The 104,659-nt window shown below is 37.9% G+C and overlaps 4 protein-coding genes across 4 annotated transcripts in view; 2 read left to right on the forward strand and 2 right to left on the reverse strand.

The window, feature by feature from the left end:
- Window positions 1–1,068, forward strand: part of LOC140233852 (lethal(3)malignant brain tumor-like protein 4) — a 38,321-nt gene extending 37,253 nt beyond the window's left edge. Inside the window, exon 21 of the mRNA XM_072313944.1 lies at window positions 656–1,068. Within this exon, the coding sequence (XP_072170045.1) occupies window positions 656–784 (129 nt within the window). The 3' untranslated portion in view covers window positions 785–1,068. The remainder of the gene's footprint in view (window positions 1–655) is intronic.
- Window positions 1,069–12,951: 11,883 nt separating this feature from the next.
- Window positions 12,952–41,975, forward strand: LOC140234264 (uncharacterized). The gene is made up of 11 exons (XM_072314325.1): window positions 12,952–13,098; window positions 13,709–13,916; window positions 16,719–16,825; window positions 19,729–19,928; window positions 22,064–22,238; window positions 22,780–22,951; window positions 23,980–24,080; window positions 37,406–37,550; window positions 37,935–38,017; window positions 38,781–38,943; window positions 41,857–41,975. Exons 1-11 carry the CDS (start codon window positions 12,991–12,993, stop codon window positions 41,973–41,975), a joined length of 1,581 nt encoding a protein of 526 aa, XP_072170426.1. The 5' UTR covers window positions 12,952–12,990.
- Window positions 41,976–49,186: 7,211 nt separating this feature from the next.
- Window positions 49,187–62,650, reverse strand: LOC140234341 (GDP-fucose protein O-fucosyltransferase 1-like). The gene is made up of 7 exons (XM_072314400.1): window positions 62,365–62,650; window positions 60,964–61,073; window positions 57,706–57,886; window positions 56,088–56,220; window positions 54,055–54,250; window positions 49,946–50,170; window positions 49,187–49,351 (listed from the first exon to the last, which is right to left on the reverse strand). Exons 1-7 carry the CDS (start codon window positions 62,648–62,650, stop codon window positions 49,187–49,189), a joined length of 1,296 nt encoding a protein of 431 aa, XP_072170501.1.
- A 9,499-nt stretch (window positions 62,651–72,149) lies between these two features.
- Window positions 72,150–82,320, reverse strand: LOC140234340 (GDP-fucose protein O-fucosyltransferase 1-like). Its single transcript, XM_072314399.1, has 8 exons — window positions 82,302–82,320; window positions 80,112–80,489; window positions 79,026–79,120; window positions 75,997–76,174; window positions 75,084–75,216; window positions 74,292–74,487; window positions 73,355–73,579; window positions 72,150–72,727 (listed from the first exon to the last, which is right to left on the reverse strand). Exons 2-8 carry the CDS (start codon window positions 80,401–80,403, stop codon window positions 72,563–72,565), a joined length of 1,284 nt encoding a protein of 427 aa, XP_072170500.1. The 5' UTR covers window positions 80,404–80,489; window positions 82,302–82,320; the 3' UTR covers window positions 72,150–72,562.
- Between the last annotated feature and the right edge of the window lie 22,339 nt (window positions 82,321–104,659).

Here is a 104,659-nt window from a genome sequence, read left to right on the forward strand (position 1 = left end):
TTCCTGTCCTGAGGACTTTGTTAAAATGGGAGTAACCTCTACGAATAAACGGATGAAGCCTGCAACTGATTTCACAAAGGAGTTGAGTCATTAAGAAGTTCTGATTCAAGTTTACAATAGTCAGCAATGTCATGAATGTTTGTGTGATATAAACCTGGAAATTAAAGATAATCATCATGCTTGAAATAAATAAAAAATCATGCACATTCTTATTCCTTGGTCAAAATCATTAAATGAATTGCAAAATGATAAAAAGGCACAACTGAGCCCACGTTCAAGATTTATGGAATCATGATGGAGGATACCAGAGTAAACACTATGAGTTGCTCATAAAGAAATTCACTGCACAAGTTTTAACTGTGTCGGTTGAGAATGATAAGGGCGTTAAGTTGCCACTAAACCCATAGTGTTCACGACCACTTAACGCCCTTCTCATTCTCAACAGACGACTGTTAACATCTTCCTCCTTCTCCTCTTTGTATTATAATCATTATTTTCATCTTTTTTTTTTTATTCAGACATACTTGCTCATCTCTTCTTGTTACTGTACTGTGATTTTCACTATTATCATGATGTGGGAGATTTTCATTATTATCATGATGTGGGAATACAAAAAGCAAATGTTTGACACATGGTGATTTCTTCATCCTTACAGCAAATCGACGGGGAAGCATTCCTCTTGCTGACGCAGAACGACATCGTCAAGATCATGAGCATCAAACTCGGGCCAGCGCTAAAAATTTACAACGCCATCCTCATCCTGAAAAACTCGGAAGAAAGCTGAGAGGCCTTTGCCAGGCCCTGTAGGAAGACAGACAAGGAAAGTCATCTTTTATTTTTCTTTTTTTTTCACAAGACAAGTAATACAGACAGAAAAATAATTGACTGCTGCACCCATAGGATTCTCACTAATAGTGATGTTCTCTTCTGCTGGAAAATGTTTGTCAACGAGCTGATCGTTACCACTGAAATAAGGAGGATCATTCCCATTTCTGGCAAACGAGTTGAGCGTAAGGTTCATGGGAGGCGATATAATCCTCATTCTGGAAGAAGACCTAAGTAGAGATGTGTGTTTTCATACAATGTACATGTAATGAGAACTATGTACACAACCACACAGATGTGCAGGTATGTTTGTGTGTGTTTGTGTAGATGGTCAATAGGGACTTTTCGATTGCATATGTCGCCAAAAGCATTCAGCACATCGGGTGTGAGAGGTAATGATGTTCAACTGACACATGCCGCCGACTGTACATGAACTTGAAGCCATTTTGATATCACTCGTACATAAGTCATGTCATCGTGTGCATCAGAACAAAATTGGGCGAACTGACGGTGAGCAGCGTTTCATTATGCCAGGGTCACCTTGGAAAAGCAGGGTTAGCGTTAATCGGACGCTCAGCACTTGATGCATGCGCAGTGCTTGTACGAGACAGTCACCACAGCCAATGACTGTGTGACTGCAGAAATTGAAAAATCTGTAATGTCTTCTCTGGCACACACTGCCTGTGTGCACCTTCTTAACAGGGAGGACACCACTCACTTGTGCACGTATGGAATGAAGTATGTAAGATGACTATAAGAGTGTCAGTACCGTGTGGGGACGCTTGTCTCTGGCTTCAATTATCAGCCGTCTTCATAGTGACTGTCAAATAAACAGCCACGTGAGGAAGGCCTCTAAAAGTGCATCGCGGAAAGGCAAGGTCAAAGGGGAAAGGATCTGGCCATTTGGATGTATTAAAAGCAAGTTCATCATCATTACAACCATGTATATGCGCCAGGGATGGATCCAGGAATTCCGTAAAGGGGGGGGGGGGGGGATGGATGCATTCACTAAATCAAAGGAGGCGTACGCCCCCCCCCCCAATTTTATTTTTTGATTTTATTTTGATTTCTTTTGATGTAAAGGCGGGGGGGGGGGGGGGGGGGGGGGAGGTCGCACTCCCAGTGTGCCCCCACCTGGATCTGCCACTGTGTACTGTTTTACTTGGACAGGACCAATATTACAATGTACATGCCAAGTCTAAATGTGATGTAAGAATATCAACTCAAACTGTTGAAAGCATTCAAGGCAGTTATGGAATGCATCAAAGAAAGTAAAGAAGAACAAGTTCAGCGTGGAATGCCGCTGATTTTTTGACAAAGCTATGTGCATGCACTTCCATTCAGAAAGAACCAACGTCACACATAGGATTCTATTGTGATATGCAAGTGTGGAAAACATTGAAAGCAGCTCAAGAATGTAGCAAAGGAAGTTGAGACGATTGAGCTAGACATGGGGTGTTGCGAATTTCCTAGGCAATAATGTGTGTTCTCTGTTCAATAAGGAAAGGCCCAACATCACCTGCAGGGCCATGATGTGATTTAAAATGTCAAACTGCTAGAGGCATTCAAAGGGGAAGATAGAACGTGAAGCTGAAGACAACCTGAACAACTCAAGTATTTTAGCTCCTCTTGGTAGGGCCTACACATTTCCTTCCTGTTGTATTGGGTTGGATGGATTTGCCGATGTCAGTTTTAGTGTAGGGCTGGAAAGTGTTGCAAGTTTTGCAACTGGTACCAAACATTGTGCTTGTATGACTTAATGTTATCACTTTGTCATTAGAAATTACATTTTAGGGAATGTAGGCAATTAGACCTGCAGTTGTTCCAAAATGAATGAAAACATACTTACACTGCCAAATATAAAAAAAAAGTTTAAAAAAAGTTGTATAATTGGTTATTAGATTAATCAGAAGTAGTGATGCAAAGCACCCAACTGGAATCTCATAGTACTACCTGGTATACATGTATCTTGAACTGTAAAACTTGAGTAGGTATAGTGGACTTTTTTTACAATGAAATCTTTGACCAGTCTCTCGACTCACATCAAAATTTTGTTATATCAGGGTTTTGAAAAATCATAAAATACATTGAAAATTTAAATGTAGAGGCAAGAAAAATTACTCTGTTATAAGAAGAGTTTATTGTAATAGTTTTCTTTGTAACGAGTCCACCATATCGCTGTAAAATGATCTGTTCTTACAGTATTTCTTGTCTGCAAGACATCTGTAGTCTCCAAGTCAGAGGAAGAGTCAAACAGACTACTAGTGTACAAGAATATGTCATTGCAGAAAATTGTCGGGCAATGATTGTGATATTTGCAAAGAAGGAAAAAAAAAACCAAACCAAAACCCTGTCAATAGCTGAATAGCTTTAATTGGTGTCATAAATAGACCTGAGTCTCATTGGTTGCTTTAACAGTTGGAATGTCAACACTTTTCTCAATTCTGAGATATGTATCTAGTATAACTGGTCTAGTAACCAAGTTATTGCTTATATTTGGCTGCAGAAAGGGGTCAAAGTGCCTTGGGTATATGGTTGCAATGTAAATGGGGTAGTAGACCACCTCCATAAAAAAAGAAAAAAACAAAAACAAACACACACCACATAATGCCACTAATGTTTCAAGGGCAGATTGAATCTCTAATGAACCATGTCCCCATTCAAGAATTCATTCCAGTCATAAAGCGGACCTGGGAATTCCGGTGCGTGCACAATGCTATCTCTTCTTACCAAACTGAGCATGCTGCGCATGGAAGCGGAATACCTTCAAAAGAGGTATACGCCTAATGTGAAACTCGGCTCCGAGTTGATTCTAATAGAGTACTGGTAACACCAAATTGAACAGTAAGAGGTTAATGATCATCAGACAGTTTGATTTAGGTTTAACATATAGTCACTAATTGGTATTGTCGGTCACAGTTGTATAATAATATGCAAATAAGTTGAGGTGGTAAAATTCCCTCATGAAACAATTTGTTGTTTAAATTTTTGCTGTAACTACTTTGGAGATGGTTCATTTACAGTGTATGTGGTCTGTTGTCTTTGAAAGAGAGTGATGCAAAAGAAATGTTAATGGGCACTTTTAGAAGGTTCTGTAATTGCTTTCTGAGTAATGCTTATTCGTGCTATTTTCTTTAAATATATACATGGATATTATGAATTCAGAGCATTTCAGAAATTTTTGAGAATACTTGAGAGTTTGCAGATTGCAGTTTCTGTAAGGGGGAAAAATCAGTTGCATGGGAGTTCGTTCTTCACATATGTTATCAGTGATGTTACTAGTTTATGCTTGTTTTCGTACTTTGACATTTATGAATATTGAGTCCATGTTAGCGCTGCGCCATTATTCAATATTTCTAAGGTGATTTCACCTTGGGGTACAAAACCGATAAAGGAAAAAAAAAAGATGTATCGGAATATTGATCGATTCAGTGTTTTGAGCCCATTTGTTGAAGGATTCATTGCATTTGTTGTACATACATAATACCTGATACTGATGTGTGTATATATGCATTGTACTACGGGTAAACAGGGAGTTTGAGAGGTTCCCTCTCACCTCCCTGGGGTAAACAATGACTTGTTACAGGTTGTGTGAACAATGACTTGTTACAGGTTGTGTGAAATGCAAATTCATCGTACATGTTTGTTTATCTCTGTTTGTTCCATACCTTTACAAACACTATAGTAACATTCAGGTTTTAATACTTGGAACTTCAAGGTATATCCTGTATTTGTTTATTTTCATTTTGATACTTGCAAAGTGTACCAAACAGAGAAATGTGCTGATTGAAATTAGATTCCACGCAACAATCAAATTGTAATACCCTCTATTTGAAAACAATAAGAATCACATGCACACACACTCCTCTGTTCAATAGCAATTACTGCACAGATGATTTTTTTTTTCTTGTATTGAATTGACAGATTTTTGCAAAATGATGTTTCACATGGTAAATTTTTTGATTGCTCTAAATCAGCCTGTTATCAGATTATCTTTAGCATGGATATTTTTTGGATTTTTAAAGACAGATCTAAATGTCTAAGTATTTGCATTTACTTGCACAAGTAGTGTACTTTCTTCTGGTAAATGAAATACAGAAGTAGTGTTGTTGTTTTTTTCCTCTCTCTTCTTTTCTTTATGAAATAGGACAAGGACCCATTTCATTTTCTAAGCAGTTCTGAAAGTAATGCAAGTAGCAAAAATCAACAATTGCATTTACCAGAGTAATGACTGAAATACTTGCAGCTGATTGGCTGCTGCCCTGCTACAACCATGGAATCTGCAACACTACTTTGTGTTGCTATTGAGCAATTAATGTACAGCTGCTTATTGAAATGGATCCTGAGTGAACTACGGACTCAAAGGTTACAGTCACAAAAGTTCGAACTCTATAATACCCCCATTTTCCCCCATTGTTGTTGCAAACAACGGAATACAAAGAATGATTTTATGTTGTGAAGTGAGTAAGTGTGTAAGTAATATGGGCAGCGTAACAAACTCGCAAGTTGCATAGATTCGTGATCCATTTGAACATCTCAGTAAACTAGGCATCTGTACTATAGCCAGAGTTTGACAGTTGGCTATAGGAAATAGAGTAAGTCTGTTCAAAGCCAAACAGGTGCTTGTGTAGGCCTATACACTATATAAGATATGGCTCATGTAGGTCAACCACATGCTGAATAACGTGCAGGTGTTTCCCATTTGTATTCTGTAAGATACTTGTTATTTAATGAATGCAGCTGCCAATAGCAGCTTGTCTTGTTTTATACTGATTAAAGACACTGCTTTGTCATGACTTAAGTCAAAATCCTGGTCTTCTGTATTTGCATTATCTCATGAAACTGTGCCAAGTGTGTGTGTGTGTGTGTGTTGTGTATCTTTCATGAAAGTATTTTGCTGAGTTGTTGCTCTATTAAAGGACAAGTTCACCTTCATAGACATGTGGGTTGAGTGAATGCAGCAATATTAGTAGAACACATCAGTGAGAGTTTGAGGAAAATCAGACAATCCGTTCAAAAGTTAATAATTTTTGAAGTTTCTGCTCAGTCACGACTGGATGAGAAGACTACTATGGCTTGTGATGTCACATGAGTACAACGATATAAAGAAAGAATAAAGAAAATTCAACATATTTCCATTTTTCTCGCTTAACGAAAGAACACTCAACTTCTCTCTTTCAGAAGGCAGGGGGAATAATATTACCCTTTACTATATGTCAGTGACAAGTTGAAGAAATGTGCACTTTATTCAAAAAGTTAAGTTTTGTGAACTTCTCTCTTTATTTTCTTTATATCGTTGTACGCATGTGACATCATACATTGTAGTAGTCTTCTCATCCAGCAGTGACTGCGCAGATACTTAAAAATTCATAACTTTTGAACGGATTGTCTGATTTTCCTCAAACTTTCACTGATGTGTTCTACTAATATTGCTGCATTCTCTCAAATCCTTATGTATATGAAGGTGGACTTGTCCTTTAAATCTGCAGATATGATTTTACCAGTTTTGTGTATGACATAATTTTCAAATCATTTCCAAAGGAGATGAAAAGCAGATGTGAAGGAAGGTTGCAACAAAAAAGTCAGGAATCCCTGGAATGATATTCCTTACACAAAACAGAATAGCATACATAATTCAGTTTCTCATATCCAGTATGTCTCATGTACTTGTGACTTGAACATTTCCGTGTGAATATAAGATAAATGATATGATTGTTTTTCAACTGTGGACAGGTTGTATAACTCGTATTAAGTTAACGTGGAAGTCTTTCTTCACTATGCAACAAACTCAAACAAGTTGAAAAATATATCACATCACTACAATCTTTAAACAAGCTCAGTTGGGTCTTAGGAAGTAGGAACACCTAAAATGTAGCCAAAAAGTGTTTGTGTATTTTTCTCTTTATTAATTCACTTTTGTTTTCCTAAATATTTTGTACTGCAAGACTGGTCTGTTGACAATGCTCTACAACTTTCTGTAGTCATGCACTTCAACAAATCTGTCTTGTATGAAAGTGTCAAGGACAGGAAATACTGAAGCATGACAGCTCACTAGATAATAGACACTGCAGGTGTCACCTTTCTACGTATAGTTATTAAATATACACATGTCTGTTTAATTCATTGGTATGAAGTTATTTCTTTTCAAGAGAATTATTTCATGATAAGTAACTTGTCATAAAGCTACCGTAGAATCTCATGAATATTAAACATCTAGAGACTAGTGTAATCACTCTTTAAAATGAAAATTTCGAGGCATCATGGTTTTGTATACTTATTGTATATATTCTGTCTTGGTTATATGAGATGTACTTGCATACATTTGTATGCATTCCTATTTTGTGAACACGCATGAAATCTGGAATAAATGAATGAATGAATAAATAAATAAATAAATACATAAACCCATACTAGACACTCAGAACTTTGGGGCAAGAATTTTTTTTATAGTGAGTTTGTTATGATTTTATGTTCTTTATGATATTAAGAGTTCACTAACAATAAAGAAATAGCAAATTGATAAGATAATAATAATAGCAAAAACATAAGTCATTTTCATTATCACTATGTGCTAGATAATATGAGTTTCATCAGCTGACCCATCATGCAGTTTGATCATTGCTCACATCCACATGACCACATTCTCTTGAGTGCCCCCCCCCCCAAGCAAAATTGGAAATTCCCTGTCTCTGAGTTTGTGTTGATGCTTTTTTACATATTTGTATATTTCATGTGGTTTCTCATTATCTCAGACAAAAAAAAAAAAGTCAATGAAAAATAAAATAAAAAATAAATCTGAAGTGCTCTCTCAACCAAAACAATACATCCCTTTAAACATATATATACATATATATATATATATATATATATATATATATATATATATATATATATATATATATATATATATATATATATATATATATATATATATATATATATATATATATATATATATATATATATGTTTATGATTTCCCTATATTACAGATGACCTAAACACATACCTCTTCCCCATTTGATAGGCAAAGAAAAATCCTAGCAATTTGGGCTCGAATCAAGTAATCTACAAAGCCAATCTTTAATTCTGATCTGAAAGAAAATGGTTCGTCAGTGTATGATTCATTCATTCATCTATTTACAGTTGTTAACACCAGTAGCCCCTCACAGTCACTAAACGATACATGACTGGAGCCTGCATGCATGCATTGAGCTAACATCCGTAAAGGACAAACCAATAATGTACAGGCCATTTATTCTGTAGCGGATCTTAGCAATTACATTAGCTTCCGGTAGCGCGCATAATGTTGTGTGGGTTTTTTTCCCACCTGACTCTTCGATCCGTGATTTATACGGCAAGCCTGTCTACGACATCCATCCCCCTTGCCCTACCCTTTGGCCTACCCTTGGCCTTTGTAAACCCCTTTTCCCAAGTCCCAACTACTGTCAATTCACAGCAGCATCACTGCCACCAGCTAGTGTTTCTCTATTCTGCATGCTCCCTCATCCATACGCGATTGATCTAGCCTTGGTTGCTCAACGTAAGCGAGTGTACAGTAAGAACAGGCATGGGAAGAGAACGAATATTACTCATCAAACCCGCCAGAGATCATAGTGGGCGTGGACAAGGCGGGTCCCGACAGGTTCGCTCCCTCCAGTCTCACGTACAGATAGGGGGCTCGGAAGAGCGGTGGGATGCAGGTGCGTGGTATCAAAGGCGCACTCGCCGGAGTATTACAAGCGCATTGTGCAAGGCAGAGCTCACTAGCGGAGTGGGATTCATAGAGCAGACTTCGCGAGCACACAAGGGACTACACATCCAGCCAAGGTAAGCAGACGTATCGGGGATCACGCGTGCAAGGTGATCCAGGGAGAGAATTAAAGGTAGGCCAATTAATGCATTAGTTGGGTCAAGCGACGAAACTGTTGCCTCAGAGTAATCGGTAGATGATAACCGCTTTGCTAGCTTCCGTTGCAGTTTACCTGAGAAAGGTTTTTACATCGTGCGTGCCTTGCGCTTGGACTCTCTTGACCCGCCTCTTCCATCAATTCCACGAACGTATTACAGTCCCTTAAAAGGTAAATACTCATGCATGTTTACTTCCGGGTTTTATATCTTTAACAAGTTCTAATTTACAGCAAGGGAGTTTTTAATTCACTTTTATCTTTACACTTGAAATAACACTAATTGCATGGCATCTGATCATATCAGGGAGGTGAAAAGAGAATCCATTTCCATTAAAACATATCTTTTGTAGAATATATATTTATATATAAAGACATTCATAATCTTCCAAACTACTGAATAATGAAAAACTTAAAGGACAAGTTCACCTTCATTAACATCTACAAGGTCAAGGATTGAGAGAATGTAGCAATATTTGTAGAACACATCATTGAAAGTTTAAGGAAAATCGGACAATCCATTCAAAAGTTATGAATTTTTGAAGTTTTTGTGCAGTCACCGCTGGATGAGAAGACTACTGCAGTGTATGATGTCACATGCGTACAACAATATAAGGAAAATATAAAGAGAATTTCACAAAATTTCATCTTTTGAAAAAAGTACACTTTCCCTTGACTCGTTACTGAGGTATGTTATGGGTAATATTATTGCCATTGCCTTTAGAAAGAGGCAAGTCAAGTGCTCTTTTATTATGCGAAAAAAGTGAAAATATGTTGAATTTTCTTTACATTTTCTTTGTACTGTTGTACTCATGTGACATCACGAGCCTTAGTAGTCTCCTCATCCAGGGGTTCCAACACAAAAATTTTTAAAATTCATAACTTTTGCATCGATTGTCCAATTTTCCTCAAACTTTCACTAATGTGTTCTACTAATATTGCTGCATTCTCTCAATCCTTATGTTTATGAAGGTGAACTTGTCCTTTAAAACATCTCTTTGACATCGGAGAAGTGCGTGCATGGGAGATAGTGGGGGAAAAATGAGAAGTTAATTTTAACCGTCATTTTTGCATGAAGATGGTGAAATGATGAATTCAGACTCTCTGTTGGAAGGAAATCTAAGATATTACCATCATCACTATCATTTCATTTTTGCTGTTATTGTTTCATATTGTTATTCCATCATCTGCATTGATATCAGTATTACGGTAGAAAAATATGCAGAAATGATGTGGCATTTTTGTTAAAATCATGATTCCCATTATAGTTTTTTTTTAATATTTTTCTTTACTAACTTGCCCTAGGAGCTCCCCTCCCCCTTCAAAAAAAAAAAAAAAATGCACTCAAAATGAACTATAACCATCTGGTTTTGTGGAAAATCTAAAGAGTGCTTCACCAGGTCTACTGTAGTGATCTGTTGGGTCAAGGGTAAAGTAATGTAGACTCACTCTGACCTCGGGTCCCTAGACAACGTTCACTTTATCACTGATACCTACGGGAAGAATGATCAAAATGTCGATTTCTTGAACAGTATATCATTTAATATTAAGCTACCACACGATTATTCCTTCAGTGCCAGCTTTTAGTTTCCCACAGACATATACGTCGATTTGAGGGGGAGTGTGGAGGGTTGTACCGTTCTATTCACTTTGCTCTTGATATGATCAAGGTGCTACATAAGCACTTGCCCAGCTGCCCGAGGCAAGTAAGAATCAAAGTCGGTCGAGTGTTTTGGAACAATTAGAAAAAATGGTGAAAAAAAAAGTTATGTCGCACCCTGCATGATGATAAGCATTACTTATGAGCATTCCTCTCCATTTACATTACTTTTTAGCACTTGTCCTCCCCATTTCTAGCATTTCCATAGAAAGTATTATAAATATACTTTTTATGTTTTGCAAATGTATACATTTCTTTTATTATACATCATGATTTAATTATGCATTCAACTGTAAAATATTTATATGTGTCGGGCTGCTGGAAATGGAAATATAAATGAATGAATGAATGAATGAATGAATAAACTATTTAGGAAACAACAAGACAATGCATGCCTTATTGTAATTAAGTTCTGCCCCACCATTCATCACATTGAAAGGGGATAGGAGTATTGCCCCTTGACCTATAAAATCCCCCCCCCCCCAACACACATACATTTGTAAAACACTGGTCACACAGCCGATGTCATCTGGGGATTATGTGAACATGTTTAATCTGTTTTGGTGTCCACAGTGGTATATGTGGTACTCTGCCATTATGGTGATTGTGCTATCTTGCACTCCTGGATTTGGGGACAATGTTTTATTTAGGCTACCTAGTGGAACCAGTATTGCATAATTAAAACAACATTTTCAAGGGTATTACTTATCTAGGCTGATTATTTTGGCTGGGGAGACAAATGTTTTGTATTCATTAATGCATTCAGTAATTACAACCAACATTTTCGAGGGTAGTACTTATCTAGGCTGACTATTTTGGCTGGGGAGACAAATGTTTTGTGTGTTGGATTTCATGGACTTTGATGTACACAAGTCTTTTGTTTATAAAGCAAAGTCAAATTTAAATGCAATGGCCAATCTGTAGGCATGCATGTGCACTGTTTCAGGGGGAAACTGCATCTAGCTAGGTTTTTATGGCGGGTGGAATTTTTTCTTCCCTGGTTCTTCACTCACTTCGTTTGTGAGCACTGAATGAGTTCATCCCACTGTCCCATTCATGAAGTAAATAGAGTTAAGCGAAATATGATCCATAAATCAAATCGCTGGCAGTTCTTTACAAGATAGTTTTTCATTGCCAGCAATGCAAACATTGACATATTCTCAAAGACTCTGTGCCCAAGATGCTATTCTGAAAAGAGCTATAAGTACACATATATGGGGTAATTTTTCAGATATGCATAAATCTGTAAAAAGTCTGTAAATAAACGGATATTGAGTTTGAAAGGTTAAAGTGCAAGTGATGATTTTGTAGAGTTAATCACAAAAAAATGAATATGCAAGCGCTAACACTGGAGCATAACTGAATAAACTGTAACCAGGGGCCCGTTGCATAAAAGTTACTATTATGGTAACTTTGCCATCCAATGGTAACTACCATGGCAATACTCAACAGCCAATCAAAATCACGAATTCCATGGAAGTTACCATTGGTTGGCAAAGTTACCATAATAGTAACTTTTATGCAACGGGCCTCTGAGAATGAACTTTAGATGTGACTATCCATCAGCAACCTGAACAGTTTCCCTTTTTACCCACCTACCACACTATTTCTCATAATGGCCCTGTGAACAGAACTCATTCACATGAAATAGTGTATTTTCACGAGTGACACTAGCACCTGGTTCAGTGATTTATAACCACCAAATGCCCATAAAGATAATCCTTTTTTCTTCTTCTTTTTTTTTTTTTTTTTTTTGCAGCTTATTAGCCTTATAAATGTGATGATGTTATATGGCGTGTAGATGTCGTGTAGAGAGGTTTATTTTTGTGGCAGTAAGGCAACACTGCACATGTACAATTAAGTCTGGAATGTTGCTTCATTGAAAGAGTTACTGCAGTACTCTGGTCTGGTGTATTATCAGTTGATTTGATCTTTTGCTCTTGTTTCCATTCTTCCATAGGATATATCATGTATGCCTTCAAAGAACTGTGTTGTTTTGATTTTGATAAAAACCTGTAATGTTTCAAAACAATTGCAAAGTGTGCATGTATGTTAATCTGCCTTCCATCATATTTTTAATGAAATTTGTCTGATTGTTTTTAATTGACTTTAGGATTTCACTGAACTGCAGTCAGTTTTAACATGCATCAAAAAAAAAAACCCAACATGATGAAGAATTAAGGATTTTCAAATCTAGATAATTGTTAGATTTTGAAAATTTGGTAGGAGTGAGTTAGAAATGACAGTTTTCTTAATTTTGTCTTCACAAATCACCTCATACAAAATGTACATGTTTGTTTATCTGCCTTCGACCAGATACTTCAGGAAATTTGTCTCATTTTTCTTTAATTGATTTTAAGATAGGGTACAAGGAAATGGATTGATCTAGTGGAAAATGGAGATCCACACAGTGTTTGATAACAAATATTTGTCTACTATTATCAGATGAAGTTGCTTTGAAAAAAAAAATCCATTCATCTGAATTCTCTTATTGTTGTAAAAGGTATCATGTATCCAATGCATAATATGTCTTATTTTGATATTCCTCTTTAACAGCATAATATCAACAGTTTAAAGGAAGCCGCATTTCACCAGTTACCATGGCGATTGTGAAAAGCAGTTATGAGGATGTCAGCATCCCAACTGGGATGTCTGTCATTGACTTTGTCTTTGAAAAATTTGAGGAGTATGGAGATACCACAGCAGTGGTGAGTTTCTACAAAATGTATGCCTTTATCACTGACTGCTATCATGTGTAGAAAAACAGCTGAAGGTCAAATCTATTCTTTATTTGACTGTGACAACAGGTGTTTTACTTGATTGCTTTTTTTATTTTCCAAAATATAGAATTTTGTTATTTGTTCATATGTCTACAAATTGTATGTTTGCACATTGTGTGAGGTGAAATATACCTTTCAACTAAACTTGTTGTTTGTTCATGTGTACTTGCTATGAAATAGTTTGTACATCGTTGGAGTGAAATATACAACTCTGCTAAATTAAATTCCCCCCCCCCAAAAAAAAAAATAGAATAACCTGGAAATAGTCCATTATTCTGTTTGTGATAACAGGCATTATGCTCGCTTGTTTGTTTTCCAGTATAAAATCTTGTTGTTTGTTCATGTCTGCTTGTTTTAAAATTTGTTTTTTGAGGTGAAATATACAAGCTGACTAAGCCAAAATAGAGTAAAAGAGAATAATGAAAAAAATATATATATATTTTGAAAAAGTCTATAATTGTGTGTTGATCATATTTTCGTTATGGCGTATCAATGATAGATTTACTCTGACTTCCATGTGTCTACTCTGTCGATAAAGGTTGATGGCTTGTCGGGACGCTCCTACACGTACGCGCAGGTGAAGCTTTTATCTCGTCGCATTGCTAGCGCCCTCTGTAAGCAGGGCTACAGGAAGGGTGACGTGTTCGGCATAATGAGCCCGAATATCCCGGAGTTTGTGTTGATGCTGTGCGGCATTGGAAGGATGGGCGGTGTAGTGAGTGGAGTGAATCCACTGTACACAGCTGGTAGGTACAAGTTGAACAGACGTTACTTGTGTCACAGAATGAGATTTAGAGTGGGTTCGAATCATCCCCTTTTGAGACAAGTGGGAGTTGTTTAACCCGTTGAGGATGAGTCCCGAGTATACTCGGGCAGTTGTCTATGGGAAATGCGTGTTGTAGCAAAATCAGCCTGTCCTCAATGGGTTAAATAGCAGCCATATGTCACCTACATGCATTTATGATGACAAACAAATATGAATAGAAAAAAAAAACAAACAAATGTTTTGTCTATCCAAAATGATGTGGCTCATTGACACTTCATGCTCTTTTGAAAACTGCCATTTTGATGCAAATTTTGTGAAATGTTTGGTGCTCCAGTATTTTCATAGTTTGTTCTGCAGTGTGAAAAATTCTGTGGATAAAAAATGGTGGTATCTTGCACTGCTTCAGCCATGACCCTGTTTTCTGTATTCTGTATTCTTTATCTTATCTTTCTTTCTTTTTCTATTAGCAAACTCTTGAAACATTGAAATTAAGCATACATGTACTTTTAACAGTTTCTCCAGACCCTCTGTTTCTTTTAAAGATTGTTGGTTCTCAACTTTCCAAAGTGTGCATAAATCCCTGTAGAAACTCCGCAAACAGTCAGCAGTAGTTTTGATTTTGTTGACATTTTGAAAGTTGCTCATGAAGAGCATGTTGCTGCTGAGTGTGCAAATATTAAGGTTAATAAATAAAAAAAAATGTTGCAGTGGTTGACACTGAAGTCTGAATGAACCTTTTGTTTCATGTAAAATGTGTAACTCATTGTGTTTGAATGGTCTTCTCACATCAAAAGTCCTGAAAGTAACATTCCTACATATCATTCCATCATTTGTTTTGATGGGTTAGGAACATCCAGTTTTATATGATTTTGTTTTGAACTGATTTGATTTTTGGATTTTACACAAATCAGATAAAACATTACAAAGAAATCTTCCCAGCAAAATTAAATCTTCAAAACGATTAAATAGAAATTAAATACCCCTAGGGTAATTATTAAATCAAATTATTTCAAGGAAATGGACGAGACCACCATCAGAAGCGAAAGCCTGACTTTGATGTGAGCCTCTAAATCATTTAAGCCAAGAAGCTCTTCTTTCAAAATCTGATGAGCTTAACTAAAAGCTGGCATGGGCTTTTGTGATGCAAGGTCACATTTGGAAGTTTGTATCCATGTTTAAGTTCATTCATTTAGGTAAAAGATAAGCCAGATATTGTGATTAAAGACAACACACCCAAAGTGATTTTTTTTTTTAACATGATATATTGCATGAATCCTCGATGTGTAGTAAGTCTGTAATTCATAAGTTTCGTAAATACACATGGCATGTAATCCATGATACTATGTAGGCCCAGTGTAAAATGAGGTATGTTTGCCTGCATTTTAATTTTGTGAATTTTACAAGAGTTGAGATTTGTGAAATTAAAATGCACATGAGAGTTCTTGTCTGCACTATATGCATTGAATGTCAGAGGCATTTTGTGAAAATTTCATGCTTTGAAAAATATCTTCAGCTCCAATTCGCAAAAATTTCGTGCTGCAAAAATATCTTACTTCACAGTACTTTGAGAGCTTTTCCTACAAAGCTACAATTTCATGGGTATGTCATCTTCCACCCATAGATCAATTTCTTCTTCAGGTACATAATGGCTAGTATTGGAGTACTATTAAAGCTAAAGTGGTACCCGTGTTGGTGTAATTGGATATGTGATTTAGTTTTTGATGAATTACATTGTGATATTAGATTTTATCTTGAGTTTGAATATTAGCACAAAGATAATGTATCCTCTCTATAAGTATCTAAGTGGTTCATATTAATTGCCACAACCTTGTCAGAAGAGCTGGGTCACCTTGCTCTGTTTCTTTGTTTTCAGCCAGTCTGAACTGAAAAGTTGCTAACTATTGAGATTGTTTTTCAATTCTTTTGAGCTGGAAAGTGCAGTGAACTATTGTGTTGTCTTTTCAGCTCCTCTGAGCTTAAGTGCAGTATCACATCATGATTAATTTGATTTCTTGACGGAGTGAAATCAGGAAAAAAAAAAGAGAGGTATAAGTTTCAAGATCAAAATTAGAGGTAAAATAAAGAAAAATATTTAATATTAGAGCATGTAGAACATAGACATTGCAATGAATATATCCTCGACAAAGTGTTGTTCCTGTGCTAAATTTCATTTATCGCTTCCTTTCTTTTTGGGGTGTAGTGCTTATGTTAGGGCATTTTTGTTCTGATTTTATTGAGAGCAACTTTGCCTAATTACTGAGCAATTTGTGCTATGGGCATATAATCTCACATTTTAAGTACATTGTAATTGAGTGCTTCATTAGTTTTGTGGACCAAAGGCATGGAATACCTTGCCAAAGGAACTTCACTTATCACCCTCAGTTTCAACATTCAAAAAGAATTTTCCCTTTAACTTTGAATTTGGATGTAAAGTGCATTGATACAGCTTACTGGAAATGCACTATGAATGAAGACTATATTATTATTTTTATTATTATTCATGTGCCAAACAAAGCCTCATATGTTTCACATAATTTAATATTTGATATGTAATGTATTTTTGTGTTGCCAAGTTGGTCTGCTTGGCAATGGCAGACTTGAGTAATGTGCTCCCATGTTTGCTTTGATGAGCTTGGCCATAAGGGGGGGGGGGTGGGGTGGGGGGTAAGAAGTTTTATGTCTCTTTTTATGTTTGTTTGCAGTAAATCTACACTGCTTAGAAGCAAAGGATTAAGACTGTTATCACAGTATAAATATCTGGTATAATCTTTGTCATCTTAAGATGAACTGGTTCGTCAGATGGAGGCTGCAGGGGCCCAGATGATCATCACCGTACCTCCCTTTGCCGAGAAGGTTTTGGAGGCAAAGAGCCGGCTCCCAAAAGTGAAGGTAAAAGGGTGTGCTTTTTACTCCAAATTAACCCCAAGAACACTGTGTAAAGTCAACCAGCCCATGTCTTTTAGTGAACTTTTTTTTTTTTTTTACTTCAAGGAGAATAAAGCCCATATATATATTTGTGTCTTTGTGTATGGACAATAATAAAAAGAATAAACATAAACAAAATTCAGCATATTTTCATTTTTCTAGCATAATGAAAAAGCACTTGACTAACCTCTTTCAAAAAACAGAGAGAGTTATTTTACCTTTAACATATTTATGTTGATATCAAGAGGAGGGAATATGCACTTTTCATTTTAAAAATGGGATTTTGTGGAATTGTCCTTATATTTTTGTCCATGCATGATCTCATTATTTGTTGTAGTCTTATCATCACTTCTAAAACTTTACAAATTCAAAATTTTTGAAAGGATTGTCCCATTTTCCTCAAACTTCTCTGATGTATCTTTCTAATATTGCCGCTTTTGTTCAGTCTGAATGTATTTGGGATTTAATGCCCCTTTGATATTTAAAAAGTTTAGTGACTTTTTATGCCTCTGCCATGAAGTGGTGCCGGAGGCATTATGTTTTTGGGTTGTCCGTCCGTCTGTCCTTCCGTCCGTCCGTCCGTCCTTCCGTCCGTAATGAATTTTGTGGACAGCGTAACTAAAAAACCTTTTGAGGTATCCTAATGAAACTTGGCATGTATGTGTATAAGGGGGTGAAGTTATGCCTATCAACTTTTGGGTGCACACGGTCAAGGTCAAAGGTCAAAAGGTCAAGGTCAAATCCATAAAATTTCACTATTTCCGCCATATCTATGTAATGCCTGAAGATATTTTCTTGAAACTTAGTGTATACATGTATTACCCAATTATAATTCTCTAGTGGAAGTTTGGGGTCATGAGGTCAAAGGTCAATGGTCAAAAGGTCATGTAAAAATATTAAAACTTCACATTCTTCTCCGTACCTTGGAAATTGTTCAAGGTATCTTCATGGAACATAGTATATAAACATGTACTGACTGGCAGTGATTATCTAGATAATTTAGGGTTCATGGGGTCAGGGGTCAAAGGTCAAGGGCAACACTTCAAAATTTTACTATTTCCCTCATATTTATGCAATGCCAGCAAGATTATCTTTTTAACAGTTGGTGCATGCATGTATAACCTGATAGAGATTCTCTGGAAAGTTGTTGTTGTCTTTTTTTTTTTTTTTTGCCTAAAAGGTCAAAAGGTCAAAGATCAAGTGAAAGTGCTGAACTAACTTTTTCCTCCGTATCTCGGAAGTGGCTCAAGTTATCTTGAAACTTACTACATATTTATGCATGTTCTGCGTGACAGTGATATCTTCTGAATTTTTGGGTCAAAGGCCAGATGAAAATGATAACAATTTACTATTCAATACAGAAATTGCACTTTTTCTCCATACCTTGAAAATTACTCAATGCATAAACATATGAATTGGTCAAAGTCAAGTTAAAGTCCTTAAATCCCCCAATACATGCTCTCCTATTCATCCAATTAAACCTAGATCAGGGAAGGTGAGCATTCAACTCATTTGTGACAAACTTGTCATTTTAATATTTTGCCAATTTTGTGAAAATGTAATCACACATTGTCCACATGTTCTATCTAGACCTATTAGGAGAACCATGCATTATGGCGGAGGCATACCAGTCGCCATAGCGACATTTCTAGTTGTATCTAAATCACAGGGTGTTCCTTACATGTTTTTCTCTGGTTGCCTATTCGGGCCTTTGAAATCTTAAAATCTGACATTTTGGTGGCCCAAAAGAAATATGTACTGGACCAATGGCAGTAAAGAGATGTGTACTTTATAGTAGTAGTAGTCCAAAATGAAAGCAAAGGTAACGATCCATTTTGAATATAAGTCACCTGATTGGGCCAACCCCAAAAGATAACTCTTTTGGAAATTGGGTGGCTCGACATCAATTTCAATCAATTCACTGGGCCATTTCCAATGTCATGTCTTGTCTGTTATCACATAATGGACCTTTGCTTACCGATACTTGCTTGCTGTGTGAGACACTACACTATAGTCAAGTTGCATGCCACAAAGAAAGGTATTTGAAAGCTACTGAAATTGAAGGAAACTTTTTTTTTTGTTGAAATGGGGTCAAATGTTCAGTAGTTTCACAGTTGGAAGCACAAAGTATGTGAGTGCTTTCTTTTTCAGTTTCCCATGAAACAAGCATGTATCAAAGTCCAAGTCAAAATGCTGATAATTTGAGCTTTGAGGAAGCAGTATGTATTTGCACTTACTAGTCTTTCTTCTTGAATGTATGCTGTGCCATTTATGTGTATGTGTGGTTTTTCTACAAATAATCTGCCGTGATAACGACTTTTAATGTCTTGGATATGAAGATATAATATTCAGGCTGATACATTTAAAGTGTCAAAATGAGTTTCCAAAATCACCAGAGGATTTTAATTCAGCACTCTCATGCTCTATATCACTGAAAGAAAACACTAATTTGTGATCATCTTGCATTTAATTAGTTTTCTTGTAACACATTTTGTTATCTGTGCTACAAGGGTTTCACTGCAAATTCTACTATCAAATGAAATACTACTACCAGCAGAAAATAACCTGAGTGTATCGTTTGGCATAGGTACTTGAGGTCATAAAATGAACTTGACCTTGTGATGGAAGCTTCTGCTTTCAACCCTTCAGAAAAAAGGGGTGTAACTCCAATTAGTCTAGTGTCTTTTTTGCCTAGAGATGATAACATCTGCATTCACCTGTACGGGCAGTTAGTGTATCTGTTTTGAGGATGGAAGCTTCTGAAATTATTTCTGAAGGAAAATGGGCATAACTCCATCAAACTTGTACCTAGTCTAGAGTCATTTATACCTAACGTCTTTACCTTTAACATCTAACAATCACCACAGGCAGTGTACGTGTTTGGCGAGGCGGATGGCTGCCAACCCTTCGAGGATTTACTGGCTGATGACGGCTCGGCTTTCCCCACCCTGGCGCCCTCTCTTGATGACATCTTTGCCCTCCCTTTCTCAAGTGGAACCACAGGAGTGCCGAAAGGGGTCGTCGTGACAAACAAGATGATCATCTGGAACATCAGTCAATTGGAAAGGTGACTGATCCTTCAGTGAGCACTAGTCATGAAGATTATGCCAAATTCAGTCAGTAAATCAAATTGAAGTTGGGATGTGTTAAAGACCAGTAGCATGGGGGAAACATAAGTGGTCCCATCTTTATTCCCTATACCACGTGGGGTTCATTAAAAAACCATGAATAGATCCCATTTCTGAATATTTGCATCAAAGCATACATAATGCAAGGCTGCTCACTTACCCATTTTTTTCTACTGGTCTGACCTGCCTGTCTGTCAGACCAGTTGGTACCCAGTTTTTCAATTCTTTACTGGTCTATTCCTGAAAAAGTCTCTGGTCCAACAGTGACTTTTACTGGTCCTGGACCATTGGACCAGTGCCAGTGTACAGCATAACATAATGGTCAAATCCAGTTGAAATTCTTCAGCTGTGTGTGTACCTATATCGAGATGAGTGATGGAAAATGCAATGTCCACAATTTGTAACAGGGGTTCTCGAATATATCCAAGCGAGGCCAGCCATCCAACTCCATGGTATCCCTATGCTACCAGGTCTTTAAAATGGAATGACTGTCCTAGGACTCATGAAGTTGCTTCTTGCATGATTTGTTTGCAAGCAGTGTCTGTTTTGACCCCTAGTGAGATCAATTTAGGCAGTATGGTGTTTCATTTTGGCATTATCTCATCTTTCCCCAAAATAGATGGTCACGTGGTGAAGACTTTTGCGTGGGAAAGGCACAGCTCTCTATTTGTCTAAGAATATGTTTCACATTGTAAAAGGAAAAACTAATGTCCAACAGCTTTTATTCAAACATGTCCCAAAAATATATATGAAATACACCAACCTGAAAATAGTGACTGACAGTCACATTGTACCATAAGAGAAGACAAAGAACATTGTATGGCTTCCTTATAAAGTGTCAATCAACTTGGAGTGTCTCCTTGAATGTAGAATTGGAGTATACTTACATATCATGTAAAGCATGATTTGATATTCATCATCTGATAACTAAGACCATTAAGCATTTGATTACATCAGTGGGCTGGTGTGCCCTATTAGATGAAACATTTCAATGTCTGCATATCATGAATTTTAATAATGAAACTCAACCATGATTTGAATTGGCAGTCAGAAGAAAGAGCCCACATTGAGGGTTGCCATATATTACTTATTGGGTTGGTTTTTTTTTTTAATGCCTCTCTCATGAAGTGTCACTGGAGGCATTTTGTTTTGGGGTTGGCTGTCCATCAGTCCTTCCATCTGACTGTAATTGATTTTGTGGACAGCATAACTTAACCCATTCCATATGGGAACCTGATGGCCTGTGTATTAAATCAATGGGAATTTCAGAATTCAGTACGGAACGGGTTAAGAACTGTTACAGGTATTCCAATGAAACTTGGTATAGGGATGATTTCTTTTTTCCAACCTAGCAACTTAGGGAAGCACTTTAGGGAAAGCCTGCCATCTTGTACCCTTGTATTTTGCTTTTTTTTTTTGTTTATCTGTTACCACTTGTATCATTGTCTTGCAAATGCCAAATTAATGATAATGATAATAATAATAACAATGAAGTTAAGCTTACAAACACTGATATGGGTGCACATTCTTGAGGTCAAAGGTCAAGGTCAAATTCTTAAAATTTCACTTTACTGTAAAAGTGGAAATTTTCACGGTGTTGAAATTTTCATGTATTTCGCACGACCAAAAACTAGCACGAAAATAAAAGCATGTAAATATTTTAGCTTGCTTTCAGTTCCAGTATTCATGTCTTGATTCCACAGCATTAGAAACACACAAAACTCATCTTACCCAGCCGAGCTCAAATTGATACTTGTGCCAAAATGTCCACTTTTACAGTATCCCCCATATCTCTGCAATGCCTGATGGTATTTTCATGAAACTTAGTGTATGTACATGTAATTGCCAGATAAAGATTCTCCAGGGGAAATTTTGTCAGTTCCTTGGGAGATATATTTACTCCTCAAAACAGATTTTCCCCTTAATGTTGCATGCTTTTGGAAAAAATATATTTTCTTCTGAAAAAAATATAACTCCCGGGGAGTTATTCCCCTGGGGATGTCCAGTGTTATATGATAATACCTCCATGTTAAGAGGCAATATCTATGTATTGCCTTTGGTATATTCACTGCAGCAATCCAGAAATTTTGGATGATGCACCTAGAGAGAACACACTGGCACTGCTGCCTTACTTTCACACCTATGGCCTTGTAGTCATTATGCTTCACAGCCTTCGATGCGGCACCCGGCAAGTCTGTATGGCGCGCTTTGAGCCTGAGGCCTTTCTCAAGATCATGCAAGATTACAAGGTGAATGTCAACTTATCTGATTTCTCACAGAATGTTCTGATTTGTTTTCCTTTGAAAAGAGCACCTTTTGTGTAGTGCTATATTATTATGTATTATGGTAGCACAGAATTCTTTTTATAAAGAAATATCTAGGGTGTTGAGGTGGCTCAGTCAGTATCCTGTCCAGGGGCGGATCCAGGAATTCTGTAAAGGGGAGGCGCCTTTACAAAATCAAAGGGGGAGGGGGCGCACGCCTCCCCCTCCCCCCCCCCCCCGGTTTTTTCTTTTTATTTCTTTTGTTTTAACAAAAAATAAAGAGGGGGCGCGTCCCTGGTGCGCCCCCCTCTGGATTACTGCTGTTTGCCTTCCAATCAAACGGCTTGGGTTAAAATCAGAATGAACAATATTGTTGTACCTCCTAGCATAATTCCTGTCATCTCCACACATGTAATTAAGGTTCTTGTTTGCTGTTAATAATGTAATGTATCACAGCAAAATATGTCCCACCAAAAATTTCAGCTAGTAAGTTGGATTTTTGTGCTTCTGATTCTGTATATCACAGATTAATGTGGCCTACCTCGTCCCACCCATCATGTTATTCCTAGCCAAACACCCGCTGGTTGAAAAGTACGACCTGTCCTCGGTGAGAATGATATTGTCTGGGGCTGCACCATTAGGAGGCGATATTGCAGAAGCCCTCAAGAGCAGGACAGGGGTCAAATGTATCAGACAAGGTAGGGGTGTTAAAAAAACCCAGCCAACAACTAGGATGATTTTGCTTCATTTTTCTCCTACTCATTCAATTTTATCTTATTTTTGCTTTAATTGATTATTCATTAGGTGTAAGCTGACTAAAAAATGTGAAATTATCATATTTTGCTGATTTACCATTTGCTGAATTAACAGTAAACTTACAGTAGCTCATGCCCAACTCTTGTCATGCATCGACCATGCTTGTATCTAGCATGTAGTTGCAGCTAGCTGTCATCATTAGACGTATAGTGAATTCGTCTTCACGTCTTTCATCTGTCTTTACATGTACACGTTATCACAGTGTTCGTTCGCTAGTTTTCTGTTTCCTCTCGCTACTTAATTGTGTTTCCCCCCCTCAAATAATGGACGCTCCTCGGTTATTTGTCTCAGTAACATGCATAATGGGCATGCAAGGGCTTGAGTGTATTGATTGATTGAGGTGCAGTGGTGTACATAACAGTGCACTCCCGTTATAACGAACAAGGTTATAACAAAATTCCAGTTACATTGAAGTAAAAAGTCAGGCCGCAACATTATCAGCTCGACGTATTTTCATTGTTTATTTGTTCGGTTGTAACAAAATTTTGACATAACAAAAGAAAACTGCCGATCCCAAGGACTTCATTATAACAGGAGTCCACTGTATGTTAGTTTACATTCTACTCGATATGGCCACCTCCTCATGTATGTACATGTATATTGTACGAGTTAACTGTAGAAGTGGATATTTTCGCGCGACTCATTTTTCACGCTCGGCTGGGTAAGAAGAGTTTGGCATGTTTTTAATTCTGCAGAATCGTGACATCAACTATGTTGTACTGGAACATATGGAAAGCAAAAATATTTGCATGCTTTTATTTTCGTGCTGGTTTCGGATTGTGCGAGGTGCGCAAAAATGTCCACTTCTACAAGTACCTATCCAGGCTGGCAGATTCTTGTGAATGAATAAAAGATAAACACACAATGATGCCTCTGACTTAAATCTTCCATCTCACGTACACTTTCACAGGCTTTGGCATGACAGAATTGGGTCCTGCCTCTCATGTTCTTCCTAAGAGCACTGATGTTCCTTCCAGTGTTGGACTCCTGCTACCTAACACAGAAGCCAAGGTACATCTAAAGTGAAAACATAGTTCTCATATGCCTGCAGAACTTTCAATTTTTGCTCTAAAATGTATGCAAATGCATAAGAAATGCGTGGAATAATGCTGTGATAACATAATTTCAGTTGGGTATTGATGAAAATGCGAAATAAGAGCCAAGAAGTTTAACGGGAAGTACACTACAATCTCAAAGCTCACCCGATTGTAGCTGCTATGTGATGTTTTTTATTCAATTACATTGATTAAAATGTATCGGACCAGAGCGGTATCACAATACTTGTGAGATTGAATTGCATGCAGCTTGTTCTGCACGCAATTCAGTGATACTGCTTGGACATGATTCGATCATCATGTGCCAGCAGCATTCTCCTTGGAGAAGATGCTTCAGAAATAATAGTCAGGTACACTGACTTTTATCATTTCACACTTTCAATCTCTAAATATTTGAAAACAACTCGATATTTTGGCAAATCGCGCCAGCCAGACAAATTTATTGGTAGAGCTTTCCAATATATTGCAAGCAAATTCCAAATGGTGGAAGATGAATTTTGAGCCCTTCCGAATACTATGTGTTAGCTTTAATTGCTTCCAGTGAAGTCCCCACACAGCGTATTTGTGATGTAGGGATGTGCAGTTATTGCAAGTTATGATGAATGCAGTTATCTTAGGCTGCGTTATCTAACTTGAGAGAGAGAATCACGTTTCAAGACGCGTTTGGAACGGTGTTTGCAAACGTGGTTTGAAACGCGATTCTCAGGGAGCCGCGTTTATCTAACCATCATACAATCGCGATTCGAGTGGTGTCACTGCGCAGCTGCTTTGCACCGTTTGACCCGGGAAGTAAAGGTCAACTGCATACAACCAAACATGCCTCCTCAGTCACACACAAATAATGGGAAAAGAGCACAACCGGAAACAGCTGGGATTTGACCTTGAGATATAAACGCGTATCAAAACGACATTGCGATTATCTACTCAAAGAACAGCAATCGTGGTCTCAAACGTGTTTCAAAACGCCCTTTGAAAGACGTTTCAAAACGATGTTTCTAAACACGTTTGAAAACACAGTTACGTTTATCTAACCCCTGAAAATGCCTCAAAAGTGTTTAGGATCGTGATTCTGCCTCAGAAAGTTTTTAGATAAACGCAGCCATTGTAACAACAGTGTAACACAGAACACAGTAAGATATTTGGTTTTGGGTTTAATCTCGGCCACCAATTTCCCTTTACTATCTCAAGCCACCCAACCATATTCCAATTAGATACCATATACTATATACTCCCTGGATCACGGTAGCTCCAAAGAATTCGGCCTAATACACTCCGCATGTATTGTATAAGTGCATATCCAGTCTGCATAAGCCCGACTGGCGTTGCTTGCACATTTTATTCAATCTGCAAAAATATAAACAAGAGAAAGGAAGGCGTCCTTAGTACACTGTACATGTATAAATGAGTTGCCCATCAACGTAACCCTTCACAATTGTCACAGGGCTTAATCATGCACAAAATCTCTGAATGGCACTCTTCTATTCATGTGCATACTCTGAATCATAAACTGTTGCCTGAAAATGCCTTTCTCAATTGTGTGTACACAATACCAGCAATGACTCTATTTTGAATGGAACACAAAAAAATACTGGCTTGCATATGTATCACATTAAACTCACTTTCAGATGTTGTTCATCCCTCAGTAATTTCAACTGCATTTCAACAGCAAACCTATTTATATAATTGTGTATTAATTCTAATCCAATACACCTACATATATTTTTCCATGTAACCTCCTTACATACATTACATATGAGTATTAAGTGCAATATAAACTGGCATGTAACACTTGTCAGTCTTATTCAATACACTCAACTCATTCATGTTATTGTTGCTGTTTGTGTATACAATCTATCAACTTCCGCATTGATTTACAACCTTTATAAAGCTGGTGCTCAAATTCCTTAAATAAGAAATATGTATGGAATTTGCATTTGTGTGGTTCATTATTAAAATGATGTACCATTTCTTTAAATAAACCTTGCCTCGTGCTCGTTATTTCTTTTGAGAACTTTGTTCGAGTAGTGCGACCCGACCTCGATGTAAATCGGGCCTATTTAAACCCTTTACTCACTTGATGTGTAGAGGACTCATATTTTCACTCTTAAACTAACCTTTCATACATCCAGACATTTAACAATTTCATTCATGGAGCATGCAACTTATCCAGTTAATACGACAACCTCTATCGAGCGCACTGTGCCCAGACTACATGCGCGACTACCGAATTCACTGACCGCCTCCACACACAGTGCGCACTGTACCGTATGCGTTATAACATGTGACAATTGAACCGTCTTTGTCTTTCTACCAACAAACTCTGAGGCTCATTTTCAGCACACACAATAATTATTTGATATATGAACCAAAAATATGGAACTTACTTCTATGACGGAATGCATCAGTAACTGTAAGCTCGTTGTAGCCCTCTCTAATGCATAATTCAGGACCACAAGCCAAACTCTTGTCTCTGCGGACCAAACCTGGCGCTGCAAAAACGTGTTAGCTCTCTACCGTACTTTCGGCTGCTACAGTAACTTCAATTGTAAGGTATCTCTAAATGCACACACCTATGGTGTCTTTTAAGTCAACAAAAAAAATAATCATTTTCCGTCTTTACTCAATGAAACATACCTCCCCCCCAATGAGGGGTTTACCTCATTCCAAAAATGTGAAAAATCATTGACAATTAAATTTTACTAGACACTTGAATACTGCTGCTCTCAACAATACTTGACATATACACAATGTTAACTGAACTTGACATGTTTAGCTGACATTACATGTAACCTCACTTGAAGGTTAACATGAGATAACTTTCAGTCTTCATAACCTTCTGCTGGGTAGACTACCACTACTTTGGTTATCGGCCTCTTATAGTCTGACCTAGCGGTTTTCACCTTCACATTCCTTACTCTGCCATCAGATCCTGGATATACATGCACGATTCTACCTAAGATCCACTTTCCGCGCAGAGCATTAGGATCTGATACCACTACAATGTCATCGACGCGAACGTTTCGTCGTTCCACATTCCATCTCCTTCGAGGCACCAGTAGCGGAAAAACATCTCGATTCCATGCTTTCCAAAATGCATCGACAATGCGCTGGACGAATTCGACACGGTGTCGGGGGTTCCTAGTCTCCCTGAACGGACCTTGCGACACTCTACTTGATGCGCGACCTAACAAAACATCATTCGGACATAGGTAACTACCATCATCTGGATCATTGGGCGCCCTGCCAATCGGACGCTGGTTTACCAGATTTGCTACTTCAACAAAACATGTGTACAACTCAGAGGGGGACATAACTTGACTGCCTATTGCTTTCTTCAGCGCGTATTTACAACTTTTCACAAGAGCTTCAGCGCTTCCATTCTGATGCGGGGCATAGGGCGTTGTGAATTTCCATTCCACTCCGCGATCAGCACAATACTCCTTCAACTGCACGTCATCCCAACCTTTCACCATCTCACGTAACTCGCGTTCTGCGCCTACGAACTGCGTACCGTTGTCGCTCACTAAGACCTTGGGCTGACCTCTGAAGGCGAAAAATCTCCGAAGCACTTGAATGAACTCCATGGTAGAACTATCGACAGCTACATCTAGATGAACGGCTCGCGTGTTGAGACATGTGAAAATCACTCCGTATTGCTTCGCTACCTTATTTCTTCCGACCTTAACGTTGTACGGCCCAAAATAATCACACGCTGTATAGTGAAAGGGTGGTGTGAACGGTGCTGTGCGTAGCTCTGGCAAATCGGCCATCAGTTGAGACTCCAACTTGCATTCCATCTTTCTGCAAGTGACACAGCTGTGCTTTATCGACTTGGCAAGCTTGGTCACTCCGGTTATCCAGTACTTGCGTCTCACTTTAGCCGCAGTAGTCGCCACCCCATCATGGCCAATCTCATGAATTTGTCGTGTGATGAGCCTCGATACCCTATGCTGACCTGGTAACAGCACAGGATGCCTGTTGTCGTAAGACTCAAAGATCCTTCCCGCTCTGCCACCGACATAGATGATGCCGTCATCGACATAAGGGCTCAGCGTTTTGAGCTCTCCTCGTTTCATCTTGGCATGCAGTGGCTTTTGTACCTCTCCGATCCAGAACCGCTCAGCAGACTCTAACTCTGATGGATTGAGAGGTCCTTTCCTTCCACCTCCTGCTGCGTCACTGCCGGTTTTACACCTGGCCTTTGCATTGTGAAGAAATCTCTTGACGTATGCAGTGACCCTTATCAACTTCCTCCAGCTCGAGTACCTCTCACAGTCCAAGCAATCTGGAGTTACGACTGCATTCATTACCTGTTCTGCTTTACGCCTTTCTTTGTTCTCTTCTGCATTTGGTGATGTGATTTCTATGCACGTCCACTCTTCCTCAGCCAGTTTAAGGAATTCAGGTCCATCTCTCCACCTTTCAAGCAACTTTGACACTGGCACTCCTCTGGATACATCATCTGCAGGATTTTCCTTGCCATTTACATGTTTCCACTGATGCGGATTGGACTTGCTCTGTATCTCTCCTACTCTAGATGACACAAATGGCTTAAAAGCCCTTGCTTGGCTTCTAATCCATCCCAGCACTATCATGCTATCAGTCATGAAAATTGTATCCTGCATCTCCAGTGTCGTCTCCTCTCTGATAGCTTCATCCAGTCTAGTGGCCATCACAGCCGCTTGAAGTTCAAGTCTGGGTAATGTCAACCTTTTCAACGGTGCTACTCTTGATTTGGCAGCCACAAATCTGACATCATACCGGTCGCTGTCGTTCCTCTGCCATCGAAGGTATGCGCATGCACCAAAGGCATCCTCCGAAGCATCACTGAAGATACACAGCTTGGGCAAACCCATTGCCTCTGGCGGGGTTAAACATCTTGGGAATGTCACTTCATTGAGCTCCTTCATTTCTCTGAATAGCTTAACCCACTCAGCATTTTCTCTAGGCGGCAGCTCCTCATCCCAGTCTAATCCAAGTTGCCAAAGACGCTGCATACCTATCTTGGCTTGCACCAAGAAGGCAGAGGCAAAACCAATCGGGTCAAATATCCTGGCAACTTGACTTAGGATTTGTCTCTTGGTCCATTTGTACGAGTCATCTTTCTCAGCTTCACTCTGGAGTAGAGTTGACTTCACTAGGTATGAAAACTCATCTGTATCATGCTTCCACACAGCGCCCAACACTTTCTCCTCCGTCAACGCTTCAAGGACATTCATCTCATCTGATTTAGTTTCATCGCCTTTCATAGGGATGTTAGAAAGCCAGCCTTTAAGCTTGAAACCACCCTTTGCTAGAACTGCATCAATGTTCTTGGTTAACTCCTTTGCCTCTTCTGATGATTTGACTGATGTGCAAATATCATCCATGTAAGTGTCACGCTCAAGAACCATAGCCGCTTCTGGATGCTTTGACTTTCCTTCTTCCGCTGTTCTCCTCAGTGCCACCTGAGCTATGGCTGCTGCCGGCTTATCTCCGAATGTGACCACTTGCTTCACATACACGTCAGGCTTCCTGGAAGTTTGCATATCCCTCCAGAGGTATCGATGAACATGCTGATCCTCTTCCGTCATGAGCACCCTGTGGTACATTTTAGAAATGTCACCACAGATTGCTACTTTATGCTCTCGAAATCGTAGCAAGACACCGAACAGATCATTCAACAAATTGGGCCCTTTCAACCAGTAATCGTTCAAGCAATGGCCTTGGTAGCTCGCTGATGCGTTGAACACAATCCTCACTGGTGTGCTTCGTTTCTCTGGACGTATGACCGCATGATGGGACACATACTGCACAGGACCTTTATGAGCAGACATCTCCTTTTCCGTCAGCTTTCTCGAAAATCCCATCTTTTCCATGTCTGTCATCTGCTGGTTGTAGACATCAGCGTACTCTGGATCTTTAGCCAGCTTTCTCTCTATAGACTCGAGCATCCTTTCTGCTTGAACTCTGTTATCTGGCAAATCATGAGGGTCCTTTTTCCATGGGTATGGAACTTGTGATCTCCATTGGTTTCCCACCTTTTCGCAAGAGTTGTAGATTAAGTTGTACTCATCTCTCTCTGCTTTGCTCATGTTAACAGGCTTGCAATGACAATCACTTGCTCGTACTCCCATGCTTTCAGTACTCCAGAAATCTGACAAATCGACTGGTGGAGATATCTGAACGTGTAAAACTCTGTGTGGGTTTCGCTGATTCACCCCTGATCCTCCAAACACAACCCACCCAATAGGGGACTTCCGTATTACTACGTTACCGCTCTGACGAGTTTCTCCTGAGTGCATCTTTGCATGGTCGATCCCAATGAGCAGATCCACTTCACCACTACCTCTGTTGACATCGTTTGCACTCAAGTTTACCTTCTCAACTATAGAGCAAACATCAATGTCTTTTATCTCCTCAGTAATGCTGGGCAGTCCTACAGCAGATATGGTGCTCACCCTCTTGCCAGCAATAGCACATACAGGAACCTTGTACAACTTTGTACGTAGCTGCTCGGTTTCTCCTCCCACCTTGGTGATTGTGATGGTGGTTTTGGTCCCTTTCAGATCCAATTCATCAGCAAATCCTTGTCTGATCATACTGATCTGCGCTCCGGAGTCCAAAAGCACATTTCCCACTCTGTTTTCTGTCTTTGACTTGATGAATTCAGCCTTGAGGATAGGAAGAATTGCCTCTTTACTTCCAACTGTGGCGATACCGACTTGATTCATCTCTTGATCTGGGTGAAGAAGGGGATGGTGGTAGAATTTACATGGCTGCCCCTTGTAACTCTCAGTGCATAACCTCCTCTTCTTGCACGTGCTCATGCGGTGCTCTCTACCTGCTTGCTTAAGACAACTGAAGCAGGCGTGATTGTCCCTTACTAACTTCAGACGTTCTTGTTGTGGCTTGGATATGAATTCTCTGCACTGATCAGTCCGGTGCCCATCCTTGGTTTTGCACATCCAACATCGAAACTCTGAAACCTTGGCAGGAATTGAAGCCGATATCTGGTTCACTGGCATCTTTGACCTTGCTTCCTTCCTCCCTGGTGCAGAGGAACGCATCCTAGCTCTCATTTCACTCTCCATCCACTTCAAGAGAGACTCTAGGGTCTGCGATGTTTCCTCATCTTGTCTCCGAAACCACAGCCTTCGATCCTCCTCATTTAGCTTCCTCTCTATTATGGCTAACATATGACTGTTATTCATGTCATTATCTCGCCCTACCTCGTTCAGTGTGTGGTAGCTTCTTCGAACCAAGTTCACGAAGTCGCAAAACCTCTCATCTTCACCGCTTTTCAGTGGCTTGAATCGGGAGATATCGTTGAGGATTGCATCTGCTACCATGCGTGGGTCTCCATAGATGAGATCTAATTGGCTCCATGCTGCCTCATAATCTTGACCAATACCTCTAATGTACTGCAAGGCTTTTCCAGTCAAGCATGACCGTAGAACCATTAATGCATCTCTTCCACTGTACTGATTATGCACAACATGCTCAAAATCTGCCTTAAAGATCACATATTCTCTTATGTCTCCTGAAAACCTGGGCAGCTTTGGTTTCTCCAGCTTGAAACGTGAGGTTACTGTCGCCGGTCCCTCAGGGGATGGACTCTCATGAACATCATTGCTTGCAGCATGCGATGTCTCTCGAACATTGTTATCCTCATTGACTTGTGTGATAGCATGCTCTGCCTCTTTCTGACAGTAATCCTTCTCCTTAATCTGAAGCTTGAGAAATGCCTTCTGACAATCCTCCATCCATTTCTCTTCGGCTTCGAATTCTGCATCATCCTCTATCATCTGTGTGTAGGCCTCATGCTGTGACTGAAGACTTTCGTAGGCTTCATTGTAACTCTTGAAAGCCTCTGAAACTTCACAAACAGGACGGTTCTCTGACAGCATGAAATCCAGAGCACTGCCAAGACGTGTGAATTTAGCCTTGGCTCCTCTGCGTCGGTGCTTCAAACTCTTAGCGTCGTCCGCCATCTTGTATCCTCTGGAACACCAGACCCCAGGAGAGCTGAAGAAATTGAATGTATGGATCACGGTAGCTCCAAAGAATTCGGCCTAATACACTCCGCATGTATTGTATAAGTGCATATCCAGTCTGCATAAGCCCGACTGGCGTTGCTTGCACATTTTATTCAATCTGCAAAAATATAAACAAGAGAAAGGAAGGCGTCCTTAGTACACTGTACATGTATAAATGAGTTGCCCATCAACGTAACCCTTCACAATTGTCACAGGGCTTAATCATGCACAAAATCTCTGAATGGCACTCTTCTATTCATGTGCATACTCTGAATCATAAACTGTTGCCTGAAAATGCCTTTCTCAATTGTGTGTACACAATACCAGCAATGACTCTATTTTGAATGGAACACAAAAAAATACTGGCTTGCATATGTATCACATTAAACTCACTTTCAGATGTTGTTCATCCCTCAGTAATTTCAACTGCATTTCAACAGCAAACCTATTTATATAATCGTGTATTAATTCTAATCCAATACACCTACATATATTTTTCCATGTAACCTCCTTACATACATTACATATGAGTATTAAGTGCAATATAAACTGGCATGTAACACTTGTCAGTCTTATTCAATACACTCAACTCATTCATGTTATTGTTGCTGTTTGTGTATACAATCTATCAACTTCCGCATTGATTTACAACCTTTATAAAGCTGGTGCTCAAATTCCTTACATAAGAAATATGTATGGAATTTGCATTTGTGTGGTTCATTATTAAAATGATGTACCATTTCTTTAAATAAACCTTGCCTCGTGCTCGTTATTTCTTTTGAGAACTTTGTTCGAGTAGTGCGACCCGACCTCGATGTAAATCGGGCCTATTTAAACCCTTTACTCACTTGATGTGTAGAGGACTCATATTTTCACTCTTAAACTAACCTTTCATACATCCAGACATTAAACAATTTCATTCATGGAGCATGCAACTTATCCAGTTAATACGACAACCTCTATCGAGCGCACTGTGCCCAGACTACATGCGCGACTACCGAATTCACTGACCGCCTCCACACACAGTGCGCACTGTACCGTATGCGTTATAACATGTGACAATTGAACCGTCTTTGTCTTTCTACCAACAAACTCTGAGGCTCATTTTCAGCACACACAATAATTATTTGATATATGAACCAAAAATATGGAACTTACTTCTATGACGGAATGCATCAGTAACTGTAAGCTCGTTGTAGCCCTCTCTAATGCATAATTCAGGACCACAAGCCAAACTCTTGTCTCTGCGGACCAAACCTGGCGCTGCAAAAACGTGTTAGCTCTCTACCGTACTTTCGGCTGCTACAGTAACTTCAATTGTAAGGTATCTCTAAATGCACACACCTATGGTGTCTTTTAAGTCAACAAAAAAAATAATCATTTTCCGTCTTTACTCAATGAAACACTCCCTGTTATTGAAAATTGTTGCAGCGCCATCTGTGAGAGCATTCCGTAACTGACTAATGGTTGATCACAGTGGCTAGACTTTGTTCTTCATATTTGTTATGTGCTTGTAAATATCTGTAGATAAATTGTATTATAATGTAAATAACACAGTCTGCAAGAATCTTCAGCTTATTGAAGGAGGCAGACTTAACCAGAAGAAGACTAGGTACCAATATCTCTCCCCCAGCCTCCGCTCTCTAGATTTCTGTCTGTCTCTGTCTCTATATTACTGTCTCTGTAGATCTGTTTATCTGTGTATCTGTCCATTTCCCTGTCTCAATCTATCCATCTGTCTATCTGTCTCTCTCCATCCCTCTCTGTTTATCTGTCTGTCTGTCTGTCTCCATCTCTCTCTGTTTATCTGTCTGTCTGTCTGTCTCTCTCTATGTCTCTCTATCTGTTTATCTGTCTGTCTGTCTCTCTCCATCTCTCTCTCTCTGTTTATCTGTCTATCTGTCTCTCTCCATCTCTCTCTCTGTTTATCTGTCTATCTGTCTCTCTCCATCTCTCTCTCTGTTTATCTGTCTGTCTGTCTGTCTCTCTCTATGTCTCTCTATCTGTTTATCTGTCTGTCTCTCTCTATGTCTCTCTCTGTTTATCTGTCTGTCTGTCCCTCTCCATCTCTCTCTGTTTATCTGTCTGTCTGTCTCTCTCCATCTCTCTGTTTATCTGTCTGTCTGTCTCTCTCCATCTCTCTCTCTCTGTTTATCTGTCTATCTGTCTCTCTCCATCTCTCTCTCTGTTTATCTGTCTGTCTGTCTGTCTCTCTCTATGTCTCTCTCTGTTTATCTGTCTGTCTGTCTCTCTCCATCTCTCTCTGTTTATCTGTCTGTCTGTCTGTCTCTCTCTATGTCTCTCTCTATCTGTTTATCTGTCTGTCTGTCTCTCTCCATCTCTCTCTGTTTATCTGTCTGTCTGTCTCTCTCCATCTCTCTCTGTTTATCTGTCTGTCTGTCTGTCTGTCTCTCTCTATGTCTCTCTCTATCTGTTTATCTGTCTGTCTGTCTCTCTCCATCTCTCTCTGTTTATCTGTCTGTCTGTCTGTCTGCCTCTCTCCATCTCTCTCTCTCTGTTTATCTGTCTATCTGTCTGTCTGTCTCTCTCCATCTCTCTCTGTTTATCTGTCTGTCTGTCTCTCTCCATCTCTCTCTCTGTTTATCTGTCTGTCTGTCTCTCTCCATCTCTCTCTCTGTTTATCTGTCTGTCTCTCTCTCTCCATCTCTCTCTGTTTATCTGTCTGTCTGTCTGTCTCTCTCTGTTTATCTGTCTATCTGTCTGTCTGTCTCTCTCCATCTCTCTATCTGTTTATCTGTCTGTCTGTCTCTCTCCATCTCTCTCTGTTTATCTGTCTGTCTGTCTGTCTCTCTCCATCTCTCTCTCTCTGTTTATCTGTCTGTCTGCCTCTCTCCATCTCTCTCTGTTTATCTGTCTATCTGTCTGTCTGTCTCTCTCCATCTCTCTCTCTGTTTATCTGTCTGTCTGTCTCTCTCCATCTCTCTCTGTTTATCTGTCTATCTGTCTGTCTGTCTCTCTCCATCTCTCTCTCTGTTTATCTGTCTGTCTGTCTCTCTCCATCTCTCTCTGTTTATCTGTCTGTCTGTCTCTCTCTCTGTTTATCTGTCTATCTGTCTGTCTGTCTCTCTCCATCTCTCTATCTGTTTATCTGTCTGTCTGTCTCTCTCCATCTCTCTCTGTTTATCTGTCTGTCTGTCTGTCTCTCTCTCTGTTTATCTGTCTCTCTCCATCTCTCTCTGTTTATCTGTCTGTCTCTCTCCATCTCTCTCTGTTTATCTGTCTGTCTGTCTCTCTCCATCTCTCTCTCTCTGTTTATCTGTCTGTCTGTCTGTCTCTCTCTCTGTTTATCTGTCTCTCTCCATCTCTCTCTGTTTATCTGTCTGTCTCTCTCCATCTCTCTCTGTTTATCTGTCTGTCTCTCTCCATCTCTCTCTCTCTGTTTATCTGTCTGTCTGTCTGTCTCTCTCTCTGTTTATCTGTCTCTCTCCATCTCTCTCTGTTTATCTGTCTGTCTCTCTCCATCTCTCCCTTTCTGTTTATCTGTCTTTCTGTCTCTCTCCATCTCTCTCTGTTTATCTGTCTGTCTGTCTCTATGTCTCTCTATCTGTTTATCTGTCTGTCTCTCTCTATGTCTCTCTATCTGTTTATCTGTCTGTCTGTCTCTCTCTATATCTCTCTCTCTGTTTATCTGTCTGTCTGTCTCTCTCCATCTCTCTCTCTCTGTTTATCTGTCTATCTGTCTCCATCTCTCTCTGTTTATCTGTCTGTCTGTCTGTCTCTCTCTATGTCTCTCTCTATCTGTTCATCTGTCTGTCTGTCTCTCTCCATCTCTCTCTCTCTGTTTATCTATCTGTCTCTCTCTATGTCTATCTGTTTATCTGTCTGTCTGTCTCTCTCCATCTCTCTCTCTCTCTCTCTGTTTATCTGTTTATCTGTCTCTCTCCATCTCTCTGTTTATCTGTCTGTCTGTCTCTCTCCATCTCTCTCTCTCTGTTTATCTGTCTGTCTCTCTCCATCTCTCCCTTTCTGTTTATCTGTCTTTCTGTCTCTCTCCATCTCTCTCTGTTTATCTGTCTGTCTGTCTCTCTCTATGTCTCTCTATCTGTTTATCTGTCTGTCTCTCTCTATGTCTCTCTCTGTTTATCTGTCTGTCTGTCTCTCTCTATGTCTCTCTATCTGTTTATCTGTCTGTCTCTCTCTGTTTATCTGTCTATCTGTCTGTCTGTCTCTCTCCATCTCTCTATCTGTTTATCTGTCTGTCTGTCTCTCTCCATCTCTCTCTGTTTATCTGTCTGTCTGTCTGTCTCTCTCCATCTCTCTCTCTCTGTTTATCTGTCTGTCTGCCTCTCTCCATCTCTCTCTGTTTATCTGTCTATCTGTCTGTCTGTCTCTCTCCATCTCTCTCTCTGTTTATCTGTCTGTCTGTCTCTCTCCATCTCTCTCTGTTTATCTGTCTATCTGTCTGTCTGTCTCTCTCCATCTCTCTCTCTGTTTATCTGTCTGTCTGTCTCTCTCCATCTCTCTCTGTTTATCTGTCTGTCTGTCTCTCTCTCTGTTTATCTGTCTGTCTGTCTCTCTCTCTGTTTATCTGTCTATCTGTCTGTCTGTCTCTCTCCATCTCCCTTTCTGTTTATCTGTCTTTCTGTCTCTCTCCATCTCTCTCTGTTTATCTGTCTGTCTGTCTCTCTCTCTGTTTATCTGTCTATCTGTCTGTCTGTCTCTCTCCATCTCCCTTTCTGTTTATCTGTCTTTCTGTCTCTCTCCATCTCTCTCTGTTTATCTGTCTGTCTGTCTCTCTCTATGTCTCTCTATCTGTTTATCTGTCTGTCTCTCTCTATGTCTCTCTCTGTTTATCTGTCTGTCTGTCCCTCTCCATCTCTCTCTGTTTATCTGTCTGTCTGTCTCTCTCCATCTCTCTGTTTATCTGTCTGTCTGTCTCTCTCCATCTCTCTCTCTCTGTTAATCTGTCTGTCTGTCTCTCTCCATCTCTCCCTTTCTGTTTATCTGTCTTTCTGTCTCTCTCCATCTCTCTGTTTATCTGTCTGTCTGTCTCTCTCCATCTCTCTCTGTTTATTTATCTGTCTTTCTGTCCATCTTTCTTTATGTCTGTCTATTAGTCTGTCTGTTTTTGCCTCTTACTTTGTGGTATGATCTTTCAGTGATTGAACATGAAAAGGCTAGCTGAAAGCACTAGATTTCTTGAATGTATCGTGGTGCCTCATAAATAATCATGAAAATTTCACTGATCTGTCATATCTACCCCCCCCCCCCCCGGCCTTTTATCCCCCACACCCTTGGTCAGATTGTGGACATCCAGACAGGGGAACTCCTCGGGGCGGGGCAGGACGGAGAGCTGTGTATCAGAGGACCACAAGTTATGGGCGGGTACCTCAACAACCCGGAAGCAACTGCCAACACCATTGATGAGGATGGATTCCTTCATACAGGTAATTGGTATCCAAGAGTGGGCTGGTATCACAGTCTTCCGACAAGCATACAGATCGATTCTCATGGGTGGGCTGGTATCACAGTTGCCCTCAATCCAAACATTTGTATGCTGTATATATAGGTTGATTCCTATGGATGGGCTGGTATTACACCCCTCCAACACAATTTTTTAATGCAATGTAAAGAACTGCTTCAGGACACAAATGGGGGGGGGGGGGGGGTAGTAGGGACATTTTATACCCCCAGGAGATTTTTCAGTTTTCATGGTATTCCATCTGAAGGGACAGATACTGTACATTTTTTCAGTGTAGTCCTTGCAATTGAAATGTGCTGAAATAATATGTTGTAAAGCTCATAGCATCCTGTAACCATGGTGATTTCAGGTGATATTGGCCACTATGATGATCGGGAACTGTTCTACATTGTGGATCGTCTGAAGGAGCTCGTCAAGTATAAGGGATATCAGGTACGATCATTTCGTTCTCAATTACTTGAGATCGGTTCATGTGTGAAATGATAATTCTGCAATACTTTGATTGTTTGCAAATATTCTGTCAAAACCTTGCTTTAGAATCATGACTAACATATCAGCAATTGTCTTTTAATAAGAAAGCTACACATGTGCTCTTGAGCAATATGGGAGTATAATATTAGTAAAGGAAGTAGTACATGTAATTGTAGTAGGTAGTTTGTAATAGTACTACTGGTACTAGTACTAGTACTATAACTATTACTACTAGTAGTAGTAGTAGTAGTAGTAGTAGTAGTGGTTTTAGTAGTAGTAGTAGTTATAAAAGCAGTAGTAGTAGTAGTAGAAGTAGTAGTAGTAGTAGTAGTAGTAGTAGTAGTGGTTTTAGTAGTAGTAGTAGTAGTTATAAAAGCAGTAGTAGTAGTTGCAGTAGTGGTAGTTGTTTCTTTACATATTGATAATGATATCTAATGTAATGATGTTGATAATTTCATTTCATTTTCATTTCATAATGGTTATGTACATAATGACAATATCAATGCTAATGATAGTGATACTACTACTCCTGCTGCATCTACATACTATTACCACCACCATAACAACAACTACTACTACTACTACTTCAACTACTACTACTACTACTACTACTACTACTACTACTACTACTACTACTACTACTACAACTACAAATAATGATAGTAATTTCTATACCATTAGCATTTCCATTATTATCATTTCTTAATTGATTGTTGTGACTAAGGTTCCACCTGCTGAGCTTGAAGCCCTACTGCTGACCCATCCTAAGATATCCGATGCAGCTGTCATTGGTGTGCCTGATGAGGAGGCAGGAGAACTCCCCAAAGCGTACATCGTGAGGGTCGGAGAGGAACTTACTGAGAGTGATGTTGTGGAATTTGTTGCAGGTAAAGATTCTTTTTTATTTATTTGATGTGTCAGTTTAGGGATTGGAGGGCGGGGGGTTTCATGTTTGTTTTTGTTTTTGCGTTTGTCTTCTGTTTGCCTTTTACTGACTGATGTGCTTTATTTCATTTTCTTGATGTAGTGAATTGTTACACTCTAAGCCTATATTGGACAATGATTTGAGGGGTCATTCACTATTCAACTCACATATATATTCTTTTTTTTTAATGCCTCTGCCACTAAGTGGTGCCGGAGGCATTATGTTTTCGGTTTGTCTGTCCTTCCGTCCGTCTGTCCGTAATGAATTTTGTGGACAGTGTAACTAAAATACCATTTAAGGAATCCTAATGAGACTTGGTATGTATATGCATGAGTGGATAAAGTTGTGCCTAAGAACTTTTGGGTACACATGCTCAAGGTCAAAGGTCAGAGTCAAATGCTCAAAATTTCACTATTTCCCCCATATCTATGCAATGACTGAAGATATTTTCTTGAAACTTAATGTACACATGTAATACCGAATAAAGATTCTCTGGTTAGAGTTTTGGGTCATGAGGTCAAAGGTCATGGGGTCAATGGTCAAGTGAATATGTTACATATCTCGGAAAATAATTCAAGGTATCTTCATGGAACATGCTACATATGCATGTAATGACTGGCAGTGATAATCAAGGGAATTTGGGGTCATGGGGTCAAAGGTCAGGGGTAAAAAGTCAAGGTCAATGCTTAAAAAGTTCACCTTTTCCCTCATATTTATGCAGTGCCTGCAGGATTTTTTTTTAACTCGGTGTATACATGTATTACCTAATAGAGATTCTCTGTGAAGTTTTTTTGCCAAAAAGGTCAAAGGTCAAAAGGTCCAAGATCAAGTGAAAGTGGTGAATTTCACTTTTTCCTGCATATCTCGAAAGTGGCTTAATTAAGATGTCATTGTGAAATTTAGTACATATTTATGCATGTTCTGCCTAACGGTGATTCTCTTGGGAATTTTAAGGTCATAGGGTCAAAGGTCATGGGTCAAAGACCAGTTTGAAATGCTAACAATTTAAACCAGAAATTATACTTTCTCCCTATACCTTGACAGTTACTCAATGTGTAAACTTATAAAAGGGTCAAAAGTCGAGTAAAAGTCCTCCCCAAATAAAGGCTCTCTTAGAAAATATAGCCACTCATCCAATTAAACCTAGTTCAAGGAAAGTGAACATTCAACATGTTTATGACAAACGTGTCATTTTGATATTTTGCCAATTATGTGAAACTGTCATCACACATTGTCAAGATGTACCCAGGGTAGTATAGACCTATTAGGAGAATCATACTTTATGGCGGAGGCATACCAGTCGCCACAGCGACAGGTATGCCTCCGCCATAAACATAGACATTTCTAGTTATTATTGAAAACAACTGTCTAAACTCAAGCACCCATTTTTTGAATATTATCCCTATTAAACACTATTTTGGGGCATTATTATGTAAAAGAAAGAATTCTGGCCCTAAAAGTTTGTTGAACCAAGATGCTGAGACAGGGAAATGAAAGCTTGTAAATTGAACTACTGTTTATAGTATGGTGCAGAACCTTACATGGGTGAACTTAAAATATCAAGAGCTAGTTCGTCGCTGGTCACACAAACCGACGAATCCCTCATGTTTGCGTAAGAATGACAATTCGAGAAAATCGCGTTTGAAGTTAACCCATTTTTGACTTATGATTGCTACAATTTCATGTCTGTAATTTCCAATTATTTTTGTAGTACATCAGACTTCAATTCTTGCTCTAACTTGTGAAGTTTTTATCGAATTGTATTGTTAACAAATAAGCGGGAAATCGTCAAAGAGCTGCATGCATGTATTTTCGGTCTGCAAAAAACGTTGCCATTTTCCATGTGTGTCCATATGTACATGTACATTGAGCGTTGTTATTGTCAACGCATGTATTACATAGTACGCGCACTATGCGCGTGGTCAATGAACTGTTGAATCTCAAAAACTACACGCAAGTCAATGTGCACTGATTCGTCGGTTCGGTGACCGCGCGTACTAGTACGCGCGGTCACCGAACCGTCGAATCGCCTGATTGTTAAACACACGCGTCTATGGGGAAAACAAATAATTTTCACAAATGGAATTACATACTTCTACAAAAGTGATAACTACGTAAAAATTACACCGAATTACACACTGAGAATTTCAGAATATGTAGTATGGAATGTCTACTATCGAAATGAGTGAAAATCTCAAAATCGAAAATTTGACCCAACATCGAGTGATTCGTCGGTTCGTGTGACCGGCGACGAGTTCTTGGCCAGTTTGCAGGCAAAGATATATGAAGAATGTGAACACTTTTTTCTGTCTATACTCAAGGAAGCTGTTCCTGCATTATAAATCAGACATTGCCTGTCAGATATGTATGTTTGAGGTATTTATCAGACATTCAAGTGATGAAATTGAGGAAATTGCTGGATACCTTTATATCTAACCTACAAGAATTAATGATAGTGTGCTAAAGCAACCTGTTAAACACTACCACTCTGGCTTACTGCCACTCAACTAAAATGAATATCAGTCTGCTTCATTTTGATAAACAGATTCAAGCACAACTTATAGTTCTCTTGAGTATTTAAATTATGGAAATTAGAAAAATGAGATTCTTCAAATACTTAAAAATAATGCAAAGTGTGAAATTACAAACATTTGCAGCATGAAAGTTTCTCAAATTGCTGACAATGATGATGCACAGCATTGTACAGGCATTTAATGCATTAAGTAAACAAAAAACTTGTCTGCATATAAGTTTCATGAAATTCGTGAAATTTCATGCATAAGAAAATTTCTGGCTTTAGAGTATGACACTCTAACACTTATGAGATGCTATGGAGCTATCAATTTCTTCTACTTTGCTCTATACTTTGCAACAGGGAAAGTTGCCCCTCACAAGAAGCTCAGAGGAGGGGTGGAATTTGTGACCGCTATTCCAAAATCGGCTTCTGGAAAGATCCTACGTCGTGTTCTGAAAGGGGGAGCAGTAAAGTCATAAGGAGGAATATAATGCCATTTTAACTTTCTTGTGATACGACATAATTAAGCCTTCCTTTTTTGACACCTCACTTTTTTTCTATTCTTATCAGATTGGTAAATTTTGTTGGTTGTAATATGTTGTATCGGAGTTGGAGCATGCTCTGCTGTGTGTATATATTGCAAACCACTAATTCTGACTGTAACAAGGGCATGTGATACTTTTTCATGGTGGGAATCTTGGAAGTTATGCATAATGTTGAATTAAATGTACTGTTTAAAGGAGCATATATATGTGATTATAGCAGTCATGTATCATAGGAAGTGATTAAGCATAAATTGGTGAATGGCATTACAAGCTCCTGTTAGCAGACATCCTTTTTTTGTGATATGAAGTGAAACATCCTTCACGAGAGATGGGGCCTAATATTCAGGGAAATATATATTTTGTATCACCTTTATTACATTTTCAAGATTTATAGCTCATGTATTACAGTATACTCCTACAACTCATTTAATTTCTTTTAAAAAATCATAAGGAAGATATCATCGACTTTGAAATTTGTAATATATGTACAATTGCTCTTTTGTCTTTCAAACTTTAAATGCTTACACTATTTTTTGTTTGAAAGTTTTTTGACAGGGTATCTCAAACATGTCTAATCTTGCATGCTTGCACCTTGTGTGTTTTATATTTGTACTGAATATACTTACTCAGGTAGTGTTCAATATGCTCAATATTCTGCAAATGAATGATTAAAGAAGACTGGTGCCATATCAGTTTTTGTCGAGCCCACCGGAGGTGCGGGGAGACTAAGGGATCACCTGCGGTGTCTGTCTGTCGTCCGTCCGTAACGCTACAAAAACTTGAATAACTCTCTACTGAGGACTTCAAGTTCAATCAAACTTGGAGGGAAGAGTGGTTATGCAAAGTTACACATTTTACCAATCATGAAGTACACCTCAAGGTCAAAGGTCACAGGCAGGGGTCAATTAACTTGAGGGCCCAATGTTAAGATTTTACTGCATGTTTCGATTATGGCTCATAACTTTTGATGTATATGTCTGTTTGTGACCAAACTTGGCTGGTAAATGTCCCTTGGGGAGTTGAAATTCACCACAAGGTCAAAGGTCATAGGCGGGGTCAATGAACTTCCGGGAGTTACAAAATATTAATTTCTTCTACGCGAATGGGCGAGACACATTTTGGCACTTGCCTTGTACAAGAATTTGTTGACCATCCATAATAGAAGTGTATAATAAGCTTCAACCTAATGACAACAGATGTGGTAGACACCCTTCTGTGTGAAATCATCTCCCAGTTGATGGAAAATTTTTAGGACTAAAAGCACAAAATACTACAGTGTGCTGACTGCAGTAGCGTAATGTTTATTAAAAGAAAATATCACCACATTTTGTCTAAAATCAGTGTAATTCAACAGTACTTCATGCAAAAAAACCCCACAGTTATCATTAATACAGCAATATTTTCCTTTTACCTTGACTAAGTTAAATCATGCGTCTATGTAGATATATATTTATCATTCCAATCACTGCTTCATTTGATATGAGTATAGTAATACCGTGCATTTCCCTTATAACAAAGTCCTCGGGACCAGCAGTTTTCTTTTGTTCTATCATAATTTCACTATAATCAAGCAAATACAGCATTATGGTGACATCACTCAAATCATGTCAATAAACAATACAAAACAAAGGAAATAAATCCATTGAGACTGGAGAAATTCATTTGTTATATCAGGTATTTTGTTATACAGTGTATCAGATTTTTTTATACCAGGTTTCTACTGTATCAAGAAATAATTCTCTTTTTTGTTTCTTATTAACTCAGCCTCTCTAACACAAATAGAGTTGCATCCGTGTTTGCATCCATGTCCTTCATAACAGGATACATTCTGTATGTACTACACAGCTTCTTCAATTCCCTTTTTATATCATATGTATATCGTATCAAAGGCTATCAGTCATGTATTATGTTGAACATATCAAACTGTTCTGTCATGGGCAAACATATCAAAATATTCCACAGTCATGTGATCATGCTTATCCAATACACTTACTTGTACACAAGTATTTAACTAACCCATACAAGGAAATTGTGCAATTTTAGATTAAACAGGAATAGAGCAGATGGTCAGGTAAATCGTACAGTGTATCGACACCTTTTCTATCTTAAATTTTTGTCTTGGATGCCATTAATTTTTAGACATTTTACAGCATCAATAACATTGATATGCAGTTGATCCTTTTTTTCTGCAAAGACAGCATACAGTGTACCATGGTTAATGAGTTCAGCTTTTATAGGGGAATTCGTTTTGGTTGTGCCTTTATTCTTGTAATTAATGGGATATGAAGGGAATTAGTCTTTGTAAGTATGTCTTTTCATAATTCACAGTTTTCCATTTGCCAATGAAAAAGAGAAATGAAGAATTCCATACACTTCAATGTTGTAAATGATGGGCTTTTTCATTTGCTGACACGACTGTGATAATTAAAAAAAAATATCAGATCCATCCCGTTATAGGCAGTTGCTGGGCCTACCTTCCACTCTAATTTAGCAAAGTGTGTTTACAAAGTACTAGTATTTGATTTAAAAAACATATATGTAGTCGGTAAAACTTTTTAATGAAGATGTTGGATATGACAAAACCCTCCTATAATGCAGTGATTTTGCAGGTCCTGACTTGTTATTTTTTTTCTTTGTTTTTTTTTGTGTCCTGATATACTGTATGATTCTATGATGTAGAACCTGGTGAAACCTGCAGAACACAGTAATTGTCACGACGTTAAGACTCATGTTTATAATTATGTTCCTATACATGTACAACAGAAATAATATTTAGTGCACATAGCATCATGGTAATGCAAGGTACACAGGCAAGTGTCCCTATTGGCAATTACCAAGTCTGCAGCTGAGTGTTTGAAACACAACATAGCACCTTGTTTCTTGCCTCAGTAATCAGCATGGCTTGAATCATGATCTTAGTCAAAGCTTGAAACAATTTTTTTTTTTGTTTCTGATGGCCTATTCACACCACACCACTAAAATGTTTGAATCTGAAATTTTGATGGCCTGAAAAAGAGAAATGTACTGGCCCAAAATAAATGGCAACATAGCAGTGTTTTTAGATGTTAATTTCTGGATCAGGCTACCAAATGATGACTCTTTTGGAAATTTGGGGGCCTGACATCAATTTGTAATGTCCCTGGGCCACGTGGCCACCTCTACGATTGGGCCCTGTCTTGGCAATACTGTATTTTCTTACGATTTGCCTTTTTTGTGGCAATAGATAATTTTTTCCTTATGCTTATGCTGCTCTTGTAAATAGTACACTATAATTATTTTGTGTTCTCCTCTTTACTTTGCCTTCCTTACTGATATTGGTATGTGTGAAGATTATATTAAACTTGATAGCAGCAAACTATAGTGCATTAAAACATCAAATGTCAGAACGTGCATGTCAATGCTGAAAAATGTATTTTTGTGAGTGCATGAAGTGACAATTAGTTGATTAATTGACAGCTGAGTTAGTGGCAGTCAAATAGCTGGACTGAAATAGAAAGAAAGAAAGAAAGACAAAACAAACAAAAACACAAAAACAAACACCAATCCAAAACAAAACAAAACAACAACAACAACAAAACTAACAGTGGGGTTGAATTGCATGAGGAAAAAGATAAGAATTTGGTTTAGGCAAAAAGAGGGGAAATACATAAAATATCTGAAAAATAGATTAGATAGATAGATAAATAAATTTAAACCCACTAAAACCCTTGTGTTTTTGTCCCCAATCCCTGTACATGCGCCCTGCATTGTCCATGGACCCCATCAGATGAAAGCAGTGTAGATGGGCCCCTAGCTGTCCCATCAAAGGTTATCTGCAACTGTTGAAACCATCAATTTCGACATTAAAGATTGCAACATCTTGAAGAATATGTGCTTCCATTTCTTTCATGAACTTTTATGAAACATACACGTACTACTATAGATAGATCCAACATACTGATTATCATATATACAGTGCATTTCAGAGCACTGTTACTTGTCGCTTTTCTTTCTGCATATATATACATATGTATTTCAAGTTGTAAGTGAAAGACCAGCTCCATTTGAAGTACACATTCACAAGACCTGTTACATAGAAAAGCAGACATAGAAACACATACGTAATACCTATACCAAATACTGTATCCTTTTCAAATGAAGCCCATGATTAGGTTGACAAAAATACACGTTGTACAGATTGTGACCCACATGACATGTTTATAGATTTTGATTTAAAATGTATCTTAGTGAATTCGGAGGTTTGACTTACTTCATGTAGGTACAATTTGTCCAGTGCACTCCAGTCACAACAAACACGATTATAGAGTGAACACCTCATTACAACGGAAATGCAGGTCTTCAAATTATATTCTAAATACACAGTTATTGATAATAGTATCTTCACGCACTATTTGAGCGACAAAATGAAAATAACGAAGAAAACTGGCAGTCACGAGAATATTCCCCGTTATAACGAGAGTCGCCTGCATATCAAAAGGCACACAACTGATACAAATGACCCAAAAGATATGTTTCCTGAATGGGTTTGTAATGGTCTTTGGAAATGAAGACATAAGTTTGACTCACTTTATATAGCCGCGATCGCACTGGTAAAAGATCGCGAACAGATCAAATTTTTGCCCGAATTACCGCAAACTTCACGCAAAACTTCCCACTCGAACTAGGAATATTAAAGCTTCCCCATCACACCCGCCAAACTTAAAGGACAAGTTCACCTTCATTAACATAAGGATTGAGAGAATGCAGCAATATTAATAGATCACATCCGTGAAAGTTTGAGGAAAATTGGACAATCGATGCAAAAGTTATGAATTTTCAAAATTTTTGTGTTGGAACCGCTGGATGAGGAGACTACTAAGGCTCGTGATGTCATATGAGTACAATAGTATAAAGAAAATGTAAAGAAAATTCAACATATTTTCACTTTTTTCGCATAATAAAAGAGCACTTGACTTGCCTCTTTCTAAAGGCAATGGGAATAATATTACCCATAATATATGTCAGTAACAAGTCAAGGGAATGTGTACTTTTTTCAAAAGATGAAATTTTGTGAAATTCTCTTTATATTTTCCTTATATTGTTGTACGCATGTGACATCATACACTGCAGTAGTCTTCTCATCCAGCGGTGACTGCACAAAAACTTCAAAAATTCATAACTTTTGAACGGATTGTCCAATTTTCCTCAAACTTTCAATGATATGTTCTACTATTAAACATTGCTACATTCTCTCAATCCTTATGTTAATGAAGGTGAACTTGTCCTTTAACGATCATTTGCCAGTGTGATCTATGTCATCTCTAGCATAAAAGCCCACAAATTATGTGTTGGTACAGTAATTGAGTGAACCTGATGGTAAAGCATTTTTATAAATTTTTATAAATTTTGACAGCCGCCGAAAAGACAAAGGCTTTGAGGTAATAAGCAATTAAAGAGATGGTATGGTTTTGGTTGAGATGGGGAATTGTGGTTTTGACTTTTTGCGAGATAATAGAAACCACTTATGAAATTGTATTGAAGAGCATACAGTTGTAATAGGTATTTAAGTTTGATGCATGATGTATATGATGAAAACTGGTTTTGAAATGGCCGAGATATCCAGAAACAAAGTGGTTCTAATGAAGGGTAGGTCTCACATTTTATCGAGACCTCTGTATGTGGATATCTCAGCCTTTTCAAAATCAAATTTTCATCAAATGAATAGTTGGAATGAACAAAAATACACCAAGAAATGGATAGGAATTCATCTAGAAGTAATGAACATATTATGCACATTTTCTAACTTTTATAATGATTCCCACAGACGTCCTAGAGTGTTAACATTGGAGTCCATGTGTCTTGTAAGGCAGTCAGTTCAGGTATGGCAAGCCGAGGATGGACTTACTTTGAAATGTTTAAAAATGGCGCTTAGCCCATTTTGCAATAAAACTCTTCACATACATACCTATATATATATATATATATATATATATATGTATACAGTGTGATGATGCTGATATTCCTACCGGACGCCTTTGTCATCTTAAGTGAAATTATAGTTGAGACAATGTAGATAACAGAAGATGTCGCATGAAACCGGCAGAGTTGTGAAGCTTTCGACCGTGGTCTTCCTCAGCTTTAATATCTGTTTGTGAAACGAAATATATGTTTTTGAGCATAACAAATCTGAAGTCATATACACAATATATTAAATATAAGTTGAGCATGAGTTAATAGTTACATGACATACTTGGCAATATTTTTTGGCACTTTGCAACACATTCAACAATGTATAACTGGAAATGAGTGTATAGTGAGTATATATACTTAGTAGCATACAAACATATCATACAATAAAAATTATCAAACATATATCATAAATAAACTAAATAATATGATTACCTGCTAAGCAGACGTTTGCGTTGCCTGGATGTCTGGATAAAAACGCAAACGTCTGCTTAGCAGGTAATCATATTATTTAGTTTATTTATGATATATGTTTGATAATTTTTATTGTATGATATGTTTGTATGCTACTAAGTATATATACTCACTATACACTCATTTCCAGTTATACATTGTTGAATGTGTTGCAAAGTGCCAAAAAATATTGCCAAGTATGTCATGTAACTATTAACTCATGCTCAACTTATATTTAATATATTGTGTATATGACTTCAGATTTGTTATGCTCAAAAACATACATTTCGTTTCACAAACAGACATTAAAGCTGAGGAAGACCACGGTCGAAAGCTTCACAACTCTGCCGGTTTCATGCGACATCTTCTGTTATCTACATTGTCTCAACTATATATATATGTATATGTATATATATATACATATATATATATATACACACACATAAGACAAAATCTGTTTTTGTCTTAGCACAAGTAAGGTAGTCAGTTCAGGTATGGCAAGCCGAGATTCAGCATCAATATTTGCCAGAAAGAGGTGTATCTCCAAATTTTCAACATCGGAACAAAATACCAGTTTCAATATTGCAGTGAACGTATTGACAAAGGATAACATACATTTGACGGAAATATTGTACATTTAATACACTTATACACGCATAATGATCTTTTATAAAAGGATTAACAAGCCAGACAAAATTTCACCCTATCATCTATTTCTTAGTCTACAAAGATTTTCATGCCAGACATCAAAGCCCTCTGCCCCAGAAATTGGAAGGTTTGTTATTTGCGTCCCTCTCGCGTTTCACGAAGGCGGTAAATGAAGAAAGGCAGTTGCCGATGAAGAAGTCTGCCTGACCCAGAATGATGAGGTCAATCTGGGGTAGATGAGGGTCAAGATGGTGCACTTTGACCTGTCAAGAGTTCATAGGTCAAGGGAAACCAGCACTTGTAAGATTTCTGACATATGCAGTGCACTCCTTTTATAACGAACACGGTTATAACGAAATTTTGGTTACATCGACGTAAAATTTCAAAACGTTCAAAAACATTATCCTCTTTACGTATTTTTATTGCTTATTTGTTCGGTTATAACGAGATTTTGAAAGAACGAATAAACATCCCGAGGAATTCGTTGTAACGGGAATCCACTGTATCTGGAGTGCAAGAGGAGGTCAGCATGTACATACTTCGGGGGAGTGCACTATTCTCAGCAAATTACGTAGAGGGGGAAGAACAGGTAGAGTAAAGGATGTGCTAGAGTGTGCTGAGGACAATAGAAATGAGAAGAAGAGTAGAAGGAAGGCAAATACACGAAAGAAGACAAAAAGGAGGAGGAAAAGGAGAAGGAGGCTTCCTTGATTGCAGGAAGGAAGAAGGAAGATGATGGCCGAAGGGTGATGGGGGTTTATATGAAAGACAACGAACAAAAAATCATGCAGCTGCAGTATACAGATGGAAGATACATGAAAGAAAAAAGTTACTCCAAATGGAAGATATCTACTCACGTCATCTCCAAGAAATTCTTCTAATTCCTTCTGGTAGGACAGCCTGTCTGTGGCAATAAAGAGATGCTTTGCACCAAGCTTCTCTATGGCCTCTCTCGTCTGCTCCAAGATGACGTCCTTCGGGGGGAAGCACATCGTTCTCGTCAACCTCTCGTCCCCAGGCTCGTGGCACTCCCGAAAGGCCGCAATCAGTTTTGTGGCTCCCTCGTGGTCACATCCCTTCTCCTGGAAGGCATATAGGGGAGGGGGTGGAAGGGGGTGTAGAGAGTGCAATGATGGGAATGGAGACGTGTACTCAATCGCATCGAATATCTGCTTTTAATTCTTTTAATTCATTTTATTTTCATACTTCTCATTTATGAATATTACAACAGAAATAATGATACAAGTTCTTTTACCTTGGAAACAATGTAACATTTGGTTCCTGCCGTCAAGCTCTGGGTAGAAAGTGAGAGAGAGGTAGAGGGAAGGAGAAAGAGAGGGAAACGAAGTAGAATGTGGAATTGCTAATGATGAATTCAGAGAGCCTGATGGCAAGACCGAAAATGCAATCTGCAGCGTGTTGACAAGAATGTTTGATCGGACAACAAACATACCACAATATTACATAAGACATTACAAATTATTCAGTGTCCGCAAGATATGCACTCAATAAAGACTCTTTAAATTTGCTTGATGATATCAGGGAGGTGTTACCAGGGAGGTGTTACAGAGATGGAGTGGCAACTCTTCGTAATTCATGCAAACACATGTTTGGGTTCAAGGCGTTACAATGGGATGTCTAGCATTCCACTACGCTTTGAAGTCATGCTCGGCACCGCTCTAGTTGCAAGACGAAGTTCGGAGACGAAGAACGCATCTCACCTTTCGTTGAATTACAAGCTTTATTTCACCGTAAAATTTTAAATGAAATACTCGAATTGATTTAGAATAGTTTAGGAAAGAATTCAATATTATAAACATATATTTCTAGTTTCTTCGTAATGCGCAAATCGAAATGAAATGAATATTAGGCCCTCTTAAAAACCTAATATTTTTCTATAATGCGCACATTTCCGCATGTTACTTTTCTATCTTTTAATCTGAGATAGTTTGATCTTTCAAATAAAGTACTCCACTAAAACGTGTTTCCAGCGTGCTTCTAAACTATTTGCTGTTAAAAATTGTCAGTTTTACACTGCATTTTGATTCGCTGCTCCAATTCAAGGCACACAAATTCATTGTTGCCATCACATTGAAAGAGAGAGCGAATTGCAGTATATAGGGGCAAGTATTTCTAGATGTGAGAGCGCTAGTCCCGATTATTGATGCTCTCTTTTGTCAAAGCACCTGGTTTCCACCTGTAGTTAAGCGCATAACTTCTCGGCGGTGCCGCGCATGACTTCAAAGGAGAGCAGGAGTTGTTTCTCCTTCTCTAGCACCTCCCTGATGATATTGCTAAGAGTTAAAGTGATGACAGTATACGAGTCTTACGGCCCACGAGTTCGACAATGAAAAAAAAAAAAGGTCTATGAGTCATGCAGGCCATTGCACGAGTCATACAGTCCATGAGCTCGACACTAGTCAAATAAGGCCCATGAGTCCGACAGTAAGTAAACAAGGTCCACGAGTTTGACATGAAATAGGCAAAAAAGGTCCATAATATCGACATTAGGTAAACAAGGCCCACAAGTTTGACAATGACCCACCCCCAAAAAACAAACAAACAAACAAACAAACAAACAAACAAACAAACAAACAAACAAACCCACGAGTTGTACATTATATCATGGGGCATTAAAGTGTCGGTTTCGTGAGCCTATTGATCTACTGTATATCCAAAAACAAAGAGGTCTTATAAACGGGGTTCCATCTTTCATTACAACCACTTTACTTTACTGTGGTGTTTTTATATCTCAACCATTTCTAAACCAATTTTCATCAAATGAACTTTTAATTCCTCTTGAAATCATATCAAATAAGTGCTTTTAATCATCCTGAAAAAGTTAACATCTGAATCCCTATCTCAATCAAAACTTTATCATCTCTTTCAGTACCTATGGTGTAATTCTGGTGGTCACGGTTCAAATCTGGAATAGAAAGCTGCAGAGTACACCACATGCTCTAAGAGTACAGTGCACTCTGTTGTAGCAAACACTGTTAACGAAATTCCGGTTACAACGAAGTAAAAATTCAGGCCGTATCATTATCCACTTTACGTTTCGGTTATAAAATGTCGATATAACGAAAGAAAACTGCCGGTCCCGAGGACTTCGTTATGACCGGAGTCCACCGTATGTGCTTATCAGGAAAGTTTATAGACATTTTAACCTTTGACCTTGTCAGATTGCACCCATATTCGAACTTGACTGGCATTTTTAGGATATCTATAGTATTGCAAGTTTGGTGGTCATGGCTCAAATTTGTGGAACCCTTTGAGTGTACACCATCATACGACTGTGAATACAGTGCTTATCAGGGAAAGTTTATTTTACCTTTTGACCTTTGACCTTGTCGGACTGCACCCTTATTCGAACTTGGCCGGAATTTTTAGGTTACGTACATGTGTTATGAGTTAAAAGTCCTAGCTCAAAGTTGTGGAATAAGATTACACCAAATTATGACATTAATTGAGACCATGGTTTAAACCATGGACAATTTGTATGGAGCGCCAAATGTCGCATGGCCTATTTCGTTATGAAATCAGTCATTTCGTCGAAGTCATTTCGTCGACGAAATGACTGATTTCGTAACGAAATAGGCCATGCGACACTTGGCGCTCCATACAAATTGTCCATGGTTTTAACCATGGTTTCAAATTATTGTACCACCTTCGTGAATTTGGGCTCTTATGTCTCGCTTCCGCTTTACAAGCGGGCGAGACAAAAATCAGAAGCTATATGTCCTACAGACAAGGGTCTAGCTATGTATCTGGGCCTTTGGACAGTTGGGGGAGGGGGGGGGGGAATGTAGGGTCCCATAGTAACGACAACTTTATTCGACTTACCAGATCACAAACAAACGCATGCATATGGTCTCACACGTAGGCCTACATTTGTGTTTATTTGTACAAAAATCATGTATCACATGTGATCAATGATTAGATACGCTTACATTTTGGATCAATCAGTATTTGATACAGATTTAATAAATTTTGTCAAAAATTGTGATGAAACACGCAGCCTCAGATACACTTTTGGTGCTATTTTGATATGTCAATATTTGATAGAATTTTGATACTTAAATGACAGCATGTAAATCCATCAATATTTGATACAGATTTGATGTCGTAAAAATTGAAACCCTCATCATTTTGGCACTGCTTGGTTTGATACTGTTTTAATACATCGTGTCATTTGATACACATTTTGTTTAATACCGGTACACCAAAATGAGTCGATATATATATATGTATATCACATTAATGAATCACATTGATATCAATGTGTATTAAAAAAATGAATCAAAGCTGTATGAAAACTACCAAGGATTCTCATTTTCATCCATATTGTTGCTTTTCTTTGATACATAATAAAAGTGTATCAAATTTTAGCATCCCATTGATCGGCATGCTGAAGTAATTGTTTCTCGTTAAATCTGCTCAGATTCAGATGAAAATCGCTTCTTTTTGTGCAACATCTATGACAACCAAAATGTATAAATTAATAATGAAAAATAAAGAAGAACACAATCAATCTCTTTGAAACAAAATACGTGCAGATTATGATAACCTTAATCATACTGTACCATGGACAGACAGACAGACAGACACACACACACATGATATGTATTATATATGTATATACATATATATATATACATATATATATATATATATATATATATATATATAGATATACGTGTTGGCGTTCCATAAAAATAGACCAGGGTTCGACTCCCGACTTTTCAACTCTTGTACTTTTCCGAAAAGGAGGAACAGTGAGAAGACGTAACGATGTCAAAGCTACGCACCGTTTTCTCCTTACTTTCTCATATCACACACACACACACACACACACACACACACACACACACACACACACACACACACACACACACACATATATATATATATATGTATATACGCATCTTATAAGCAGGACTTTGTGGCACAGCTTATTCTCACCCACCCATTCGTCGCCATTCCTGAGGTGGATGCCTACGTAGGGCGCCCCTTCGAACATATCGTCCATGTTGGACTGGGCTTGGGCAAAGAGAGTCGGGTTCCACTTGATGTAGTCCTGGATGATGCGGTTGTTGGGATCTATAGGGAACTTTGCCGGGGCTTCCTTGAAGGCAAGGACCGGATGCTCACTTGCAGGAAATCTGCGGGAAAGGTTTGCCAAGAGACTGCATTTATAAGGAAGGCCTTTTAATCTGATCTGATTTGATTTGATTTGATTTGATTTGATTTGATTTGGTTCAATTTGATTTGATTTCATGTCAGTTGACTTTGGTCCGCTTGATTTTGTTATATATCGGTTTGCAGCTTCGTTAATTCATTATTCGCTGTCTTATGTATTTTCTGAGGGTCCCATATCGTACAAGCTTTGCTTTTTAGTGCATGGGACCCTCCATTTCCATTCTCATCCTTAATTGACTTGTACTTTATGCACTAATATTATGTATGTATTGAAGAAAATAAATCACATCTATGTTTTCTTCATTTGTTACTCATTTTCACATGTACTTTGTTAATTTACGTTTGTGCTATTCACAAATATGCTCTGCTTAAACGTTGTATATAATTTCTCTGTTTATGCAGGGAGTGCATCTCTTTGGTTTATGTGATGGAAATGAAGAATGAATTTAAATCTTGAAATCTAATAGTCCCGTACTGCTTTCTTATATCTGTCAGTGACTAAAACCAAAGAGAAGAAACTAACCCTACAAGGAGTGACTAGGGTGAAACCTGTGACAATCCCAATTGGCCGTGAACGGTGATTATAATTAGCAGATCATATTGTACCGAGTATAGATTTGTGTTTCAAAACGTTGGCAGTTTTGTGGCTTTGTTCTACCTTTTTGCCCTCTTTCCACATAATCTATTTGCCATATGTATCTGAGTAAGGTGGATAATATTTTTCGAATTGGAATTTGTAAGTCAATTTTGCAGTGACTGAGTCATTATTGAGTTCCAGTGACAGATTGAAAAATAGATCTATAGGCCTACCTTTTTTCAGAACAAAATATAGTACAATCCCACCTTGGATCTCGATGTGCAGCACATTTGTGCGATAGGGGACAATGTTTTATTAATTTGCACAACTTGGAGAGTTAAAACACAGTAAAATAGGGTCTATAACTGCATGTAGTTTTAAGTATCTGATGTCTTATGAATAACAAAGATGGCGCTGTAACAGCTTTACCAGAGAACCCAGAGAAGGATCCAGATTCATAGAGATTTCCAGTGGAAGAAGGTCCTTATAGCTCCGATTTTAGAGATAAAGATGCTACAAGTACATGCTACTGCGTCACATGGAATTCTAAAGGTGCAAAGTTGAACCTATTTTTCTTACAGTGTATAGTAGTAGGCTTGCCTTATATATATATATATATATTTTTTTTTTTTTAATGTGATAAGCTTCTAGACACTTAATCTGTATAGACTTACACTGATGTTATCTTTCAAGGAAAGCACTAATTCATTAAACAGTATGTGTTTTAACCCCCTTATCATGCCCCTTTCATCCATAGAAATAATTTCACATATCAGTTTTACGCACCTTATTTTCTGTTACAAAAAAGTGATGTTTATAATTTATGTTCTTGTCGAAAAAGGAAATAAAACATTGAATTGAATTGAATCAATACACTTCACCACTCACTGAGTGCAGATAAAGAGAAAGAAAGGGAAGAATGAGGAGGAAAAACAAAAACGAAAAAAAAAAAAACCGTGTAGCGGTGAATTGTGCAAAATGTGAAGTGTTTGCGATCTATAGATCTATACCTATATTCATGGTTTGCCTTAAGCAACTAAATATATCCAGTAATAAATCCAGTAATGAATAGCACTTAATGATAATGAATAACGCTTATATAGCGCTTAATACTGATGTTTCTAAGCACATAAATGGGTAATGAGTAACAAACAGGCAGAAATGCTGTACAACTCTTAAATCAAGGAATGAATTACTGTTAATTCTACCAAAAGTTTGAACACCTCGAATTAAAGTCCTTCTTCACTCTTTGCATGCCTAATTCGTCTGTGATGTCTGCCGCACTTGAGAGATCAAACTTGATCTCTTCAGCAAAGTTGATCCCGGACCGATCCCAGAATGAACGGAAGGGTATTCCTGGTAAGGGGAGGTCAATGAAGAGAAAAGCTGGACTGGAAAAGTTCACCGTCATAGATATGTTGGTTGAGTGAATGCAGCAATATCAGTAGAACACATCAGTGAGAGTTTAAAGAAAATCGGACAATTCGTTCAAAAGTTGTGATTTTTTGTTAACTTTCTGCTCAGTCACGGCTGGATGAGAAGACTACTGTAGCTTGTGATGTCACATGTGTACAACGATATAGAGAAAGTATAAAGAAAATTCAACATATTTTCACTTTTCTCGCATAACAAAAGAACACTCGACTTCTCTCTTTCAGAAGGCAAGGGGAATGATATTACCCTTAACATACGTCAGTGACAAGTCAAAGAAATGTGCACTTAATTGAAAATGTAAAGTTTTGTGAAATTCTCTTTTTATTTTCCTTATATCATTGTACGCATATGACATCATACACTGTAGTAGTCTTCTCATCCAGCAGTGATTGCGCACATACTTTTTGAACGGATTGTCGGATTTTCCTCAAACTTTCACTGATGTGTTCTACTAATATTGTTGCATTCACTCAATCCACATGTATATGAAGGTGAACTTGTCCTTTAAGCGATATCATTTCAAAATGTGTATGGAAGGTAGCAAGAGTGAAATGTTAGTATTTTCACATTACCTTTGCCCCAAATGTTCCAAATCTTCCCCTGTACAGTGCCACTGCATGTTAATACAGGTAAACCAAATCTTATTAAGTGCACGCATCGGGTCATTTCGAAGGTATGGAAACAATAATGCAAAGTTCAGCATTAGATTGAGTATTACTCAATGTAAAGTTAAACTTTAGCATTTGAACCTGACCTTTAACCCAATAACCCTATGAAACTTTCCAAGGGAACCATAATCATGTAATACATGTATATGTAAAATATGAAGATACCACCGAGTTACTCCATGAAGATACCTTTAGCCGTTTCCAACAGGGAGAAAAGGGTAAAATTTTCGCATTTTCCTTTGACCTTTGACATTTGACCCCATAGCCTAAAACTTTCCTATTGAGAATATTTATCTGGAATTGTATGTATATGTACAATAACTTTCATGAAAATACCTTCAGCTTCAGGCATATGTCAGCGGTACGGTGGAAAATGGGAAATTTTATCATTTGACCTTGAGCGTGCGCTGTGCGCAGCTCCAAACCGGTTCCTGAATTTCGAACAGAAATCGCAACCATTTTTTTGAGAAAGGGGAATGGGTAGCAGCAAAATGAGTAATGAGGTCAGAGGTGTGCAATGGTGCAATCTACGAGTTGATCTAAAATATAGCACTTGTACTAAGAAGGGCTCACAAGAATCCTTCCACGAGTGACACCAACCTATAGTGTAAGAGGGATGATAACCCCCACCCCATCCCCCCCCCCCCCCCTCCGGCTCAGTCGCTCCGCTCCCTCGCACATAATCTGCCATATACTTTTTCCTCGCCAATTGTAAAAACGCATCGCCTTAGCCTCCTACCATTCGTCGTGTCACACAAGAAGTCAGAAACCGCGGCTGGAATCCGGCAATAGCCCCGCCTCTCTTCCTCTGGCCAATGGGATGGCTCCAGCTCCTGAATGAATGTCTCCATGGTGATGAGGCGGGAGTAAAACTCTAGCAGGGCTTCAAACTGGAACCAGTCAGTGAATGGGACGTTTACCTCGATAGGCAATAAATGACAGAAGATAAAATATAAATTTATAAGGTCATTATTTTAAGAAAACATGAAAGAAAAGATGATTGCAATTCAGTTTATTTCTACGGATATTTCTCAAGATATTTTTCTGTCTTTCATCTTTTATATCTTCATAGTGCAGTGTTCCATACGTCATAATATCTCGATAATGGTTGAATGTTACAACACAAACACAAAGAAATTGCTGCACTTCATGTGATATTCATTTGAAAACGATCACTACGTTTTATATCAGCCTTTTGCATTCTATATAATTATCATCCTAAATAGTCAATAAATCATTAAATATTGTACGTACATTGTTACATTATACTTCATTGCTTATTGTTACAGTGATGAGAATAGTTGGTGAAGTTTCCTATTGCGTTTTCTACACCAATATTATTTAGTATATGGTTATACAGGTATAGTCATTAGTACATCTAAAACAATGACAGTTGCCGCTGATGATGTTCATCAATATTAAATGTCATGTAGACATGGAGCTGGTTGAAATGTTTTGTTCTGCAGTTTTCAGTTGAATCTGACATGAAGATGTAATTTAACAATATAATGATGTCTTCGTAATGAGAATAAAACAAAAAAATGTAGATTGAGTTAATACGGCACTATAAGTTGCGCACAATCAGTGAATTTGAAAAAAAAACAAACAAACTCAGGGGGCGGGGGGAGGGAATTGGACATCCCGTTGAAAAGTTATGACTCTTAAAAGGAACATTTCGTTATACCGCCATCGCTGGATGAGAGGACTACAACGCATGGAGTATGCGGACAACAAAAGATAATTATACATTGTCATTTTTTAACACAACATAACACAAAACAAAACAGAAACACAAACTCATCTTTTTCAAATACAGCAGAATTATAACCCATTTAATGTCAGTATAAAGACAAAGTTTATAATACAAGTATGTGAAATTTGTGAAATTTTCTTTCTTTATCATTGTCCTCGCATGACGTCACGAACTATTGTTGCCTTTTCATCCAGCTTTGGCGGGACCGAAAGAGTATATATGTACATATATATATATATATATATATAATATTATGTATATGCATAATCATATCTATAGATATATGTATAGAATATTGTATATATATATATATATATATATATATAGACTGCGAGAAGGGGTCTCGACCATTTACAGTACCAGTGTAGCTCCTTCATTATTTGGGACCGTTTGGGACCGTTTGGGACCGAAAGCTCGGCGGCAATAAACAGGCACGTTGACCCTAGCTACGTCCACCTTGCTCTTCTTTTCGCACTGTATATATATATATAATATTATAAAGTGCACGGTAGGTAGGTATGAAGTTTTGGTAATCTTTGCTGTGGTGTCCCACAGAGCTCAGTTCTAAGACCTCTTCAGTTTCTTCTTCTTCTTCTAATTATCGTCAAGTTTTTATCATTTGCCGACGACACAACGATTATCGCATCCCACAAAAATTTCAACGATCTTAACAGTATTCAACGCGGAGCTGATTGATTTACATAAGTGATTTATTTGAAAGGAATCATTCCTAAATCTCGATTAGACTAAGATCAGGAACAAGAAACAGAAGAATACCCTGCTACCAACCAAATATCCGTATCGCAGGGCACCCTGTATCAATAGTGAATGATACAAAATTTCCTGGTGTTAAATCAAACGAACATCTCTCCTGGAGACCTCACATCAATGCCACTTCATTGAAAACATCAAAAAGCCTTGGTACTCTTTATAGAACATTGAAGCGCATTCTGCCCAAAACCATACTTATGATATTGCAGATAGTATCTAATGTCACATTTGAATTATTGTAATATTATCTGGGGTCATCGATACAAAAGTCAACTTCGAAAAAGAAATAGAAATTAAAAAAAGAAGAAGATACAGTTATAGCGAAATTCCCACATGAGTAACCCGTTTTCTCAGCTTCGTATATTATAAGTGATTCAATATCATATAATTCATTGGCTTTTATGTAAATGCTTCACGCTGGATGTGTGTTTAATGATTTATTAGTCTTAAATAGCTATTTTCATAGAAAAATTCACTGCAACAGCCAAAGATGTGCACAACTTTAGCCCAGAACTGATTCCAAGTAAAATTCCCCAAAATTATGAAATGCTCTTTTAGAAGACATAAAGCATAGTTCTATTTTATCACGATGCAAGAGATTGTCAATTATTTCAAAATTTTCTTCCCGAGGGAAAGTTTACAAATCTATTATCATCGTACTCACATCACTTTGTATTCACATGATGAATGAAAATCATTGCTCGCGAGCACTATGTCTCAAGTCCAACTCTGACGTATACTCTCAGATTATTGTTTCCTCCTCTTTTTTTTTTTTTTTCATCTCTCCTGTATTTCCCTGTTGCTTGTCAGGGTATCTATGTGTATATGTATTTTTTTTTTCTTCATTCCCCCAAACCATAATGTACAGAGAAAACTTGAAATGTACTGATGTCTTTTGTTTTACATCTACAGCATTATTGTGGCCCCTATCTGTAAGTACTGCTTCATACTGGAGGTTCCCACCATCAAGCTCAATCGTTTTTGTTTTGTTTTGTTTTGTTTTGTTCTTTTTTATGTTCATTTCGTATACGTTATGCATCTTTGTGTGTCTTTTTATTGTATAGTGCTAAAATGATGGTGAATAAAACTAAACTGAACTGATCTTGTGAGCTAGCTGTAGTAATTCATGGGCTGTATGACTGCTGGTGAGCTGTATGACTCCTGAATGTCTATCACATAGCTCGTGTTGTATATAATATACACCCGACATAATTGCCCCGTTTCACGTAATCATCCACACCAGTGAGATATTAAGATTTGTTTTGCATAAAAATGTTTTTGGTTTACATCATCATTGCATGTATAGGCCTGAGATATTGTCTTTGGGAGAATTTGCGTTTTCTCATGGGTCTGCTTTCTTGTTTCTTGTATACATGTATTGATAAATGCAGTATTACAGGAATACTGAAGAAGACAATGGTCTTTCTCATTCCCACATAATCGCAGAAGTGATATACATGATATGATACTTACATAGTAATGACCTCGGGGAGTAGGAAAAGGAGGTAGAATAATTGTCCTACTGATGGCCTTCCCGAAGGCCAGGGCCCCTAGGTAGTGTTCCATTTGGTTTCCAAATTGACCTTCAGTAAATAGAGAATAAAGCGAGCTTCAGATATGTATAGGGCTTTTTACACTTGTAAATTTTTGCTTAGCCCCGGACTATCGGTGGGGCTAAGGGGGGGGGGGGGGGGGGCCTTAGCCCCACCGTTGGTACGGGACTATCCTTAGCCCACTTTCTGTTTACACTCGTTTTTGCCAAAGTGGGCTAGCCCCACCGATAGTACGGTACTATCTGGCCCTGCAAAATAGCAGGGGTTAGCACCGCAATTGCGGTGCCAAGCAAGTGAGTGTAAACAGAACGAAAAAATAATCCTGGGCTAAGCGACGGAGACGAAGTCCGACCCTCACTGACCAATCAGAAACGAGGTAATCAAGTGCTGCCGGTGCGTGCGTGTACGTGTACAGTACACAGCGTGATTATGAATATTCATGTGGTTTGGAAAGTCCGGGGCTAAGAAATACGAGTGTAAAAAGGTCAGTTTTCTCCTTAGCCCCGGACAAGAGATAGTACAGGACTAATTGGCGAGTGTAAAAAGCTGAAAAAATTGGTACGGGACTAACGATAGTCCTGGGTCAGAGAAAGTCCGGGGTTAAGAAATACAAGTGTAAAAAGCCCTTTAGATCTGCGATCGACGTTAATCCAAGACGCGGCTACTATTTGCCAACAATGTGGGTCATCCCGCGAGACCGACACCCACGAGTCATACAGACCGTGAATTCGACATTGAAAAAAAAAAAGGTCCATGAGTCATACAACCCATGAATTCGACACCAGGCAAATAGGGCCCATTAAGTTCGACACACTCGGTAACTACAGCTCACGATTTTTAACATTGTACAACACGGGGCTTTATGAATCGGTCTCTTGGGCAAGGGCGTTGTTTGCTTGTATCGATCTCATGGGTTGTATGATTCGTGGGCTGTATGATTCTTGGGTGTCGAACTCATGACGTGCACCCCCCCCCCAAAAAAAAAAAAAAAATAAAAATAAAAATAAAAATAAAAATACATAATATGCGCGTAATAGCTGTTTCCATTATCCAGGTTCAACCCGAGAGGTAACATTTGCTCCGCGGGTCTGAAGCTCGCTAGCAGGCCTATATGACTCTCTGCTTGTCTGAGTAATTCTTGACATCCTTGGATGTGTGTGTGTGTGTGTGTGTGTGTGTGTGTGTGTGTGTGTGTAATGACGCTATGATGCTTCACGTTTTTTTTTTCTTTTCAGTACAAAGCATCACCATTGGGGAATTAAATACACATGAAACAGAAAACTATATGAAACCTGAGCAGAACTCAATGCAAAAGCCTTACCCATACATGGACAGAAAGTAAAATATCCATTAGGATCCCATGAAAGTTTAGGGGAGGCGCTGGCAACTTCCATTTCACTTCCAGCTCCCCCAGTGGAAAACACGCCATCCTCCCTGTCGTCAGTCACAAGTATCATCTCCTCTTCCACGTTGATGTCCCTTTCTCTCGTCTCCGTGTCTATCTCTCCATCATTTTGATTCAAGGGGTCTTTAGTGTCGACCCCTTGCGCCAATTGATAGAATATGCAGTACAGGAGCATGAAAGCCAGAAGTGCTACTCGACTCATTTTGCTGTAGATGATGACCACCACCATTCATAGCGGGTGCTGTTCGTTATTCCGAAGGTTCGCTATTCCGAAGGTTCATTATTCCGAAGGTTCGTTAATCCGAAACACACAAATTCCCTATACCTAGAGGTTCGTTAATCCGAAAATGAAAAAGGGTTCGTTAATCCGAACATTTGTGGCGTTATTCCGAAGGTTCGTTATTCCCAAAATGAAATTCGGAATAACGAACCTTCGGAATAACGAATCTTCGGACTGAAGAGCCTTCGGAATAACGAACCTTCGGAATAACGAGCTGTAACCATTCATAGCATCGATCCAGACACCCCAGATTTACCAGGACCACGAAGACTCTCTCATCAGTATCCTGCTGAAGAATGGACACATTAGATGGGATGGTGTAGTTTTAGTTGAGAAGGGGATTCATTAACTGTTGGCGAGATAATTAGAAACCCCACATATGGAGTATTGAAATATTAAAGAGCATACGATTCTAGGACGAATTAAAAGTTTATCTGATCAAAATCGATTTTTGAATCGGCTGAGATATCCAAAAAAACAGAGTAAAGCAAAGAGGTTCTAGTAAAAGTTGGGACCCAGCTATTATTAAGACCTTTTTTTTTTTGGTGCATACCATTATATCAGCCACTTCAAAACTGATTTTCATCAAAATAAACATTTCATTCCGCTTAGAATCGCATGCTCTTTTATATTTCATATGCGGGGCTTCTAATTATCTCGCAAAAAGTTCAAACCTAAATACCCATCTCAGCCAAACTATACTGTCACTTTAAATTCGCAGAGTAAGTAAAATTAGTCAAACAGTGTTGAAGGAACACTTGACAAGTAAACATTAACATTGCCATGGGAATGGAATTATTTGTGTATGGTCCCTGTTTCATAAAATTTGAAATCAAACATAATCAAGTCAAATAATAAAAAAAAAAAGTCTCTGAATACTCAATTCTGATTAGCTAATGCCTGACTTGTGTTTGATTGCATCTTTTTAAGCAACAGGGCCCTGCATGGTACCAAACTCAGGATGTCAACTTGCACGGCAGAGCAACTCAAATTCATTGTCACTCAAGGAAAGGCACAGATGCACTCGCATATCCGTGCGTGTGAAGCTAACAAGGGTATGGTAGCGTAGAGTGGTACGGGAAAATTAGTGTGTGTGTGTGTGGGGGGGGGGGGGATATAAAGACTTTTTGAGTAGGCCTTCTGATAAAGCACGAATATCTCTCATTTGCTAGACAGTTAATATCGAGCACAAAAGCTCATTCAAATTTCCACACTGTGGAATATTCCACGTTGAAAATGGTGAACATACTATGAAACAATCATCAATAATGTTTGAATACGAATGTAAGAAGAGTTTCATCAAAATAAAGATCTGTGGTCCTGCTGTAAGTAATTAGAAGTATTTTCTGAAAGTAAAAACCAAAGAATCACATGTCACACAATTCTACTAGCCAATTATATAGAGTACTATAACTTATGACATCGTGAGAGCAATATTGACAGTCATTTTGCAAGCCATCTTTTTACGTTTTGTTGGCATGATAAAATTAGCATCTCTGTGTTCTAAGAGTGAGATTTTTTTTAATCTTTTCTAAAGAGTATGTCGATATCAACTTTTTTTTTCCAGTACTGCATGGTGAAAACATCTTCTGAGGCATTATGGGCCTATATTGTTGCTATGTATTGATATATATATATATATATATATATATATATATATATATATATATATATATACATATATGTGTATATGTGTATATGTATATATATATATATATATATATATATATATATATATATATATATATATATATATATATATATATATATATAAAGATTAACACTTTGGATCCCATTTTGGCTGTTTGGGCAAATTCGCTCACCAAAAAGGCATAATGTATATTAAAAATACGAGATATTGGAGCACAATGATTCACCATTGAAAGGAATTTTTGCCTTTGGAGGTCACTTTGGAATATCTCAAAACCTCTAGCATGCATGCAAGATATGTGTCAACCAGATTTGTATACAGGACCCCAAAATAGGGTAAACCTATAAATTTATTTCCATTTTTTTCCACTTTATGAGGAAATAGTCATATTGGAAATTAAACTATAAAACGGCCACTTTGGTGACCATCTTGAATATTATCTGAAAACCTTAAAGAATGCAAGAGTTGCAATGATCAGATACGGATTCAGCAACCTCGGAAGAGGATTATTCATCTTCAGTTAGTCACCATTTATGGGAGTTCTTTTGTCGGAATTCAGTTTTGGGCACCGATTTTGACGGCTATATCTTGGATATCTCAAAACCCTTCGTGATGCAAGAATCGTATCAACCAGATTCGGATTCGGCACCTTCGAAAGAGGTTAAAGCTATTTTTTTTTTTCTCTTCAATTCTTATCATTTAAAGGGAAATATGTGGAAATTTCAGTTTTCAAATCAAAATTCAGTTGTGCGACTATACAGGTCTCGAAAGAGAAAATCCACCAGAAATTGACTACATACTGTATATTGAGTCAATTAGAAAGACGGTTCACTATGATTAATGTTGGATATGCCGTGCTATGGAGCACATTAATTCATAAGGCAGTCATAATTTAGAGCTATCAGTCGCGTGCATATTCAATATAGGCCTGATGCATGTGTATCAGCAGTAAAATTCCCCTAACCAGTCACCGACAGGAATTCTTAACTTGGCCCTTTTACATAAAACCATTACTTACCTGGGCAACTTGTGCTATGATGGAAGCACTATGTGCATTTCCAAACAGGGTCTTTGCACTTCCAGTTGTAAGCTCCACGCAAGTCTACGTACTATAGGTATAGACTGAGGGAGTTTCCCACGCCCTTCATTCCGAATTTCAGTAATAGCAATCGATATACCTCCTCTCGCCTGGTATCCTTGATCTCTCCCTTCTACCATGCATCTTCAAAAACAAACACAAAAACAGAAACAAAAGCAAAAACAAAACAAAGAAACACAGACTATCTCCAGGGTACAAAGTCTAAATGCTGGGGATATAATAGTAATTACATGCAAAGCACATGCAAACTCGAATATCTCTCCCTAATGTATATGCTATTATCAGGAACTACATTTCATACTCGGGGAACAATCATTTTTTTTTTCTGAAGATATATTTCACGCACGTACCGTGACCTGTGTTCAATGGACACGCCAGTATATTAGGAAAGCAGCAATTTTAATATGTATAGTTCATCTCCCGTGTCCGTTACGTATAGAATTCAGGGTCGCGGAACCGCCGAACCATAATATTATCTCTGCAAACAATGGATTCTTTCATTGCTTACCTGAAAATAGGAGTCTTCACAAGAGCATAAATTTTGTAATTGCCTGTACAACCCCGCCTCCTCGGATCCTTGCGCCCCCCCCCCAAGAAAAAAACAAAAACAAAAACAAAACAAAACCCAAAACTAAAAGCTCACTCGTGTGAGAAGGGACATACACCCCTAACCCCTCCGCTTTGATCAACTTCCATCAACTTTATACACACTGAAGACGCACAAGCTATATGCTTTCATCCTGTGAATTAAGGTGGTAACGTACACTGTATGCTTCATTTTATATGACATTGATGAAGTTGTTAAAAGTACTCATTATTTTTGTTCCAAAGTAAAAAAAAAAATGCATCAAAATACGTTATCACTTGGAATGTCGGTAATTTGAGAGAGAACGACAAAATCTTCATTTGCCAAGTTGTGACGTTACTGCAGATTAATGATGATACTCGCACTCTATACGCTTCTTCATAGAATGGTAAACGTATATGTTTCATACACTCGATAATGTACATGTATAAAATTTTAATTGAAAAGAAACTAGGTCAGAAAGGACACTCTGTTAGGAAAATATAAAGTCGTTACTTTTTGAAAATGAATAAGTCTTGGCCCGAGATGCATTTATTGCAACTGACTGACAAAAATAATGTTCCCTTTTCATAGACGTAAATGGATGCCAGTTATCATTTTTCTAAATCACTATAGCCATGACTAAATGATGATGATGATGGTAATAATAATAATAACAACAACAATAATGATAATAATGAGAGGACATACAATAGGCCTACTCGGATTGGATTCTGGTTTTAGTTCGTAAAAAAGAAAGGTTTGTTATAATTATATTCCGAATGTTTGTTAATCTAAGAATATGAGATTCGTTTTTTCGGAGGTTCATTAATATGAAAATGAAGTAGGTTTATCATCCCAAAGATTCGTTAGTCTGACAACGTAATAAGTTTTGTTATTCTGAAGGTCCTTTCATTTGAAAGTGAAATACGGTTCGCTATCCTGAAGGGTTTTTGCTTCGAAAAAATGACTTTTTTTTTCGAAAGTTTTTGTTTCGAAATTGAAGATTCCGGAGGTTCGTTAATCCGAATAAGGGTCATGATTTTGTAAATTCGCAGTTCGTTACATACGCACCTTCTTTCGTTATTCGGACTTATGAACCCTAATTAGGGCCTACCGGTATTTCGTTTACGGATTGATGAACTTTCGTAATAACGAACCTTATATTTTCGGATAAACGAATATTTGGAATAACGAACTTGCGGAATAACGCCACAGAAGTTCAGATTTACAAACCCTATTTTATTTCAGATTAACTAACATCTAGGTAGGACCCTATAAAAATTTGTGAGTTTCCAAAAAAACAAAAACAACAACAACAACAACAAAAACGAACCTTAGAAATTAGGAACCTTATTTCATTTTCAGATTTGGTAACGAACCTTCAGAACAAAGAATTTCACCGGGATTCTATAAAACCGATGACGTCATGATGGCTAGACAGGCGCTTGATTCACTGGACTTTAACCGAACGGAATTCCTACCATTATGCACGTATGTATATCATCCCTTATCAGCGGGCACTGCATACAGTGGACTCTCGTTATAACGAAGTCCTCGGGATCGGCAGTTTTCTTTCGTTATATCGAATTTTCGCTATAACCGAACACATACACAAAATAGGGCGGATGTTGCGATCTGAATTTTCACTTCGTTTTAACCGGGATTTAGTTATAACCGTGCTCGTTATAACGGGAGTGCACCGTATTTAGGCAAATTAATGATTCTTGCATGGAAATATTTTTATCGCAACTGACTGACAAGTTGCCCTTCATCGACGTAAATAGATATTAATTATTCAGTGTTTGTATGAGCAATAGCAATGGTAACAAATGCAAAGATGTGTGTTACGTCGAGAATGCATTGTATCATAACCTCAGCCTTATTACCACCAGGTACCTATCAATACACCTGGGCTTACAGGGATACTGTGAGTATATTGGTGACACAACATTTGTTCCTGTGACAATTGCTCTGGTCATATTTTCTCCAAGGACTAAGGCTTGGGTTAGGGTTGTGGTCGGGTTTTAGGTTTAGTCTGATGTGAGGATTAGGATTAGGGTTAGGGTTATGTTTGTGGCCGGGTATAATTTGTTTGGCTTAGCATGTACATACATTGTATTTCATGGGAACTGTAGCACGAGCAAACGTCATGGAACTGAGTAAATCACTTATCAAAGAATGTAAAAGCTCATGGTGTATCAAACTTACTGGATCTCTGATTTCACAAATCCTAGGTCATCCACTATATCAATGCTCCAACATGCATTTTACTACTGTAAAATGTGACATTTTTGTGCAGTGAAATTTATGTGAATGTAAAAAGGAGCAAAGGTTTGTGAAATTAAAATGCACATGTAATTTCTTGTCCATACTCCTATGCATTGAATGCCGGTGGAAATTCAAAAAAAAAAAAATTCATGTCATGAAAAAGGCCAGTGGCTCCAGTGCACACAAACTTAAAGCTGCAAATAATTCTGGCTTAACAGCATATGAAGATTTGCAGTTTCAAACATTCATTAGGAGTTAGCACTACCTTTAACAAACAGAATTTTATTTTTCTTACATTGAACAATGGTTTATTTCTCTGTCATGCGTAATGTATTGCTCAGAATTCATTTGTTGCAAAATTGTTATCATATGGAAAAGCAGTGAACAGTTTGCACTAGTACAAAGTTTCATATTTTTGAGGCAAACATGCTGATCATCACACAGAAAATAATAAATCAACTATCAACATGAAATCAAATGAAATCCCATCTCCCTAAAAGAAAGAAAGAAAGATATTGACTGATACAGTACACTCCTGTGATAATGAACACAGTTATAACGAAATTCCGGTTACAATGAAATAAAAATCTGGGTCACAAAATTATCAGCTCTTTTTTTTTTTTATTACCTGTTTAGTTATAATGAAATTTCAATATAACAAAAGAACACTGTCGGTAATGAGGACTTTGTTAAAACAGGAGTCCACTGTAAAGTGGAAGACAAAATGCAGGGCAACATCAACAGTAAAGGAATTCTAGCACACAACTTTGGTTTTTGTGGTCATTGCACATAAGTCTTGTGAGTTTGTCTACTATCCTTCAGCTGTAAATACTATCTTCAAAATTGAATGGATACATGTTTGTGCAAAAATAGACAGTACTGCCCAAATAATATCGCCTTCATGTTCACTGTTGTGTTTAACCCGTTGAGGACGGACTAATTTTGCTACAACACGCATTTCCCATAGACACCTGCCCGAGTATACTCGGGACTCGTCCTTAACGGGTTAAGCAGCATACACTGTAATGTTTACAGTTACAGAGGGCGCAAACCCAAATATGTAAAGAATCAGTATCACCTGAATAGGCTAGCCATGTTGAAATTGAATAACAGACCTATTCAACCTCTTACACTATGCCTCATACAGTGTATCTGCACTTATTTGAGTAACACCAGTAATATCACATAAAGCAAAATACATTGTTGAAAGATACATTTATACCAAAGTCTTTGCCAAAAAAATAACAATTGTTGGATTAGCAAGCATTTACAAACTTTTCGTTACTGAATTCAATAGCAGCTAGCAACCATCCAGTTAATTACAAGTTACAGGTATATATATATATATACATGTACGTTGTACACGTATATGAGATTTACTTCTGGCAAACTTTTGCATGCACGTGCTTGTGTACTCTGTACATTATTCTTTTAACTTGATGTTAATATTGTGGTGAAATACAACAATATGCTGTAAACCTCCTAAAAAGTTCAAAAAATATCTGTATCTATATCAGTATCTGTACACACTATTGTCAAGACTCTCCCAGTTTTAGAACAAAATGCTAATGGCTGACATGTCTTCCATGGTGTGCACATGGTAAAATTATTATCCTTTTGTTATAAAGACGTTTTTTTGAGATATATTATGTGTACAGAATACAGGGCAAGTTTGCAGATGTTTTAAAGAATATGTAGAATTGTATTGTAAGTGATAATGACTACAAAGACCTATCAAACCCTACTAGATTATTTGTACAGTACTGCAACTAACAATGCTTCAACTATATAAACCTCTTGCCCTCCTTCCAAAAACTATCAAACATAGAAAATGACCCACATGACACTTTTATAAATAGATTTAAAATGTATTTCAGTGAATTCAGAGGTCTTACTTTTGTCAAGTCAGTTCAGTTTATACAAGGCACACACTGACACAAAATGTCCTAAATGATATGTTTACTTTTTTTTTAATGAATAGGTTTGTTATAATCTTTGACTCACTTCATATCAGCTCAAATATCATAAGGTCAATACATTTTTTGTGTTTTTAGTAATTGAGCAAACCTCAAGTTGTGAGCATAGCATGGTTATAAATGCCAGAGTTTGACAGCCAGGGAAGATAGAAAGGCTCTGAGATAATGAACAACAACCTGGCCATACCCTCACTAAATAAAAAGCTATCTTCTAGAAAAGGATGAAAACTGGAGTGGAATAATCCCGTAATCTCTACAGACCCACATAGTTGAACACTTAGTCAGCTTTTTACAGTCAATTCACACAGTTGAACAGATATTCAGCATGAGCAATACGACACCATGCAATGGAATGCAATTCATCTACAAAACATATCGCCCAAGTTTTCTGACTTTCGTCAGGATTTACTGAGACTTCCAGCTGCTGATTATTAACCTTGAAGTCTATGTGTCTTGAAAAAAAAAAAAATAATGATAGTACCTATACATGTAGCTCTATCATGAATATGATACATAATGATTAGATCGCTCCCTGTACACTTTAAAACCATGATAACTGGTGCAAGTGGAAAAAAAAAAACATACAATGTACATACATCTCATTCTTCATTGAATATTATATGAATACTATTTAAAATTCTGACGGTGACACGGCATGAATGCAATTAATTCTTGCTCTTCTTCGTAACAACAATTCTGCTCATGCTCTGTCTTCCATTATAGCACTTGGGCTACATTCCACAAAACGTCTTACAATAATCATAACTTGCAATGAATACAAGCAGAGTGCAAAAGTTTACCCAAATTTAAAGATTTTCAGTCAATTCCACCAAAGTCAGAACAAGGAAACTCCTTTCCCTGGTAGTACAGGGAAACCTGTTTTAATAATATTGCCAAGACCACCAATATCACCTCATAATAACTGGTACCTTGTATATAGAATGCACTAAAACGGAGATAAGCTAAATACAGTAGTGGAAAACCAGGAGCCCAGAATTCACCTCCTCCAAAGCCTTTACTCCTTGTAAGTGAGCTTGTTATGACAGGATTTCCCTGTATTAAAAAAAGACATATACTACAGGGTCTATGCAATAAACCCTTTGGTTGTAGCAAAATATATGTGGATGTCACAGTACATTGGATAATAATGAACAAGTCCAACAGAAAAAAGTAAAACACATCATTATCTGCCCTCTTCATGTGGTTGGCCCTCTTCACATCAGCAAAATAATCCTTTGTTTGACAATGTCCAACATTGTATCAGGTATATCTGTCGAAGCCAATGTAAACAATGTACTGTAAAAGTGGAAATTTTTGCGGTGTTGAAATTTTCACGCATTTCGCGCAAACTGAACCTAGCGCGAAAATAAAAGCACGCAAATATTTTTGCGTGCCGTATGTTCCAGTAGTTGATGTCTTGATTCCGCGGAATTAAAAACGCGCGAAACTTTTCTTGCCCGGCCGAGCGCGAAAAATTAGTTGCGCGAAAATATCCACTTTTACAGTACTCTCACAGCCAGAGACTGGGTGTACATCAAAGAATGTGCTGTGGGAAAGACTCCTTGTGAAACCAAAACAAAGCAAGGTTTTGACCCATGTTCCCCTCCCTTGTCATCAACTGTCATTACCACTTTAAAAGACAATTTGTGGTCACTTGATGTAACTGTGTGAGATCAATTGTTCGTGGTAACATCCACTGATGACAATCTGACAAAGGTGATTCTATCTGGAACCATGAATTGAAAGACTATGGCCTGATTTACATATAACACAGTATATTCATATATCCGGTATGTATATATTGAAAACAAAATTTGTTCTTTGTCTATGCACAAATCAGTCAGTCTGTTCAGGTATGGAATGCTAAGATTCAGCCTAAATATTTGCACAATATCTCCAAATTTTACAGCATAGTAAAAAACATAAATGTTTCAATTTCAGTGTGTAGACAAAAAAACAACATAACTTTGAAGGTTGTGCGTTAACTTTCGATAGACCTATACATAACGCTCTATCATTAGACAGGGCTGCACACTAACCCATGTATTTCTACTGGTCCACCCTGTCTGTTGGACTTGTAGGTACCTTTCTTTTTTTCTTTCTTTTTTTTAATGGTCCATTCCTGAAAAAGTTACTGGTCCAACAGTGATTTTTACTGGTCCTGGACTGTCAGACCAGTGCCAGTGTGCAGCGTTGCATTAGAGAATTAAAAAGGCACACCAAATTTCATCCTATCTACATTTCAAACTACAAGGAATTACAGGTGTCGACGTCAAACCCCTTTGGTCCAGAAACTGGATGGTTTGTTATTCGCGTCCCTCTCCCGCTTTGTGAAGGCAGTGAAGGAAGAGATGCAGTTGCCGATGAAGAAGTCTGCCTGACCGAGAATGATGAGGTCAATCTGGGGTAGATGAGGGTCAAGATGGTGCACTTTGACCTGTCAAGAGTTCATAGGTCAAGGGAAAACACCAATGGTGAGATATCAAAGATACAAGTGCAAAAGAAGGTTGGCATGTATTTCACAAGAGTGCACAAGCCTTAACCTGCTCCTTCTACAATTCTCCAAGAACCTTTATTGCAGGTGATTGACAAGTTGCGCTACATCGACATAAACACTGGCTACTACTAAAACACTGATCAATTCTGTGCTTATTTATGATGTTGTAGGGCAATTTGTCAATCAGTTGCAATAAAAACAACTCAACGGAAGAATTTCATGAACTGGAATAACAACACAGCAAATTGGGGTGGGGAAAGAGGTGGGAAGAACAAATGGAGAAGCATGCACTAGAGATGGACAAAGAATGATGATGGAGGAAGGTCTTGGTGGAAGGTAGGAGGAAGGACTTGGAGGAAGGTAAGAACACGAGAGAAGATATAGAGATGGAGACAAAGGAGGAGGAAATGAGTGGAAGGGGATGGGGAGACCACCAAGATTTACCTAAGGAAGGAGGAAGATGATGGGGTACAGGGTGATGAGGATGTGGAGGATGAAAAAAAAAATGTATCAAAGCACCAGGAAGAAAAAAAAAAATGACACCAATTGTGGCGGAGATCCACTCACATCATCTCCAAGGAGTTCCTCAAAGTCCCTCTGGTAGGAGATCTTGTCTGTGGCGATGAAGAGATGCTTGGCACCGTACTTCTCCACTGCCTCTCTCGTCTGCTCCAGGATGACCTCCTTCGCAGGGAAGCACATCTCCCTCGTCAGCTTCTCTTCCCCAACTTTCTGGCACTGGGGCGAGGCCATTAGCTGTCTTGAACCCTCCACATGCTCACATACCTTCTCCTGGAGGGTAAAGGGGAGGGTAGCAGGAAGGATGGGGATGGGAGTGGAAGGAAAATAGAATATTTGATTTCTTTGTTTGTTTCATTTATTTCAATACAGTTCAAAAAATAAATAAATCATCAGCCACAGGGCTGTTCATTAGTGAGTCCATACATGACAGCATATAAAACAACACAATATGATACAGAAAAAAAAAAATAACATTCACACCATGAGAAAAGACATATTGACACGTAAAAAAAAATGCATTGAAGGAAACCAAAGCCCAAATATAAATGGTTGTTGAATGAAAGCAGCGATATCAATAAAACACATCAGTTAGTTTGAGAACAATTGAACAATCCATTCAAAAGTTATGAATAGTTAAAGTTTCGGTGCCGCCATCACTGGATAAGGAGACCATGAATCACTTACATAATAAATGCTGCTATAATGCTACTCTATTTCCTCAGATTCCTAGTATTTTTTTTTCCAAAATCTGTAGCAACCCATGGCAAAAAAGAAGCACACAAATTTCTCTTCTAGTAACAAATATGCAGACTTTATGGTAAATTCTGCCTTTTTCTGAAGCATGGACCAAACTCTAACCCATTGAGAATGGACTGATTTCGCTATAACACGCATTTCCCTTAAGACACCTGCCCGAGTATTCTCAGGACTCATCTTCAATGGGTTAAAAAATAAGGATGTTTGTAGCACAGCTGTTTCTCACCCAGTCTATACCAGTCCTGAGGTGAATGCCGACATAGGGTTCCCCCTCAAACATTTCCTCCATGTGGGCCTGGGCTTGGGCAAAGAGAGTTGGGTTCCACTTGAAATAGCTCTGGATGATGCGGTTGCCGGGGGCCATTGGGTACTTGGCTGGGGCCCCCTTCAGGGCCAGCACCGGGTGCTCACTTGCAGGAAATCTGTAGGAAAGGTTTGTCAGGAGATTACATTCATAAGGCTTTTCAATCCAGTCCCATCCTGCGTCCTCATATACTGCAGATACAGTATCTGATGATTAACACAGCTGACACTGCAATAGCTTTACCACAGAACCCAAATGATCCTGGTTATAGAGATTTCAAGTAAAAATGGCCTTAGTTCAAATTTCAGAGATGATGCTTTACATTGAGCGTAGGCTTGGTTAATTTGTTTCTCTTTTTTTTTCTTTTTTTTTTTAAGGGGGGGTATGTACACAAACTTCTTATTTAATCCGAATGGACTTCCACTGATGTTATGGTTCATGGGAAGCATGAAATGGTTAAACAGAACCCCCAACCCACTTCCCTCAGAACCCCCAACCCCCTTCCCTAACTTCTAGGACAGGATTCACCATCCAGAGAAATCATTCATAGAAGCAACATTCTGGACGCAAGTTAACTCTACATCTATCCATATTCACGGCTCTCCTCAGGTGTGTAAAGATAACCAGTCATGAGTTAGGACTGTATGAAAAGCTGCAAGATATGCATAAAATATAACCGAAAAATACTCCAAACTATACCACAAGATTGAGCACCTCGTATCCCAGTCCTTCTTCACTCTCTGCATGGTCCATACATCTGTGATGTCTACCAGACTTGAAAGCTCAAATTTAATCTCTTCCGCAAAGTTGATGTCAAACCCATCCCAGAATGGACCAAAGGGATTGCCTGGTACGAAGAAATCATAGAAAAAAGAGCTGAACTGATCAAGTATTTGATTTAACAACAGTCATCGACATCAAAATGATAAAAATACATCTGCGGGAAAGGGAAATCAACATAGCACAATCAAACGTATTGCCGATCCCCTTTTTCTGAAATAATTTGAAGTGACTGTGATCTGTGGTTGCAGTCTAGTAAACAAGCACAATCAATGCCATGAAGCTGACATGTCAAGGCTTAAAGAAGAGCAATGCTTTCAGCATGATCTTAAACAAGCTTGAGATCTCTTATGAAACAAGGATCTGAGGCTCATGTTACCTTAATCAAGCATGGTTCTATAGACATAATTCTTCATCAGATTCTCTAAAAAAAAAGTGTGACAAAATGTGTACTAAGCATGTCTGCAAACAGAAAATTCTTGTACTGGCAGCCTCTACCTCTCTGTATAGACATAAACACATACAGAGGCATAGGCAGAAATGGGAACAAACACATATTTTATATAAATTATCACATTCGACACACTTAAATTGAATCTTAATATGTTTATGGGTGAAATATGCTTTTGATTTGCCTCACACAACAGAAGAAGAAGAAGAAGAAGGAAAAAAAAAGAAGAAAAATCTACTCCATTTCTGCCATTTCGGATGGCCACTATATAACATCATATTTTTGTCATTGTGGGGGCGGGGGAGAAAGAAAGGGTGTGTTGCTTCATACAAAAGGACATTGTGAAAACACAACAAAGTCATCCTCCTCCTTGCATTATGCCATATTCCCTCCTACCTTTCTTCATTTCACATGGAACTTCACTAGACTGTGGCATCCAGCAATAGCCCCGCCTCTCTTCCTCTGGCCAATGGGATGGCGCAAGCTCCTCCATAAATGTCTCCATGGTGATGAGGCGGGGGTAAAACTCCAGCAGGGGCTCAAACTGGAACCAGTCCGTGAATGGAACATTTATCTGGTAGGCATAAAAAAATGGAAGAAAATAAACATAAAATTACAAGATGATTGGTTTAAGACATGAAAAAAAAGAAAGAAAAGATAATGACAATATCAGAGAAGCATGCTATCCATGAATGATAGAATAGTCAATGATAATGATAATGACAATAAAAGAAAATAAATTTGGTAAAGCAGGAATAGAAACCCTCCCCCACCTCTCAAATCTACAAATGAAAAGACGCAACTCCAGTAAAAGACAATAAAACTATAGAAAAGAATACACCATTGAATCACTTGATAGATGAGGATGCTGTCATTATGAAACACCTTGAAAACATACATTGGACGTGCTTTGGTTATAAGGTCAGTTCAGTTCTATGCTATGGGCATTTTTTAAGAATTCTCCTCTCATTCAGTATTTGTATCTTCTTTCTTCCATCTGATTATATCTTATATCTCTACGGCCTTTACGACTGAACTGACATTTAATTATAATTAACGTTAGTTAACAGACACAAAAAAATTATACCCTCATTACATATATGTATAACATACATTTTAACAGGAAATGAATAATGTTTAATATTATTATTTTTTTCTGTTGTTAATGTTTAATATTAGCCTCACACTACATCATTAAAAGGCCCCTAAATATCAATCATAAACTGTTATGTTATGATATGCTTCATTAGTCGTTATAAAACTGATGAGCGTGGTTGGTAAAGTTCTAAAGCACATAAACAAAGTAGAAAAGCACTCAAAGAGTGCAAACCTCCAATGGGGAGCTCATTTCCATCCATCGACAGGCATGCTGAAAATTGTCCAATTTCCCAACGTAGAAGCCTTTTGTTTTCAGCATCAGCTTCCAGCTACGCAGCGCCTCGCCCAAGCAGAGCACACGCTTTAGTGCGCCTATGCAAACCTCAAATATGCACAGCTTGAACTCCCAAGTTCACTGACCCTAATATCTGCCAAAAGATTTTAAAAATCCTTCAAAAATTAATAAAAATTACCAGATCACTCCTAAAACTTGATCATTTGTTCCTTGTGTCATTATCAACTTTTCCTGCCAGTTTCTTCCAAATCCGTTCACAACTTTTTGAGTTATTTTCCACACAGACACACAGACAAACAAACAAACACACAAACACTGATGAAAACATAACCTCCTTCCTTGGCGGAAGTAATAAGTTTATGTGTACAGAAATCAGCCATACAATGAAAGTTATCAATGATGATAGTTACCAATGACATAGTACCAGGGGCATGTCATATGAAGACATACACTGTAGATGATTGAAATCTTCGCTCTATAACTGTATTTTACTCATGTGTTAAGATATGATTTGACCTTTTAGACGTCTCCTCAAATGTTTCTCATTATGGTAACACATATATACAAATCCAGGAAGAATGTGAGGGTCACAATAATGGCATAAGATAGCAAAGGCTTGTTGAAAAAAAAAAATCAAGAATGGTTCATGAGAACCACTTACTGATGGAAAGTACAGGGTTCTAATTTCACTGTTTACACATTATGTAATGTGGAAACAAATGATGAATGACCATACCCAATAAACACAAATGGAAAACAGTTGAACTAAAAAACAGACTGAAGAAACATGATAAACAATTATGACTGCCATGTAGAACTACAAAAAATATAAAAAACACCATAAAGATGACACAATATTAGATACTACACTGTTTGATGAGTTAGTACTTTTAACTTTGTCATATATTACATCATACATACACATTATGTAGTCATCCCAAACCAACTCACATCCCTCACAACTGGCATCCCTATATGGCAGTTTACTAATATATGTACATGTGTAGCGTGGTCTCCTATTGTGGTTTGTTTGTTTTGTTTTGTTTTTGCAATGGTTTTTATTGATATTGCTGGCAGAGTGAGTACTTGTGTCATTCTTTGCAGTATCACACTGTAGTAACCTTGTAATGCTGGAACAGAATTAATCGGTATGTTAATTCTGCTATGTTATATATGAGGAGTTTGGGAACCCCACGAAGGGTTAGACATAAATACAGGAGAATGGAATGTGAGCAGGCAAGTTTGTGTCCTATCTGATTAGAGATTGCAAGGTCACTTTTAAACACCAAACAAAATCAGCTGTCATTCCACAGATTTTCCCTTCAATACCTACTTACCATTCTCTGTGCAGTAAATGGAGAATCAATGTAATTGCAACATGCAAAGGAATGCAGGAGAACAATATCAGATAACACAACTATACAAAACTGTAATGACAAACAAACACACAAATGGACGAAATATCTCAAGCAAGCAAGCACAACATAAACCTCTCCCAGGTGGCTACCCAACAAAAATGAAAGAAAAAAAATATATATATATCAGATTGGAACAACAAGGGGTAATTTATCCTAAAATCTGAAGTCTACAGTTATCTGCAGTGCTCGGAGTATGTATCCCTTTTAACAATGGTCCTAATAGAGAAAACACATTTGAAAAGGCCATGTATATGAACAAATTTACTATACCATCCAAATGTCACTTATTGAATGCCTTATTTTTCTACAAAACCGATCCTGACCATGACACAATGGTCCTATCCCATTTCAGTCAGACACGCTTTGCTTTTTTTTTTGCACTAATTTGGTTTGGTTTGGATTTTTAAAATATTTTAGAAGGAAGTTGCATTTTCCCCCGAGTCTTCTTGTTTTTTCTCTCTCTATTTTCAGTAGAGTTGACAATCTACACAATGTTTACTGGAGTACTGAAGATGACTTATTTCTGCCTTATTCAAAGTCCTGATTTAAAAAGGAATTTCAGTCCTCCTAAAATCCACATAGAGAGTATCCACAAATGTTCAAATGATACTTACATAAGTACGGAAAGGAGGCAGAATAATTGTCCTGTTGATGGCCTTTCCGAATGCCAGGGCCCCTAGGTAGTGCTCCATTTGGTTTCCAAATCGACCTGTGGTGAACAGAAAATATGTTACTCAACCTGCCTTATTAGTCCAGCATCAAAGACATCAGATTTCAGATCTTATCACTTCTTACTCTACTCAGATTCTTCATACAACAAATCACATCAGTGTACATTGTTTGTGTACACTGTGGACCCTTCCAGCTGTAAATCTGAGTGTAATCATACAGTATTTAAATTCTAATATCTATGAAAGGGCCCCTGATACTGACCCAAACCAAACGTCAAATCCCATTACTTTCCTTTGGACGATATCAGAATTCACAATTTTGAGCAAATAACTGATCTATCACTGCAGGATTACACATGACTAAAAGAGAATTGCAGACTTTTTGTTTTTGGTTGTTTGTTTGTTTATTTTCTAAGACTGTTATTCTCCATAAATAAGATTGCCTGCTGGATCTGTATTATTTCTAATGAACGTCAAGTGAAAAAGAAGGAATTAGCTTGGGGTTTGAGCCAGCGTTACCTACTGCTTACTACGCAGAAGCTCTACAGGTTTGAAAAAAAAAATGAAAAAAGAAGAAAAAAACCTTTATATTAAAATATACTCTCTCCACAAGAAACTAATTTCCTTCATTCATTGAATGCAACATGCCTTTCTGGAGGCTAATGAATTATGAATAAGACCAAAGAGAGAATGAAAGAGAGGTGAGGCATTGAGTACTTCATTTGTTCAAATATCATTATGTCACTGCTGGGAATAGGCTTCAGCTCAGTGGTAATGCTGCTACCCATTAAGCAGTAGGTGACGCGGGTTCAAATTCCATGCTAGTTTCTTCCTTTTCATTCAGTGTTCATAACAATGCAGATCAACCACATGATCTTATTTGCTGAGAGTAACAGTTACTTAACAAAAACAAAACAAACAATAATGAAGAAAACCCTTTACAACTATACTCTCCCCGGAAAAAATCAATTTCCTTCATTCATCAAAACAGATTTGCTAAGATATGATTAGAAGTCAGTATAGCCTTACCCATACAGGGACAGAAGGTAAAATATCCATTAGGATCCCAAGAAAGTTTATGGGAGGTGCTGGCAACTTTCACATCACTTCCAGCTCCCCCAGTGGAAAACACACCATCCTCCCTGTCGTCAGTCACAAGCATCATCTCCTCTTCCGCATCAACGTTGACTCCATCTTCTGTCACCTCTGAGTCAGTTTTTCCATCATTTTGATTCAAGGGGTCACGAGCCTCGACCTCTTGTGCCAATTGATAGCATGTGCAATGCAGGAGCAGGAAAGCCAGAAGTGTTACTCGACTCATTTTGTCGTGGACGATACCACCATCTTATCATGGATGCAGAAGACTCAGATCTCTACCAGAGGCACATAGACCCTCACATTGATATCCTGCTGAAGAACAGATATAAAAATGGTCAGTTTTCTTTTCTGGGGCAAATTATTTGTATAGGGCCCCATTTTCTCTCCCTCTCCTTTCGTTCTTTAAAACAACAACAACAGTTTTCTTAGAGTCACACCATAAAGAAGTCAGAGAGATGGTTTATTGCTAAACATGAACATAGACATCCACATGGTACTGTAATAATTCTGGTCCCCTAATCAGATTGCTATTACCCATTGCACTTATCCTGGAGGACTAAAACTCATAGTGAGGCACGTATAGGCCTTGGCTTGTTAAAAGATTGTGAATCTTATCTTTGTAATTATTTGCAATACCAGCAAATGGCTAATAATATCGATGTGATAGCTGAAACCATCTACTAAATTTCATCCTCATGAATGATTTACACGTTCATCTTCCAGTCTTTTAACCCTTTGCATAAGAGAGAAAAAAAAAATGTTGAGCCATGCAATTGGGAATAGAGTTTGGGGGGGGGGGGGAGGGTATGAATAAAGAATTAATATTCAATACATTTCTCATTAGATATTGAGGCAAGAGGAATGATTTTTTTTTTTTTTTGCTTAAGTTTGTCCATAGAATACTGTAAAATAAGGAATGTTCACATGCATTTTAATTTCACAAATTTTGCGAGAGCCAAGAATCATGAAATTACGATGCACGTGAAAGTTCTTGTCTACCCAGCCCAATATGCATTGAATGTTAAAGGCAATTTGCGAAATTTTCATGCCATGAAAAAGGCCGTTGGCTCCAATTCGCGAAAATTTAATGCCACAAAAATATTGTGTTTTACAGTAAACACCAAAAATAGTCACCAGTCTTCCTTCAGATGAACAAGCTGGTCTTCTGTAAAACCTGCATTTACCCTATTGATACATAGGCTTGTACAGAGAGTTCTTGTAGCCACAGTATAGCAGGAAATCTACAGGAACAAGGTCTGAGCTTTCTTACAGAAACATGTAGGGATTCTATCATTAAAATTCCACATTTTAACAATTTCTATTATGTTTGAATGCAACTCAGGCTCAGTAGCATCCATTCTGTATATTTCATTCTACAGCATTTTACAGTCAACTTCAATATGCAGTGGGTTTTTACTTTGACTTTTTTTTTTTTTTTTTTTGAGCTGGTGGGTACATGCTTCTATCAACAGATTATTTTGTTTAGATCTCTACACATAATTAGAGCATTATAAGAGGAAAGAGAAATCATTGTCACACTCATTTTTGCATAAATTCAGTACGAAAAGATGTAAAGTTTGAATTTCATGATCATCATTTCACTTTGTTCCATGACATGACATAGATCTATCTGATATGTTCGTATTATTGTATGTATTGCTAACAGCTACAGATGTGTTTTGAATTTTCCTTTTGAATTTTTCCTTTTGAATTTTGGAGTTGGTGAATTAAGAAGTTATTCATCCATTCATTCACTCATTCATTCATTCATTCACTCAATCACTCACTCATTCATACATTCATTCATTCATTCATTCATTCGTTCGTTCGTTGGTTCATTTGTTCGTCGTTTTCCTATCCATTATTTCCTTCATTTCCGTCTGCCGAGTCGAGTGCTGCACATACAAAAGCCAATAAATCCAGCAAAAATAGAAACGTATGGGACTGGTACCTATTGTTAGTGGATCTACATTTCAATTATTCGGACACATTGGTGAAATTTTCTTATTGGCAAAACGCAGTCGAAATAAATAGACTGTGAGTTCTGTGCAAGCTACGAAATTTGTGGTGACTAGAGTATCAAAACAGGTCTAAACAGAACAAAATAATAAGAATACTTACCGCACTCAAACGTGTATAGTTAGGACGAGGGATCTTCACACGCCCGATACGATAAACGCGATCGGTGAACGCACGGCCCGCGGCCGCGCAGCGTGGGCGGCGCCTGCCGATCCCGGCCGCGTGTTTTTTTTAGACGGCACAGATTGGGGACCCTATCCCTAAATCTAACCCTAATCCTAATCCTAACCCTAACCATCAAACCCTAACCCTAACCCTAACTCTGACCCCAACCCTAACCCTAACCCTAACCATAAACCCTAACCCAACGTTTTTCCCATAGGTTTAACACGCGCCATGCCCCAATCTGTGCCGTCTTTAAAAAAAATGCATCCCGGCCGCGCAAGGCTTCGGGTACACTCGACTCCCTGCCCTGGGCATACGGCGCAGCGGCAGCACCGGTCGGTGCAGATGCAAGGGATAGGAGTAGCCTCTTCAGCCGGCCGTGGATTCCTGTCACCTGAACCGCGGACCCTACGGTAGGGTCCATGGTTGAACCAGGGAATCCACCTCCCTGCTTGAACCAAGGAGGTACAAGAAAGTGTAACGTAACTACTCGTTCCTCCTTGCTTGAACAGAAAGCAGGACAAGTAGGATACGACAATACAAGTTTGCATGATTTGTTTATTTTTCATTCACAAACATGATTTTCCCTGGTTGAAGATGCCCTTTAATCCATTGAAATTGCATCATCATTTTCAGTCACTATTCCGGAACGGTTAAAGAAAACATAAACAATGGAAAATGAGAAGGAAGATAAAGACTTTTTTTTTAAACTTTGAAAGATAAATTGATACAGGATGCTGAACAACAGTAAAAGATGGAAAAACAAAAACCCAAATTGCAAATGAAAAAAATAAACAAATAAAATGGAGGAAGAAAAGTAGAAGAAAATTAAGAAGAAGTGAGTATAAGAAGAAGAGGAGAGAATAGGAAGGGAAAAAAGAGAACACGAATATGAACAAGAACAAAAAAAAAAAAAAGAGAAAAGAAGAAAAAAGAGGCCAAGAAAACTGATACCATCACTACAATTGAAATCAATGGATTAAAAGTATCGTTTATTTTGGGAGCAGTGATTTTAAAAATGTTTGACTTATCACATTTGATGCATATGTGTAGGTCAGTTGTATCACAAAACATTGTACCAGTTAAAGATTTTTGCAAAGCCTGAATATAAGGAGATATGAGTATTTTTTCTCAGTAAACCATAAGCTTTCTTGGAGACGGTTTAGTTTAGAACCTAAAACCAATTATAACTATTGTTCACATTTTGTGTATTTAAAAATACTTGGGTTGTTTCTATCCCTAACTCACATTTTAGAACTACATGTATTTTAAAGTACTAAAAGCAGGGTTTTTGTTTCATCTGCAAATTTAATGGTCAACAACGCCCAATGAGATCTCTTTGACAACGCCTTGAAATATTGAAAGCTACCATAGACTTAGTCGTCGAAATCAACCTTGCGGGATTTGAGAGCCAGACTCCACTTTCTGTCACTTTGTTCGGCACTGTGCTCTTGACTGAGGAAATCCCCTTGTATTGGGAATTTGCAAATCAGCTGGGTTGTATGTAGCGCGCTAGCGGCGAGTAGGTCCATCACTGTTGTTCATTCATTGCGCTGTGAATATGAGTGCGTGCTTCACTACAATAATACCGTCTCCTTCCGAGAAGTTCGTCGCCGGTTCATCACGTCTAAAACAGTTCAGAAAACCCTACAACCATCTACTTAAACTGCGTTAAGTATATGTGAGTAAACTTTTGCTTTTTCTTTCGACGTATACTGCCTTTTGCGAGAGATTTTCTTGGCATTTCGAGGCAGAATCTACCCATTTTAGGTAGGATTGCTATGTGACCGCGATATGTCAGAGGAAATTGGTCACAAGCGCACAGCGAGTAATTGCTACTTGATAAACAGACAGGGGCTTGCAAAGGTTACCGAGCATTCGCTCCCCGTGAGCTGCTCCCCTCGTAAAATTGATACTCACACCGGGCGCCCGGCCCGGGCGGTGGATGGCTGCTTTTGCTTTGCGCACCAGTGCAGTGTAAACAGCGCCGATCCGTTCCATGCATTTATGAGCGATTGCATCAAAATACTTGTCAAATTTGGGGAAGTTTGGTTGCAATTGTTCTAGATTATAAAGGTATTAGGCTTACATGTAGATTTATGTGATAGATTTTACGAAGATGAAGATCAGCAGAGTCAGTCCCATATCTCAACCCCAGCCCACTCTTTTACTGTGCCAAGGCTATCCAGGCGCAGGGGCAGGGGTTTTTAGGGGCCACACACACTTTTTTTTTTTTTTTTTTTTTTTTAATAGTTTAACCACAAAATGACTCTTATTGATATTTTGAGATCTACAGAATTAGATCTATATTCTTACATGGCTCAGCTTTTCCACAATGTCATTACACTGCAAGTACATGTATGGCCATAATACAGTTAAGTGTTTTACAAGCAGAAATTACTAATGCCAGTTCGAGATTCGCTCGCTACTCATCGTGTACTTGCAATGTGAGTGCATATGCCTGTAGGAGGCACATGTTTGGCAGAAAATAGCCAGCAAATGGAATGATGGAGGGTATGCTGGGTAACTTCTATAACGTTTGCAATTAAACGCACAACTTTGAACCAAGATTTGAAGACAGCACGACTCTGAGTGTTCTTAATCTTATAGTATTAGATAACTGACAATAAGTATTGAAGGGAGCACTGTAGGTAGAAGTAAATGATCTATGATGGTAAAAAAATTCATAATATTTACCATTGCATTCTACCTATATGATATACCTACCTATGGATACCTATGGAAGATTCTGAACGCAGGCTGAGCCTCTGTATTCAGATCCAGGTTCAGTCCTTTAATACGATGAGCTGGGTTGTGACCAGGTGACCTATAATCATAAACTTAATATAGTGCCATGATTCCAATCACAAATTTCTTTGTGTGGCTCATGTTTTGTGTTCTGCTTTGTATTTCATGCAAATGATTTTAGGGAGCACGTATGATGTGGCTCCACCCACAATATTTTTTTAGTCTGTGCACTGAATATGATGCAGAGTATGATCTGATGGTGACACATGTAACAGTCCTTTAACAGGAAATATTGAAATCCTGTCTAATGTAAACATCCTTGGAAGGGATGTTTTATTCTCCATTTTGACCCAGATGCAATAACTGGTCCATAACCATGCATGGTCAGCCCTTTACTGTATGAGAATAGTGCAAAGACCTGCAGAGGCTGCCCAGACAAGAGGAGCTGAGCCATTTTTGCTGTTAGATAGTCTGAAAACTTCAGCCTGTCTCTTTGGTAGATATTTTGATGGCAAATTTAGCTTTATTACCACCCCTCGGATAAACAGTTTCTTTATGTAATAGATGTGGGGGCGGGGGGGGGGGGGGGGGGGGGGGAGATGTCGTGTGACCAAGCACAAACCGTTGCAGTATGATGATACCATGAAAATATAACTTAGCCACTCATACATAACATTATAGAGAGCCTGAAATTCATGAAGTTTGCAAATTTGAAGTTGTGAGACTAAAAATCTTAACTTTTCAGGCATTATTTACCAATTTGCAGCTGAAACAAAAGCCCAGCTTTAGTGCTTCAAAATAGTTCTAAAATGTGAGTTAGGGATCTATAGAAACAACCAACATAAAAATGTCAAACAGTTCAGTCAATGTTAAAGGCATAGTTTACCATTTGCAGATGAAAGCATTAGTGCTTTAAAATAGTTCTAAAATGTGAGTTAGGGATAGAAACAACCACTGTCAAAATTTGAATCCGTATAATCGATGTTAAGTGTTGTTAAATACACAAAATGTGAACAATAGTTATAATAAAAATGTTTCCAGACTAAACCGTATACAGTTACGGTTTACTGAGAAAAACCCTGATATCTCCTTATATTTTAGGTTTTATTGCAATGGTAGGATGTTTTATGATACAACAGACCTACACATATGCATCAAATGTGATATCTTGAACATTTTTGAAATCACTGCTCCCAAAGGTAAACTGGACCTTTAAAGTATTGTTAAATGTACAAAATGTGAACAATTGTTGTAAATTGCTACTAGAATAAACTGGCTACTGTTATGGTTTATTGAGAAAAGTCTATTTCCTTATAGGCTTTATTGCAAAATTATTATATAGTAGGATTTTTTGTTGTTGATACAACTGACCTACACATATCAGATATGCATCAACTCTAACATGCTAACAGTTTTATTATAACTATTGTTCACATTTTGTGTATTAAACAATACTTAACATCAATTTTACGGATTCAAATTTTTACAGTGGTTGTTTCTATCCCTAACTCACATTTTAGAACTATTTTAAAGCACTAAGGCTGGGTTTTTGTTTCTTCTGCAAATGGTAAATTATGCCTTTAATTTCTTTTTGATACAGACAGTAAGTAATAATAATGAGGCATTTCAGCTTGACTGGTAGACATACCTGCATTTATCATGCACTTAAAAAAAAAATGAGTCTAATATTCCCCATGGTTGGCTTTGCATAGAGATGAGTATCGGTCTGTACTGTTGGATTGTAAGCATTACGTGAATATGTGCAGAGATGGAGTCTGGTATCAGTTTTTGCCACCCAGTAAATGTCATTAGTGTATTACATTGCAGGGAGATAAGAGTCTAAGCAAAGGTCATCATGTCTTCAACCCAACATCTCCCTCCTTCTCCTTCATGCCCTCCGTCCTTTCTCCTCCCCCCTCTCTCTCTCCCTCCTTCCCCCTTCCCCTCCCTCCCCCTTCCATCTCCTTCTCTCTCCAGCTCCTAATTCCATCAAATTATAGTCTAGATTCTGGACTGTTTCTATCTCTGTCTGCTGTAATGATGCGAGAATGTCTTGGATGACCGTTTCTTGAGGTACACTAAATGCCATTTTATGCATACCCAGGTAATCAGTACACATTATACAGTGCATGTTACACCCTCGGAAGAGAAATGAGAGGAAAACATTGACAAAAATTTGTTGACAAGTCCAGAATCTAGACTAATCGATCGGGGCTCTCTCTCTCTCTTTCACTGTCAGTCTTAACTGTCTTTCAATCTGATTGTCTCCTTTTCTCTTCCTCCCCCCTCCCCCCTCCCCCCTCCTCCCCCTCCCCCTCCCCATTTGTCACGGTGTTGGTATAGGGAAAAGTGTGCTTGCATTTACTGGAAGGGGCTCGTCTGCCCAGGGAGGTTCCTCCCTCCTTGGTCTGCCAAAGCCTTGCACCAGGGAGGTGCCTTGCACTAAAGCTGTTAGCAAGGGTAATACTCATTTTCTGGTGTAAGAGTAGGCATCCTACCAAAAAGTGAGCAAAGATATTGATAGTGCTCACAGAAAATAAAAAAAGAAGAAGAAAAAGATCCATTGCTAACTTCCAATTTGCCAGACAAACCCAAATTTCCAAGGGAAAACTTTTTTTTTTTTCCAAAATTCTCTATTATGTTCAATTCAAATATTGAATGTAATGAGAGAGAGAGAAAATATATTAGTGGATTGAGTGAATGCAGCAATATTAGTTGAACACATCAGTGAAAGTTTGAGGAAAAGTTCAAAAGTTGTGATTTTCTTTTTTTAAGCTTCTGTGCAGCCATTGCTGGACAAGAAGACTATTGTTCTACAGTTTGTGATGTCACATGTGTACAGTGATAAACAAAGTTTATAAACAGAATTCAACGTATTTACATATTTGTAGCAAAATGAAAGAGCACTTGACTTACCTCTTTCAGAAAGCAGGGGGAACAATATTACCCTGAATATGGGTCAGTAGCAAGTTGAGGGAATAAATATTTTTTATAGAAAATTAAATTTTGTGAAATTCTCCTTATAATTTTCTTTTAATATATCGTCGTATGTATGTGATGTCACAAACTGTAATACAATTAGTCTTCTCATCCAGTGCTGACTGCACATAAACTAAAGACTTTCATAACTTTTGAATGGATTGTCCAACTTTCACTGATATGTTCTGCTAATGCTGCTGCATTCACTCAGTCCACGCATATTATATTTGGGTAATTAGTTTAAGACATGTAGATAAATAGGTTGACTGAGATAGGAAACACTTATTATAGATACTGCACACAGGAATACTTCAAATCATATCTTAGAATACATGGTAAGAGGAAATTAAAGACTAATTGTAAATAGTGTGTTATTTGTAAGGAAAGAGAGATAGAGAGAGGGAGAGAGAAACAGAAAAGACAAAAAAGAAGAGATATTACATGAATCCAAAGAAAGCATTTCGAAAGAAAGATAGATTATTAATTTTTTTATGTTGCACATTTTTTTTTTTCAAAGCCAGCTTTTAAACCTATCCAGAAATTATGACTGTAATGATATAGAGGGAGAGCAATAAAATGCAGTTAACGGACAAGTTCACCTTCATATACTATGTGAATTGAAAGAATGCAGCAATATTAATGTAACACATCAGTGAAAGTAGTAGGAAAGTCGGACAATCCACAAAAGTTATGAATTTTTTAGTTTTACTGCCACCATCACTGGATGAGAAGACTACTACAGCTTTTGATGTCACGTATGTAGAACGATATAGAGAAAATATTACAAAAATTCAACATATTTTCACTTTTCTCGCATAATATAGTTAAAAAACAAAACTTGCCTCTTTCAGAAGGCAGATGGAATAATATTACATCAGTGACAAGTAAAGAGAATGCGTACATTTCTCAAAAAAAAGAAGAAATTTTGTGAAATTCTCGTTCTATTTTCCTTATATTGTATCGTTCAACGCAGACATCATGAACTGTATTAGTCTTCTCATCCAGCAGTGACTGCGCAGAAACTTAGGAAATTCATAACTTTTGCATCGATTGTCTGATTTCCCCCAATCTTTCACTGACGTGTTCTACTAATATTGCTGCATTCATTCAATCCACATGTATAATGTAGGCGAACTTGTCCTTCAAAAGAGTGAGAAATTTCTTGAAAGACAAGCAGAAGTATGCAAATTGACGTCATGATGTTGATTTTATATCAGGTGAATTCTCCAAGGTCAACATTTTACAGGCTACCGCGCATTCAGAGGTACATAGATAAACAACACACCAAGGTCTTATCAATTTGGAAATTGATCTTGGGAAGAAGAGAGGAAAACAAACTCTGCACAGAAAAGAGTGAGAAAACATAGATCTAGGTTTTGCAAACAAAATATGAACAAAATGTCATTGACAATATGTCTTGTCAATGAGACCCTTAGAGCAATGATGAAATATCAAGGTTTGTTAAAGGTAAATTTGTATGACAGAGAATCAAATATTGTGTTACATTACAAGCTGAAGCTACATGTTTATGGCACTACTGTTTGCTGCATACATTCTGTAACTGATTTCCTTTAAATTTTTGTCGTCTGCTAGTTTTCCCTCCATTTTCTTCAGTGGAAGTTTATTTCATTGTGGATTCACCAAAATATCTGTTGAAATCATGAGGATGTTAATTTGTACACATGTAATTGTTTTTTTATTGAAATGAATTATATTTCCATTTATAAAAGTAGAAAAACAAGATAGAATCTGTATTTCATATTCAATAAATGTGTGAGTGCTAGGTATACATGTAGGTGAAAAGAATTTAACAAACTGCCACAAACATCATTGCAAAAGAGACATTTTTTTAAATATAGATCTTATTAAAGAGAAAATGTGTTGTTACTATAAAAATTAACTTTGCTTTATATGCAGTTACCCAGTAGCAGGATATTACCAAAAACATAGATTTGTCATATAATATCAATATTTGCAAAGGCTCCATACTTTAAGCAGGTGGATCCACACTCATTGTATTTTGCCAACAGTGAGATTTAGTTTTCCAGGGAGGTGTTTCATAAAGCTGTTCTTACAAATAACTTGTGATCAGTTCTGATATGCTATACTTACCAGAATTTCAACAATTTAGCACAAGAACTGATCACCAGTCATTTATAACTTGTTTGTAACTTTAAAGGAGACCTCCGGATGATTTTCAAATTTTTACATTTGAACATATATAAATTAGTTATACTGGGTACAGAGTTTGAGGATTTATAATGATTGGGATGAAAAATAAGAATGTTTTCAAAGTTTATAACAAATTGCAATGAACAAGGATGATGACATGGCAGCCTCACCATAAGAATGCATGAGATGTGACTCAAGGAAGCAGCACAAAAGAAGAAGGCATGCATAGATTACACACAGGTGAGCTTGCAAGCAGGCAGTATTGTAATGCAATGACACTGCTACATTTCTGAGATATGTGAGGCTCCTATGTCATTATCTTTGTTCAGTGTAATTTGTTTAAGGTTTTTGAAAGTACTGTTTCTCTGCTCAAGAACCACAATAAATTTTACAAATCTATACATGAAGCTGTTGATTTATGTACTACATGATGTGAAATTATGAAAATCGTCCGGAATGCCCCTTTAAGAACAGCTTTATGAAACACCCTCCAGGACTAGTGGGCAAGTGGATTTATAGCACCCTGCAAATGCACCTAATGAAGTGAAAAATCAGATAAACTGGTATTCAGTCTGCGATAAAATAGGTATCTTTGCATTTTGTCTGATGTTTCTATGGTGCCACTAATGTGACACCATGATATAAGTGCTTCCTTTCTTTAATATAGTGTGTTCTGATAAGTGTCGAGTCTTTGAGGGTGGGTGTTTGGTGTCTGTGTAAGGATATTGGGTTAGCCATCATGGATCATAGAGGAAGCTGTTTAGCAGGATACTAGTACCGTAATCTCAAAACAGTGGATGGATGTACAGTAACTGTCAGTGATGGGATGACATGTCACCCTAGCATGCTTCAGTTCACTCTGTCTTATACACCCTTTGTGGTACTTTGAATATGCAGTAAGGGAAAGAATGTGTTTATGGGGGCGTTGCAAGGACCTCCCCCCCCCCCTCTTTCCCCCTGAAGTCCTCAGTGGTAGACAGTTTTAGAAAGAAATAAGTTGGTGTGAAGAGGATTTAGGAAGTGGGAAGTGAACTGGGGTTGAAATCCTTACAGACAAAGGGATTTAACGTGATACCCATAAAAGACACTGCACTGTAGTACAGGTATAGCAAGTGAATCTTGTCCCGCTGCCACTACTACTACCACTATCTTTAAGTAACAGAAGAGGACTGACTCACATGGGGTAAGTGGAGAAGTTGATTTAGGAATTGCTTGGTGTTATAAAAGCAAGAATAGTGAACAGAATTCTTTTAGTTTTAACCCCACATGTTCATATTGTTACAAATTTTGGTATACGTGTGATACTACATGTTATGTGTTTCAGAATCATCGTCAATACCTGGTATGTTTTATGTGCTTCTGGCTGTAGTAAAACACTGTTCATCAAAAGAGATGTACGGTAGCAGATTAGAGTCTCAATCATCATCATATTGTGTTTTACTGTTTTACATGTTTTCAACAAAAAAGTGTATCATTTAATGGCTGTGGTGACTACTTTGTATGTCAAATATATCTCAGTATGTTCTGAGTATTAAAAAAATTAGGAACATTAAAATTTTACAGTATTGTATATACACTTGTATAGGGGTGTAGTTTGTATGTAAACATATCGTGTGGCTTTTTCAAAACCATTTGATTTCACACTGTGTAAAATGGATGATGAATAGAATTCAAACAACTTTTTCTCTGTAAGGGAACCCCCTGTAAAGTCATTTATGTGCAGTGGGGGGTTGGATGGGGGGGGGGGGGGGGGGAGAGAGACACATGCTGGAGGGGTATGTTCAGGGGTAAGAAGATTCCACAAGCATGTTTAATTACGTGTGCTCACATGAAATGCTCTGGCTGGTCGCACCTTGCGTTATGTTTCGCGGAGTCTCTCTGTGATTCACTTCCCCCCTCCTGCTAGCTTCGGCCTTGTCTGAGGGCCTAAGCCATGGGCTTCCTGCCTCTTTGCATTTTTCACCCCACTTAAAGACAGTTTAATGCACCCACTGTCATTTGACCCCCCCCCCCCCTGTATCTCTTTGTCTCTACACTTGCAGTCTTTGTGTGCATATATGCACCCATATTTCATTATGGTGATGAACCAAGCAAAAATCTAGATGCTATAATAATAATAATGATAATAATAATAATAAGGTCTTATTTATCCAGGGTAGCCTCTTCAGTGTTGCCACTGCTCTACCAGAGGGCCCTGCCATTATTATTACCCCAGCATTGCCAGGTACCCATTTATACACCTGGGTCAAGAGGGACATTAGGCCCGTTCACACACAAGGCAAAAAGTGCGATTTAAAAATCGATTTTCTTATCGCGATCGAAATTTCGAAATTTTTTCCAGTGTGGACAGAAAAATTTCACTAATTACCGCGATCCTTATCGCGATCCAACTCGCACTATTAGTGCGATTTTTCAGAATAATCGCGATTATTTTGCCAAGCGTCGTATGTGTGAGCGTGATCGAGATTCGGAAATCGGTATTTTTAATCCCATCGTTCGTAGCGAGTGCGAAACTCTATTGGGACTGCGGCGGGGTCAGTCTTCGGTCATGCAAGATTCGCGCATGCGCAGTTTGGCCACTGATCGTTCTTTCCTTGCTGCGAAGTGCGATTTTTCCCTGTTTATGAATGGTCGAAAAAAAAATCGAAATTTGGATCGCGATTGAAATTTCGATTTTCGTTGTTTGTGAACGGGCCTATTGTGGGTAAAAGCATCTTGTCCAAGATACATAGCATACATATGCTATGCATATGTACATTGTATGCCTTTGTTCACTGAAGATTATTAAGTCAAAAATGATATTGTAGAGGGAGACAAAGTGAAGAAACTTGCACCTGAACCTTCACCCCTCTGAATAATATCTTTCTTTCATTCAGTGATATTCCTTATTTAAAGGGATGGTCAAGTTTTGATTGAGATGGGGCTTTCTGGGACGATGAGAAACCTCTTATGAAATATGAAAGAGCATGTAATGCCAAGAGGAATTCAAAGTTTTATATTTGATGAAAATTGGTTTTGAAATGGCCAAAATATCCAAAAACAAAGTGGTCCTAATAAATGGTGGGTTCAAGCTTTTATTAGGACTGCTTTGTTTTAATTTGTTTTTGGATATCTCAGCCATTTCAAAACTGATTTTCATCAAATAAAGTTTGAATTCTTTGTAGAATTGTATAGTATTTAAGTAAGTGGTTTCTACTTATCTTGCAGAAAGGTAAAACCTGAATTACCATCTCAACCAAAACTATACCATCCCTTTAATTAAACCTTGGTTATTGACACACAATGACTTTGTAGCAACAGCTGTGTAGTGGAAACAACCACACTTGTTGTTTAGTTGTGGTTTGGAGGTGCAATGTATACTGTATAGTGTCTTCATTGAAGGTGTTGATTCAGCGATATTAAAGGATCCCTGCAATCCAAATGTATGTTGACCTCGAAAGCATGAGATACTTCTGGAGATATGCATCATTTTTTAAGGATGTAAAAAAAAAAAAAAAAAAAAATCAGGACACCACATCTCTAAATATTTCCTGCAGATGGCCAATACTCACTACTGATCACCATACGAAATAATCATGAAGGAGAAGCAGTAATAAAAACAACAAAACTGTGCTTCATACTATAGTTTATTTTGTTTGGAATTGGCAGTTTCCTGGTCTTATGTTCATGTGTAGTCATGCCAGGGTCAGTGGCAAGGAAATGATGAAAGATGATCTCATATTCATTAAATGATGTCACAGTTTTTTTTTTTTTTTTTTTTTTTTTTTTTTTTTTTTTTTGGGGGGGGGGGGGGTTGGGGGGACAAAGGGGGGGGGGGAGTTGGGGGACAAGGGGGGGGGGGAGGTTGAGTGGTACAAGTAGTGGAACATTGGAATTTTGAGATACAAGGCATACTGTAGAACATTTGTGACCCGCTACAACAAAAGGATCCTAAAGTCGCTGACGGCCGAGCCAAGAAAATCGAGTTTGAAGTCACATCATCAAAATTGGTCAAAACAATCGGATTTCTGTTTTTGGCATGATTTTGTAGTCTAATGTTTTGTCCATCATCTGCCGAAATTTCGAAGCTAAATGATCACAGGAAAAGCAAGAAATATCTTTGATAGCAAGAGTGGGCCATTAAAGCTGTGAGTGTTCATGTGTTCACTCTTAACCCATTGAGGACAAGTCCCGAGTATACTTGGGCAAGTGTCTGTGGGAAATGCATGTTGTAGTAAAATCAGTCCATCTTCAATGGGTTAATGTATGAAATATTCCATTTTTAAAGTCATCTTTCAATTTAAATGTGATCAAACAGTCTACTTTTTTTTTTGTGGTAAGGATAGATATTATGCTAATGGGTTATAGTAGAATATGATACTGGCCGTACCATAAGTGTCATGGAAATGCTGATTATGTTGTACCTATTCAACAAAATGGTTCCATAACATTTGCTCATGCAACAATTACTCCTATGAAATATGTGCATGATAAGCCAAACATAAATTCTACACACAAATGTAATCCTAACCCTAATCCTAATCCTCACATCAAACTAAACCTCAAACCCTATACACGTACCAACCCTAACCCTAACTCCTTAGAGGAAATAAGACCAGAGCAATTGTTGCTGGAGCAAATGTTGTGTCACCCAATGAGATATGTTCTATGTGGAAAGAAAAAAAAATGCTTTGATGATACAGAGGAGTACTTTCTTTATTATGATTATTTCTTTAATGACCTAAACTTTGAACATAAACGTTTCCAATGAAGGAACAAGTTACATGTATCTATTAATTACCATGTGCAGACTGGATTCTTAGAAGATTATGAATATATGTACTTTTTGCATCTTGTAGGCCTGACCATGTCTAACCACATCCTTAAAATTGAATAAGTATAATCATTCATGTGATATTCATCAAACAGTTCAAATTTGAATCTTAGATCATGCTGCTGCTGACAGTGTTTATCTAAGACCCCGTTTACAGTGCGGGGCTGGGCCGAGCCGCGGCCGAGCCGCGGCCAAGACCAGCCCCAATTGCAAGGCCGGGCCCCGCAATTTTGTCCGTTTACACTGCCGGGCTCGGCCGCGCTTTTGATTCAAACCTTTCAATATGTTGTCGTAGTGGCGCTCTGCTTGTAAACAAATGCAATTTGGTATTGTCTGGTTTTCAGACCCTTTGCCAAATGAATTCCGTGGCGATGAAGTCACCGTTCGGGCAAATGCCTTTGCCGAAGGAAAAAAATCCTTTGCAGGACAAAACCACCTTAAACTATACTAGTTTTCAACATTGAGGGGGTTAATATCCTGAACAGCAAAATAGTACAGGCAGAGGGTTTGGAAGCCAGACTAAAATTGGCCGCACATTTGGCCCACTTTACGTTTACACTGAGAAAAGGCTGGGCTTGGCCGCGGCTCGGCCACGGCCGAGACCACCTCCAGAGTGAGGCCAAATGCGAGGCCAATTTTGGCCTCGCATTTGGCCTTTTGCGCGTTTAGACTGAAGCGGGGCTGGGCCGCGGCTGAGCCGTGGCCGAGCCTCGCACTGTAAACGGGGTCTTATTTAATGAGAACTTTAAGGAATTCAGCATTCATTTTCCTTTATATGTCTTTGAGTATAATGTAAGACCTTGGCTTTTCAGTCATGAGTCATATGATCATAAATGACAGTGCTTGTACAGCCAGGTGGACACTTTTCACTGTGTTATGATACCTGTATCTTGTCTTCTTACATCAGATGCTGTAAGTTCACAGTCAGTACAGAGTTCAGTGCAAACTTTGTGTGCACTTGTGATCACAAATTTGATATGTGCCAATTGTAATTTGAAATTATGTTCAGTTACTGGCAGGACTTGTAAATGCATATATCTAGAAGACTAATCCATTTTAATATTGAGCAAATCAAAATGTGACAGCATGGCTAACATTGGCCTCCTTGGAAATATCACAGCACTTGACACCAATTCGTGCCACACGTTTGTCTTGATAGCGAAACATACACTGCCCTGTGTCAGCAGAGGTGTTTATGGTAGACTGATGCATGTCTCAGACGGATGGGGGTGATGGGGGGAGTGGGGAATGTTGGCTATGGGTATGGGGACAGGAAGATGTAAGGGGGTGGGAAGATGGGGGGGGGGGGGGGGGGAAGTTGGGAGGGGTAAGTGGACAGAGGGGCCCAGTGCTTGGCTGACAGAACGGAGAGTGGGATGAAAGTGTGAGGGGGCCGGTAAGGTTGATGACGCATCCAAACGAACTTGGATTTCCAGACTGAGGTGACGATGCCTGCGTGAGCAAATGTTCACTCGGTTGTCCTGTCCTGAAGTCTGTTAGCTCTTTGAACTTTGCCTCGTCTGTTGGCACCTACTGTTGCCGGGTGATGAGGGGATGGGGGAGGGGATGTGGAGGGGGAGGGGGATCGAGGGGGATGTGGTAAAGAAAGGGGGAGGGGGTTTAGGGGGATGGGATTGAAGAATGACATCATGCTGCATGAATGACATCACTGTCAATGATATCTTCCTCTGTAACCCCCTTTCACTAGTCTCTGTGGACAGTCTTTTACTGGAGTTGAGTGGAATTTGCTAGTTTGTGTGTAAAGATATTTTTCTGTGGGGAAAGCAAAGCTATGCTAGAAGAGGTAGACAAATCCTATCATAACCTGCTGCATTCCTGATGTTCTGCGAGCTATCAACATAATTATTGGTGCCTAGAACGTAATTTCTGTCATGGACTGTTAGTTTATTATTGTCATTTTTGCTCTAACTGGTTTGAATAAAGATTTAATTTTGTCATATATTTATGGAGCATGATTTTATTGTCATATTTGTAATTGTTTCATTGACTCACAGAATTTCATAAAAAGTAAAAAACAGTAATGATTTCCTTCCTTTCTGATCATTTTCATAAACTGTACGTGGTGTAACGATCCTGTGCCACCTTATGATTGCTTCATCGTTCAGATGATTTGCTGAAACTGTGAATACATTATTTTTGTCCCATCAGCAAGTGACCCCAATAAAATCACAAATACCAAAAGGAAGAAAACTTTGGAGTAAGTTATTGGAGTGAAAGTACAATTGATATAATTTTCGGAGATCAAAAAGTTTTATTTTTATCCATCTTCTGTATTAAGAAACTCCAAGAATGATTTTGTTTTTGATATATTTTTGTAAATATTTATACAACAAAACAATAAATATATCATTAAAAAAATACAAGGAATCATATCACTTGGTTGTGTATGGTCAAATAAGTATAGGATTCTAATGACAAGAATTCCTTGTGTAGATATTTGATTTATCTTTTCCATAATGGACAGTCTTTGGCAGCTTTTATTGTTGTTGTTGAATGATTTCTTACTAGCAGGACACATTGCTTTTAGTTGAATATTTTATTGATTGAATGATGGCCATTATGATCTTGTGGCAAAGATAACATGTTCTTAGCCAAATTTCTTCAGTTTACTAAAATGTCAGTAATTTCTGGATGTGAAGGCGTCATTCTTTTCAGTTTTAATGTGAAATATGTACAGGATCACAATGAAGATGTTTGCCCTGAATATTTTCTTAACTCTCGGTATTCAATTTAGAAGGCAGTTAAGCCACAAAGTTGATTGATAGATAGACCATGAGGCACAGAAGTATACTGATATTGAATAGAACCCTAGACTCAAAATTAGTGAGATGACAGATTTTTAAACTTGTAGCCTATGAGTGTGTGCATGTGACACACTTTGTTTCCATTACAAGCAGATTAAAGGGGAATTAAACCCAAATGTATGTGGATTGAGTGAATACAGAAATTATATACTAATAGAATGCAAATGAAGTTTGAGGAAAATCAGGCAATCCATTCAAAAGTTATACATTGTAAATGTTGAAAGTTTTGATACTACCATCGCTGGGTATTAAAGGACAAGTTCACCTTCATAAACATAAGGATGGAGAGAATGCAGCAATATTAGTAGAACACATCAATGAAAGTTTGAGGAAAATTGGACAATCGATGCAAAAGTTATGAATTTTTAAAATTTTTGTGTTGGAACCGCTGGATGAGGAGACTACTTAGGCTCATGATGTCATGAGTACAACAGTATAAAGAAAATGTAAAGAAAATTCAACATATTTTCACTTTTTTCGCATAATGAAAGAGCACTTGACTTGCCTCTTTCTAAAGGCAATGGGAATAATATTACCCATAACATATGTCAGTAACGAGTCAAGGGAATGTGTACTTTTTTCAAAAGATGAAATTTTGTGAAATTCTCTTTATATTTTCCTTATATTGTTGTACGCATGTGACATCATACACTGCAGTAGTCTTCTCATCCAGCGGGGACTGCACAAAAACTTCAAAATTCATTACTTTTGAACAGATTGTCTGATTTTCCTCAAACTTTCAATGATGTGTTCTACTAATATTGCTACATTCTCTCAATCCTTTGTATGTTAATGAAGGTGAACTTGTCCTTTAAAGAAGACTACAACAATTTGTGATGTGACAGAAGGACAGTGATATAAAAAAAAATATCAAAAGAATTCAGCTTATTTTCATTTTTCTAGCATCTGTAAAACCAGAAACATTTGTGGCATGAAACTTGTGAATCCCCAACTTGATATTCAATGCATCATGTAGACAAACACTTACCCAAATCTTGGCTCCTCACGAAATTTGTGAAAGTTTCATGCATGTGAAAATTCTGGTTTTGCTGTGATAAAAGAGCACTCTTATGGTCTCTTGTCAGAAGTTAGGAAGAATAATGTTATCCTCAGCATATGTCAGTAAAAAGTGTAGGAAATGTGTATTTTTCTTTTTATTTTAAAGTAAAATTTTGAAAAAATCTGTTATGTTTTCTTTATTTCGTTGTCCTGCATGCCGTAGCATAACTTTGTCTCCCCACCCTCCTGAAGACAAGTGAAATACCAATGCAAAAATTTAGACCGTTAGAAAAGTAGGAACATTCTAGGGGCTAACATACAATTCGTAATAAAGAAAAAAACTGAGCCAAACTATGATTCCTGGAAGTTCCTCCAAGATGCTGTAGAGTATTAAGATATTTTTGCGGCATGAAAGTTTCCCCAATTGCCATTAGCATTCAGTGCATATAGTGTAAACAAGAACTTTCGTGTGCATTTTAGTTTCATGAATCTTGGCTCTTGCAAAATTTGCAAAATTAAAATGCATGTGAACATTTTTGGTTTTACAGTAGTGCAAGAACTCAGAGGTTGTTTGAAATTTTTGCTGTGTCGAAAGTGACTGTCACTGAAGTCTAGACCCCTTTCAAGTGATAAATGACAGCTGTGGAGAGAACTAGGGGATGTCATATCTGGGCCTGATCCGCCAATGACTGCGCATCTCCCCACCGACCGACCTACTGCTATCAAACACACGACCCAGTATATCCGACAGCAGCGATCCAGAGAACACACACACACAGAGACACATACCCACACGTCAAGCAGGGACTGGCACAAGTTTGTGAAGAGTGGAAAGGGATAGGTTGTGATGCCGCGCGCGCAACAACAACTCGGGCAGTAGCATTGGAATTGTATTCATAATTTTCAAGAGCTGAGGTATGTCTGTCTGGCCTGTTGCAGTGTAAAACAGTGTAGTGGTGTATATAGTACAGTTTATCTATCTGGCTCCAGTGAAAGGTCTTTGAGGTACTCATGGGTGTGAGCCTTGCATGAATTGTTGCATTCTTCTGTAATCCTTTTGATATCTCGTTGTCTCATTTTAATATCTTTCACTCAGAGCTGGTCTTCAGAGGATGTTTCCTCTCAGAATCTGTAAACAAATCTAAAGTCTGTGTTTGTTTGTTGTTTGTAGTGTTATTTGCCAAGACATGAAGTCAAAAGAAATTATCTATTGTTTCATCTATAGATGTTTTTTTTTTTCCCTTTTTATCTATGTTTTTTTTTTTTGGTAATTAATGGTTTGTCTGTTGTATATTGTGTATTTGAAATCAGGATCCACATACAATCTAAAGCTTTTCTGTTTTCTGAGGACATGGACAAAAGTAACATCTTGAGCTGAGATTAGAAGATTTTTTTTTTTTTTTAATAGATTTAAAATGTAACATGTTACATGTAACAATGGCTAAATGCAAGCATTTTATCCCGTGTATGAAACAAACAACAAATGTGAGTATTTGTTTTTGTATTTTCAATAATTTACCGGTAAAGTAGATAAATACTACCTTTGATTAGAATAGAATTATTAATCAGGTGTGTTTGGGTGACATTTCATGTGGTTTGGAATTGTAAGTACAGTTAATTTTTGTTGTCATAGAAGTGTGATGGTGGTTAAACTTTTTTTTCTTAAAAACAAGGTTTGTTCAACTTCTTTTTTTTTTTTTTCAGTGTTCAGTTTGTTCGTGGAAATATGTGTTCTTTACTACAGTTGGATGTACAAAATATCTCAGTTGCTTGAAAATTGAATACAACCTCAGCACAGTATATGCAGTATGCTAATAACCAAGGGGGTGTGTATGTCATAATAATATACCAATATATTAAAATCTCAGCTTGCTAGATTTCAGCCAGTGCAGGGGCAGATACAGGAATTCCATAAAGGGGGGCACACGACCCCCCCCCCCCATTTTTTCATTTTTATTTCTTTTGTTTTGAAAAAAAATAAGATAAAGAGGGGGCGCGCCCAGTGTGCCCCCCTCTGAATCCACCACTGCAGTAATTCACGAATTCTCCTGTGTGCCAGAAAGCGGAAAACAGAATTCATGGAAAATATTTTTAATACCCCATGTCCAGAGTCCACTTGTAAACTTTTATTACTGACTGGATAGGAAATAGGATATGACCTAAAGGAAATGGTTCCAAATGTATAACCTTCATGGAAGTTATAACATTCTATATTCATAACCTCTTTTCAACAAAATATGGCTGGTGATACCAGTGAACAAGTTAACACAAATTTGGACAATCCATTGTTTGCATTACAACTGTACCTACTGTATATTTGTAACAGTCTGTAGGTTTTCAAATTCATGAATTTCTTCCGTCGAGATGATCGAGATGATAAAACACTGATCAATTCAGTGCTTATTTACGTCGATGTAGGGCAATTTGTCAATCAGTTGCAGTCTGTAGTTTGTCAATATTGACAATAATGGCATGGCTAATAGACCAGTTCGTAATTCCACTTTGCGCATGAGCAGAAAAAGGTCATTTGTACCAACAGGCATTTTGGTTTATTAATTCACTGAGATAAGCATCTGTGATGTGATGATTATTCATGAGATCCTTATCTAAATAGTGCTTGCCAGCACATCCACCTGACAGCAAACCTGGTATTTGGCAACATCAAAAGAAAAAGGTTGTTATTGCATTCAATACGAAACAATGAATTAGATGCCTGCTAAAGTGTCAACTGACGGACTATTCTGGTCACCTGGTCTAAACTCGAGTTCATAATTTGTTTGAACACGAATTCCATAATATGTCGGGCAAGCTTATGCATTATACCGCTTTGAAAACGAGTGAAGTGCCTAACCAACTGAGAAAAAAGAAAGGTCATTTGTACCAAGGTGTACATGAGCTAAGATACGAACTGGCTTATTCAAATGTCTTGAGGGTCATTCTATTCATGAACTCTCTTTGATAAAATAAATGTCAGTTAAAACCAGCATACAAGTTTACGCATTTAGGACAATCAATTTTTGATGCTATACCTAATACGGTACCTTTTGATTTGTGATGATTTGTGGAATTTGTCAATATTGACAATGTATAATGACATGGCCAATTCAAAGGTCTTCAGGGTTTATTCTATTCATAAACTCTCTTCAGTAAAATAAATGGCTGTTAATACCAGCATAAACAAGTTGACACAGTTTAGGACAATCCATTTTAAAAAAAAAAAAATTATTATCTAATATGTTTATTTGTGATAGTCTGTAATTAGTCAATATTGACTGCTTACTTGGCTAATGCAAGTGCCTTCAGGGTTGTCAAACCCCTCCTTTGAAATTAGTCATTACAGAATAAAAGTCAGGATACAAACTTTTATAAATTCACACTCTTTGATCTCAAAATAGTACAAAACGATTCGATATCCTGGCAAATCCCATCAGCCACACAAGTTTCTTGGTAGATATTTCCTATGTATAGCAAGCAAATTCAAATCATGGAAGATGTAAAGGTGTAAATGAAAGATGTAAATGTAAAGGTCCTGCCCACTAATATTAACTATGTTTTTTAGCTTTAAGGAGGTTCACATACAATGATACATCACCTTCTAAACCCTCCTGCTCACAAATAGAATGCCCGTAAGGGGTTTATTTCAGGGTTGGGTAATCACAAGTCTCAGAAATGCCGATCTTTTTTTTTTTTCTCTCTCTGTTTGAATAGCTTCTTCACGTTCTCATTGTTTGATTCAGGGCTTTGACGTCTCCTTGCTTCCTTGAGTATTGTCTGTCTGGATTTAAAGGGTCAGTTGTTACATTTAAAAGGAGTCTGTTACCATGAGAACTGACTTTAAGATTTGACTTTGTACATGCTGCTCTGTCTTGTGAAAATTCTTCCTCAAGTAGCAAGTACAAACCAAAATAGCATTCTTTTCCTAAATTTGGCTTTCTATCATTTGCAGCTCTCCACACACACTTTCTGTTCTTAAGAAAAGAAATAGAACAAAATATTGGAAGATCACAAAGACCCTTGAACCCCATCTGCCAGTAGCCTCCCCCTCCCCCCCCCCCCCCACACACACACACAGAAAGTATTCTGCTGCCCTGTACTGCACAGTGCTATTCATGCAAAATTTTCCATAGCAGCATTGTATTCTATCAGAGGGCATCATTTTGCATCCACACTTTTGGAGTGTCATCTGAGATTGCCCCTTGTAGGGGAATGCACAGCTGGTTTTTATTTTCTGTCCTTCCAGAGGTACATCTTCAGGGTCTGGCATTCTCCTGCTCAGCTTGTAATTCTGATGTGACCTCTTCTTACAATGCCTGAGCTAAAAGCTCCCTTGATAAATGATATTACTATCATTCTAGTGATGGACTTGACAAGGGTGATTGTAAAAGGAGTGATGATGAAGATGACAATGGTAAAGGTTTTATTTAATATCTTTATCATCAGTGTGTTTATCTTGTTTGAAAAGGAAGAAGATTCTGTACAATGTCTTCTTGAAGTTGCTTCAACATCATTATCATTGTAATTGGGGAGGATTATGTATGGGACGGATTATGGTAAAAGGGATGATAATGACTGATAGAATTTTTATTCTATATACATTACTATTGTCAGCATGTATCAATAATCTGGTGAAAGAAAAAGGAGGGAAAAAAACCCAGCCTAAAGTGTCTGTATATTGTCTTCTGCTGCATTGATATTGTGATTTTAACAATAATGATAATAATGAATGTAGTAATGAATAGGGGATGGTAGTGACAGAGGCTACATTTAGTATAAATTCCTATTATCAATATGTTTATCCGATTATTGAAAAAAAAATACATGTGGTAGCAGCAGAAGATCTCACTGCAGGATTACTTTGTAATTTCCAGAGATCCGCAGGATCAGCATTATTCATCATCATCAGAAAGTATGATTTTCCAATACTTTGTCACAAAACTGAGCATTTATGACAATCGGTATCCAGTGGGGCTCCATTCAAATGGAGAGCTGTCATTATGTGATGTCTGTGGAGAAAGGCTAATAAGAAGTGTCCGTGTTAGAAGACATCAAGTAAAGCAGAGACCCAAGCTTTTTTTCATGCACAAGGTTCCCCTGACCTGGGACAGGTGAATGCAGTGACAATGCCATGAGTAATAAAGTTGTCTTTTTCCTTATTTTTACTTTCCCTTGGAATGGAGACAAGATTTTGGCAAATTTTGTCAAGAAGCAGTGATCGGTTGCCCTTGCCAAGTTATCCTCTGTCCTGTGTATGGTACATTCTTGTCTGAATTCTGTGTGGCAGTTGGCCAAATTCAATCTCAAGGAAAGACATCTTTGCATATGAATCGCTAACTATATACAGTAATACCCAACCGTACTTCTGTTTGCGTTTTGTTCAATAATTGAAGGATGTCACTGTGCGCTAACAAGAATGAAAATACAATACTTGGGGATATGAAAACAAAATCTAAAGAAATGGTTATTGTCACACAATGTTTGTACCTTATTATTCAGAATTACGTATTTTTTGAGTGTGCCCTGTTTAACTCCAAGCAATGTATTCTGAGAGGTTAATCTTGTTTGCAAGGGTCTGATTGTCAAATGACTCATTTTAACAACTTTTCATATATATCTTTATTTTGTAACTGTGAAATTAAATTAGGTATCAGCAACAAGGCAACATTTTGATATTTTATTGTACATCTTTCTTCTCTGAGGAAAGGAGCAATATTCATGTAGATCTAAAACCAAACAAGTAATGATATTCTGTATACAGCGGT

The sequence above is a fragment of the Diadema setosum genome, chromosome 10, assembly GCF_964275005.1.
Source record: "Diadema setosum chromosome 10, eeDiaSeto1, whole genome shotgun sequence".
NCBI classification, from domain to species: domain Eukaryota; kingdom Metazoa; phylum Echinodermata; class Echinoidea; order Diadematoida; family Diadematidae; genus Diadema; species Diadema setosum.

Bases quoted from the DNA above. Each gene is read 5' to 3' on its own strand.
- LOC140234264 (XM_072314325.1), top strand. From the start codon at position 12,991: ATGGCGATTGTGAAAAGCAGTTATGAGGATGTCAGCATCCCAACTGGG. The intron at 22,239-22,779 runs GTGAATGTCAAC...TGTATATCACAG, and splicing joins AGATCATGCAAGATTACAAG to ATTAATGTGGCCTACCTCGT. The intron at 38,944-41,856 runs GTAAAGATTCTT...ACTTTGCAACAG, and splicing joins TGTTGTGGAATTTGTTGCAG to GGAAAGTTGCCCCTCACAAG.
- LOC140234341 (XM_072314400.1), bottom strand. From the start codon at position 62,650: ATGAGTCGAGTAGCACTTCTGGCTTTCATGCTCCTGTACTGCATATTC. The intron at 61,074-62,364 runs GTAAGGCTTTTG...TATTTACTGAAG, and splicing joins TACTTTCTGTCCATGTATGG to GTCAATTTGGAAACCAAATG. The intron at 49,352-49,945 runs GTGAGTAGATAT...AACTCTTGACAG, and splicing joins AAGAATTTCTTGGAGATGAC to GTCAAAGTGCACCATCTTGA.
- LOC140234340 (XM_072314399.1), bottom strand. From the start codon at position 80,403: ATGAGTCGAGTAACACTTCTGGCTTTCCTGCTCCTGCATTGCACATGC. The intron at 75,217-75,996 runs GTAGGAGGGAAT...TCTTCGTACCAG, and splicing joins TCCATGTGAAATGAAGAAAG to GCAATCCCTTTGGTCCATTC. The intron at 74,488-75,083 runs GTGCTCAATCTT...CCTTTCCTACAG, and splicing joins AAGAAGGACTGGGATACGAG to ATTTCCTGCAAGTGAGCACC.